This window comes from Dreissena polymorpha, chromosome 16 (genome assembly GCF_020536995.1).
Source record: "Dreissena polymorpha isolate Duluth1 chromosome 16, UMN_Dpol_1.0, whole genome shotgun sequence".
NCBI classification, from domain to species: domain Eukaryota; kingdom Metazoa; phylum Mollusca; class Bivalvia; order Myida; family Dreissenidae; genus Dreissena; species Dreissena polymorpha.
In genome coordinates this window covers 31,710,753-31,827,490 of record NC_068370.1, presented here as the reverse complement: position 1 = coordinate 31,827,490, position 116,738 = coordinate 31,710,753, and the positions used below count along the sequence as shown (strand labels likewise).

Sequence of the window (116,738 nt, the reverse complement as noted above, 5' to 3'; positions counted from 1 at the left end):
TTAACGCTCACTCATTCAGCCAAGTTTTCCAAGAGACATTCTCAATTTTATAACGCTCCCACCATTAAAACGTATGGTTAACGAAAGTTTATTCTTATGTTGGGTCAAGCCCATTTATGTATCGCAAATTAGGGACAAAATTTTCAGTACATTCAGGCAGCGGGTAAAAAGGTCCATACTTACTTGAGGAAGTTTTGAAAACTCTGTATGGAGCAGTCGGAGAATCTACTGAACTTGAATGCGTCCTCTCTGGAGTAGCTCATGATGAAGCCGGAGTTGCTGGCGCAGGGACTCGCCTCCGCCTCGCCATCGTGGTAGGCGCCCAGCCTGCAAACAGAAATACGCTTAAAGTTGAAACCTATTTATCTCAGCTCGATTGCACCTTCTTGTCTTTGAAGGAGATCTAAAGAACAACAATCGAATCCGTGACCCCGGTCGCTAGGTGGACGCCATAATCCACTACTCCACGGCGACCCCTGCAAACAGATTAGCCTGTTATCACGGTAAACGGTGACAATTCACAACTGCAACACCCGTGATAATGACAAAGTGTTACAATTCGCCATGGCAACGCCCTTAATTATGGAAAACGCTTAAATTTACCAGGGCAACGCTCGTAATAGTAGCAAAGGGTTACAATTCAAAATTGCAACCCCCGTTTTAATGGGAAGCGGTAATAAATCGCGATGGGAACACCGATGATAAAGACAAGCGGCAACATTTCACTATTCAAAACCCTAAAATAATGGCAAAAAAAACAATATAGCAAGACCTGTGGTAAGGGCAAACAGTAACAATACGCAAAAGCAAAGCCAGTGATAACGGAAAACAGATCTAAAATAAGATAGCGAGAACTAATGTCTAAAAGTAACAATTCAAAATGACAAAGCCAGAGATCATGGCACAGTTTGTGATATAGTAATACAGTCAGGAGGCACACTGGCAGAGCCTGGCATATATACGTACTACAGAAGTCGAATATACAATGGCATGCCTTTATCAAAAGTGCTGTTGTACTATTCAGAGGTGATTCACACATATCATCCCATTAATTAATAATCTCGTAAAATGTCGTGAAACAATCAAACATTTTCAGGAAGTAATTTAAACCGTCAAATATTAAGGAAAGTGTTTTCCTAGATAAAATAAGATAAAAAAATTGTTGAAGAATAAACAAAACAATTTCTGTCAAAATTTAATCGTACACACTTGCATAGGCAATTTGTATGCGCACATGTCTGATTTCTGTGCCAGTATTATATCATTCTTTGAACAAACTTTAAATTTTCATGTAAATGTTACAGGAGTAATTAATGTCTTCTGCAAAATAATAAACGGACAATAAACAATTGCAGAACCTAACGTCTAAACTTTCTGTTGTATAATTAGCGAATGAACGATAGTTTATTATGGTTAGAATAATGTTATAGTGTCATTTAAAAAAACTGACACGCAATGCGAGTATGCATCTACAATGTATCGCATGTAAAGGTCATTCTTAAATCATCATCGAATATCCTGGCCAAAATAAAAGGCTTAAAAACTGTGTATCATTCGATGTGTTTCCTGTTTTTGTTTTTCTTTAAATGAATTGTAGATATAAGATTTACCATTTCGCCGTTAGATTTTATTCATGACACAAATAATAAAAAAAGCAACTTATATTCAAAATCTTGCATACCCCCCACCCCATCCCACCCAAAATATCAATTTATTTAAGAATTGAAGAAAACATGTACAATAAAACGTGTAAGTTATATGACCTGCGTCATGCGAAAATGGGTCTTATGCGAAATGCGGCCATCGTAGCTAAAGACCAGCCTGCAACATCCGCGCAGTATGTTCAGGACCTACACTGTCCGTTATAAAATAACACATGAGTGTGCTGTCTAATAAGTGGGTCATATTTAACATCAAGATGGTATGATGATAGACACACGTACTTTAAAACAGTTGCTTAAGCATTTTTTTATATTTACAATTAAACAAGAGGGTAGTGCTCGAGACACGACGCTCGATGTTTGGATGATAGATTGATATGTCTTTATTTTCAAACAGAAACAACTATTATATTTTGCGAAATTATACTTGCAAATATTTTCAAATTTTTGTCAGAGTTATCATTTCGATGCATCATTTTTAAAAGGACCTATCTCTTTGGTCATGACCGAATTTACAAAAGGTAATACTTACTTTATACTACAATTATCGATCAGGAACTAGTTTGCATACGATGTTGTAAATTTGGCGCCGTCGAAAAATTTGTACTCACAAGAATTTCGTTCTCATGCAATAGTTTAATTGTTCAAATGTGTATTAAACAATTCATATCTCATTAATCAAAGATTGCTAGTAATTATCTCTAACGAACATCTATACATGTTGATGTTTCCAGTGTTCTAAGCTGTCCTTTGTAGTAAAACATGCGAAATGCACACTTTAATTAAAACAAGTGAGCAAAGCGTGGAAAATAAGGATACAAACATTAAACAGACGTATTCACAACAATTGAAATGAGAAAATATCTAGACGCGTTCTTGGAAAACTGGGTTTAATGCATATGCGTAAAGAGTCGTCCCAGATAATGATGTGCAGTCCGCACATTTAAATCAGCGACGACACTATCCGCTTGGATTTTCGCTGAGATGAAACGTTCTTTAATCGAAAAGTACCATTCAAGCGAAGCGTTGTGCCTGATAACCCTGTAAGTACTGCACATGATATATGGAACGACACTTAATGCACATGAATTAAACCCCGTTTTAGCAGAACGAGTTCCATATCTTCTCTATCATCACTTACAGATGCCCAACTTCATGGGCGGCTATAATGACACCATTGAAGCTCGTGGAGGCCTCCCCAATCCCGAAATTGTATGCCAACTTCCGGAAGTACGGTGCGGACAAACACGCCCCTCGCACGTAGGCCACCCCTGCAAGTATATTTATCATAATACAATGAACCAAACTAGACCACTCTTAAAGCACCAAAATCGAGCAAGAGTTTTCCATATTGTACTAAATAAAATTAACCATTTTAATCATTGCGTGAAAGTAAACAATGGATATTATTGTTACCCTTTTTCCACAGTTGTTTTAAGGGTCGTTAGAAGCCTTGTACAGCCATCAATTTCTTAACAAATATTGTTTATTTTTTATTGTAAAATTTCAGGTTAAATAAAATGTTATATAATATGCATTTATTGCTTGCAAACTGTATACGGTGTTGATTGGGAAGCCATCGACCCTCACACATTTATTTACGAGACAAATTACATATATTGTACGTGAAGCAACATATGTAGTTGCACACACAGTTTGTCGTCAGCTGCTTCAGCAGAATAAGTTATTAGCCGTAAATAATTGATTTGCAAAAGCTGAATATATAAATAAACACATATGCACCAAAAGAGGGGGTCATCACGTGATTATCCAAAGGACGCCCATGCCGAGACAGTGACTTTAGCCGTTTTATACTCTACTAGCTTCGACATTTCTTAGCGGGATCACAAAAAAATCATAGCGAGTAAAGTAGAGATATAGATCTAAATCGAATATTAATACGAAATAAACGCTAATCACTTTCGTATAAATTTGGCTGAAAAGCGGGCGGCATTTAAAAATTAAACAAAAGTAATAAATTGTATAAAACATTGAGAAATACCTGTTTCGGCAAGGACGTCATTATCATGATCGTCACGTGTGCTGTAACCACTTCTGGAAGTACCTTGTAATAAAGTATTTTTTTATATTTAAGAATCTCGTGACGTCACTCACCGGCAGTTCCCGCCACACATCCGTCAACCTCCTCCTCGTCATCATCGCTTGTGAACCGGCTGTCCTTGAACCTTCGTGTGTGTGACGTCATACGGCAGGCGTCATTACTGAAAAGAGATGACCTCAAAATGAAACAAGTGTTGCTAACTAATATATATTTATATATATTAAGATGCTATCATAGAAAATGTGACATGAATCAAGAAGTGCTGTTTTAGAAATTCATTAAATACAGGAGGTCAACAGTCCAGAAATTACGGTTTGATGTAATAAAACCTAATCTTTCGAATCGTTTAACTGCCGGGATATATTAATATAAGTAAATAGTCGCACAGGTTAATCAGAGACGACACTTACCGCCGAAACTGGATTTTTTTGCTAAGAAGATACTTTCTTTAAACAGAAATTATCAAAAAGGGCGAAATGTGTCGTCCCTGATTAGGCTATGTGGACAGCACAGGCTAATCTGGGACGACACGTGCATTAAACCCCATTGATACAGAGCACGGCTCATATATAAACATCAGACACACCAGATACACTGAAATTGTGTCTGCAGATGAGCAGTAGAGACATACGTATTAGCAATTCATAAGCCTGCATGTAAGAATCTAACAAAGAGCTTGAAAACATCGAATTCTTTGACACATAACAGTCAACGCAGGAAAATGGGCGTTTGAAACAAATCTTTCACGATTGTCAAAATATAACAAGATAACATGTAAATATTTGCGTTGTATGACATGTTTACTTTTTGTTAAAACATTATTGTTTTAATCGTATCAATATACAATCCAATATTTATAAGTATATGATACTGAACCATTAAATGCAAATCGGTTTTTTGACTCATCGTTATTAGCTCATTCAGCGTACGAATGGGTGATGCAAGTAAATGTAAGAAAATATCAAAGCGCAGACAGTGAAAGCCGAGATAATTTACAGCCGCGGTATTAATGACAACAGAGGACAATTTATGATAAGAAACACCTGCATCGTGCACGTTTCGTAACAGCGCTAATATCAATATAAATGTATGTTGTTTATGTAATAAGCATTGATAAAAACTGAAAATAATCCTTTTCCAGTGGCTCAATGTATCAGAAGAACGAGGAGACATTGAACATAACTTACAGTAAGATATTACATGTACCATTACAGTTAATAGTACGAAGGTTTTAATAATATCCATCTATAGCAAATAATAGTGAAATTAGTCAATGCATAAACATAACTAAAATAAACTGTCTACACAACTTTCATTTGTAATTTCCTTAAAAAAGACAGCAAATGTAGAGTAACAATTGTCGAACTAAACAATGCCCATATAGATGACCATATTTTGTAAAATCTTAAAGCAAATTAATGATTTTTAGAATTATTTCTATGATCAGTTTGACAATTTTTTTTGCATCATGCTTACTAGATGTAAGAGAGCGAGAGTCGTGGTGCGGTTAGGGGGGCGGGTACAATGCGATTTTTCGTATTAGACGTTAATGGTCTGTGTATTTAATAAAAGCAACTCATTGACTTGCTATCAATACAATTATAATGGCAGCATTTATTCCAATGCCATTGTGTAAGGTCGTCACATCTTAAGCTTATCTAGAGGACCACAGTGTGAAATAAAAAGTTGTTTGTTTGTTTTTTCATCCGTTCCGTTTAACGCACTTAAATCTTTAGGCATTAACAAACACTGCATTCGAAAACTGTTCACTTTCAACCACTATTAGAAAATTTGATAAAGATATTAAAATATTTTAATGTTCGACTTAACCTTAACGACAGAAGATAATGAAATGGTGAGTATAGTAACGGCGGTTTATAAATTGTCTCGTTAATTGATCTTATAAAGTATAATTAAATTATTGTTAACAATATTTTCAGACATATTAATGCCCCGCTAATAAAACAAATGATTTAGAACAGTAATTCTTAGCTACGCCCTCAATCTGATAAAGGAAAAAGGCATGTGTTGGTTAGTAAAGCGCATCGACTCAGTAAAATGGGCGGTTTCCAAAAAATAGTGTAACCAATCAATTATCGTGCATAACTGGTGTCAAATCATATTAATCAAATCATACTTAACCCCAGAACCTTTCAAATAATTTTACGATATTTTTTTCTTTTTGCGTGTACTTGAATTTTAAATTAATCAGATGCAATTTTCGATTTGCGTGTATTTTCGGCGATATCGGATTTTTTTAAACAATAAAGTGCATTATCATATACCGCCACGTGCATTTAGTAATTAGTAAATAAAAGTCGACAGAAAGAGAATCCATTTTATGCAGCTCGTTGTTTTTCCAACTGTGTAGCACCATGCTAACTGGAGGTGTTTCGGCATATAATATAGTTATAAAACTGCAGAATATATGAACATAGTGACCAAAGTATAACACTAACCAAATGCAATACAATAAATACGGTCAAATTAACCCATTTATGCCTAGCGTTTAGAAAAAAAGCCTCGGAAACCAGCGTAGACCCAGATGAGACGCCGCATGATGCGGCGTCTCATCAGGGTCTGCGCTGTTTGCTTAAAGGAATTTCTATAAGAACTATTCTAAATATAGAAATACATATACTAGACATCCCTTATTTTTGAAATAAATTGATCCAATAAAGAAAGATGGGAGAGCCCACTAGGCATACATGGGTTAAACTTGCGTGGAAATATAAAACTAAAAGAAACTTTGCGCTAGTCGAGTGTTCAAAGAGTACTTACAGTCTAGTGGCCTGCACCAGATTGGATTGAAATGGAGGCGGAGCCTCTCGACTTATATATGTGTCGCGTTCTGAGAAAACTGGGCTAAATGCATGTGCGTAAAGTGTCGTCCCAGATTAGCCTGTGCAGTCCGCACAGGCTAATCAGGGACGACACTTTCCGCTTTAATGGTATTTTTCGTTTAAAGGAAATCCCTTTCAACCGAAAATATAGTTTAAGCGGAAAGTGTCGTCCATGATTAGCCTGTGCGGACTGCACAGGCTAATCTGGGACGACACTTTACGCACATGCATTATGCCCAGTTTTCTCAGAACACGACTCATATGCTATTAGAACAATGTCATATTTGTTGTCTCGTCACTACTATCATATGGCATTATCAGAACGAGTTAAATGACTGTGTAACGTTTCTATAATATACGTGTAATGAGAAAGTCCGAACATATACATCATCTAAGATTTCATGTGCACTTAACATAGGCTAATAGGGGACGACACTGTCCGCTAAAATGGTATGGTCCGCATTAAGGATGTCTCTTCATAGAAAAAATACAGTTCTGAGGGAAAGTATCATCCCTGTTAAGCTCAGAGGACTGCTCGGGCTAATCAGGGACGACACCTTATGCACATGCGTTAAGCTCAGAGGACTGCTCGGGCTAATCAGGGACGAAACCTTATGCACATGTGTTAAGCTCAGAGGACTGCTCTGGCTAATCAGGGACGACACCTTATGCACATGCGCTAAGCTCATTTTTTTTTCAAGAGCGAAGCTTATATATATATATATATAATCTGATATTTCATATACATTATTCATGTTTGTCCGTCAAACAAACCTTCAAAAACATCATAGTGATTCTACTACACAGTGATAATAATTCATGTCCAAATTCCAGGCATACCCTGTTTGTAGAAAGGCCACATCGTGTAGTGGCAGAACTGTCTCGTACTTCACCAGCCATCGCTGGAGGCTGTCCATGGCGTCATACAGCGAGAACAGCCGACTGCCCTGGCGTATCCGGTTCTCCTCGATGAACGGCTGTGCAGTGGCGTCCCGGAAGACCCCGATCTCGCGGATTTTTAAATCTATATGCGGCCACTTCCGTTGTAGAGAGATTGTCAGAAATTTCCAGTTCACCTTCAAAGAAACATCGTAACACGATGAGGTTTCATTAAACTATAAAAATAAGTGTAAAGTAACCCTGAGATCATTGTCAGAGTGTGTGATTTTAGAAAATGTCAGAGTCGACCAATTGTCGAGATTTAAGGAAAACACGCGATAAAGAAAATTGTTGGAATAGTTTGATTGACCTGAGTCTAACCATAATTGTTCACTTCAGTAATTGCAGCATTCGCAGCAAGAGGTTTAAGGCGTTAAAGATAACACACAGTAGTAACTGTACTGTTCGTTTAAATATTTGAAAGTGTTTAATAGTATAGCATATTAGGCCCACTCTGGAAAAAACAGGGCTTAACGCATGTTTGTAAATGTGTCGACTGCACATGCTAACCAAGGACGACACTTTCCGATGTAGTATGGTATTTTCCGTTTAAAGGACGTGTCTTCCTATCGCAAATCCAGTTAAGGCCAAAAAGGTCGTCCAAGAATAGCCTGTACGAATTGATTACACTTGAAGCACATCCATTAAGCCCCGTTTACCCAGAGACAGACTAATATTTGTAACAGCTTTATTGTCAGACATATCGAACTTACTAACCATTTGATATGCATCTGTTAAACACTACACCGATTTTACATTGTCGAAAATAAATCATATTAATATCGAATATTTGCACTAATGATAAAAAACATTCACAATTTACACTAATATACAAATTTTACACTAGCAATAAAAACACACACATTTTACACTAATATCTTTTTTTACACTAACAATAAAAACACCCACGTTTCGTACTAATATACATATTTTGCACTAACAATAAAACACGAACATTTTAAACTAATATACCTATTTTACACTAACAATAAAAACATGCAAATTTTACGCATATAATAAAAAACACTCACGGCATGCCAGAAATGCAAGAGGTACTCTAACAGTTCGTCCGTGTCGCCTTCGAACTGTTGGACCATGGCGTTATCACAGAAGAGCAATAACTCTGGCTCGATCTTCGAGGAGCTCAGAGTTACCTGACGTTTCTGACGTTTCTGAAAGACGTTCACAAACTCGACGCTTTTCGACGCCGTCGAGTTCAATGTTGTCAAGTTCAAGACCTCTTTCCATGGGAATTTTAAGTTGTCCACGCTTGGAGGAACTAAAATATAAACAGGATTTCATTTGTAAATTTGTATGCTATGTTACTTTTTTTGTTATTTCATATTTGACAACATATGTCGGTTGAGAAAGTCATTATGACGTTTACTTTGGAAATTTTGAATAAACTGTTTAATGGCTTCATTAAAGTAACCTTTAGAAAATATTACATATAACAATCGTACACGATGTTTACCTCCAATGCCACATGGTATACTAATATTCGCTGTCATTTGGTGTGAACATACGAACGCATTATAATTAAGTTTGTTGTTGAGGAGAAATTGTTTGTCTTCTCATTAAAATACACAAAATCTTTATTTTCAAATGCAATATAGTTAAAATACACATTTTGTATCAGCATAACAAAAATAAACGCAAATATTTAAAATAAGTGTGTATGATATGTTTCTTATTAATACGCCAGCTATTCTATTAAAAGTTATAAAACTTTTAACAAAAATCTAAATTAATTGTTGAAATACTAAAAATAGATTTAAAATCAAGAAATAAATCAATAACAAGCCATAATGAAGTGTTGGCATGATATCTGTTTCATATCAGCGATGACAAATTGAAAGCTCTGATGCGGAAATGGACTAACATGGTATGTCAAATTCCCGAATATAATATTAATCGTTTTCCATGAAAAAGTATCATCGGTTGCTATTCATACAAACATTTGAAATTTATTGGCTAGTTTTGTTAATAATTTTGAAAAAAAAATCAATTTTACTACTCTATTAATTTTGAAATCAATAATAAATAACAACCGATGAATTTGAAGAATTGAGTCAGCGGCGACAACGAAAGAAGAGTTCGTCTGTTTTGCGAACTGTATGTTCTTTGCTTGAAAATTGAAACACACAGCACAAAAACGAATTGAAATTAAATTGCTTTCAGTAAATATTTAAAATTTGAGATTCAGTCAAACGTTCATGAGTCTAGTAGATTAATTAACTCTTTCAGCGCTGGAACCGAATTTTGAAGGTCTTTGCAAACAGTTTGGATCCAGATGAGACGCCACAGAACGTGGCGTCTCATCTGGATCCAAACTGTTTGCTATTCTGATAGTATTCTTTGAAAAAAAATCGAAGAAAATGCTAATTTTAAAAATTCAGCAGACGACATTTTAGCAGACTGCAAATTTCCCAGCATGCAAAGGGTTAAGTAGGCGTGCTGGGACACACTCCAACTTTTTTCTTTATGCATCCTCAGGCGCAGAAGGACCTCGTTCACTTGGAAATTCACATATAAAACATTTTGACTGGAGGCGCAAAAAGTCCACGGCTAACAACTTAGCCGCGTTATGCGAAAATGGGTAGTTTGCCATATGCGATCAGTGTAATTCCAGACCAGCGCAGTCTGGTAAGAACTGCCGAAATCACGAAGATGTATTGTTCTCATTAGCAAACACGGTAGCTTTTGACCAAACTGCGCGCATACGAAGGCTGAACTGGAACTACGCTGACCGCAAATGGCATAAGACCCAATGTCGCATGACGCGGCTCTACTGCGTTGTGCAAGGTAAATGGGTTTCATGTACAACCAAATCAATATGCATCAAATTGTTCTAAATAATACATATCAATCTTGCTAAACAATAAGTACAAATAGATGCGCAATGCGGATGCGTAATAAAATATCAAACCATTTATATCTAAAATGATATGGCCATTCGTTGGCATTTCACAACCAGGTGTTTCCCATTTGAATAGTATACTCGGGAACAAGTCTTGAACCATAAAATTTTAATTTGGCAGACCTTTGAATGTTTTCAAACATTTCGATGTATGATATTATGATAATGTAACCAAAACAATTTACTTATGGCGACATCATAACTTAACGGAAATGTCAAATGAAAGTGAGTACAAAAGTCATCTCATTAGGTCCAATCATCAAATGCTAGTATTAACGTGGCGTCTATCGGAATGACGTCAGTCGTGTTAATAAGATCAGATTCATCATCAAATGATATTAATACACACATTTAATGTTGTATTAACAAACCATGACTGATCACCAAATATGATATACAATGTATTTTAAAATGGATAAGTGAGTGACGTTTTGTTTCTGTATTGTGTGTCTATCTCGACTCCCATGCAATCAATCCCGACTCGGGAAGAGCTTGATGGATCTACCTATAAAGGAAACTACATGTTTGTCCCGCCCAGAGAACTAAATTAAGGAAGTTAAGATATGGATCTGACCTTGGGACGAAATTGAGCTACAATATGAGCTTCGATCCAGAAAAAAACTAACTTCATTCATGTGTTCATGTGCAAAAAGTGCCGTCTTAGATTAGCCCGTGCAATTCGCATACGCTAATCAGGGACGACACTTTCTGCGTTGATAGAATTAATCTTTTAAAGCATGTCTCTTCTAATCGAAAATCAAGTCTGAGCGGAAAGTTTCGTCTCCATTCAGCCTGTTCGTATCGCACATGCTAATCTTGGACGACACTTTACGCACATGCTTTAAAGGGGCCTTTTCACAGATTTTGGCATGTATTGAAGTTTTTCATTAAATGCTTTATATTGATAAATGTAAACAGTCAATCTTAAAAGCTCCAGTAAAAACACAAGAATAAAATTAAAGAAACAAGTAACCCTAAACTGGGCTCGAACTACTAACCTCTGAAGTAAAAGTCTATCGCTTAGACCACTCGGCCATCCGTGTTCATACAATGAGTGATGTATTTCATGCTTTTTATAAGCAATTCTCAAAGTATCACAAAATATAACGACAACATCAAAACTCTCCTAATTATTCAATCGTTTCGTGTTGCAACGCTTTATAATTTTCAGGTTTTTAAATCGTCGAAAGATGCATTTAATGGATATTTTAGAGCATGGTAAATGTCAAGTATTACTGTTTCCTTACAAATATCATAACTAAAGCGAAAATGTGCGAATTTGAAGAAAAAAAATGTCAATTTACCAAATAGTTAAAAGGCCCCTTTAATTCCCGTGTTCTTATGGCGGAACTCGTGTCTTTAGTCATCACTAACTACAACTGAACCAGCTTACCAAAAAGCTCGTCGTCAGAGAATGTATGTGAGTCCGGGGATTTCCTCCATATAGTGTGGGTATCGAGGTGCAGAGACCGTTTGTGCCTTTTGTGGGCCAACGGCGGTGCTATTACCATTTCCTCGTGGATAATGCCCTCCTGTAATCATGGAAACGGATTACATTTCGTGCAAGTGTATTCTAGATCGCCTGGAAGGACCATACAGGCGGCATTAGCGATTATACACATCATACCAGAAATGATTGTGTTAGTTGCTTATAGAAAAAAATGGAAACCTTTCTCTAAAATCCGACCCGTAATAAGTTCGACAGGCTATTTAAGTATCATGTATGTTGGTATTAAAAAGATTTCATACAAGTCTATATACAAGGCTATGAACAAGTCTATTAAAAGCCTACCAAGATATAGACAACAAGAGCTTTGTCTAAAACAAAAAAGCAGTCCATTTAAAGGTTAATGTTGTGGGATCATGAACAGGATCTCCATACCCTTCAGTTACTAGTATCTAGTTAAAGTAAACTTCATTGCAGAATGCAGGTTTTAGTTTTCAATTATCTCTGTAAACATAGAAACCACAATTTTGGTCTGACGAAAAAGATGAAATAATATGCATATTCATCACATGGTCGTCTTTACACATACCGAGTTTCATTAACTTAACTTGAGTACTTTTTTAATTATCACAGGATCCAGCCTTTAGTTTTTACTTATTTCTGAAACCGTAGCAAACACAATATTTGTCTGACATCAATGAAATAATGTGCACATTTCTTATATTCTTTTTTGTGCTCAATGTAAACCGATATACGCATTCTTCACTTAAGATACTCTGTTTGTGTATTAAAATAGTGTGTCTACGATCTTAAACCGGAGAACATAGCATGACATAGCATTAAATAACCCGACAGCAGACACGTCGACACTCTTACTTGTTGAACAATGCATTCTATATTTTTATGATTGTATTGTAATAATTTGACAAGTTTATGGTTAATTTGCATGTTCTTTATTATTGTTTAATTATTTTTTAATCATTTATATGATAGATCTTTAATTAGCTAGATAATACAAATAAAACAGGTTGAAGCCATTGACGTCTGATACTTTAGTTATTTAATACTAAAAATAAGGATACTAGTAATCTATCAGTATAATTGGTATTATTGATATGCGTGGAGAGGAGTTTAATAACAATTAAACGGCTAAACAAAATATTCATTGTTTTGAAACTGTTGGTCTAAAACCTGTATAAACAAGAGCACCGCATAACGGGTGCCACGCTCGGCTGCGGGTGCAGTTTTTAATAAATGAAAGCTGGTCAGAATTTTTTTTTAGAGGTCACAGTGACCTTGACCTTTGGCCTAGTGGCCCAAAAATGGGTGTGGCATGTAGAACTCATCAAGTTGCAGCTACATATGAAGTTTCAAAAATGTAGATTGAAGCTCTTTGATTTAAGAGCCAATGTTTAAAACCTTAACAAAATGTAAAGGTTTTAGCACGACGCGGACGGCGGACGTCGGACGGCGGACGGCGGAAGGCGGACGACGAGTGGCTATGATTATACCTCGGGTTTTCTCCGAAAACAGCCGAGCTAAAATGAATTAAACAAAACTAGATATATCAAGCACAAGCCCACAAGGAAGAAGGAACTGTCTTTGGTACGCAGAACAACCACAACTTTATGAAGTAAATACAAATGAGCACGAATCTGGCATCATTACAATTAATCATAATTATGTTGCACAAATTATTTAATTGTAATTAGAATAAAAGTATGGATATGACCTCATCGTTATTGTATGAATTGACAAACCAATGCGTTTTTCTTTTGCGGTCACTATGCGTCAATTATAATCAATGTGTCGATGCATCATCGAACGCCCAAATGGCGTGGAAACCAATCAACAACATAGTTGTTGCATTTAAGATAATACTCATAGGGATAGCATAGCGTATTTAGTATTAAGACATTAAAACAGTAAACTTACAAAGGATATTGAGAGGAAGTGCGTCGCCAATAACCACAACTCTGTTATTAGTATTTTAGAGTCAGTTCCCTTTGTCAATTTTTGGTATAGTCTTTTTAATGTATCGAGTATAACTGCAACTAATAATTTAAATGAAATCAAATTAATCTTTATATAATTATAGATGACTTTAAGAGAAATGAAATATGGTTTAATCAAGGGTAATAACTTTCTCTATAGTTTGTATATAATTATTGCGGTTCGCTATTGTGTTCAAGCATGAATTCAAGAGAATTATAGAGAATACAATACGTCTTCAAATATTATTGGAGGACATCTAGAGTAAGTGCACTGAATACACGGACTAAACCTCAAACTATAGAATGTTTGGAGTAATTGACCTAATTTGATTTTGTGTGTGCAGAAAACTTCTTATAAATTGTAAATGTAGTTAAACGAAAGTTCATATGTTGATAAAGGACTTTGAGAGAAGTGCAGGGTGAAATTATTTTTAACTATTTCTGCAATATTTACAGATTCGTTACGATTATTTTCTTCCGGAATAAAGTTTAATGTTCGAAACCAAATTTGAGTTTATCTTACCGCATTTTGCATGTAAGGACTTTTATATTTATGTTATGTATAATAAATACAAAACGCAGTTTGCATCTAATTATTTTTATTTTTTATAAAAAGCACCATAACTACTGGGTAACACACAACTCACCACAAAATGTTTCATGTTGCCACCGTTGTGATTGTCGTTGTGTCTTAGACTCACCAGGGTACCGGACCCTACATCGTGGTAAAAGTGTAGCTTGTCCGCCTTCTGATGGAGCCGGTGCTGAAAAAAAACGCAAGTCTAATGTTGAAACTGAAAAACACCAGAAGAAACTATTGTCCTTGATGAACAAGTACTATGCTTATTAATCGTTATTTTTTAAACGGCATTTCTTCTTAATTGTGAAATTAAGTTTTCAAGAGTGATGACTTAAATGTACGCACAGGCTTTTCAGATACAACACGTTCCGCCTATACTAGATTTTCGTTTAGAAGGGACCACCTTAAAACAAAAAATTCCATAAAAGCGGAAAGTTTCGTCCCTTACACTTTACGCACTGACATAAATCCCTGTTTTCCCAGAACGAGGCTCACATGGCGATGGCCGCTTTAAAACACAGCCTTATGGTTTTCAATCCTCGAATATCTTTAGTTGAGAAACACGTCAGATGAATTATTAAAAAAAAACATGTGACGTATAGAGACAAAAGTAAAATACAACATGTTCTACCATTAGGCTACATATTCGTATTTATTTGAATAAAAACACATGATACACTTGATATGTTTATTTCCTTTATATTTTCACTGGTCTATCTCAAACTTACATGTTTATTATCCTCATGAAAGACTGTCTTCCCATCACTGTCAGTGAATACGTGAAGCACTTTAAAATCTTCGTGTAAAATGGAGCTATTAAGTCTTTGAAGATTTATATTATATTTACGAATGGGTGTGTGCACATTTAGACTTATTTCCGGGTCGACTTTTGGATCACCGACAACTGTTATGTCCGCGGGATGCTGCTCCCTTTGCATATTTTCTGAAAGATAAGAAACGAGTCTGCTGACAAATGAGAATTGATATTATTTTGAAATTTTAACGTTTTATTTAGATCATGTTTTGTGGTGTTGAATCATACAATTGTATGAACACCACGCGTATTGCTGTAAGAATTCATGAGGCAAAGTGTTAGCACGACACAATTCAAGATAGACAACGAATACTAAAACAAACACATTCAATTGTGGTAATTATTTGATCGGGAATTCGCTGCAATCATTCAAAGGACATTTTATTTGTAGAACAAATCTAAATAATTAAAATAAGATAAAAATACCACCTTACCCTAACCCCTACCCACATACATGAGGTTGTTCAGAAATGAAAACTGCTGTAAAAGTCGTGTTGGAGCATATAAGTGATATAAGATGCATAGAATTAATAAGTTCACATTTATTATGTAAATTGAAAAGCAAACTTTCGTGATGGCAATATCCAGTCCCCTAATATGTAACAACAAGTAAATAATAAAATGAGGTTGTGTTATCTATCCAGGTCATTGAAATCAATTTTTATTTTATGCTTTCAGTTGGTTTATAGAGAAAAATCAGTGAAATAAAACTGGTATTTCACTGTTTTAAATAGTAAAAAATAACAGTGAAAAATATCGATATTTTTCACTGTTTTATTGTGAAATGGCGTCATTTTTTTTCAACGAAATGACGTCATAAATCCAGCGAAATTATTCAGTTAAATTGTTTTACAATGTAAATTAACGGTGACAAAAGCATAAAATAAAAAGAAAATTTGTTGGATTCGATGGAATATCGATTTTAATTCACTCGTGATCATAAAAAATACACATTTTCACTCGTGGCGCAGTGGCTGCGCCACTCGTGAAAATATTATTTTATATGATCACTCGTGAAATAAAATCGATATTCCACCGAATCCAACAAATATCCTCTATGTATTCACATACTTTTAACATCATACTAGTATGTCACACGTTCATGTATATTTTGCGCCCATTAAAGCAGAATATATCAAGCGTGCGTACGTTTAAATGATAAATCCGCCGTGTACTTCTGTTTTCATTACGGAAAGCTTACCTGAAACCAAATAGTTCACAAAGAACTATTAAAACTATTAATCGTACGTCGTTAAGGTGAATTATTTTCATGCCTGAGTAAAAATGTCAGCACTACAACTTATTTGTCAAAAAGTTAATCAATACATATGTAATACATCATCTGTATAACGGAGATCTTTTATCGCATGACCAATTATTAATGAAATAGTTCACAATCATTGAACCCACAAAACAATTTTTAATTTCTTTCTAAGGAAGTTGTTTTGTGTTTCCAAATAAATTTTAAGACTTATTTCAAGTGTTATAGACTTTGATAAAATGAATTATATTTTATGTCATGATTCGTACTGGGATATTGGAATTTCGAAACCGCAGTGTGAAGCAAACATTTAATAGCATTTGTATATATTAAAACATTGATTGTGATTATAACTCAATACAGTAAACGAAACAACAGACACAAAAATAAAATACGTATTCATGTTGGCAGTGTGAAAGACAAATAGTTGAATAGCGGACACGCATCCATTTGAGAGTTGTTTCAATTTTAACTTGCCATGCTCGGGGTAAAGTATACTGTTTAGTAGATTCACTGCTTCAATCGTAACCCATTTATGCCTAGCGTCTAAAAAAAGGCCTTGGCAAACAGCGTAGACCCAGATGAGAGGCCGCATGATGCGGCGTCTCATCAGGGTCTACGCAGTTTGCTCAAATAAATTTCTGTAAGAAATATTCTAAATATAGAAATAAGTATACTAGAAATCCCTAATTTTGGAAATAAATTGATCCAATTTAGAAGAATGGGAGAGTCCACTAGGTAAAAATGGGTTAAAACAAAGTGCCCGCTTGTGAAATCCGTCTTTGTAAACACAACTCTTTCATCTTTAAGAAAAATAAGGCACCGACATACGGAGACCGTTCGATCAGTTTTAAACATGACAGTCACCATGCATCAGAGCTATGTTTGCATTAAATTGTAATCCATTTCAAGCAAGAAATGAGCAGATAAATTAAGATAATAAAGCTTTAAACCCACAGCAAACAAACTCATTTACATCAAAGTATGATACATTGATATGTCCTTTTAAATAGATACATTCGCCCAATATATTTTTACTAATATAGCTACCACTATTATTTCGTATTTTTGAAAACTAATAACAGCAACAGCAGCGGCAGCAACTATTACTACTACTACTATTACCACTACTACTGCTTCTGCTGCTATTATTATTATTAATTTTTATTATCATTATTATTACTGCTGATTCAGCTGCTACTGTTACTACCGCTACTGATTTACTACTACTGTTGGTGCTGCTGCTACTATTACTACCGTTATTGCTTTTACTACTATTTTGTTCATATTTGATTATACCAGGATGACAATTATATTTAAGAAATATTTTTTATAATAATTTTTTCTCTGCTACAGTTAGTAACTGGAATTTATTGCGTAGTTAAGCATAGACAAATTTAATATATGTAATATGTAATATAAATGCAAGAACTGTATTCGGGAATGGCGAACACAAGGAGTACCGTCATTTGTTTATTAACGTACATATACGCCATATGACTCATGTGCTTATTTCCAAGCAAATAAATACATGCACATGGGCATAGATAATTGCTCAATCAATAACCAATTATGAAACTCCAGTCCCGTCAAAGGACTGACCGTTTCGCCTACATTCTTGACAGCGCGTGATACTTTGACAATCATAAGCAATACATATAACGTGCTCGTGCATTACAAAGAAAACCTGGCGAGTAATTGAATCCTACGTCAACGTGACTCGCAATTACATCTAATCTCTGTTGTATTGGTCATTAAAAGTAGATTTATTTTCATTGCTGATGGGTCATTAAAGGTATATTTATTTTCATTGTCAATGGGTCAATGCGCGATTGATAATAAAACAGACGTTCCGACATGACATAACAATTAATATCATTAGTAATTTTGCAGCACTAAATTGTTCACAGGAGCATGCCGATGCATTGAACATAGCTCGCCCAATGCCTACACGTTTAAGCTTTTTACCGATCATGAAAACTTTAAAGACGGATTTATATAAGCAAACAGTGACGCATATTTTGCTTTTGCTTTTTTTTCCAATAAAACCATGCTGTGCATCTTGAAAAACACACATTCAAGTATATTACTAGTGACTAGGTTTGAATTTAAAACCAACATGCAGTATCGTATCCATTCAGCGAAACTGGGACGAATGAATCTGTGGAACGGACTATGTTTTGATTTATTTTTTATTTGTATTTTTTATTGTCTGCAAATGTAAAGGAATTTATATTACAGGCTATATAATCATTATATATGCACGTGTAGTTTTCTACAATTCAAAGATTCGACATGCAATTATATGCTTTAATTTCTTTCGTTATGTGCTGATTTTTCTTATAAAAGTGCACATGGAGTATACGCCATTATGCAGCGTGTCTCCTTAATACCAAAGAAAAACTAATTACATTTTTGGAAAGTCCTTGAGAATATTTAAATGTATATGAAAATATATCAGAAAAAACATGTTGATAGAAACAAAACAAAAACACAAAGTCCTTGAGAATATTTAAATGTATATGAAAAGATATCAGAAAAAAACATTATGATAGAAACAAAACAAAAACACAATACAATGACATATGCCAATAAAGTGCGTTATTCAGAAGCATGGGTATTGTTTTTGACGATGCTGCGAAGCAGCTCGTCTAAGTTATTATACCATGAAATATTCTTCACAATGGCGACCTATGTAAAAGACCGAGCCAGTCCGATTGAGATAGCTCGATTTTTCTCATCGGCATACCTCGCTGATTATCATTGATAAATGTATAGGAAGCTCAACTATAAATAGGACAGCATATTCTGGGAAAAAGATTAAGTAATAGTTTGAAAACGTTAATTTTAAATCAGTTATATTCAATTTATTATATGTTTATAGATCACTGAAACAACTATGCGTTTCTGTATTGTATTTGACATTTGTCGTGATTCAGTAAATAAATTGCGAATTAAAACGTGTATAATTAACTTTTAAAGCGATCATGAGTGTAAAGAAAACGAATTATTTCGAACCTGCCATTTGTTAACGCTGTAGCGACTATGGTATATAAACAGCATAATAGCCGTATGACATTTGTGAAACTCGCTCTTATGCATGCTTTCTTATTTTGCATATTTAATAAACTTTTCAAACAGAAATTACAGAGCCACATCAGTGCACATACTATGTTTGATAATTCATTCGTTTGTTGGATATTGTTTGCTGTTTTAAACACATATTAGGTCATATCGCGCAGATTTAGTTAACCTTACCATGTGTTCATGGGCGAACTGACGTATACAAGTGCTCTTACGACTATGTGCTCATACCTACTTTCGGGAATCATCATGAAATTATTGCCGTGCTTAACGCACAAACATGCATAAGCTTATTGAATTAGAGAAAAAACAATAATCAAAAGAGAAAAAATTATATGTTCATGCACATGGGCATGTGAAATCACGTCCGTACACATAGTATCATTAACTTAGGAAAGGGAACAACGAAATATAAAGTTTGGTATAATATACATGAGAAATTAAAGAGCATGGTGTAATTAAAGAGCATGTAAAGTTTTGAATTTATATGCTGAAACGTAATGTTATAGCCCACAAACGTTTTACTGTAAAGAACGTTTTTTTAAGATAAGTGGTACAGAAAATACACGTCAAATATCTTGTTAAAGATATTTCTTGTTATATTTGATCGAGAATGTAACCCGCCTCCCAGTTTCGCTGAATGGATCAAGTTCCCCACGGGTACTACTTCCCCGTACCCCCCATTTTTTTTCGTACCCTACATTTTTCGTACCCATTTTTTTCCTAACCAAATCTTTTTTCGTACCCAATTTATTTTTTGCATAATGTTTGTACCCAAAATTTTCGTACCCATTTTTTTCCTACCCAAAATTTTCCTACCCACATACACAATTGTGGTGACGCAGATAAACTTAAAATTAAATAGATGCTTTTATATCAATCCTCTTCAGAAGCATCGTCCCACCAGTACTGTCAGTACTTTGATTATAATATTCAACGAATTTGACCGTTTTACAGAAATGTTACGTACCCAAATCACTTAATAATTAATTTTTAAAGTTACATGTGATGTAAGTAAACCTTCAAGCCTCAATCAAAGCGAGAATGAGCCATTAACTAAAGTGCATACACCATTTTATGCCCTATCTGACTTTCAAGGGAAAAACGTAATGCTTATCACACGCTTACCGTTTTCTGTTGATGCTTTATAAATATTTTCTGCTGATTTCACATGATGTTGGAAAAGTTTGGATTCAACGATGACTTTGGATGAATCTGTGGACGTGTGTGAATTAATCTGAAATGCAAATAGTTCAATTTCAATTTTAAATTAGCGTGTGTATATCGGTTATACGTGATCAAATCAAGACTACGTGACAGATGAATTTTAATGTTTTGTTGAAATATATACAACACTGTTATAATTATCGTAGCAGCCTCGATGTGGAGATTATATAATTCAATGGACCATATATCGCCTTGATGCAAATAGGTACCATGAGACACTGAAATAAGAAGGCACATGGTACCTTTTTGCACCTATGGTGCGATATGTGGACACATCCCAGCACACTGATAGTGATGTCTTGAATGAAGTGCACGAATCAGGCATTAACTTCATACATTTAAATATAGATAATTCTTTGATTGCTACATAAATGTCAAAATCTGCACCACTGCATATTAATCTTGACCTCAACGTGCAACTTTTTAAATATGTAAATGATTTGTCTATGCAATCAGTAATATACAATAAATTTAAAATTAAAACACCTTAAAGAAGGTAGCACCTTATATAACAGAACTAAGAAGGTTTATCAAAATCACACATGTGCCGGTTTTATTGTTGTAGTCTTCTTGAAACTTTAAGTTAGAAGATGGTGCAGGTGTCAGTTACCGGCATGTATTTCAACTTATTACTCGCAAACCAGCATAGTCCGGAGTAGTTTCACTGTTTATCGTGATATGACTGAAATACTGATACAAACGGCAAACAAAACCATAAACTATATACAAACAAAACCATAAACTATATCACAAACAAAACCATAAACTATATCACAAACACAACCATAAACTATATCACAAACAAAACCATACACTATATCACTCAGTTCTCACGTCGCCGAGATATGTTGTGAAAAAAGTTCGTTACTATGTTCATGCAAATAACGTTTTATATATTAAATTAACTATTGCTGTGGTATTCATGTTTTCTTAGAGTTATGAAAATAAATTAAATATCATTTGTTAACTCAATTAAAGAGTTTATTCAATAGTTATATGTGCTCCCAAAAGTTAATTTAATGAGATTATAATAATCGTAGCAACCTCGATGTGGAGATTATATAATTCAATGGACCATATATCGCCCCCTTGATGCAAAAAGGTCAGTGTGTCTTTTAAGGACATTATGGTATTGTTTTATTGTCATTATAGCTGTCAATGTCTAAATAACGGGGTCAGAAATCATGTTGCAGACGATAATGATTGAAATCTAGGTGGCGAATGATGATGCCTGATTCGTGCACTTCATTCAAAACATCACTATCAGTGTGTTGGGATATGTCCACATATCGCACGATTGGTGCAAAAAGGTACCATGTGCATCAAGGTACCATGTGCACTCAGGTCAGTGTCTCACCTGTAACAAAATACTGCTACTGCTAGAAATATAGCATTTTTATGTCGGTATTCATTATCACCATCATCATCTTTGTCCTTTGTGCCAAACTCTACATCATTCGCAACCTAGATTTCAATCATTATCGTCTGCAACATAATTCCTGACCCCGTTATTTAGACATTGACAGCTATAATGACAATAAAACAATACCATAATGGCCTTAAAAATGCTCATTGCGGGCCCGGTTTTCTCCCCCGTTAAGGTTGACCTGCTTGTCATATGTCAAATGCGCCAATGTTAATTATATCTTGTCATCTTTATAACAATTTATGTATGCAATTAATTGTAATGTTTAGACACACATAAACTTGTAACATAAAGAAAGGCTTACTCTACAAATGTGACAGGGTTGTCATTGTGATTGTAAACAAAGCCCCCTTGTAGGTCCAGGGCAAGGCCCTGGTAAGGGGATCAGGGGGGCAAAGCCCCCCGACCGAAAACGAATTCTAGACATTTTAGGGACAAAATACTGCTATTTTCAGAGCATAAAAAGTTAAAATAAGGTCTAAAAAGAATAGAAAATTTTGATTTTCACATGTTTAGTATACTGTACAATGTAAAAACGTATTATATTGATAGATCTTTGCATGTTCCAATTCTATCCATTACTCGATAATCCAGTTTTAAAAACGATTTTTTTTCAAAACCAAATTACGGCAAATATTGACGATGAATGTCATCCGCCATTTAACGCAACTGCATATACAAATTGAATTGTGGGATTGGAGAATTCCCATTTAACATGCGTGAATCACGTGACGCGATTTGAGAGCATTGAAAATCGTTTATATTTAGTAATAACGACAAATCGACGACTCAATCTAAACTGTTACATGTACCTCCTTTCAGAAAAGTTTCCGAAAGTGAAAGTGAAATTCTGAGAATAAAAACGCGTCTTTCTTTAAATTTTACCAAGTACTTTTCATTCCGGATCGTGATATAACTTGTCAGGTCATTCATGCATGTAGACCTATAAATATGCATAGTTTGGCAATCCCAAACACGTTATTTACCTACTTATTACATTATGTGTTATGCCCATTTGTATAACAAAATGCATTATTTAATTGAAGTATTTTCAAATGTGTATAATTAAATGTGTTATCCGAAATCATTTCCCGATTTCATTATTCTAGCAACAGAGACACATTTCTCGTGTTTTTCATGCACAGATGAAAAGCATGCCAAAATTATACTTCATGTATAACATCACGTCATTCTTCCTCGGGGAAAGCGTGGACTTTAATATTTAGATGCTGAATAACAACTTCAGAACGCAGAGGTCGCTGATATATTTTATTTTGGTAGAAAATCGAAGAGCATTTTTTAATATGTGGAAACCTTATCTCTAACTAAAAAAACTAGTTAATTACGCTCTACATTGCTACATTCGTTGAGATACGGTCAGTAATAATCTGTAAAATGTACAGCTATTTGATACAATTTCACGTGGGGGTCGGCGTGTATTCGGCTGCCTGAGCGCTGATTGGTTGACGTGCTAACCAAGAAGAATTTGATTGACAGCTGGAAAAATCAATATTGGGCACTCGCTGAGAAATTCATTGAAAACAGTAAGATTAAACATATTTATTTCTTACGGCATGTACAATATATACAGATGTTACACAATATTAGCAGAAAAGGATTGAAACGAAATAAGCAAGTTCTTATATAGTTTCTCTCCTTAGAATTTATATTTACACATGGAAGTGGCAGTGTTTAAAGACTACACATTTCATGATGTATGCCGGTAGTAACAAGACGGGATATAAACATTTTTGAAAAAAGGAAGGTGATCAAGGTAGGATGAAGGATTTTGGTTGTGGGTCAATGTCAAATAAATGCAACGTCGAGTCAGGATCGGATTGTTATGAGAAACGCTTAGATTCGGTGATGTATTGTTTGACACAAAGAAAGATAGTAGAGTTATCATCATCGTTTAGGGATGTATTGCCAAAGAGGAGCGTATCAAGGTCTACAGGACTTCTAATTCCTAAGACATCGTTCATTAACTTTGTCCGTATAACGCTATAATCAGAACATGTGAAGAGGAAGTGGAAGTTAGACACAATATCTCCACAGCAACAAAGAGGAGAATCAATAATATTTTTAGCGTAAAGGTGCTCATTCAGGGAACTGAATTTGGTCCTTAAACGCGTGTGAATGACTTGAGAATGCCGTTTATCTATGTAATAGTACGATGGTGTTATAACTTTATTCCTGTAAAGTTAAGATTTAAATGCATTCAACGATTCACTATTTTAACATCATCTGGTAGGTTATTCCATTTTCGAATGGCTGCGGGTACGAATGAATTGTAGTAAAGGGTTGTTCTAGATTCGGAAGTACGTACGTCATTAGCATTGCGAAGATTATACCAAGCAAAAGATCCAACATGTTGGGATGCGAGGTCGGATAAATATTGTGGGGTAATCGAATTTTGCATTTTGAAGAATAATGTTAGTTTATGTTTGTCACGGCGGTCCTGAAGCGGTTCCCAGTTAATTTCCTTATGCAGGTCAGTTAATGAAACTAGTTTAGACGATCCACAAGCGATTCGCGCTGCTTCATTTTGAATTTTATCAATTTCGTTTTTTCCGCTTGGGTGCAATTGTCCCATATCACATCTGAATATTCTATAAGAGGTCGAACAAACGATATGTAAACTATTTCAAGAGATTTCCGATCAAGTGTGAACCTTAGTTTTCGCATAATATTAATTCGATTTCATGCTTTTTCTGTTATGTATTTAATATGGATGTTCCATTTACAGTCTTTAGGAAGGAAAACGCCTAGATGTTTGTGAGAACCGACCTATGGTATTTGTTTCGACATCATTGTAAAGCTACGTGGATTTGGATGTTGCTTTCTGGAGAATGTTAGGCATTCAGATTTTGAGGGATTAAATAATACATGCTAATCTAAAGCCTATTTAGATACTTTGTAGTATTGTATTTTAGATGATTGGATCATCGATAATAATGTATAGAGAAGTGTCATCAGCAAAAAGGCGAATATTACTTTTGATGTCGTTAACAAATCATTAATAAAAATTAAAAATAACAGAGGCCCTAATATGGAACCTTGGGGAACACCGGCTTCTAATATTGCCCAGTTAGAGACTGCGCCTGGAAGTACTACTATTGAAAACAGTAGCTCTTAGGCGGAGTTAATGGACTGACTGAATGGGCGTCGCTCTACTATACTACGGTTATTCCTCGTCAATTATTGTCGGTTTGCGTGATCAAAACTTCCGATAGCAATTCAAATATTCAGGAAAAACAACCGATTTTCTGGCGATTTTAATCGATGAATTCGATCGGCAATCGGTTAATAATGACAACCCTATTAATGTGTGAAATTGTGTGTTAACATTATTGCTCAGTTTGCATTTCCGATTTTGTCAATACGTATTCATATTGTTTCGTTAGACTAGACATTTTAACTAAGCTTGAAAGTTATAGATGCATTATACCCTGTCAGTGTTTATTAACATTATATAAAGCAAATAATGTTTAAACGGTGGCTGACGTCTACTTAATTACAAGGACAACAATGTGTTACAAAAGAGTTATAAATGTATTTCAAGAAGAAGAAAAAACACTTTCATACAAATTCAATCGAACAGTAACTTTTATTTTGTGTCCTCTGTTTCGTGTGGACACAGCCGCTAGCTCTTTCATGTACGTTTCAGTTTCCGTTTTTATAGGAGTATAAAGGCGTTGGGTTTATGATGTTTCATTTAAATCCTAGACGTTATTTCTTATATGCATGCTATATCGTCTCAATCAAAAAATAAAACGTAATATATAATCTACACAGCTTATACAGAAAACATATAAATATTGTGAATATATTATAGTTAAACTAATATATCAATAACAACAACGTTTCATTCAATGTAAACCTCGATCGGTGCAAACATACAACAAGAATCTCATTTTGCAAGGCTGTTCAAGTGAACATTGACATTTAGCTTTTTTATTTCAGAAAATGTCTAGGAACACAAAAGGTACTGGCAGTCTGTAATGTCGGACCAGTCTGGCCATATTTTCTAACAATTTGCCAACCAAATTTGGGGGCAACGAAAGAAAGCAGCGAGAAGTATCCTGTTATTGCTGTCTAGATCTTTCCAAATTTCTAGATTTTTCTCTTTACATACGCAATCATTAACCATTTCCTTTATGTTCTCATTACTATACATGTATTTCGTGTATACATTATGATTGTGTTATTATTAGGCTGAGTTGTCATTGTTAAATTAGTCATGTACACGTACATGTACATAGAAAATAAAGATAAAATAAATTAATTTGTTATGAATTTTCAGGTTGAAGATTATGTATCGTGTGTTTATTACGTGTTTCAGATCTGATGCTTGAATACATTGAAATACATGTATTTTTCCAATTAACAAATAACGATATATTTGGACACACGCCTTAGAGCTGTTTAGTGTATTTCCTGATGCCCCAGGCATTTCAAATACACAAATCACTTGTCAAAAGTCGATTCATTTAGTCCAATTAGAGTTCAGTAAACAAGGATAATTATATTACACTGCATTGCCGGGTCGCGAAGTTAAAAGATAACAGAAGCCCTAATGAAACGAATTAATAAGTAAACACATCAGAAAGAATTCACCAAAGCTGTCAATTCAGTATGAATCAAAATCACATGATTCTGAATAATAATTTAACATTTGGAATTGTTTATAGATTAATTTGCAGATATCAGTAACAATGCATATGATAACATGATTATATATTCTTGTTATTAAATATAGTATGGTATCTGACATCTATTAATTTTTGCCCAAAAACAATTTAGCTTTTTATTACATAACTATATACAATAATTGGCGGGAAGTTATATTAATGCATGTTAAAGGAGCCGTCAGTGTGTGCACAGTGCGTCGTTATTTTGTTAAATATACATGCTTATATATGTGTGTTTTATAAATTAATTAAAGTGAGTCGGATACCTCAGTGCACGTCCTAAAGACGTTTACAACGTCTGGATTGTAAAGCGTGTCTCAAAGAAGCAAGTTATGACAAAGACTGTCGACAGCTCTGTCAAATATTTGTTAAATTGTGTCAACAATTTAAACTGTTGAGACGTTTCAACTGAACATGAATTATTAGGACAACACTTCGAGTGTTCAAAAAAGCATCACATGTCTGGATGAAATAATAATCATTTTATTCCAACGCTGATATATGTGATAAGTAATATATATAAGATGACAAAACACACAATTCGCTGCCTTAATTTTAAAGAAGAAATGAAAGTTAGCTGTATTGTTACTCGACCAATATATACAGTTAAGTGTGTGAACTGTGATTAATTGATGATGTTTAGAGTTGAGAATTGAAATATCTACTTTATTTATGTACATATAGTGTACTCATTGTATAATGGGGCCGTGCTCTATGAATGGGATTTAATGCTTGGGCGTAAAGTGTCGTCCCAGATTAGCCTGTATGGTCCACACTTTCAGCTTTTGTGGTATTTTTCGTTCACAGGGTGTCTCTTCATAGCAAAACTCCTGTTAAGGCAAATGGTGCGGATTTCACAGGCTAATCTAGGACGACACTTTACGCACATGTATTAAACCCTTTTTCACAGAGCACGGTCCATATGTTTAATGCACTTTGACATTGGTAAAAAAGAACAGAAGACATACTCCTACAAATGCATGCGTAAATAAAGTCTATTTACTTTAATGCTTTTCTTGATTTTGTTTTGAACACATTTTTACCTATTTATTATTTATATACGAACTCTTTTATATTTTATATTTATGATGCTTGATTTCAACTCGATACTTCTTGACCAGACTATAGAACTTTCCGACAAAGGTGTTTACATGTACACATCAGACTATAGAACTTTCCGAAAATGGAGTTTATATGTACACATTATTAAATATATATTTCATTTTTATTAAATTGTCCACGATACGATAGTTAAATGTCAAAATACTATTATACATTTACAACTGCAAAAATGATGTATATATTATTTAAAATTAATAACAATACCATTAACTGATTCGTTCACAAGTTGATAATATAAAGAACCACGTGCAAATGTTTTAATTATTTTAATGAATTGTTTGTGTCCTCGAAAATAAAAACAAATGCTTATTGGCTTACTGCCAGCGTGACAAATAACAAAATGGCATATCAGATCATATATAAACTGGAACATTTTATTGCAAGCCAACATTTTGATTATGCAAATGTTCATTGATAAATGCAGATATTGCTTAATATATGTTATCGCTTCAAAAAGGATTGGAGATACTTTTAATTCCCGGTCTTCAAGCTGGATAACTAGTACATTTTTGCTTTATTAGTACGTCTGTTTATTTAATTCACGAGAAAGCAACGGCTATGAACTTTGCTCGTTTTATTACGTTACTTCATCTAGTAATAATCGTAATTAAGAGTAAATGAAACAAAAACACAAAAGAGCAAGTGCTGCTCTTCATAATACTACATGATCATCAGACATAATTTCAAAATGGAAGGGAACTTCTACAATAAGGAGTTTAAAACACAAATACAAACGGATTTAACCAATATAAAAACCGTAATATTATTGATAAAAATGCTTAAAGATTATAATTAAATAGCAATGTTTCTATTGTACCGTCCGTCGACCACGAAACATAGCAAAGAAGTTCGTAGATTTCGTTGACCGAAGTGCAATCTATATCCTTAAATCCAAGACATTTAAGAAAAAACATTGATTTCACGTCAAATAAAAATTATAAAGAACAAAAAACTTTGTGTATCATCCCACGAATTTTTCAGCTACAAAATGTTGCCTTAAAACCTTTAGATGGCTATAACAGCATTGGTGAGACCGACAATAGCACGTTCTGGCATTCAATGGATCTACTGCCATATCATCCGGAATTTGGATCTGCAGATCTTTTTTCAGACAACCTTGGAAAGATCACCTAACGATTTACATCAAAATGTGTTTCATACTTGAGTCTGGTTAAATAATAGCAAGTTAATGCAATTGTCTTATTTATTACGTTTTAAAGATGATTTATTTATATTTTGAAATATATGTTATAAGAACTGTGATTACTCATTTACCCAAATAAATTATTATAATAATTGATCATATGATTATGGTTCATGCACGCGTTGTTTTCACAATGAATGTAATTCCGCATAATTAATCATTCTACCAAATAGAGCGCTCTCTTAGATATTTTTTTTGTAAATTAATACATATAAATGTTTTTAAAAATATATCGTCATCATTATTTTCTTTTTTGTGTAATGAATGACTCACGTGGTTTTGTCTTGATTTTATAAGTGAACAGTAATTACCATGGTTTGCGTTTTTCCCTTAAATAATAAATATAAATGAGACACAATATTATCAACAACAAATATCTACGCATATTGGTGTGATAGGTAAGTATTATGAAAATAATATTAACTATATAATTATGAACGCGACAGAGTATAAATGTACTTACGAATTTTGCATCGGTTGATTTTGACGGTGTAATTCCAATTATCAGAATAACAACAACGAATCCGAAGCGTTTCTCAAATGCCATGGTCTATTTATATCCCTTTTATATAATAATTTAAATATATTTTGGATTTCAAAGAATTTCTACTGCTCTAGAAAGAAATAATAAATCGAAGCGAATTAAGACGTCCTTTGTCATAACACTTCTTTATATTTTATCATTTTTATTTGCAGTCTTGCTATGTGACATAAGTTATCCGATTTTTTCCTGGACGTAACCATATAATTATATTAATACTCAGTTTTAAGGTTTAACTATCTCGCGATATTGAAATCCGTTTCACAGCACCTTTGAGAACGATCACACGACGGATAAAAGAAACATAAATAATTGTAATCAACTTATAAATCCGTGCTTTTTAAATATACATATCTCAATCACATTGCCTTAGAAAACGTTAAATCCAGAAAATCCGCGTCCGCCCGTGTTAAATATTGAAAACGAAAATTATTATTACTTGAACATTCACCTGTGCATCGGGCTGATCGATCATTGACTGTCAACGTTATTCATAGCGTGTTCGCGTCTTATCGATACGTTAGTTGCACGGGCTGGGCAACCCGACGAGGCGCAACGCATGAAACGACGTTGACATTAACGCTTACGCCATTACGGTGTCCCGATATTACACTCGCTTGACAATCTTTGCGATTCTAATAATAGAGTATACTTGCACAATGCAATTAATTGTTTGACGAACATCTAATTAATATTACTTACAGTTCACCGTTGTGTTAATTCTTGTGCGTTGAACGAGAATATAACTGTTGTTACATTGCTTCGTTCAATTTTCTAATGAACGATTTGAATCGATTTCAATAATTTATTAATGACGCATTTTGATTATTTACGTTCTAAGTGATAAGACAGATAGCATTAAAAACATAGTAACATAAGCATGATGCCATTTGAATAAAACATAGAAAAGATAATTTGTTGTAAAGGGACTGCAATTAGTGTATGTTTTGTCTATTAATAATTCTCTTATCGTATGTGCATTTAACGTCTTTACTTCTTTAATAAGGCATATAAAGCAGCAAGAAAAGGTTATAAGAAGTGGCACTACCTTCGAACCAGATAACTTCGGAAGGAAGCAACTCTTTAACACTGAACCATTAAGGCTTTTAATTTAACGGCCCCAGATCTGTGAGGACGCGTCTAAGTAAGTAAGTACTGTTTGTTTTTTTAAATATCAGGAAATACAGGATTTGGTTGAGTCACATATTACTTTAAACTTCGTACTGTTTGCCATTTAGTAAAGATAACAATTAATACAATGACAGAATGTTTCTCCTCCGCCATTAGGGAGACCCTGAACGCAAAAAGAGCAGATCTTTCGTACGAGTCTCAATCCCCCCCATTATTGATTCATATAAACAAAATTGGCAACGTACACTTGAATATAGTTCAATGTTAGATGTTTGATAAACATTGGGGAGGCGGTCCAGTTTCTGTACTGGGAACAAAAAATGGGTTCGTTTGAGAGGGTTGTCCTCTCCCGTGGTTCCGAAACATTTTACAATTTCAATTCATATGATGCATTTTGAGGGAACTTTCATGTTGATATAAATGCTCGATTTTTGTCACACTCTCAGTTTGTCGTGAAATCAGTCTGTCCAATGCCGCCGACGACGACCCAGAAATCTCAACAGTTATTTTCTTCACTAATATTGTATTACTGATGGATATGTTTAACACCTGAAATGAGAAGACTGTAATAAATAACCACATGAAAATACACAACAACCAACACAATATGATATGATTAGTAAAGAATATATCCACATTTCGAGCACTATTAAAATACTGAACCAGGATGAATAAATATTATTAAATTAAGCTAAATAAATAAACATGAAGGCATATTTCATTTTTAAAGTCTCTAGAACTATACCCTCGCAAAATTATTTGTTGATTGAAGACACAATTTATCATGCACTGTTCGCGTTAGGTTAATACCAAGTGTAGCAGTGTCACAATCTATGAAAACTCCCCGACTAGATAGGAATACACGCTGTTCTGGCCTTTTCTTCCCGAATGTACGCATAGGAAAAGCAAAATTTCGAAGCTGATTAGGAATACTCATTTTGAACATTAAGCAATTACATATATGATATTGTCTCAATGATTTCTAATAAAAAAGTAACTGTTATACTTAGAGAAGAAAAATATTTTCAATCAAATTAGTGACAGTTACCTTTGAATTAAAGCGATCAATTAAAATTAAAAGAATAGCATGTCCTTAATTAAAACACCGACAGTGCAATCACGGAAAAGAACAATAAAACAACTAACGCAAAAACATTTACCCGGGCCCCTGGTTTATGACACCTAACAAGGGAAATTGACACATCACTATTGGTAACCTCGGAGCAGACGGAGAGGGGACACATGACTGCTGCACTGACGGCGCGAAATTACAAAAATACTGGTTTTGGGGCGGCGATTTTTTTTTTTATATAACGACGACTAGCCGAAATATTGGGGAGGCGGCCGCCGCCCTGCCTCCCCATTACCTACGCCCCTTCAGTACCTTTATAAAAAAGGGAAAATTCGCTTAAAAACAAATACAATTTACGTTAGAGTAAACTATCCAGAAGCGAAAGTAATTATTCTTGTCCCGAAAACCGCGAACATTACCAAAATCAAGTGACAATAAAAACAAAACGGCAGAGTCCGACCATGGTGAGGCGAATAACAATTCTAAGTGTTATACAGGGTCAGTCAAACTCTATACTAATGTGCGACCTTTAAAAATGAACAGGGCCGTGTCACTTATAAATTATTCAGTGCGCAATATCACATTTACAGCACACTGCTATTTTTTTTATCTAACAAAACAACGCAGCTTACAGAACTATTGTTGACTGTTCACGGTTCTCATTAATAATGGTCATCTTCTCGAGCTAGTTTTGTCCACTCTATTTTTACACGAGATATAAAAATATACATGTGCGCTCCCTGCATCATTTCTGAGTCGTATAGTGGCAATAAAAATGTTATAAACCAATATTCATAGCCAGTAATTATGACGGGCGCAATAAGAATAATTAATTATGGCCTATCTGTCATGTTTAAAGACTATCGTATGTTTATAAGGACAAAGAAATTATTTCCATGTGTCTAGTCGTTTTAAACGTTTATATTTTTTGTTAGAATCAGTTATAACATTCCTTTTTACTGTGACTGTCAACGTTATACAACGTATAATGTTAACATCTGTTTTAATATTATGAAATGCTGGAAGTTTCTTACTGGAAAAAATATACACGAACGTCTATTTAAATGTCATGCGTTTTTTCCACTAAATATCACTAAAATGTGTTAAAGAAATATATAACAAGTGTAAGCTTCCGTCATATTCATTGTAAGAACGTAATAACATTATATTAACACATTATTCGATATAAGAATACAATTAATCGCTGCGTGCACATATATCTTTACATTAAAAGATTTTTGATGAAAACAAGACTATTGCCAAGCAATAAAAGTCGCCTATTTTAGAGTTTATCGCAGGATTTACCATTCTCAGCAATATTTCTAGTCTATGTGTTGCCATAGCAACCAGAATTCTTGACAAAATGAAATGACGTGCATAATCTCCATATTGCCATCAGACCATGTTTCAAGTTTCACGAAAAAATATGAAGAACTTTTAAAGTTATCGCAGGGTCCAGAAGTGTGACAGACTGACAGACATACAGAGCGCAAACCACAAGTCCCTCTCCGGTTTCACCACTAGGGGACTAAGAATATTTAATAAAGTTAACTCAGTACTTCTGGAGTCTCACTAACACATGTTTTACTGCACAAACCTAAAACTATCCCTAAATTCAATTTAATAATTGAATTTGCAATATTTTGCGTTTTTATACTGGTTGAAATCTGCTGTGTACAACATGAACCCATTTTGAAGGGAAAACTATATACTTTTAACAGCAATTGACACTATTTAAAATAGAGGAAATAAGAACAATTGTAAAACAATTAAATACTATTAAATACTATGTATGTACGTTATGGTTTTGTTAAAATTCTGTAAGTGTGAGAATAATCAAAACATGCAAGTATCATCTTAAAATATAATAATTGTTTGTTAAAGGAAATGATATTAACATGAAAATTCACTTAAACAAGGGCTGTTTGTAAAATATGCATGCCCCCCATATGGGCTCTAAGCTGTAGTGACAGCCATTTTGTAAATATGTTTTTTGTCACTGTGACCTTGACCTTTGACCTAGTGACCTGAAAATCAATAGGGATCATCTGCGAGTCATGATCAATGTACCTATGAAGTTTCATGATCCTAGCCATAAGCTTTCCTGAGTTATCATCAGGAAACCATTTTACTTTTACGGGTCACTGTGACCTTGACCTTTGACCTAGTGACCTGAAAATCAATAGGGGTCATCTGCCAGTCATGATCAATGTACCTATCAAGTTTCATGATCCTAGGCATAAGCGTTCTTGAGTTATCATTCGGAAACCATTTTACTATTTCGGGTCACCGTGACCTTGACCTTTGACCTAGTGACCTGAAAATCAATAGGGGTCATCTGCTAGTCATGATCAATCTACCTATCAAGTTTCATGATCCTAGGCATAAGGGTTCTTGAATTATCATCCGGAAACCATTTTACTATTTCGGGTCACCGTGACCTTGACCTTTGACCTAGTGACCTGAAAATCAATAGGGGTCATCTGCTAGTCATGATCAATCTACCTATGAAGTTTCATGATCCTAGGCATAAGCGTTCTTGAATTATCATCCGGAAACCATTTTACTATTTCGGGTCACAGTGACCTTGACCTTTGACCTAGTGACCTAAAAATCAATAGGGTTCATCTGTGAGTCATGATCAATGTACCTATGAAGTTTCATGATCCTAGGCCTAAGCGTTCTTGAGTTATCGTCTGACAACCACCTGGTGGACGGACCGACCGACAGACCGACCGACCGACATGAGCAAAGTAATATACCCCCTCTTCTTCGAATGGGGGCATAATAAAAGTTATCTGTAAAACTGTATTCACAAGGTCATACCATGTTTTTAGGGCAGGTCACCAGAAACAAACACTCTTTTAGGCTTAGACTTTCACTAACATACTGAGAAAAAGTACTTACTTTGTAAAAAGAAATAACAGGCACAATATATCCAAGCATTCTTGTTAAGACAATAAATAGTATGTTTCACCACAAATATATTAAAGAAAAAGGCATTATGTTTTCCACACTTTCATTTTACTGTTGTATTTTAATTTACTGCACTGTTGTCAATTAACTGATAACAAGAGCTGTCACCATAGGATGTCTTATGCCCCTATATACGCTTGATAGAAGTTAGGAGCTTTTTTTGAAACCTAAACACAGATTTCGAAACCTAAATGTGGTTCAAGGTCACAGGGGTCAATATTTGCATGCATATGAAAAGGTCTTGTCCGTATACACATGCATACCAAATATGAAGGTTATATCTCAAAGGACATAGAAGTTATGAGCATTTTTCAAAACCTAAACGCAGATTTCGAAACCTAAATGCGGACCCTAACTTCAAGGTCAAGGTCGCAGGGGTAAAAAATTGTGTGCGTATGGAAAGGCCTTGTCCATATACACATGCATACCAAATATGAAGGTAATATCTCAAGGGACATAGAAGTTATGAGCATTTTTCGAAACCTAAACGCATATTTCGAAACCTTTACGCAGTCCCTAAGTTCAAGGTCACAGGGGTAAAAATGTTTGTGCGTATGGAAAGGCCTTGTCCATATACACATGCATACCAAATATGAAGGTTATATCTCAAGGGACATAGAAGCTATGAGCATTTTTCAAAACCTAAATGCAGATTTCGAAACCTAAACGCGGACCCTAAGTTCAAGGTCACAGGGGTAAACATTTTTGTGCGTATGGAAATACCTTGTCCATATACACATGCATACCAAATATGAAGGTTATATCTCAAGGGACTTAGAAGTTATGAGCATTCTTCAAAACCTAAACGCAGATTTTGAAACCTAAACGCGGACCCTAAGTTCAAGGTCAAGGTCACAGGGGTAATTTTTTTTAATAAATTTATGGTATGGAAAGGCCGGGTCCATATACACATGCATACCAAATATGAAGGTTATATCTCAAGTGACATAGAAGTTATGAGCATTTTTCGAAACCTAAACGCAGATTTCGAAACCTTAACGCGGACCCTAAGTTCAAGGTCACTGGGGTAAACATTTTTGTGCGTATGGAAAGGCCTTGTCCACATACACATGCATACCAAATATGGAGGTTATATCACAAGGGACATAGAAGTTATGAGCATTTTTCGAAACCCAAACGCAAAGTTTGACGGAAAGACAGACAGACGGACAGTCCGATCACTATATGCCACCTTTTCTTCGAAAAGGGGGCATAAAAACAAATGCATGTAGTAACTCATATAGTAACATTGATGAAAACCTGTTTGAGGTCACTGAGTGATGACACCTATTAAGTTATTTAACAAACATAAATACTAACAGAAATTAATTTTTTACGCAAATTAAAAAAGGAGTATAACAAACATACAGAACCAATGTAAATGATCACTTTAATTCATGTATTAAAATAATACAACAATCAATACTATAAATACAAATAATTAACAAGAGGACATGCACAATACAGTAATGTGATAAAAAAGCATGAGGCACTAGTCATATTTACATTTGTATTTATAGCCCTTATAAACAAGTGAATTTCAATTAGATTGAATGCAACATAAGAATAGGTAAGAAAGAAAGGTTACCAATAAGACATATCAGGAAATTTGAACAAATATTTAAACCACAATCATTTCAAACTCAGCCTTGATATCATAACAACACAATGTTTTAATGTTCCGAGTGAGCCTCAAGATGAATGGGTCAACAGTTCTCAAGTTTTCAAATGGTTTTACTTTAGCCATAAAGAAAACAAGTTTGTGCCCCCAAATGGCATAGTTTCATATTCCGCTGAGATATCTTTGGGACAAAAGTTCTAACCATGGTTCAGGAAGATGGGGCGATTAATGTAACCTCTTGTGTTCACAAGATCTTCAAAGATCTGGCCTGCACACCTACTTTTTTATCAAAGACACAGTTTCTAACTTTGCAGAAAAATCATACGGACAAATGTTCAGACAAAGTATCATGAAGATAAGGCAATAAATGTGGCTTAAAAATATATACACAAGAAAAATTCTATGATAACCAATGCACACCCCATGATGGATAAAAGATGATAAAAAAAGTTCACCACAACAATGTTATGCTGTAGTGAGCTAAAATCATAAGCACTAAGCCATCTTAAATTATCACATTATATATTTACATGCTATACAATGAAAACAATAATAGTCTGACATCCATTGGAGAGGTGCATACCTTGAAAAACTTAAAATGGTCTATATGTTGCTGTTGTTTTTTTCCAAAACACAAAGTGTTTTCACAAAAAACAAGATGAAAACTTAAATAAAAATGCATTTGTACAGCGCCTATTCATTCAGTAAGGATAATATCCAGCAATATCTGAACTGTTTAGAATACGAGACAAATCAGACAATTGTCTGTGTTGAGGCACACTGTCTAGTGGCAAGAAGCGCGTGCAAATTAATCCCAAGCTCCCCATTATAAAATAAGATAATACAATCCATGAACGCAGCCGCGTACAATAATGTTCAATATTGGCCAACATAGAAGGGCCAAACAATAAGAACTAGGACAACGCAAAGTTAATTAAGCTGGAATGCAGCAGTGTCTTAACCCTTTACCACTTAAATACCTTAGATATATAATAGGGTACATATTCTTACTCATTTGTAGTCCCTTAGGAAGTTAAAGAGAATTAAAGATCTTTCTTACTAGATTCAAGTTTAAAAGGCTGCATTTCCTACCCTTAGATATTGATCAGCAGCAAACAGCATAAAACCTGAACAGACTGCGAGTTATTTGCAGGCTGTTCTTGTTTTAAGCTGTTTGCACAAAGCCATTTTCACTTTGCTTCTGAGAGTGAAAGGTTTAACCAATTAAACTGGGCAGTTCTTGTTTCAAAACTGGTTCACTATTTATCACTGCATTCCTATTCCATCTCTACTTGATCAGCTTGTCTCTGTAAAAGAACAAAGCAATCAACTAAATTTTTTAACTCACTAATGATTCTTAAACATCAAGCAATGTGCTAAAATACAACCCATCATGAAAACAATTTTTATCTGAATCTTCTAAGAATTAAAACAATACTGAATTTTAACTAGCCTCAATTAGACAGTTGACACTGTTCCAACATGTTGTTAATTGTTGTTTATTTTAGACACAGTTAAAGTAAGTTATAAATTGTTAGTTTTTTTTGCCTTAGTACAAAAAGTTATCAAATGCTATTAATTTATCAAACTAATGTTCATTTTAAACATTTTATTTTGTCTATGACGACAATATCTTTAATTCCTTACAACATTAAAAACAAGAGATGTGTTTGTCAGAAACACAATGCCCCCTAATGTGCCGCTATTTTTTTTTGACCTTTTACCTTGAAGGATGACCTTGACCTTTCACCACTGAAAATGTGCAGCTCCATGAGATACACATGCATGCCAAATATCAAGTTGCTATGTTTAATATTTCAAAAGTTATTGCAAAACTTTACTGTAAGGTTAAAGTATTGGGACAGAATGACAGACAGAAAGACAGACAGACAGGCCAAAAACAATATACCCCCGATCATTCGATCTGGGGGCATAAAATGTCGTTCAATTTAAATACTTTCCAGGGGTGGCACAATCTAAAACAAGAGCACCACATAATGGGTGCCACGCTCGGCTGCGAAAGCTTAGGTCAGTGACCTTGACCTTTGACCTAGTGACCCAAAATGGGTGTGGCGTGTAGAACTCATCAAGGTGCATCTACATATGAAGTTTCAAAGTTGTAGGTTGAAGCACTTTGATTTTAGAGCCAATGTAAAGGTTTTAGCACGACGCCGGCGGACTACAGACGTCAAGCAGGCTATGACAATATCTGGGGTTTTCTCCGAAAACAGCCTCGCTAAAAACTATACTTGTCCACGGACAACCATTTAGGAAATTGAACTTGTCCGTTGCAGAACTACACTTGTCCGTTAATGTTTATATAAATTATAAACGCATTAATTGATTAATGTAAAATAATGTGGAATAAATCAAAATGAGTATCATTTGCTTGTTTAGTTATTGTTGTATTTCCATGGTACATTCATTATAGCAGTATATTATAAACAATATCAAGACTTTTTCAAACTTTTAATCTTGCAAAGCTAGTGTTATTAAAACATGTGTTACACATAATTATACTTTGGATGAAAAAAATCTTCATAACAAGAGGGCCATGATGACCCTAAATCGCTCACCTGACTAACCTTGCTACATCAACTTCAATTCTATCAGACTATGGCTTGCTATATCACGAAGTACAAATGGGACAAATTTCAGGACCACAGTAAATTCGGTGAAGTCCGTCAGGTGTTCTCAAAATTACGAGTAAGTCATCTGAGAAAGCAATTCAAAGGTTTTTAACAATCATACATTCAAAAGTGATTCATAACATTTAAAGACAATTTCATGTTGTTCAAAAAAATTATTCATTGATACCCTTATTATTGTCCACATAGGATTGCTTGCAAATATGGTGCACCATATCAAGTTTTTTTAATAATGAACCAGGTTTAGTTTTACAAAATTCAAAATAATTTAACTCAATCAGGTCTACATGTATCTTTAGAGGATAATCACAAATATGATGCTCATCTGACAAACAATCTCGTTTGTTGCTGTCAGCCATGATCAATTGAAAGAAAATAAATTAACAGAAAGTAAACAAGGGCTGTTTGTAAAACATGCATGCCCCCCTATATGGGCTATAAGTTGTAGTAGCAGCCATTGTGTGAATACGTTTTTTGTCACTGTGAATGGTGGTGGTGGTGGTGGTGGTGGTGGTGTAGTAGTAGTAGTAGTAGTAGTAGTAGTAGTAGTAGTAGTAGTAGTAATAGTAGTTGTTGTTGTAGTAGTAGTAGTAGTAGTAGTAGTAGTAGTAGTAGTAGTAGTAGTAGTAGTAGTAGTAGTAGTAGTAGTAGTAGTAGTAGTAGTAGAAGTAGTAGTAGTAGTAGTAGTAGAAGTAGTAGTAGTAGTAGTAGTAGAAGTAGTACTAGTAGTAGTAGTAGTAGTAGTAGTGGTAGTAGTAGTAGTAGTGGTAAAAGTAGTAGTAGTAGTAGCAGTAGTAGTAGAAGTGGTGGTGGTGGTGGTGGTGGTGGTAGTAGTACTAGTAGTAGTAGTACTAGTAGAAGTAGTAGAAGTAGTAGTAGTTGTAGTAGTAGTAGTAGTAGTAGTAGTAGTAGTAGTAGTAGTAGTAGTAGTAGTGGTAGTAGTAGTAGAAGTAGTAGTAGTAGTAGTAGTAGTAGTAGAAGTAGTAGTAGTAGTAGTAGTAGTAGTAGTAGTAGTAGTAGTAGTAGTAGTAGTAGTAGTAGTAGTAGTAGTAGCAGTAGCAGTAGCAGAAGCAGTAGCAGCATTACAAGACCAATACTTAAGAATGATCAAATGGGAAAAGATAACCTAGCAGTGGCAGTAAATAGAGGGCTCATTTACAGGTCAGATTTGGAATCTCAGCGGTAAAATGAGATTTTGAATGAATTAAAGGGAGGCAAATCTGTAATAAAAAGAACATGCATAAACCATAGTTGTTTCCCTTGTTTGAACCATGCTAAATCCTTACAAGTTTGGAAAGAATTGGATGAAAAATTTGGACTTTATTGCATAAACACCATTTTCTCAATTCAAGGGGAGGTAATTCTGTACTTCATGGACCAATAATGCTCATTTTTTGTAGGTTTCGTGTCCTCATTGATATAAAGACACTGTGTAAATTTGGAAAGGATCGGACAAAAAATGTGGAAGATTTTTGAAAGTTTTCACAAAATAGGCAAAAACGAATAAACATGCAAAGTTAAACGAGCTCCTGCGGCCATGTTTTTTGACGAATCAAATTTCTTTGAACAACTTTTTCAGGGGAGCCTTCAAAGGTCATCCCTGTGAAATTTTTTGAAAATCTGATGAGCGGTTTCTGACAAGAAGATTTTTTAAGGTTTTTACCATATATGGTCATGGCGGCCATCTTGGTTATGTGATCAAATTTTTTTTAACAATTCTTTTGTCCCATGACCTAGGGATGCTCCACATGAAATTGAGTTGAAATTGGCTCAATGGTTTAGTAGAAGAAGATGTTTACAGACAGACAGACGGACGGACGCCGGACGCTGAGTGATCACAATAGCTCACCCCGAGCTATCGCTCAGGTGAGCTAAAAATTGGCATATGCATTTTGTGCAATTATCAGTTGGACCAACAGTGCCCCAATTCAGATTATTTTATTAGCAATTTCAAAATGCATGTTTATTTAAACAAGAGTAGATGCTGTTTATTATAAATACATGTTTTCTGCATGTTCATGTATAAAAAAATTATTAAATACAATATCAAATACTTTTGATGGAGTATTTTAAATACTCCCGCAAAAGTCTTTGATTTTGTATTTTACTCATCAGCTAAAAAAGTCATGAGTGAAATACTCTTTATCTAAAAAAATTAGCTAGAGCTCTGATCGTAATCTTAACAAATTAAACTAGTCCAATATGTTGATCTCATCAGTTCCATCTTTACCGTTTAAGTCGTCTGAAATGACAAGGTACATGTAGACTGTGTTTTGAATATCTTTGTTTGATACTTTTATTTCCATCTGATTGTAAAAATAAAGTAACCAGTCTGTACACTGTCTAACAGTCTCCCATCTGATTGTAAAATAAAGTAACCAGTCTGTACACTGTCTAACAATTTCCCATCTGATTGTAAAAATAAAGTAACCAGTCTGTATACTGTCTAACAGCCTCCCATCTGATTGTACAAATAAAGTAACCAGTCTGTACACTGTCTAACAGTCTCCCATCTGATTGTAAAAATAAAGTAACCAGTCTGTACACTGTCTAACAGTCGGGCCAAATGTTGAAAATGCAGCATACTCCCGGTCTCTTATAGAATAAGGGAGATCACTGCGCAGGAGAGTGCCCGTATTTTAGCTTGATTGCTCCGCAAATAGCACTGACAATGTAATCACGTGTCAACATCCGGTTTAGTAAAATTTAATTACAGCTTTGATACAATGTATTTTTTTTTATTCCTTGACCCGACTGGTTGTCCACCGACAACTAAATTGAAAAAAATCAGTTGCCGAGCCAAGCAAATGTACGACTTGGGCAACTCGGACATTTGATTTAGCCACCCCTGCTTTCACGAGTTTGAAAATATGAGAAGAACTTTTGTAAAATCCTTATGAAAATGTTGCACCTTCGACCGAGGACCAAGCACCATCTATATAATCCCTTAAAGGCTAATAACTGAACTTTGCGCTTTGACATCCGTCTGAACCCATATGCATTAAGAACCCATATGCATTAAGTGTTGTCGTCCCAGATTGGCCTGTGCAGTCTACACAGGCTTCTCATGGATGACATTTTTCACTTGTAGAACATTTTTGTGTTTATTTTAAAGGAAATCTCTTTTTAGCCAAAATCCACTTAAGGCGGAAAGTGCTGTCCCTGATTGGCCTATGCAGACTGCAGTGAGGATCAATTGTTCAATGGACGATGACAAAGTTCTTACGGTCTGCGAACTTTCTTGCCATGGTCCTCTGCATTCGGGACAACGCTTATCGGACTTCCCTCTGAACACTCTCTGCGCACAGTGAAAGTGCATCCTCGTCTCACAATCGCCATTCATGCATCTTGCGCCCTGAATGGAAACCATAGAGAAATATATGGTGCATGGGGTTAAGAAAAGAGCCATGCCCGTACCTACATTCGCCATCCTTTTTGTGGATTCGGACTTGAGGAAAAAAGACTTTGACTAAGAAAATTTAAGTTTTGTGACTGCTTGAAAAATTTAACAGAACTTCTGTAGGTTAATCAAGATGCACTAGCTACATTTTAAAACAGATATTGTAAGGAAAAAGGTAAAGTTACAGCCATTTCATGTGAAACAAGAGATGTGTTTGTCAGAAACACAATGCCCCCTACTGCACCACTTTGATACATGTTTTTTGACCTTTGACCTTGAAGGATGACATTGACCTTTCACCACTCAAAATGTGCAGCTCCATGAGATACACATGCATGCCAAATATCAAGTGGCTATGTGAAGGGACATAGAAGTTATGAGCATTTTTCGAAACCTAAATGCAAAGTGTGACGGAAAGACAGTCAGACGGACGGACAGTCTGATCACTATATGCCCTCCTTCGGGGGCATAAAAATACATGTGTTTTCACAAATGAAAATAGGTTCATTGGTATTTCACTTCACTCACCTATGTCTCCGAAACCACTTTGCCCTTGCAAACTTCAAATTTCACCTAATGTGATTAATACCACCATTTATCACCATTCAAATACCTCTTTGCTGAATACATGTAAATACATCAGCATTTAAAATTTATGTGACTTACAATTTCTAAATCAAGACCTTTTTCGAACAAGACTGGAGATATTAAGTTTCTTCATGAAACTTCAAGTCACAATAAAGATTAATTTAATTACATGTACAAAGACAAACTGCCTAGGTTTACTGATCTGTAAGCAACTGACCTGTATGCACAGTTTCTTGCACATGTTACATCTCACAGCAAAGTCCTCAAACATTTCAAATATGTACTGCTCCATTTCCATCACCCCTCGAATGCCGAGGTACATGCGGCCTTCCTTCGACTGAAATTCAAACCACAACAATTGATTTTTCCTCACAAAAGCAGTGGTGTGGGTTGAAAACCTAGTAACACATGAGAGAAAATTAGCATGCTACCAATTGTTCATAACAGTATGATAAAAATTCAATTGTAAAATAATAATCACTGATAAGAAAGAAAAAATAACACAATTCTCTCGAGTTAAACTGTCCACAAAACAATCCCCATGCCTGGATGCATAACAATCAAGTTATCATTTCTATAGCAAACATATTTTTAAGACCATTTAACAATAGAAAATAGAGACTTAACAATATTTTCACACTATTCTTGTTAATATTTTTCAGCCAATAAACTATTTAATTCCTTCATATAAGAACTAAAGCATTGTAGATTGTCCAATAAACAATGAAAAATAATGCCTGCATTTTAAACACAGGTTTTAGGTTTATTGCTTTTGATTGTATCCATTAACATTATTTTTTGAGAACCAAATTCATAAAGAAAGCATAAAGACTATCAATGGAACAAACAGACACAATACACAGCTGAAAAATAATTGTTAAGCAAAAAAAAGTAATTTCATCAAGTTTAGGTAATCATAAGGAGATCTTGCTCTAAAATGAAGAATCTAAGGAAAAAAAGGATGGACATCAAGTTTGATATATAAAAAAATGGGGAAATTCTTTTACTTCCCTCCACACTCAACCAACCCAATGACATAAAGTGCAAGAATTTTAGCGCTTGCAATTTAATGGGTGGTGCTGTAGTCGAGTGGTAACACTCTGGTCTACCATTTCAGAGGTCCCCTGTTCAATTCCTGGCCGGGGCAATGGAAATTTCAGAAATGCTTGAAGTGTTTCCCACCCAACTAGAGATGTACTTGTATGAAACCCAGGTAATTCTCGCGTGTATCGGTGCTATACACTGAGCACGTAAAAGAACCAAGGGATCTATTCGCAAAGAGCTAGGGTATCGCACTCTGATTCCTTGTATCTCAAAACTGTCCCTTCTGCTTGCTGTCTCTTCAGCAAAAACCAAAGGACCCCATTGAAAATAAGTGCTTGCACTTTTATGGGTTATCCTGACTGCAAGGTCAAAAGAAATACATACATACAATAGGTGGATCAAGACTGTAACTATTCTGAACCTTTCCGATCCATTTTTCCCGCTCAAATCTGTCCAGCAGTTGATTGGCATCAGTCTTACTCATCTTCTTGGGTATTTTTTCAGATATTCCGAGGGCTTCTATTGACCCAATAGTTCCAGACTCGGATTTGACAAACTCCTCTAGCTGAAATATGAATGTTAACAATTGTGTCATTTGTCACTACTGTTAACTACATAATCTAAGGTATGCATACACATACGTAATATTATCTTTACTGAACATGTTCAGAGTATAATACTATTCCAACAAATTTAATCACATTTAAGTTATTTAATCTCAAAATGTAAAGATTACTATCCACATATATCCCGACAAGTTTCATTGTTGCACATTTAAGAACTAAATTAACATAAACCATTTTTAAATGGTCTAAGTAAGGCCACATACTAGACCCAAACAAATCTCCAGTTAACAGATTTTAAATTGATTTAGCTGTCTTACATATGGTTATCAGTTGAACAATGAACAGATAAAATCAGGTAATGCTCAAATACCATTAATTGTGTCCAAAATGTTGCATATAAAATCTAAATGCTTATTACACTTCTCATAGGTAGCAGAAATAGTTAAAAAGAGCAACAAGAGGTTGCAACACAAATGAAAAGTACACATATTCTTTGCATTTGGGAAAACCTGCATATTTCAAGTTTCTTGTATTCCCCCCCCCCCTCCCCCTTGAAAACAAACAAATGAAATAAAACACAAAAACACATAGTTCAAACCTTATTGTTGTTGTCAACATGTATATCTGCAGGTCTATTTTTATCCTAGAGCTAGAACCTGATATGGAATACATCCCCTCAGAAAATGTCTCTAACATTTTCCCATCCAAATTAAACTTACCCCTAGAAATATCATCAAAACTTTAAAAACCAATGCATTAAACTTATCCCAAAACTATGTTTTTGCGCATTTGTGGTATTATCCTTCACGGCTAGGGCCCCTTTCACAAGCCTTTCATTTTTTATATGCAATACCACTTAACCATGTTGTTGATAGACCTTAAATACTGTTGCAAACACTGATCAACTCACTTAATTTGATATAATAAACAATATGATAACATAACATACCAACATTTTGAAGAATTGCAACTCATTTTCTGTATACTGGGAGGCAAGCAAGGTAATATTGCTTTCAACGGTATTAACCTGAAAGACAATCACATGGTAAAGCACATGATTTGAATATCACTTTAACTTTAACTAGTATAATCTTTTTAACAAGGGATTGAATGGATTGCATTTTCAACCTATTGCCAAACATAATGAAATACATTCAGGAAGAAGTGTTAATATGCACATTTGATTGAAATCATAGGTCAGCGCGCTTTTTCACCAATTGGGAATTGGGCCAGGTCACTATGGATTGGGAAAAATCCCGCTATTTAGATGAAAATTGGGAAATAATGAGTGTTGTTGCTTTATCAAATGCTTCAAAATGGAAAAAAGCAAGTGTTTTAAATAATATATTTATTAAGAATAATCACTTTTTTGGGACACATAACAAAAATGAGAAAATATGGGCTCCTTGGATTATGAAACAGTGCACCATTTTGACTGTGCACAAATAGCGTTTTGACCTTGCACCGTTTTGACAACAATTGGGAAATTAAGGTTTTTTGCTTACAAAAATGCTTTTAAAACAAAAATAGAAGTGTCTGTAAAATTATATTGGTAAGATTTAACTCGTAGAGCTTCAATAATGAACTTAATCTTTAAATTATTTATCGGAAACCTCCAATTAGGAAATTTGACCCTTTATTGGGAATTTTAGGAAGTCTTTAAGGAAAAATATCAGGGCCAAAAAACCCTTCTTTGCAAGGGTCTCTTTTTCTTCCCCTTAACCAAAAAGGCCTTTTCCCCTACAGAAATTTCTTTAAAATCATGCATTTTTCTCTAAATTTCCAATCTACGTCAGTATTTTTCATTCCCCAAAGCCAGAAATTGTGTTTTTTTCCCGAAAAAAAGACTGTGGCCTTTCCCCAAAGTTGGTGTTTTGGCCCTGAATATATACTTTTTGAGATTGGGAATGTGGCCGAATTTTTGCCCCAACTTCGACCTAAAACACACTGTATTACCAGTCCATAATATCCGGTGCCGTTAGTCTCGTCCTTTCCTTTCTTAATCTCCAGTCCCAGCATGCTGATATTGCTGTTGATGGTGTGGCAGTAGTCTAGCAACAGCTGTGTTCTACTGGCCTCATCGTAATCTGAAGTGTATTATTGGAATGGTTGGATAGTCCATACACAGCGTTTTTTCCACCATTTTGGGATAGGTTCCAGGTCCTATTGGATTGGGAAAAATTGCAACCTGTTTTGACTTAATTGGGAAATTAGCTTTATTGTTGTTTTGCTAACAAATGCTTCAAAATTGAGTATAAAAGTGTTTTCAAATTTCAAAAGTATAATTACTAAGGCTCAACTTAAGACTGTTGGAAACTAAATATTGAAAATTTTAGTTTTTAAACCTTTTGTGGAAATTGTTGGGTCCCATTTTAGAAAAGAGCTGTCTCCAAAGGATGATATATGCCCTCGAAAAATGCTTTGTTAGTTATGTACGACAGCTAAACAGAAAACATTTGAGTAATTTTTTGTGTGCATATGGAAAGGCCTTGTCCATATACACATGCATACCAAATATGAAGGTAACATCTGAAGCGACATAGAAGTTATGAGCATTTTTTGAAACCTAAACACAAAGTGTGATGGACAGACAGACAGACAGACAGACAGACAGACAGACAGACAGACAGACAGACAGACAGACAGACAGACAGAACAGACCAGACACACAGACAGACAGACACACAGACAGACAGACACACAGACAGACAGACACACAGACAGACAGTGCGATCACTATATGCCCTCCTTTGGGGGAACAAAAAAATTGACTTCTAGTGTTTAAAAAGTTTGTCTTTAATTTTAACATGTGATAAGTTTGTAACACCCACTGACAGTTTCAAACTCTGCAAAGATATCATTGGAACACATGTTTTGATCAAGTTTCTTGAAATGTGTAACTGTCTCTAAAGAAATCATGACATAAAGTAAATGTTGATGACACTGTCACACACGACTTTTGTGAGGTGATAACAAAAGTTCACTATGAATATGATGTGTGTTAGCTAAAATCTATTTACATTTTAGGTATTATTTGCCTATGGTAATCATAGGGAAAGTTACAACTTTTAATTGGGACGTGCTCTGTGAAAAGGGGGTTTAATGCATGTGCGTTAAGTGTCGTCCCACAGACTTATAAGGGAGGACACTTTCTGCTTTCTGCCAAAACTAGATTTTTGCAAAGAGACTTCCTTTAGACAGAAAATATCATAAAAGCAGAAAGCGTAGTCCCTGATTAGCCTGTGCACAGGCTAATCTGGGACGACATTTTACACACATGCATTAAACCCTCTTTTCTAGAGCACGGCTCCATGTTGTATTACCCCCATATTTTTCACAGGACAGCTTTAGGAGGTTGAAGACTTCTGTCCCATTCATCACACCTCTAGTCATGAACGCCTGAATGAACATGTGGTGGCTGCTCTTCAGTTTCTGCATTGTGTGCTGGTAAATGGAAACAAATGGTTCAAGTTGTTTAACCCTTTCCCACTCAGAGGCAAAGTGAAAATGGCTATGTGCAAACAGCATAAAACCAGAACAGCCTCTAAGTAACTCGCAGTCTGTTCGGGTTTTATGTTGTTTGCTACTCACCAGTATCTAAGGTTTGAAAATAAAGCCTTTAAAACTTGAATATAGTAAGAAAGGACTTTATTTAAATATAACTTTCTAAAGCACTACAAATGCTTGAAAAATTCGTATCTTAGTGGTAAAGGGTTAATAAAGAAAACACACAATTTTGGGATTACAGGGCATATACTCAAAAGTGAAAAACAGACAAAGTGCCAAAATTGTGCCAAAACCTTGCCACAGCCAAAATTCCTTCATCAACATAGTAAGGTTACTTTGAGTATCAACTATGATCAATACCGGTATCTCTTTGTCTGATTTTAAACAATAGAATTTTCAACTCCAAGTCTTACATTTTCATGATAAATTTTGCATTAAAAATACTGAATGAATGAGATGCATGAGTAGACAAGAATTGTATTGTTGATTAAGTCATAGATTTAGTTTAAAAATAGTTATGAAATTAAATCAAGTTATAAGACATTAACCGGGCCCTTGTTTGACCATTTTGGGTCCGAAATTCCGCACCATTAATTCCCCCATAAAAATAGTATTCTTTTTTTTCCCCTATTTCAGCTAAAAATTCCCCCTTCCAAAATTTTTTATTTTCTTTTTCTTTTTTCTTTTATGCCTTAATAATGTTGCCAGCCGGTATGGTGCTTTTAACCTTTGTTCAAATGTATATTTATGTAAATCACATTAAAATATTGCAATTTTAAGAGTTGAATGTTTGGTGAAAAGATCTTCTAAAATTCCCCTTTTCGCCCCAAACAACGCGAAATTCCCCCCTCTAAGGGCCCCAGCCCGAATCTCTAAAGTGTAGCAAGGGCCCTGCCATTATTCTGTATTATTTAATAGTTATTATATAAGTTATTATGCTTAGTTATCGGCAATGAGCTTTTGTTTTACACTGTGTCGGAACCACTAGGTGGACTGTGGAGTAATGACGTAGCAATACTACCAACTGACCAACCATCTAAAACGTGATCTGAGAATAGCGATCACTCGTCGACAACTGTCACTTTGGCCTTTTCCCTTGACTGACCGCTGTTCTCAGTTTTGACAGTTATCAGACTGCATTTCCAAGTTTACACATTTAAGTTAACAAAAGATATCAAACGTGTTTTCATTGTTTTCACTTAAAATGTATAGATTAATTTTGTAAGAGAACTTGAATGACAGATAAACATGCGTATGTGATTGGGTAACATGATGACTGATGTTCGACAGTACTAATTGATTGTGAAGATAAAGACAAAACCAAACTCTAGTCTTGTTGCAATAATTCAACTATCAGCTTTATCACCCAAAGGGTTGCTGAGAGTTGCAATGCGGCGTCTATCCGTATACACACCACGCATGTATTTAACAACCTGACATAGATCATAAAATCCGGCATAGGTGCAAGTGTACTAGACAATGGCTTCATTCAATAATGAATGACCGGGTCAGAGTAATTAAAGAAAACAACATCTGTTTAACGATTTTAACAATGTGTGAACAAGTGAATGCTGTCAATTAGAATAAAAATTGATACTTTGATTGTTTATGAGAATAAATTGATAAGTGTCTATATAACAATAATGGATTCGTTGATGATGATGCTGATGATAATGCTGATGATTATGATGTTACGTTGATGATAATTAAGATGAATAATATTATTATTATGATGATGTAATTGAGTTATTAATAACATTAACAACTTGTGTGCAGTAAATTATGTATTATGTAATTACAGTATAGAAATATATGTATTGTGTTGCTAGAAGTATCTAGCTATCTATATATACTGCTAGTCGCCAATAATTAGCATTACAAGCAGGCGCATGTCAGTGCTAGGAAATTAAGGAAGAAGTGTAAAGGAAATAAAAAGTAATACATAATGTATTTGTGAGACATAGAAACAAAGGTGATAGTGTTAGTCAAAAGAAGAAATATACAGATAAAAGGTTAAAAACAGCCAACCCGGACCCCAGCCAACCTGCTTAGACGTATGCATTCCTTATTGTTAAAACTTTCAAATTATCCAAATATATGTAATAGGAACTATTTTACAGTTTGTTTTATTTTCACAGCCATTCTATACTCTTGTATCTATTCTTCTCATTTTGACGACAATATACCTGAAGCAAAAGACAAAAGAATCTTTGTTTCAAATGGATTAATCCTCAATAAAGACAATATATTACTGTAATAAACAATATTCCATAGTTTTACATTGTTTCGACCAACATCTTTTCAACTATTTATTCAAATAAAAAATACGGTCGAAAAAGCCTGGTGCTTGGGCCGAATGAGCCTGAAATTGGGGCCGAATAAGCCTGAAAAACCGGGGCCGAATGAGCTTGGGTCCGAAAGAGCCGACACCCGCGATATTGTATGTCAATGTGCTTTTTACACATGGCATATAAACTTACATTCAATTATTATATACGTTTAGTTAATCGATTGTTTTCATTTTTGAGTTTATCAATTGCGTATTTTATGAATTAACTTACAATTGATTTTGTGTCATCTATGGTTTTGATTTTAAGAATGTTGTTTACTTTCGTTTATTTTTCCGCCAAATGCACGTACTCTCTAGAAAGAAATCATAATCTACTTTCGTTTCGAGAATAACAGTCTATTCTACATATGTTTGCAAAAGATAATGTTATAAATGTTTCAAAACGTAAAATATTGAAGACGTTTTGTTACAGCTTATTAAGATTAAAAATTACTGTATGTAAACAAATAATGAGATTAATTTCAACATGGCTGACATTATCCACGTGAAAGCCTTATCCGCATGGAAATCGGTTGATTTTAGTCACTTAAAAACTTCAAAATCTGATTTTGATGGTATCATAAGTTTTGAAGAACTCACTGATTATGAAATTATCAAGAACAATGACATTGGTGGAAAGAAGGTATAACATTTCACCACGGTTTTGTATCGCCCCCTAACGTTTCGTACCACTAAACTTTACTAGTCTAAACAGTAAACAAGTGACAATGAGTGACATCAACCTAGAAGTATGTAACTTAAGCTTTTCTGGAATGCTCAGAGCATTTTTGGGGTACATACGTACAGCTCAGCCTTCTTCCTGATTAAGCCAACAGTCTTCACGAATAATTTTTTGGAGGCTAGCAGTTGACATTCGGACCAGTAAGAGTAAAAAATCACTGGACCGAATTACTTTTTACTGGACCGATACAGTTATGAGATTTTGACATTTACGAATCTGTTCTTAGCGATGGGCACAAGGGAGGCAACTGCGTACGGCTCATTTATTACTGAACAATTCCTGCGCGAAATCTCGTTCATAAAAATAGTGCCGATAGGGGGTTGGAATTACGTCGTTTTTAAGGTGGTTTTTGATTGGATATGGTTAAAATAACCACTAATCATATAAGTTAATACATTTATGTTCGCGGGCAAAGCACTTTCGTTTCCACACAGTTGCGTTGAAGATTAAAAGAAAGCCTAAAAAAATTTCCGAGATCGAGAAAAATAGGTAAGATACATTGCCCAGTAGAAAAATTGCTTTTATTTTGAAGGTTAATCATTCTCCTTTTCATTCATGCCACTAATTGCTTTGCAAAATGCCGTAATTCTGCTGGTTGTTGCTAATGTATGGACCCACTATTGACCCATTTCATGAATGGCAAGATGGCCGCCGTTGTTGAAAATTCATACGACGTAAATATCAATTGTTCTTTTTTTGCTCTGTAAAGTTGCCAAAAAATGTGTTGTACGTGCTAAACATCATTGAAGGATATATTTATGCCGACATTATATCGTAATGGTAGATTTCATTCGTATATCTGTAAAAAGACGTTTCGATAATACAAAATACAGACTTGCACTATTCGGACAGCAAGTATTTCGGATATTGCATTAATGATACAAGATACAAGAATCTTTATTTAACGTCGGATGTGAACAACAATTCGATACCGTCACTGTATTTTAGTTATATTATGTAGATATTATTATTTCTTTGATTTCAATTATTCTTTTTGCAGACATATGTTTGATACTAATAAGTCAGAGTCTCAGGATTGGGAAGAGTTTGACTCGGAGTCTAACAGTGAGCGTTCGGAGTCTGACAGTGAGCGGTCGGAGTCTAACAGTGAGCGTTCGGAGTCTCACAGTGAGCGTGTATCACCGCAGCCAGGTCAATTTACACAGGATCGGGCTGCAAAAGCTGAAAAGTTGAAGCTTCCGCATCAGGTACTAGATAAAAAATAATATGCAATTTTAACCAATAAATATTTTTCTTAGTATATAAATGACATTTCAGCAGAATGACATTTTGAAACATAAACCCCATGTAATTTTATTTTATGGCAATGTATCGGTCATTTTGAAATACATTTATTATCAACATTAATTAATCATCATTATTGTAATTCACCAATGTTTATGCATTTGAAATATATACTGTTATACTTTTAAGAAGTCAGATATCACAAAATGTAGTTTAAAAAGACAGATATCACATAATTGAGTTTAAGAAGACTGACATCACAAGATAAGGAAGAGCAGTCTTTTTTTATATTCTAAAGCTGTAGCCTAATCTAGTCTACAATCCCTCGGAAATTTTCATAAAAAGGCTACATCCTCTCAATTTTTTTCATTATATTCATGCACTTAACCCAAAAAAAGAAACTTACACCTGGAAATTACATTCCCCTATGACTAACATTGCGTGAGTTGTATCCCCAAATTTTGGGTTTCACACACTTTTTCCTATATAATATGAAGGCTAATGCCCCTTCCCCCAACAGCCTTAAAAAAGCCTTGAATGGTAAAAACAATGAACCTTTAAGCTATTTTCCGTTTAAGAAAGTCCCTTCTTAAAGAAAATCCAGTTGAAGCAGAAAGTTTTGTCCCTGATAAGCCTGTGTGGACTAAACAGGCTAATATGGGATGACACTTTAGGCTCATGCATTAATTCCCGTTTTCCCGGAGTGCGGCTCAAATGTTCATTTACATGTTACAGAGTACCGCAAGAAGCTGCCGTTTGTGAATGCGCCCCGATAGAGGAGATTTAGGCAAAGAAGCTGAAGGCAGCGGGGAGAAAAGAGAAGAAATCAGGAAGAAATCGCCATAGGCGATAACTGAATATAAGATTTTTTAAACCATTGGATAGGTTTGTTAGTCACCTATCTTAGGAAAAATACCTACAGATACATTGAAGTTCAAATAACTAGTGTTAGGTCTTATTTAAATAAGAAGAATTTTGGTTTTTGAACCTATTTAATGAAGCAAATGATTTTACTTTTGTTAAACATGTGTGACAGTGAACTATTGTCTTCATGTTAACCTTATTTAAGTATTGGCTGTTGTTCTTGTGGTGTATTTATAATTTGAGGACTTATTTTACCTAATGGACAATTTATTTTAATTGAGTGAACAACATATAAAACTTGTCAAAACTATTGAAAGCCCCCATAAGAATTTCACCGTTTTGTAGTGACCACTATGTCTGCTCATGACACTGTCGGTCTGACATGTGAGAGTGCAGTTGAAGTAAATTGATTCATCAATCGTCATTTATGAAAAATTTCAATCTTTGGGATTAGTTTTTGCCTATATGCTACCTTTGACTGACAAAAAACCCACATCAACAATGTTTTTTTGTTTTTTTATTTGAACAACTCGTCATCGTGATTGGGAGGCATGTGTCATTTTAATTCATCATTATGTAATGTCTGGTAATTGGACATTTCACAAGTATTTATATATTGTGTATGCACAACAAATATAAATTGTGTCAACAAATTATGTGTTAGTTCCACATTAGTTATCATTGAAAATAAAACCTTAAAAAAGCTGCAGGATTGTTGTTGATAGCAGTAAAGACAAAGGCTATTCACGCACATAAATATGTATTTGTATGCCCCCTTTTATTTTGCCATAAACTGTGCAGTAAAAAGTGCAACACCAATAAAAAATATTTGTTATTAATATGTATTAATGTGTTTTATGTCTAAAAAGGCATTCACATAGATAAAAATAACTTATAAATGGCCAAAATAGCTGGTTAAATGCAAATGTCAGTTGTTTGCTGGCAATGAACCAGATTTTTGGCTGAAAAAACAGCACAAAAATGCACCTATTTTTTTACGTGTTTTAAAAAAATCATAAAAAATCTATTTTTCATCCAAATAAAAAAAGAAAGACATCATTATGTTTGTTTTAAGTAGTATAACATCAATGCCAAATATCATTCAAATATTCCCATTTAAAAAAAATCATTGCCTCTTGCTACTGTTCTATATCTAGATCTACTTATATGATATTACATTTAACTGCAGATAACAACTTGTTTATTGACATGACCTTATGAAATAAATATTAAATAATTGTAGATTGTTCAGTAGTTTATTCTCTACAAAGATTGTTACCTATGGTACAAAAAAGGACAGTATTTAACTCGGAAAAGTTTGGAACATTTTTTACCGGTCAAACGTATCACAATAAAATGTTCAATGTATCATAATTTAATGAATACAGACAAGATTAAATGTTTAAAAGTGGCATTTATTTAAGGCATTACGAAACACGTGTTATTCTGTTCATGTAACCTTTTAATTCGAAATGACAAGAGCATTCGATATGAATGAGACGTTATTGCGCAAATCCAATGCGCGCTAGTAATAATTGTCCAGAAACTTTCAATTTAGAGCTGCCGTGATCAGTTACATTTTCGTGTTTTATGCCCCCCTTCGAAGAAGAGGGGGTATATTGTTTTGCACATGTCTGTCGGTCAGTCGGTCCGTCCACCAGATGGTTTCCGGATGATAACTCAAGAAAGCTTAGGCCTAGGATCATGAAACTTCATAGGTACATTGATCATGACTGGCAGATGACCCCTATTGATTTTCAGGTCACTTGGTCAAAGGTCAAGGTCACAGTGACTCGAAATAGTAAAATGGTTTCCGGATGATAACTCAAGAATGCTTAGGCCTAGGATCATGAAACTTCATAGGTACATTGATCATGACTCACAGATGACCCCTAGTGATTTTCAGGTCACTAGGTCAAAGGTCAAGGTCACAGTGACTCGAAATAGTAAAATGTTTTCCGAATGATAACTCAAGAATGCTAAGGCCTAGGATCATGAAACTTCATAGGTACATTGTTCATCACTGGCAGATGACCCCTATTGATTTTCAGGTCACTAGGTCAAAGGTCAAGGTCACAGTGACTCAAAATAGTAAAATGGTTTCCGGATGATTACTCAAGAATGCTAAAGCCTAGGATCATGAAACTTCATACAGGGGACAAAAATTCCACTCGTCCGCTCGTATTGACGAGTGAAATCTTGAAAGGACGAGTGAATTTCCCTAAAGCTCTCGTCCTACAGGACAAGTGAAAAAAAACTGATGTTAAAATATGTATTTTCTGACCAGTAAGACTCTTTTTCATTAAATAAAATCATTTCTTAAAGCATATCTATTCCGAAAGTAGAATGCGAATGAACCGGAAATCGTAATTGTAAATTTCATACAGCAGGCGCGCGTTGTTATGCGAGACTGTGTCCCGAGTAAATATTGGCTTTTTGGTGTAAACTTTGCGCGTCCATGTTGACAGGGAACCATCTGACTTCATTCACTGTAAGTATTGATTTTTTTTAAAGAATTATTTTACTGCGAAGAACGGTTTTAAACCAGTCTGAATTTCATCTGAAAAATGTCTGACATACGAGCGTTCTTTAAAGGTGGCAGGAGCGATGTTCAACCATCCGAAATGGAATATGTTATAAATATTTTGTTCCCTGCTTCATAGGTACATTGATCATGACTGGCAGATGACCCCTATTAATTTTCAGGTCACTAGGTCAAAGGTCAAGGTCACAGTAACTGGAAACAGTAAAATGGTGTCCTGATGATTACTAAAGAATAATAAGGCTAGGATCATGAAACTTCATAGGTGCATTGATCATGACTGGCATATGATCCCTATTGATTTTCAGGTCACTAGGTCAAAGGTCAAGGTCACAGTGACAAAAAACGTATTCACACAATGACTGCCACTACAACTGACAGCCCATATTGGGGGCATGCATGTTTTACAAACAGCCCTTGTTTTTATTGTTTTCTTTATATGAACATTTCATTACAATATTTGGACATTCATTTACATCCAAAATTGAATGGACCATCGGACCAGTGATCTGTAATTCTCTACTAGACCATAAGTAATTTTGGTGGACCTGGTCTTCGGTCCAGTGGCTGAATTCGAACACTGAACCAAATTCAATGTAAAAGGAATATTAAGTCTCAAGTTTGTCTATATAAAATTGAATTCAATCAACCTAAATCAGCGTGACAAACACAATACCCGTTACCATCAATATCAATTTCGACAATTTGCGTGTTGTTTGTTGATTGATGCTCAAAACAAAAAGTTGATAAAAAACTGTTATCAAACCAAAAGCCAAAGTGTTGAATTGACAATTCAATCTATCTTACAGAGGTTCCGTAGAAAGTCAGTGTATTACGATTGGTTGATTAGACACAAGATCTATCTCATTGGGGATTCCAGATAATGGATAGCGTATTGTTGAGTTCAGAATACTCTGCTTTTTTCATTGCAAAAACTTTCATGAACCGTTGACGTGTTTGAAACTTTGGATAACTATCATTATTATGCGAGCACACCAGATCATGTCAGTTGGTTTAATTTGCGCATTAGTGAGATATATATGATATGTTTGTGTTTATTTATGCACGAAAATAGTTTATGTTGCTAATATTACCGATTAAAGTAACACAAAGATTCTGGGCGAGAGACTTGACATGACATACATGTAATGCTGTAACCAGTTGCAACTCTGAGCGACACGGAGGGTCAATAGCTGGGAATTGGATTATTGCAACTATATGTAAATTATTAAGACAAATTTATGTGCCATTTTGTTATTCCCACTTTCAAATTAACTTGTAAACTCAGGGGTTGGCTTAGGGTCAAATTTTAGGGAGAAGTCACTTCTCTCTTGACTGGCATTTAAGGAAAAGTGATCAAAAATAAAAGAGAATTCATGTTTTTTGGGGTATATCTTATTGTTGTATGTAAATAGAAGATCAGATGTTTTTGAAAATCATAATCAGGGCTTGACACTAACTTTTTTTACCTACTGACCCAAAGGACCACCAGCGTTCAGAAATTACTGGTCCTCGAAGATTTCAAGTGGTCCGACAATTTATCTGTTATTTGACCTAAATTTCAACTTACTTTCCGGACCATCCACAATGTATTGTGCATTTATAAAAAGAAAACTATACTATCTACTAAACTATCTCAATATCCCTTTCATATTTTCACTGTACTTCAAGCTTCTCTCCATTAGTTTTAGGTTTTTTAGGCGTAGGTTCAACCACCCCCTGAATGAAGTTCCACATCGCGAAAACTTGTAATCTTGAAAATATGCACGTTTACTCTCCCGCAATATCAAAACATTATTCGGCGCCCTCCAGTATAAATTCTTACGGTAAACAAAGTATATTCTGATGGTATTAAGATGGAAAAATGCTGATTATGGCTGCTTTTTCAAAATAATAAATACCATTTTGTTCGTTTATCGATCCGAACGATTAGAGTTTTATGTTAATTTGTGTATCGATCACAGCGAAGTCTGGAGACATTTTTGGGAGACATTTGCGGATCGTAAATCAATTTTTTGATGCGACAACAGGTTTTTGTCAATCGGGCATCTAGCAAAAATTGAAATTTCCAATATGTTGCTATTTTTATCCCGGTCTTGAGGTGGCCCATAAAATAATGATGAAATTATCGGTTTATTATGAACATATAAAGTTGTTTTATTGATGAAAATGGCTTTCCACCAGTATTTCACAATAAGCTGGCCAGGATTTTTAACTGGTCCGACGGATCAACCAAATTTCTAGTTTTACTGGTCCTCCCTATTTTTTACTGACCCCGGATCAACGGTACACCGTTTGTGTCGAGCCCTGATAATACAAACACCATTACCATATTGTTTTATTTTTCATGACTTATGGAAAGGCCTTGGGCTGAAAAGTTTTATGATGCTATTTTTAGTTTCAAGTTTTTAGAAAGAACATTCTTGTGCAAAAGTAAAACGCGAAAGATAAATTCATTGCATTAACTCTTGTTTCCACAACCAGACAGGCATCAAATTTTCTGGGCAAAGAATAAAACACCAACAAACTTAACCCAGTGCTCCAGCTAGGAAAAAATGGAAGGGCGTCCTGCCCTGCCCTTCCGAAGCCCAGGCCTGCCCTTCCGAGGTCTCGCCCTGCCCTTTTACTTGTTTTGATAAATTAAAAAATGTTTAATTTTGTGTAAAGAGACTATCTGGCTCTATACCATACAAAAGATAATGTGTTAGTAGCACAAATATGAGTTAATATTTTCAGAAAGACATACAAACACATTCTGTTTACTTTGAATAAATATAATTATAGAAATTGTAAAAATCAAAGCACAAGATTTCATTGTATTATAAATAGCTTGTAAGTTAATAAAGAATAAGATTGCTTTTGTACAATGTAATAAGACTATAAAAAAGAGAGAAAAAAAGATAGGCATGGCATAAGTGTACTTTTATTGTATATTTAGTAGTACAGTAACATATTTTTGTAACAATGAATGATATTGCCATGTCCTCTTAATATGTCCTTTCACGACTTGACTTGACTTGATCCTGAGTTTATTTGTCATCTGCTGCGGGATTAGTCCCAGTAGTTGGGGTAGGCAGCAGGCGGCTAGAGCGTCTAACCCCTGATTTCCACGCTCCTCTGTTCTGTGGGTCAGTGTCACCCATGCCACAGGTGTGCAGGTCATCCTTAATACAGTCAGACCACGATTTTCTTGGTCTCCCTCTACCTCTAGCACCAGGAATGGCCATCTTCGAGATTGAATTGATGCAAGAGGTGGCACGCTCGACATGCCCATACCACCTCAGGCGTCTGGCTCTCAGTGATGCAGTGACTTCTGGTATCCCTAGTTTGCCATACAGCATGTCAGTGTGGACTCCGTCGTCAGGTTTTATGCCGCAAATCCAGCGGGCCATTGCTCTGTCGTTTCTACGGAGTCGTTGTAGATCAGAAGCAGATGGTGCCCACACTTCACTACCATGTAACATGGCAGAACGGACACAAGCATTGAACACGTTGCTACGGATTTTAAGGGAAACATGCTTCGACGTCAGTATTGGTAGGAGCTTCTTAAACTTTCCCCAGGCAATGCAGCATCGGGTGATGATGGCAAGTTCGCAGCCTCCGCCAGCACATAGCGTGTCACCCTGATAGCAGAAGCTGGCCTCAACATCAAGCTGTGAGCCATCAATGACCACCTGGGTAACAGGTCTTCCATCAATTGGGCGTGCCTGGTCTATGCATCTCGGGCAAACGTAGTCCGGGTTGCTGGTGATTCTTCCCTTGATGCCACTGCACTTTTTGTGCACCCACAGTTTGCACTGGGTACACTCAATCGAGTTCACTCCCACTCCACTCCTACATACTGCACAGGGATATGCTCCTGCATCGCGCAGAAGATTCAGTCCAGGGCCATTGATCAAGAGCTTTGCCTTCTTCATATTGACCCTCAGCCCCTTGCTTTCCATTCCATCCTTCCAACCTTTCAATCTGGAGAGACACTCCTCCAGTGAGTCCGCCATCACAGCAAGATCATCAGCGTAGAGGAGTTCCCATGGAACCCCGGCGCGAAATTCCCTCGACAGAGCCTCAAGCACTAGGATGAAAAGCAGGGGACTAAGAACAGAACCCTGATGCACCCCTACTTCGACTACAAATTCCTCGCTATAATGTCCATTGACACGCACACGGCACCTGGCGCCTGTGTACATACCCTGTATGACACGAACTGCCCATTCCTTAACCCCTAGACTCCTCAAAGCCCACCAGAGGACCTTTCTTGGAACTCTATCAATTGCTTTCTCAAGGTCGACAAAGGCAATATACAGTGGCTTGTTTGCTGCATTGTATTTTTCCTGTAGCTGGCGTATGATGAAGATTGCATCAGTCGTACCTCTACCAGGAACAAAACCAAACTGCATACCATCGATATCGACCATCTCGCGTATGTGGGTGTCAAGTACACACTCAATCAGTTTCATCGTCTGGTCCGTAAGCTTTAACCCACGGTAATTTCCTCTGTCTAGAGCCTCTCCTTTACCTTTGTAAAGGTTAAGGATGTGGCTCTCCTCCCAGTCCTTGGGGATCACACTATTGCTGAAAACGACCTCAGTCAGCTGTCTCAGCATTTCTGTTCCCTCCTCACCAGCTGCTTTCAACATCTCGGCAATCACACCTGACGGTCCAGCGGCTTTGCCGCATTTCATCTTGCAGAGGGCTTTGCGAATTTGTTCTACTGTGACTGGTGGAGGAGGCCCTTCCACAGGAGCAACTTCAGGAAGTAGCTCACTGGGCCACTCAAACTCAACGTTTAGTAGCTTTGAATAGTGTTCCACCCAGGCTTTCATTTTCTCATCATCACTGAGGGACAATTCACCCGCATCATTTCGAACACATTTCTCACCAATAACATCTTGGTTTGTCCTGTCCATTTGCTTGGCCAGCTTGAAGATGCCTCCATCGTATGGAGAGAGGTTCGCGAATTTCTCTTTCTCAGACTTGGACTTGGCTAACCAGACAGCTTGCTTAGAAGCACGTTTAGCCTCGCAATAGGCAGCTTTGGCAACGTTAGCCTCAATGGTACGGCCAGCTTTATCCAGTGCTTTGAATGTTTTGTAGCGGGTTCGCTTCAACTTCACCGCAACTTCAACATCACTGTCCCACCACCAGGTTTCCTTCTTCCACGATTGACTACTATTGGTTTGATAATAATGGAAATAATATATTGTAGCATTTATTGTTAATATAAAAATTAATATTCAACAGGGAACATCTCGGATATGACCACACTCTTAACAAAATACTACGCACTCTAAAAGGGCCCTTTTAACAAAAAAGCCCACCTGCCCTTTTCAAATCCTAGTTGAAGCACTGTCAATTCATACATAAAATAAGAGAATAATCATTAAAAGCTGATGTCACTGTTTGCTAGTAATATTTTAAATTATTTGTGTATTTAACTATGCTTTAACTTAATTATAGAGAAAGAAAACGAAAAGTGGAGAGATTGCAGAGAATGATGTGTTGCTGGAATCAAGCAAAGGAAAGAAGATGAAAAAGGGAAAGAAAGCAAAGATGTCACATGACTCGGACATAGTTGAAGAAAATGGCAGTGGTGGGAATCTGGAAGAGAAGCCAAATATTGCTAGAGAGGAGGAAGAAGAACTGATGATGAAGGAAATGTTGAAATTGCACAAAAAACGAAAGGAGAAGCAAGTAAGCTTAATTACAAGGGGCATTATGAAGAAATACCCATGAACAAATCCAAAACTTGTTTATTGTTTTTGCTTGCAATAATTAGTGAAATACCAATTAACTGAATGAACTGATGGTTTGTGCATGTTTTTTTATTGTTAATTAAGTACTTATTTGTATACATTGCTACTACACTATTTTCAGACTTGTTTGATTCACCCTGTGCATCTAAGGAGTCAAACAATTTTACTTTTGCCAAGTAGGTAATTAAATATTGCCCATCTGTCCATCTAAGATTGGATTCTATAAAGTTTAGTAAGCAAAAAAAAATTGCTTCGAAATCCAGGTTAATATCTATTTTCAGAAAAAGAAAAGGAAACAGAAAGCAGACAGCGGCAAAACAATGTCTGAAAAGGGGACAGAAGAATCTATCAATTCAAAAATGCATACAAATAAAAATGTTAAGAAACAAAAAAACACACATGACTCAGAAACAGTGAAAGTTACGGGTGAACAACCTATAGTAGGAACTGTTGTAAAAACTGCAGACACAAATGTTGATAACATTGCTCTGATTATGGTAGAAAATGTAAACAAGGAAAAAGACATTGAAAAACTTAAAATGAAGAAAAAGCTTGAATTGAAAAAGAAGAGGAAGGAAAAACAAGAGTTGAAAAAGAAACAAAAAAAGGAGACACAGAAAAAGATGGTTGAAGATAAGAAGACAGAAAAGAAGGGTCAGCCCCAAATTAAGAAACAAAAGCTGCAAAACAGTTCTGCAGAGACTTGTGTGATTGATGAATCACTTGAAGGTAGGTCCAAAAATGTTGAAGATTATGAATGAAAATGACATATTGATTTTTTAACCAGATTTTCCGCAGGAAAAATCTGGTTATTAGATTGGCGAATGTCGGCGGGCGGGCTGGCGGGCAGAACAAGCTTGTCCGGGCCATAACTTTGTCGTTCATTGTGAGATTTTAAAATCATTTGGCACATTTGTTCACCATCATTAGACGCTGTGTTGCGCAAAAGAATTATGTCGATATCTCCAATGTCAAGATCACAATTTGAGTTCAAAGGTCAAAAATGGCTATAAATGAGCTTGTCAGGGCCATAACTTTGTCGTTCATTGTCAGATTTTAAAATAATTTAGCACATTTGTTCAGCATCATTAAACAGTGTGTCGTGCGAAAGAATTATGTCAATATCTCCAAGGTCAAGGTCACAATTTGAGTTTGAAGGTCAAAAATGGCCATTAATGAGCTTGTCTGGGCCATTACTATGTCATTCATTGTGACATTTTAAAATCATTTGGCACATTTGTTCACCATTATTGGACAGTGTGTTGTGCGAAAGAATTACGTCAATATCTCCAAGGTCAAGGTCATCCTTCAAGGTCAAAGGTAAAAAAAAATAAAAAAATAATAATTTCAAAATGGTGTTGTCATGAAGCTGCACATTTTGAGTGGTGGAAGTTCAAGGTCAAGGTCATCCTTCAAGGTAAAAGGTCAAAAAAAAAATCAAAGCGGCGTTCTCATGAAGCTGCACATTTTTAGTGGTGGAAGTTCAAGGTCAAGGTCATCCTTCACAGTCAAAGGTAAAAAAAAAAAATTCTTTCAAAGGGGCGCAATAGGGGGCATTGTGTTTCTGATGAACACATCTCTTGTTTTTTCTAATTGAAATCAAGGTTAATTTTACACAAGGGGGTTAACAATACACATTTTGAATTGTCTCCCTTTATCAGACTTTTTTTCAACTGAAAACCTGGTTTTGTGACAATTTTGTCCCTTGTTTTGTTATTAACATGACATATTTATGCATCAGACCAGCACTGATGGGGTGGGTAGACATTCTTGATATATTTTTGCATCGGAACAATACTGCTTGAGAACACATGAAGGTTGGTTTTATTGATATCTTTGACGAGTTCGAAACTGGTCCAGATCAGTGATAAACATGGCCGCCAGTGGGCGGGGCATTTTTCTCTATATGTATATAGTGAAAACATGTGAACACTCTAGAAGTCACATTTTTGGCCCAATTTTCATGAAATTTGGTCAGAAAATTTGTTTCCTTGTTATGAGAGTTGAGTTTGAAAATGGTTTTGGTCAGTTGAATAACATGGCTTCTGGGGGGGGGGGGGGGGGCGGTTTTCTCATATGTATATAGTAAAAAAAAGCTTGTGAACACTCTGGAAGTCACATTTTTTGCCCAATTATCATGAAACTTGTTGAAAAGATTGGTTTTATATATATCACATAATTAATGCCATAATTATTGCCCTTAGATTGTACAAATTTTCATTATATTATACAAAATCCTTGTAAACACTCTAGAGGTCACAATTTTGTTTCAGATTTTATGAATCTTGGTCATAATATTTATTTTTGTGAGCAAAGTTTGATGTTTGGTAAGGGGGGTCAACTCAAAATATAGGTCATCAGGTCAAATCTTACAAAAACAAAATCACTCCATATGCCAGAGTTTTGGTTCAATAATGATGAAACTTGACCGAGATGTTTGTCTGGACAATATCTAGGTCAAGTTTGACGTTTTGTAAAGATTGAATGAACTGACTCCTCTCAGGTGAGCGAACTAGGGCCATCTTGGTCCTCTTGTTTCTTGAGGATATCTAGGTTAAGTTTGATTACGGGGTCATGTGGGGTCATAATCTTGCTCCAAATCTTACAGAAACCTTGTAAACACATGTAGAATTAGCAGTACTTGCAAATGTTTCCATTGCAAAAAAAAACATGCAAAAGGACAGTACTCAATCAGAATGAATCATATGCTCACACTGCAAAAGTAAACGGAAGAGAACCAATCTGATATGCTCAAGAGTACTGAATTTTTAACTAAGAAATGAACAAGGCCTTGTAAAAAAAAGGTGAGCGAACTAAGGCCATGTTGGCCCTCTTGTTTCATGTAAAGGAAGTCTCTGCTAAATCAAAATGCACATAAAGCAGAAAGTGTAATCCCTGATTAGTCTGTGCAGACTACACAGGCAAATCTGGGAAACCCTTTATGCACTTTATTTACAGGCATGGAGAGTTGGCAGGAGCTGTTTGTGCCAAGGTGGGCTTTCATGGATCAGGGGTTCGTGGAACCCATGCCTATACAGGCTCCTATCCTCCCTTCCGCTTTTGGAAAACTGGTCTTATTGTATGTTCGTAAAGGGTCATCCAAGTCTAATCAGGGATGACACTTTCCGCCTTAAGTGGATTTTCCCTTTAAAAAGACATTCCTTAAATGAAAAAATTGAATAAAAGTGACACTTCATGCATGCATTAAGCCCAGTTTTTTCAGAGCGCGGCACAAATAAATGTATTGATTATGGCCCCTGACTGTTGCAGGTATGGAGAATTGGCAGGAGCTGTTCGTGCCCAGACAGGTGATGTGGGCCCTTCGAGATCAGGGGTTCAAGGAGCCCACCCCCATACAGGCCCAGATCTTGCCCTCCGCCATAAGGGATCAGATGGACATTGTCGGGGCAGCTGAGACGGTGAGGGTTCATTTGTTGTTTTTGTGAATATTATGTGGCATTACTGAGATGGTGGAGTTTCATGTGTTGTTTGTAGCTGGGGTATTCACAATTTGACATGTATTTTGGTTATACATTTTGCATTATGTGGCGACAGTGGCGTTGCTGAGACGGTGAGATTTTGTGGGTTTTTTTGTAGCTAGGATATTCACAATGTAACATGTTTTTTGAATATTATGTGGCATTACTAGGTAAGATTTCTTTGCACCTGAACATCAGTTCTGTTTGGTGCTCACGGTTTTTAACAAATAAATATGTCAATGCTTTCTCTGGCTAATCATTTTCCTTAGCCGAATTTGTCTAGTATGGCAAACATTTGGTCATTTTTGCTTTTTAACCAGGTTTTCCGAAGGAAAAAACTGGTTATTAGATTGGCGAATGCGGGCTGGCTGGCTGGCCGGCTGGCTGGCAGGCTGGCGGGCGGGCGGAACAAGCTTGTCCGGGCCATAACTTTGTCGTTCATTGTGAGATTTTAAAATTATTTGGCACATTTGTTAACGATCATTAGACGGTGTGTCGTGCGAAAAAATTACGTCAATATCTCCAAGGTCAAGGTCACACTTTGAGTTCAAAGGTAAAAAATAGCCATAAATGAGCTTGTCTGGGCTATAACTATGTCATTCCTTATGAGATTTTCAAATCATTTGGCACATTTGTTCGCCATCATGGTACGGTGTGTCGCACGAAAGAATCACGTCAATATCTCCAATGTCAAGGTCGCCACGACTAAAAATAGATTTATTTTAAAACAAACTTACAAAGGGGGTTAATTTTGTTTGTTCATTTCAAAAGTTCAGTTTGAGTTGTCTCCCTTTATCAGATTTTTTTTCACAATGAAAACCTGGTTTTGTGACAATTTTGTCCCTTGTTCCTTGGTTGTTATGAAAAAAAGCCTTTAGCCAAATAGAATTTTTTTAGCTAAATATATTGATTTGTAATAATTGGCTAATAAGGCATTTGGCAGAGTGATGCATGTTGTATTAACATCTGAGGTCACAAGGGCACGGAGTATTTAAATTTAAATGTTTCTTTGGCAATTGCAAATACTGATATATTAGCTGCAAACAGGGTTCATACATGTCTTGCAAACATATCTTGTAAAATTAAGTGTTTTGTTATATCCTTATTCAGTTAACAGATATTTGATTAATTTGAATTAATTTAATTGATCAAATCTCGGTGTTTAGCCTGCATAAACTTAGATTACATAGTAATTTTATGATACAGTGTTCACTATTAAGATGACTCTTTGCTTGAGTATTTTGAGCCCTACAAATTCTTATGAATTTTTATGTCCCCCACCACTATATGTGGGGGACATATTGTTTTTGCCCTGTCGGTTGGTTGGTTTGGTTGGTTGGTTTGTGTGTTTGTTCAAACTTTAACATTTGCAATAACTTTTGCAATATTGAAGATAGCAACTTCATATTTGGCATGCATGTGTATCTCATAGAGCTGCACATTTTGAGTGGTGAAAGGTCAAGATCATCCTTCAAGGTCAGAGGTCAAATATATGGGTCAAAATCGCTAATTTAATGTACACTTTTGCAGTATTGAAGATAGCAGCTTGATATTTGGCATGCATGCTCATGGAGCTGCACATTGTGAGTGGTGAAAGGTCAAGGTTACCATTCAGGGTCAAAGGTCAAATACATTGGGACATAGTGTTTCACAAACACATCGCTTGTTAATCATGGTTTTCATTTCACTCCTGGTTTTCAAAATCAGTTGAAATTCCTTTTTTTTTTTTTGTCCCCCACTATAGTAGTGGGGGACATATTGTTTTTGCCCTGTCTGTCTGTTGGTCTGTCTGTCTGTTTGCGCCAACTTTAACATTTTGCAATAACTTTTGCTATATTGAAGATAGCAACTTCATATTTGGCATGCATGTGTATCTCATGAAGCTGCACATTTTGAGTGGTGAAAGGTCAAGGTCATCCTTCAAGGTCAGAGGTCAAATATATGTGGCCAAAATCGCTCACTTTATGAATACTTTTGCAATATTGAAGATAGCAACTTGATATTTGGCATGCATGTGTATCTCATGGAGCTGCACATTTTGAGTGGTGAAAGGTCAAGGTCATCCTTCAAGGTCAGAGGTCAATTATATGTGGCCAAAATCGCTCATTTTATGAATACTTTTGCAATATTGATGATAGCAACTTGATATTTGGCATGCATGTGCATCTCATGGAGCTGCTCATTTTGAGTGGTGAAAGGTCAAGGTCATCCTTCAAGGTCAGAGGTCAAATATATGTGGCCCAAATCGCTTATTTTATGAATACTTTTGCAATATTGAAGATAGCAACTTGATATTTGGCATGCATGTGTATCTCATGGAGCTGCACATTTTGAGTGGTGAAAGGTCAAGGTCATCCTTCACAAGGTCAAGGTCATCCTACAATGTCAAACATCATATAGGGGACATTGTGTTTCACAAACACATCTTGTTTATTATTTGGTTCTATAACTGTTTGAATTGGCGCTTCATTGCAGGGCAGTGGAAAGACATTAGCATTTGGAATTCCTGTCCTGCATTTTATCTTGGAGCAGAAAAAGTTGGAGCTTGGTATGTTATTGTATTGCAGGTTCTTTGTGTAACTGTACTGTATTTTTGTCCTTATTGCTTAAAGTGATTTTTATCATATATTTTTATTGCCGCCCCTACCCTACCCCAGGAAAACCTTAAGGGAGGATAATAAACCGGTACATAGCTGCATTATTTTCGGAGTTTTCCCCTTTGTAAAATTTACTTTTCTAATTCTTTTCTCGTTAACAAAATTATCACAAAAAATCGCTGATAAGTTGTGAATTCTGTTTTTGTTCACAAGTATATTAAGGTTCACATTTTGTTTTACATGTATGTTTGTTTTTCTGATATTGTATGATTTTGTGGATTAAGTGTTTCTACCCCGACTATAAATTCTTTAGTCATACACCTATGATATACAGCATGGCAGAGAATATTTCCTCTTGTTGAGTGACCCAATCAAAAGGACCGTTTATCTGTGTTGATTAAGAGTTTTTTTTCTGAATTATTTTTATAGTGAATATCACTCTAGTTCTTTTGATTCCTTGCAGAAAAGGATTCAGTGGACAGAGGCGCTGACAGTGGAGTGGACAGCATGATTGTTGACAGTGATAAAGACGATGGGGAAGTTTATCAGGTAGGTAGTGGGATTGTTGTTATTTAGGAAAAGGGGTGAGCTTCCTGTGATTTTATTTGGTCAAGTTGTGGGCCAAACCTCAGCTGCATCAAAATCGCAAAAAGAAGATGTTTTTCCCAACTGCCTACCGAAAATTCCACATTTTAGGTTTCAAAACTGAATATTTTTTTATGTATTACAACATTTAAAGCCAGATTATACAATTTTGTCAAATATTTATTAATTCATATAAAGTGTGTAAAAAACTTATTTAACATATATATCAATGTAAATTAAAATAAAAGTTAAGAAGAACATGTGCTGAAAAATGCGAAATAAGCCAGATATTTAATTTTGAAATAAAAAAAGACTGTACAGTCGAATTTGCCAGCATGAAAATCATGCGTGTATGATGTGAATGTATATTTAGTTTAACGGTTTATTTTAAATTCCTGCGACGATATCTATTCATACGACACACAAACACTTACTAAAAAGACAAATGCTTCGGTTATTGTAGGAAAATATGTACGAAATATCTCCGTCATAATCAGCTTGGGGCGCTAATTTGTCTTTGCTGCATTTTATGAAATTCGTCTTCAATGTATATTTTTCTTGCCTATTTTGTTGTATTGTAACATATTTTATCAATATATTAATATAAAATCAATATATTACAATGTAACACATATGAAAAATAGAAAAAAAAAATTAAGCTATTATTTGCTTCCCCCTCCCCCACCTTTTTTGTCTTTTTTCATTGATTTGAGTCTTTTTTTACGCACTTTAACAGATGTGTATAGTTTCTGCTTTGTCTGTCTGTCAGTTTGTTTGCACTTTTAGGTTTCCACTCTCTAACTCAACCTGTTTTAATGTTACTGTCATCAAACTTGTGGAAAATGTTTATTAGCATAAGATTAAGGCTAAACACAATAGATTACCAGCTAAATCTTGCTACGTGCATTTGCGTCATGTCCCTTTAAGATATGACTGAAAATATGGCTCTTTGATGAATCCTGCTCTCTAAGGTAACCAGTTTTTTATTCTGATAGTCACCAATCGTTCTGAAAATGTAAGTAAGAACAAAATAAGGGCAAAAACCAGCCAAATCTCACAAGACACATTTGGGTTATGGCCCATGAATTTTTCAAAATCATTCTTTGTGATGATTTCCACTCTCTCACTCAAACAGTTTTCGATTGATTGCTACCAAACTTTCTGCAAATGTTAACAATCATAAAATGATAATCGTTTATTGACACTCAAACCTAAACCTTATGTCAATACAAACTCTTGCCACTTGACTCAAGTGATTCTACTCTTTCAGAACGTCACCTCAAGTAATATATACGTATACTATGTGATGACTTAACTCAAGTGATTCAACTCTTTCAGAACGTTACCTCAAGTAATATATACGTATACTATGGGATGACTTAACGTAAGTGATTCAACTCTTTCAGAACGTCACCTCAAGTAATATATACGTATACTATGTGATGACTTAACTCAAGTGATTCAACTCTTTCAGAACGTTACCTCAAGTAATATATACGTATACTATGGGATGACTTAACGTAAGTGATTCAACTCTTTCAGAACGTTACCTCAAGTAATATATACGTATACTATGGGATGACTTAACGTAAGTGATTCAACTCTTTCAGAACGTCACCTCAAGTAATATATACGTATACTATGGGATGACTTAACGTAAGTGATTCAACTCTTTCAGAACGTCACCTCAAGTAATATATACGTATACTATGGGATGACTTAACGTAAGTGCAGGGGGTTTTTTTAGAGAAAAGGGAAGAAGCTGGACGCTGGGTGAAAGGGGAAAAAAGAGTGCGAAAGAGACATATTAGGGGAAAAAATAAAAACTGTTCATTTCAATGTCTATAACTCATCAAAAGAGGCTTGTCTCTGTCCTTTTTTGTTCTTAAACACATTTAACACGTATTAAAGTCAAAGTCCTTAATAAAGTTGCAGGTGTAGATTTAATAATGGGAAATGTTTTCAGCTATATTTCTGTACTGGGGCCGGGGGATGATGTCAATTTTGTGATTTCAATTTCATGACGAATGGCTTGACGATCTTGATCTGCTACAGTATTGGAAGGGAAAGGATCGGCAGCTGCCGATTGTCTACTTTCACTTTCACAATGTTCGATGTTGATTACCTCAGAATCCTGCTGGGTTATAACGGTTTTCGATGATTCTTTCTTAAAAAATGCCTCGATGCGTTCAGTATCTTCCGAGTCCGAATGTTTTTTTTGTTTGTGTAAGAGTGTCAATTGTGAGACATTTTTTTCTGTTTTCACGTTTATATCTTGGCTTGCATATAGCCCGGATGAAAATTCGACTGGTTTCCGGTAATTAATTGACGAAACACGCTTTTCGCGCAAGACCGGTATCCAGTAAAATAGTCACATGATTATTACGATTAGTTGCCCAGTTTACATGACGTAATTTAAGAGCTATATTTAGAATAACTGGGATTCCCAGATTTTTTGTGTTCGTCTGGAGAGAGAGAGAGCGAGGTCGTTTACTTGGTGCAATTTGGATAATTGTCGAATGCCCAAAGGAAAAATAATCATTTCTTTGAGAAAAAATATTATATTTTGGTGAAAAATGATATTTTTGGTGGGGAAATTGTATTTTGAGGGGAAAAATTCTGGTAGGGGAAGACGCCGAATATCGGCGTCACTTTCTTAGTAAAAAAAAACCCTGAAGTGATTCAACTCTTTCAGAACGTCACCTCAAGTAATATATACGTATACTATGGGATGACTTAACTCAAGTGATTCAACTCTTTCAGAACGTCACCTCAAGTAATATATACGTATACTATGGGATGACTTAACGTAAGTGATTCAACTCTTTCAGAACGTCACCTCAAGTAATATATACGTATACTATGGGATGACTTAACTCAAGTGATTCAACTCTTTCAGAACGTCACCTCAAGTAATATATACGTATACTATGGGATGACTTAACGTAAGTGATTCAACTCTTTCAGAACGTCACCTCAAGTAATATATACGTATACTATGGGATGACTTAACTCAAGTGATTCAACTCTTTCAGAACGTTACCTCTAGTAATATATACGTATACTATGGTATGACTTAACGTAAGTGATTCAACTCTTTCAGAACGTCACCTCAAGTAATATATACGTATACTATGGGATGACTTAACGTAAGTGATTCAACTCTTTCAGAACGTCACCTCAAGTAATATATACGTATACTATGGGATGACTTAACGTAAGTGATTCAACTCTTTCAGAACGTCACCTCAAGTAATATATACGTATACTATGGGATGACTTAACTCAAGTGATTCAACTCTTTCAGAACGTCACCTCAAGTAATATATACGTATACTATGGGATGACTTAACTCAAGTGATTCAACTCTTTCAGAACGTCACCTCAAGTAATATATACGTATACTATGGGATGACTTAACTCAAGTGATTCAACTCTTTCAGAACGTCACCTCAAGTAATATATACGTATACTATGGGATGACTTAACGTAAGTGATTCAACTCTTTCAGAACGTCACCTCAAGTAATATATACGTATACTATGGGATGACTTAACTCAAGTGATTCAACTCTTTCAGAACGTCACCTCAAGTAATATATACGTATACTATGGGATGACTTAACTCAAGTGATTCAACTCTTTCAGAACGTCACCTCAAGTAATATATACGTATACTATGGGATGACTTAACGTAAGTGATTCAACTCTTTCAGAACGTCACCTCAAGTAATATATACGTATACTATGGGATGACTTAACTCAAGTGATTCAACTCTTTCAGAACGTCACCTCAAGTAATATATACGTATACTATGGGATGACTTAACTCAAGTGATTCAACTCTTTCAGAACGTCACCTCAAGTAATATATACGTATACTATGGGATGATGGATGATGGAATGATGCAGAGCATTAGTGGACCTCAGACACTTTTATTGTTTTGGTTAAAATACTTTAATGAAGATTTGTGTGAGCCTTACCATTTTCTAAATGTTTTTATTGGCCATTTCAAGTTTACAAGCATACCGGATATATTTACAGGCAGTGAGTAGGGACAGCCAAAACTTTAAGCAAGATACTCACACAGAAATGGAGGAGAAAGAAGGAAGCAGTGAATCCGAGGAAGAAGAATTAGAAGAAATATCAGTATTTGTGAATTCTTTTATTAACATGCTTGTTTATACATAAAGACCATACATAAATAGTCTTTTAATTGACAAAACACAATTTTTAGAGGATTCAGCATACATGTAGAATCACCTGAAAAATTGACTGCATTGTTTAATGGATTATTAACATGCTTAATATGAAAATTGTGTTAGTGACATGGTATTTATTTCCAAAAACAAAGATATTTTTGTAGAAAAAAGTGTGTTCAATTATTTTAAATATGAAGTTAACAGAAATATGCAAATATGCACAAATAATTTGAAAGTTTTTGTCTTTAGGCGCATATGTTAATATTATCCAGGCGTTCTTATATATGCTAGGTTGGCGCAAAAAAATTTGAATTTGTATCCAAAATGCTTATTATAAATAAATGTCAGCTCAGTAGGTGTGAAAATATGCATTATTTAAGTATAAGTAACATAAATTTGAGTTGTCAATTTAAGAATTTAGTAGTCAATATGAGATTCATGTAGTATTTGTCTATTTTTGCCTCTGATAACGCTAACGTATAATATCAGTATGTTAATATGTCACATTCTTGTATCAGGAGGATGGTAAAGGGTGTGTCCGAGTGGTCAAGGACGTGGACATGAGCTGGATGACCTCTGACCCTGCACCGATGGGTCAAGGTCATTTAGGGGTTACAACCCCACGAAGGTCGTACCCGCGGGCGTTGATCCTTGAGCCCACACGAGAGTTGGCCATCCAGGTTAAGAACCACCTTCAGGCTGTGGCCAAGTACACAGATGTGAAGGTATGGCAGTTCAGATATATAAGGTTACGCATGCGCAATTAATTTCCTTCTATATTACATATAAAATAGTTGAAGTTCAATATCAATTTTTACCATGATCAAGCGCATACCCACTATATCATCATACATAATTGGAAAGATTAATGCATAATCTTTTGAAAAAAATGCATGTCATTAAATTCTATACGCGCAAACTCAAAATATTTACCTTAGAATAGGCAAACCGGTTTTGACAGCTGTGCAGACAACCATTTTGGGCTCAAATAGTATGACCTACTTTCAAAGCCGGGAACCATCAACACAAAAAGTAGAGCACAAAAATGGCTTATTTTCTTATTGCTTACAAATATACCTTCAGGTTGATACCAAAACCAACCATTTGCAATGTATTTTACAAATCCTAGGCAGCATGCACTCAACAATGTGTGCTAAGTATCAAACTGACTGCATGTAACCCTAAAAACAGGAGTTCCGGTTTGGGGTTATGTGACCTATAATGATCGACTGGTAACCAGCTCAAGGGGTGTGATTTTTTTCACCTTTCAGCTGATTTCCTCCTTTTCTATGTACAACTAATTTTACAAATAGTTATCAACTGTGCTTGATCTATATAAAAATGAAGAGTTTAGTTGAACTCTGTAAGGGGGGTAGGGCATTTTCCTCCCTGAGGTGGTTCTTAAATCACACACCTACTGCTCATACTTTTTCTGAGAAAGCTAGGCCTATATAAGAGGGTTACTAGTACTTAGTGCATGTACTATACAATATGCCAGTAGCTAACAATTGTTTTTCCACAAAATATACAGGGTGAGGAAAGTCATTTCATGACTAATGCAACTGTTTTATCAAACCTTAATCATGCATATAAATACAAATTAAGCTTACTGATTAAGTCCTGAAATGAGCATTTTTAGCAGCTGCTTTTACCTTTATTCTATTGCAGTGGAACGAGTAATGTTACATTTTAACATTTAAAATTACAATTTGTGAACATCAATACAGTCAATCTTGTATTAAGAGACCACTCAAGGGAGTAATCAAAAGTGGTCTCTTAATAAAATGGTCTTTAAATAAAACAGGCCATTCTGGAAGAATGCTTACCCTCAATTTTAATCTATATGAAGGATAATCTCTTTTGTCAACAATAATATTTAACTTTTATAATATAATGAATATAAACACAATACATAAACAATATTTTACTTATAATGTGTTTTATTTTTTCACTTATTATAAATTATCATTTATTATAAATGAATTGTCTGTACATATTTATTTGCAAAAACAACATAGACAAGGAAATATTTTACGCATTTTTTTTCACCTGACACATTATTTTCCACGTCTTAAAGCACCTCGGCTTTACACTTAAGAATGTTCAGAATTTGAGTTTTACCGACTCCAAACTCATCTGCGATTTTACGTGCACTTTTACTCATTGACAATTCCAAAACCCGAATTTTCTCGTTCAACGTTAAAACTTTTTGTTTTGACATTTTAATTTCTGCATGTACACTTAAGGAAATCTGACTCGATTATGATACATAATGAGCTGAAAAAATTAAAACACGTCAATTGAAAACAAACAAACAGACCTGATTGGAAAATTTATTAAGTAAATAACAATGTGATTGGCTAACAAATATCTACTAATTAGCATAATTACAAATTGGTAATGTATGGATTTCGACAGATGTTGCCGATTAATAGTTTATTTTCCGCACTTCTCAGGAAATGTTTGTCGCATACAGTGCATTGTTTCTGCACCTGTTATCTATACTCGAGAAAAATCAGCGTTGTCTCTTAAAGTTCCACATAGTAAACTATTTAAGCTGTAGACTGTGCGTAAAACGTTTCTCTATTATTCAACTCAATAAATTGATACGCAGTCTACAACAATACTGGTCAGAACAGGTCAACGAGACAAAGCATAATCATAATGGTTGGTGTGAAAACAAAGCAGAGGTGTAACAGTACATCTTATCAGCTTAGATAAACAATTAACACGGATTTGTCCCTGAAAGATAAATAGATTTACCACTTTTACTACCTAGTGGTCCCTTAATTCAAGATTCGGACATCAAAATACACAAAAATCAGCGGTCGCTGGTCGCGTTAGACAAAAGTCGCTTAATACAATATCATTATATAGTGAAAAAGCTCCGTGGGATTTTAAAATGGTTGCATAAGACAAAGGTCACTTAATACAAGTGGTCGCATCCACAAGATTGACTGTATATGAAACACAGAATATACGGGTAAGTCATAATGAAAAAGACGCAGTCTGCACAGGCTAATCAAGCACACTTAAACAAAACAATCCATTCGAAAGTGTTGTCCCTGATAAGCCTGTACGGTCTGCATAGGCTAAACTTGAATGACTAAGCACATATATTAAGCACCATTTTCCTACAGCAAGGCTTGTGTTTTTCAGATAGCAGCAATAGTAGGGGGCCTGGCTCTTGAGAAGCAGAGGAGGATCCTCAAGAAGTGTCCGGATGTGATTGTGGCCACCCCTGGAAGACTGTGGGAGCTGGTGCAAGAGGTACTGACCATCCTGTCTTGTAGTGACCATCCTTTCTTGTAGTAAAACTCCTGTCTTGTGGTGACCATCCTGTCTTGTGAACATCCTGTCTTGAAGTGATATTCCTGTCCTGTAGTGACCATCCTGTCATGGACCATTCTGTCTTGTGACAAATCACGTCTTGTTGAATGTGCTAACATTTTATGTTTGGCTACCTTTTATTGCAAATGCATTTTCTAGTGAAAGATCTATTTACACAAATGGCACAATGTGCAGCTTAATAGTTGCAGGATGGAATGAATGTCCAGTCTGCAGGCATTTGTCCTATGCCTTGCTAAATCAAAGTAATTTCGTAGTGTAACACTTGTAATTCAGGTCTTTAAGGATAGTGTTTTTGTTTGCAATTTATTATTTACAAAAATGTATACAATTTCATACAACTCTCACAGTTTTCTTACAAGTCCAGATGTACAAAAGGGAGAAAGAATAGGGAGCAGGCCACTTCACCCTTCTTTTGCACTCTTCATCTTTCTGAATTAAAATATGAGCCTTGCCTTTGGGAATCAGGGCTTGATGCATGTGCATAAATTGTCACCCTAGATAAGCCCGTGCAATCTGCACAGGCTATTCAATGAAGACACTGCGCTTGTTTAGTATTTGTTCTATAAAAGGAAGTCTCTTCTCAGCAAAAATCTACAAAAATCAACTCTATGTGGAAAGTGTTGTCCTTGGCCTATTCGACAGGGCCGACACTTTGCAATAAGCCCAGTTTTCTCTTAATCTCTACCAGGGTGAGGTGTACCTATCAGAGGTGGAGAAGACGCCCCATGTGGTGGTGGACGAGGCAGACAGGATGATAGAGAAGGGACACTTTGAGGAGCTCTCTAAACTGCTCGAGAAGATGAAACGGTATGCTAATGTGGTTAGGACTGATCGCTGTTTAGCTGTTTAGACCCGTCCTTTATTCATCAAATCATTCTAAAACTTATGTCTACAAATTCTGAATATTCTTTTAACTAGAATATTCCAATAGTCAAATACAGATCAATATGACATGGAATTTAACACCTCTAATTACATGGGTAATCTAGTACAATTTACTTATGATTTAAGCAACATTTTTAGCCTGGATATATTCATATGCTGAACATATTTTTCTTGGATCTAAGTTCATTCTTAAGTCTAAAAATACAATGGTGACTTGGCCACTTTTGAGAACAGCAGCTTTTGATAGAAGTAGAGATTTTGATAGGACTAGAAGTGTTCAAGTTATAAAATACGCAGTGTTTATAATAAAACATGTTAAGGATTGGCAGGTTTAGAACAAAACATTTTGCAATGGTTGCCCATCCTCTGTGATGGTGTCTCAATACCCTCTGTATATTTCATTATAGATTATTTTTTTTATTGATAGGCGCAGGATATATTTTGTACAGATCATTTGCTATTCGGTCCCAACAAATGTTTATACTTGGAACGGAAAAATGTACCTTAACTTTTGGTTTTGTTAACTAAATTTTTGCTTTTTTTATTAATGGCTTTATGTATTGATGGTTGTATTATTAAATGGTTAATTTACACTGCGCCACTTTTGCTATTGGATTTTTTGACAATTGACTGCACTGAATTGTTTTTCAAGAGTTTGCGTGCAATTTATAGTGTTTGTGCATTACAAGAAATATCAAGAAGTTATTAACTTTTCCCTTCATTGACATATATCTACTGATATATCTACTGTTAAATCACTTGGCAATGTAGCATTCGGTCATGTAAACTATACTCCTTTCAGCTGAATTTTTCCTTTTCTAAGCAAAAATAGCTTGATAAACTGTTGTTAACTTTGCAAAAAGTGTCATCTCAGATAGCCTGTGCATTTCACACAAGCTAGTCCGATACAACACTTCCTGCTTTTATGTTATTTTTCTTTTCAAAGAAGTTGCTTTTTATGTCCCCCACCCACTATAGTGGGGGACATATTGTTTTTGCCCTGTCTGTTGGTCTGTACGTTGGTCTGTTTGCTCCAACTTTAACATTTGCAATAACTTTTTCAATATTCAAGATAGCAACTTGATATTTGGCATGCATGTGTATCTCATAAAGCTGCACATTTTGAGTGGTGAAAGGTCAAGGTCATCCTTCAAGGTCAGAGGTCAAATATATGTGGCCAAAATCGCTCATTTTATGAATACTTTTGCAATATTGAAGATAGCAACTTGACATTTGGCATGCTTGTGTATCTCATGGAGCCGCACATTTTGAATGGTGAAAGGTCAAGGTCATCCTTCAAGGTCAGAGGTCAAATATATGTGGCCAAAATCGCTCATTTTATGAATACTTTTGCAATATTGAAGATAGCAACTTGATATTTGGCATGCATGTGTATCTCATGGAGCCGCACATTTTGAATGGTGAAAGGTCAAGGTCATCCTTCAAGGTCAGAGGTCAAGTATATGTGGCCAAAATCGCTCATTTTATGAATACTTTGGCAATATTGAAGATACCAACTTGATATTTGGCATGCATGTGTATCTCATGGAGCCGCACATTTTGAGTGGTGAAAGGTCAAGGTCATCCTTCAAGGATAAAGGTCAAACAAAAAAAACAAATTCAAAGCGGCGCAGAAGGTTCTGACAAACACATTTCTTGTTTTCGAAAATACAGTCCAGACAGAAATCGTTGTACCTGATAAGCCTTTGCAGACTGCATAGGCTAAACTGGGATAGCGTCTTTACGCACATGCATTAAGCCTCATTAAATGCCTAAACTGTACCACATGCTGACTGCAGGGAAGGTAACAGTGAGACTCGCCACACGTACGTGTTCTCTGCCACTCTCACACTGATACACACCGGGCCACAGAGGGTCCTGCAGAAACGCAAGAAAAAAATGGACGAGAAGACGAAACTTAGTAAGGCATATGTATATGTATCAGTAATTATAATCTAATCATTATACTGTGTTTTGCCAATTATCTTTTTGAATGTCTAATTATTGTAAGTAGATCAGTTGAATTAACACAAACTTGTCAATATATGTTTACATTGGTTTAATTTTATCATGGGATGTAAAATGTAAATAATCTCATCACTGAACAGCATTTTGGGATGTAAAATGTAAAAAATCTCATCACTAAACAGTATTTTGCCAATCATCTATTTTTGTTCCAATTTAATGCCAGTGAAGTAGTTGTATGAAAAAACAAACTAATCAATATGTGTTTTTAATCAGAGATTTCTTTCTTTCTGTATAAAGTATTGGAAAATGGCACCTTCCCAATCAAGGAAAAACTACAAATTTCCCTATTACCCTCTGAAAAGATCCCAATTTAAGGCTTCCAAATATATGTACACATATAATAATTTTGTTGTCAATTGTATCATTATTTTCTTAATGTAAAGCAATATAATTGTACATGTGACAACCTTTATTTAAAAATATCACCCAATGAATGTTATTTGATCTGTCGGATTTACTGAATGAACAAGATGCAAGAGTAAACAACAATATTATGGTTGAGACAGTCATATATTTAGTTTAAAAAAGGTATGAAATTAAATCAATTTGGAAATTATTATTCTATGTTATTCAATATTATTGCATAAACTCTATCTATAATGCCCTCTGGCGGGGTGCAGAAACTTGGCAAAAGGAGGGCTTGAAGGGGAGAAATCGTGTATTAACAATGCGATTCACGTGCCGTTCAAGCCCTGCAATGTGTTTTTCATATCCATAATCTGGTCCACGCGCAGTTACTTCCCTTTTCCAGCCTTCGACGACTTTTCAAGCATAAATGGGGAACTGAATAAGCACCAGTTTCCTCATGCATGCAGGGATAATGACTATTTCAATCCATTTTTCAAGTTATGCCATCTGCACTCTCTTGACAACAGCTTTATTTTATTGGTAACGTCAATGAAGTTAAGGTTATTTACTCAACAGTCAACACTTTCAAAAGACTATGCTATAAATGTAAGTGTTTATGTACCTTCAACGTTCCTGCTGTAAATTCCAAAATAATTCCTCATTTCTAACTTTGCGCGGCTGTATTTCAACTTTGCATTAATCCACTGTTTAAACACATTTTAAATCGAAAACTGCCTATCCAAAGGTAAAGCTCGTCATGTCGGATGATGACCGAATGAGGCATATGTAAAACACAACCTTGTACTGTATTGAAATAATCAAATTATTTTGTCAATGTCGAATGAACAAAACAGATTGATTTTACTGTTAGTTAAAATTATTTTGGTATGTGTGATTTGTTTATGCAATAATAGCGAAAATACACATTTCTCGGACATGATCATCTGCGGGCGCTCGAAAAATCCGTTCCTGCCTGAGTGCTGTGCTCGAAAAATCCGTTCCTGCAAGAGTGCACTCGGGCAGGAACGGATTTTTCGAGCGCCCGCAGATTATCATGCCCTCGAAAACACGTTTTATCCCTATATAAGTTCTTTATGTTATTATGCTTAGTTATCGGCCATGAGCCTTTGTTTTAAACTATGTGTAAACGACTAGATGGGGTAACGACGTAGCAATACACCTGACCAATCATCTAAAATGTGGTGATCAGGGAACAGCAGTCACCTGTTGACAAGGGTCACTTTGGCCATTTCCCTTAACTGACGGCTGTTCTCAGTTTTGACTGTGTATATTCATCAAAATCATACAAGGACATTCAACTTGTTTCCTTAATCCTCCTAAGGCCTCTAGTAAAACTGTGAAATTGTGTCACAATTATCAGTCATTTTGCGGACTTTTTCCTAAAAATATTAGGCATTGTTTGAGTCTCTCAGTCATTTCATAAAATTCTAAATCGTTTAGGAAGTAAGGTGAAATTTCTGGTTTCACAGATTTGGTCTTACATATATGTTATGTTAGGTGTGAGTTTGTTCATATAAGCGTATTATGCTGAGATGTTTTAATTTTTGGATTGGTAAAGACGTTGATTTAAAGAATTAAAAAATTCTTTTACTTATATTAAATTTGGTATTTAATTGGGAGGGGATTCATGTGAGTCAAAATTTCATTTTTAACAACATTGACTTGCATGTTGTGTATAATCGTGGTTACGATTAGGACATTATTTATGACAGTTGGAAAAAAAATACTGAAATTAAGCATGGATATTGAGTCAATGAAGTGAACATGTTTTATGAGGATAAAACATACACATCAAGGATTTCATTTTTGGCAGAATTGTGCTTAATGCTGCAAGCATATTGCAATTTCTTCACTTTTTACTCTAGCAAATTATCTGCCATGCATCATCTTCATGCAAATGTTACCAGAAAGCTAAAGGAATTATATATTTTGCATGCCACAGATTGTGTTCAATCGCATAGTATGTGACTAAAATGAATACTAAGAAATATTTACAGAGAAATAATTGCAACTTCTATCACATTCATATGAATGCTGCATTCTGATTGGATAACTTGTTCACGTGACCAGTTTTTCATTTTCTGATGAACCCACTTCGTATGCAAATTTAAACATGAATAATTAATGGCGCTACTTTCGGGTCATAAACAAGTTGCCAAAATGACGTTATGTTTTGCGCGAAACTTAATGGCGTTGTTCTTTATTGGTCAATCACACTTAAACAAAACAATCCGCCGGCGTTTATGCAAATTAGGAGTAATTTTCCCAACAGTTCATACACTGATGAAATGCAGAAAAATGCTATTCAATTCTTAAGTAATATAAATAATTCTGTGCTTCAGTATTGTGACCCCTAAAAGTAACATCTGACCTCTTAAATTTTCAAGCCAAGGGTCATTTCACTCTTTTGACATCGTTTTTCAAAATATACTGACATCTCTGACTCATTATTATCCTGTGCAGTATATCTCATGAAGAAGATGGGACTGAAGCACAAGCCGAAGGTGGTGGACCTGACCACCAAGATGGGGACGGTGGACTCATTGACGGAGGCCAGGATCAACTGCACCAAGGAGGAAAAGGTACAGGAAAACGGGGCTTAAAGCATGTGCGTAAAGTGTCATCCCAGATAAGCCTGTGTCAGGGACGACACTTTATGCTGATATGGGGGGACAGCAATGGACTCACTAACAAAGGCTAGGATCAACTTCTCCAAGGAAAAACGGTACACATGCAGAGTTATTGGAGTGTTTAGGTAGAAGGGTGAGTTGTCTAAATACTGTAAACGTATAGAAATTCGTCGGTATGAAATTTCGTGGTTTAATAAAAAACAACTAATTCGTTGACACGTAATTTCGTGGATTGCAAATAAAAAAACTACTAATTCGTTTATACGTAATTTAGTATACTTCAAATGTTCGTGGAAGACTGAACGTCATAATAATTAATAACTTTTACTAAAACAACCAGAGTAATAACGAAGCATAATCAGCTAATCTGTGTTGACAGCAAGACTTGAGGTTAATGTGCACTGAAGCATGAAAGTGTAGCCGATAATTGCCGAAAAGAGCGATCAAGTGGCGCACTTGTGTCCCCGCTCGCTAATTGTCATCAATGTTGTTTTGACAATATTTGCACTTTTCAGCGCAGTTGGTCCCCTTGTAGTAACAATTGAGTAATAAAGTCCTCAAAATACATGTGTGTAAAACGTTATGTGCCTTATAACTTTAATTGGCACTAATTCATATGTGATAAATCTGCAAACTGTTAATTTGACGACGTCACGTAAAAGAGAACAATAGTTAATGTACAGTTTAAATACCGTGCTTGATTTAAAAAGTATTATTACGCAAACACTTATCAAGAAAACAACATATTGTATTAACTAGCATATCTCAATCAATAATGTCTCTTTCAAAATGTTTTCGGATTAAAAATGTATAAATAATCGTTGGTACTTGAATTCGTGGTTTAGCGGACCAACGAAATCCATGAAAATTCGTACCACACAAAATTTAATGGTTTTACAGTATTGGATAATGTAAAGAAAGATATATGTGGGTGTGGCATGCTTCTTATATTGAAAATTGAACCATGCTAATGAAATCCTCTTATAATTTGATAAATCAGGGGAATTTGTTGTATCACACTTGAAAATAAGATTTAAAAGCATTTACTATTAATTTGCCATTTCATATTTCAAATATATCCAAGATATATCAAATTTTATCACCAAGAGGGACATGAGGGGGGGGGAGCAAAAAAGGCTCTGGTGTTTCACTCTAAAAAATTTCCCCAGATAAGTGTATATGGCCACATTTAATTGAAAAGTCTTTTTAACAGAATCTAATGAGGGTGGAACGTGTCGTCCCTGATTTGCCTGTGCACATTGCACAGGCTAATATGGGACAACACTTTACACACCATTCCACCTATTTCCTGGCCCCTCTTCAGGACATCTACCTGTACTACTTCCTGAAGCAGTACCCCGGTCGGACTCTGGTGTTTGCCAACAGCAAGGACTGCATACGCAGGCTAGTGTCTCTGTTTGGGCTCCTGCAGTGCCAGCCCCTGCCCCTACACGCCGACATGCACCAGAGACAACGACTGAAAAACCTCGACAGGTTCACAGGTGGGGTGTACTTATCTCTAAGTTATATGTGACTTATGTTTTCATTATTATTTTTGCTTAAGATTCAATGTATTTGTTTTAGCTTGATTGTATTAAATTTTGATAGTTTTTCAAAATTTTGATAGTTTTTCACTTGGGATGTAGATCTAATTCTCCAAGTTTGATTATACTTATTTTGTATGTTTTTCAGATTATTTTTTTGTTTTATTTTAAAAGCTATTAAGATAAGCTCCATGCATTGAAAGCCTTAGGCTCACTGTGACACTCGCTAGCCTTTTTTGTGTTGTTTTTATCAAATCATAAAAAGCCTCGCACAGTGGGTATTAAACTGGGTATCAAACTAAGGGAATTGTAGGGATTTTAAGTATTTACTCTTATGTCTGTCATTATTATTATATAAGAAGGTTCATTGTTCATTTAATATATACTTTCAATTTTAGAGGGTTTGTTTAAGATCTGATGATATTAGCAAAAGTGGCTTAATTACTTTAAATGATTTAGGCGCTTTTTTCATGCTTCTTAAAAAAATAATTATAAGGTCCTACGAGATGGATTGCTCATTCTTAGTCTACATGTAAACTATGTCTAAGGCACAGTTGCAGTTAAAATAAAACACAGAATTGGAAATTGAAACCTGTACACTGTTTCATTAAAAATTCACTGATGCTTGTAAAAGACGAAACTTTGCTGTTGCCACTGAGTAGTTGCAATTAGGCAAGACAAAATTAAACGTTCACTTGTGAAATTGCTACAAACATGTGATAAAACAGATGCTAGAACAGCAATACAGATTTGTCTCACTGGAAGTTATGGGACATTCGAATTATTGCAGGCTTTTTAGGTTATATTTATTCCCCCCTTCAAAGAAGAGGGTGTACATTGTTTTGCACATGTCGGTCGGTCCGTCCAACAAATGGTTTCCGGATGATAACTCAAGAACGCTTAGGCCAGGGATCAGGAAAGTTCATAGGTACATTGGTCATGACTTAAGGATGACCCCTATTAATTTTCAGGTCACTAGGTCAAAGTTCAAGGTCACAGTGACTCGAAGCAGTAAAATGGTTCAGGATGATAACTCAAGAACGCTTAAGCCTGGGATCAGGAAAGTTCATAGGGACATTGCTCATGACTGACAGATGACCCCTATTGATTTTCAGTACCCTAGGTCAAAGGTCAAGGTTACATTGACTTGAAACAGTAAAATAGTTTCGGGATCAAAACTCAAGAATGCTTAGGGTTAGGATCAGAAAGTTCATGGGGAAATTGGTCATGACCGACAGATGACCCCTATTGATTTTCAGGACTCTAGGTCAAAGTTCAAGGTCTTATGTGACCTGAAGCAGTAAAATGGTTTCTGGATGATAACTCAAGAATGCTAAGGCCTGGAATCAGGAAAGTTCGTAGGGCAATTGGTCGCGACCAGCAGATGACCCCTATTGATTTTCAGGTCACTAGGTCAAAGTTCAAGGTCACAGTTACTCGAAGCAGTAAAATGGTTTACAGATGATAACTCAAGAACGCTTAAGCCTGGAATCAGGAAAGTTCATAGGGACATTGGTCATGACTGACAGATGACCCCTATTGATTTTCAGTACTCAAGGTCAAAGGTCAAGGTTACAGTGACTTGAAACAGTAAAATGGTTTCTGGATGATAACTCAAGAATGCTTAAGGATAGGATCAGGAAAGTTCATGGGGACATTGGTCATGACTTACAGATGACCCCTATTGATTTTCAGAACTCTAGGTCAAAGTTCAAGGTCACAGTGACCTGAAGCTGTTAAACGGTTTCCGGATGATAACTTAAGAACGCTTAGGCCTGGTATCAGGTTCATATGGACAGTGCTCACACTGGCCTTCAGAAAATAATAGCCATAATTTTTTTCCTTAAAAAAATAATAGCCAAAACAGACGCGGACTTTTCAGCAAATCGGTACTGAAGGCAAAAAGGAAAAAACAATCTATCTCATTTTATCTATGTTTTATTAAATGTATATCTATTGAATTTAAGTATATATATTATATATATAACAAGCATAATATTAGTGTGTCATTTTCTTATAAAATATTATCATGGCATTACAATAAATAATACAATCGAGGTTTGGGTGTCACTTAACAAACCAGATATCAGCTACAGTTACATACACATGAGAATAAAGGGCAGAGCCCCCACCCCACCCAGAGCCCTTACTAATTATACTGTTTTATTATAGTTTTTCCAATTGCAATTTCTGGTGAATACTATTCAAAATATTATAAACCAAACCTTCCGTATCAACGCATGTGTATTCATCATTCATTTTTTTTCTATTATGAACTTCGAAAATAAATTATAATCGACGACAAAAATACAGCATCCAAAAACGGCAATCCGAAAAATTGTATGCGTTTTGCACATTAATGATTAAATAAAAGGTGCACATCGTTCGACTGCTTTATCTCTTATTACGACGTTTGCCATCGGCCGCTTAATTGTAGGCAGAGGCCAATATCAAATGCAAATTATTTATTCCAACTATAACTATAATTAGTGAAATTCCAAACACGTGTTTCGTTAAAATTAGCTGACCATGGCATATGCCGGGTCCCTTTGAATTGGAAAAATTTCGCAGCGTTTTGACTAAAAATTGGGGGATTTGTATTGTTGCTGTGTTGCTAAAATGCTTCAAATGGAGAAAAAGTGTGGTTCAGTTTTATTTTTAACCTGGTTACCTGTTTAAAAATTGAAATCATTATCAATTTATCACACATCAAAAAATGTTTAAGCAGACGACAAACAGCGGTTATTACGGGGATAATTCGTTGATGGCGATTTAATAATTATTTCATCAAGCAATTTTCAACGGCGTAAAAAACAAAACCGGCCGAAAATATTCGCGGCGATAATGACAAATTATAATTGGCGAAAAAATAATGGATCTAACAGTACCGATAGTTGGTAAAGCACCGGGAGATTAAAAACGTTTTTTCCAAAATATATCACTGCTGTCTGACACTAAGAAAAACGCTCTAGGCCACGATTTCGCATAAGTTATTGACGCGTTTATGACAATACACATGATCGAGTGTGTGTACACAGGTAATCTCGTTATCGATTTTTCCTGCTTGATGGCCCGATTTACAGGCGTTTCGCACTCGCCGGACAACTTTTAGAGGCAATTATTTTTTTGATATATGCGGATAAAATAATCGCCATTTTTTCTAGACAATTTTAAGAAATAATAGCCAGTTGGATAAAATAATCGCCATTGGCGACAATGTCTGGCAGCAGCGTGAGCACTGATATGGACATTGGCAATGACTGGCAGATGACCCCTATTGATTTTCAGGTCACTAGGTCAAAGTTCAAGGTCACAGTGACTCGAAGCAGTAAAATGGTTTCAGGATGATAACTCAAGAACGCTTAAGTCTGGGATCAGGAAAGTTCATAGGGACATTGCTCATTACTGACAGATGACCCCCTATTGATTCTAGGTCAAAGGTCAAGGTCACAGTGACTTGAAACAGTAAAATGGTTTTCGGATGATAACTCACGAATGAGTCACGCAAGCAATTCTTCTTTAAATTACCAATCATACTCTAATGTATTAACACAATAGCTGCCACTACAACTGACCGTCCATTTGGGGGGCATGTTTGTTTTACAAACTGCTCTTGTTAAATCTTATTTTCGTAACTGTCAATTAGACAAAGTAGACATGTCTCATGTTGTATGAAAACTAGTCTCAATGCATGTGCCTGAAGTGTCCCTTGGATCTGCAATCTAAACAGCAATCTTTTCCCCAGGATATCACTATAAAATATAAATCCAATAATGGCAGGTATTAGTTTAGTTAAAATGTGTTTATTGGTCTTGTACCAGTGTAACAAGGGGGGTCTATAAGTTAACCTCAAGTCCGTCCGTGTGTCAATCTCAATCTTGAAAAAATACTTAAGCTAGGCTGAACTTGGTATTAGGATATCAGGGCATATGGGAAATATGCTTGTTTTGTTCAGCTATTTTGTAAAAACAAATAATTGGTTGCCTTGGTTACAAAAATTGTTGGAAACTTAAATCTTATTTTTTGCGATAATTAAACAAGTACTCCAGGTCTGTTCAACTTCATGAAATGTTGTATGTGGAAAGAGGACCATAAGAGGAATATGCATGTTAAATCATTTTTTAGTAAACACATGTACACAATTTAAATTAAAAAAATATTTCTATAGTTACAGAAATTATAAAAAAAAAAACTTATATCTGGAACCTGCAATAACTCAACAAGTTTGTAACCTTTGTTGATGAAACTTGGTATATGGATAGAGGACTATACAAGAAATGTGCATGCTGATTTAGTTTTGTATGCACATTGTCCCAAAAATCAGGATCCTGCGATAACTCAAAAAGTATATAAGCTTAGTTGATGACACGCAGCATGTAGATTGAAGGTCAAATGGTGAATATGTATGTTATTTTAGTGTGTGTTTTTTTTTATCAAACAGTTGTGGTTGGTATGGTTACAGAAATAAGAGAAAACTGAAATCTGCGACAACTCGAAAAGTACTTAAGCAAGTTTAATTGAAGGCCATATGCATGTAGATCTAATTTCTTTTTTTTTCATAACCAAATTTGGGTTTTAATAGGATTGTAGAAATAATTTTAAATTTATATCTGCATTCTGCCATGACTAAGAAGAACTTAAACTATATTAAACATATAGAGATCCTGTTTTACTCGGACAATATTAACCCAGTAGATGTTGTGTTTGTGATGAAGCTTTTGTTTCAACTCCATTATCGATTTTATTAGTCAGTTTTATTGGTAAAAGCAAAATTGTAATCACTTAAAAGAAGATCTTGACAACAGTCCCAAAATTGGCATCAGACCTTTGACCTAATTGTGAAGTGGGCACAATATCCATTAATCCACAGCAAACTGTGTATTGGCAGAAATAAACGTCCTGCAAGTCAGCACAGGCTGATATGGGACAAAAACAAAGCATATGCATTTAGTCCTTTGTTCCATGACACTCCTTCAACATATTTTGTTATGCTGCTTTCTCCAGCCAATCCTCGAGGTCTGCTGCTGGCCTCGGACGTGGCTGCCCGCGGCCTTGACATTCCCAACGTGCAGCACGTGATCCACTACCAGGTTCCTCACACAGTGGAGGTGAGATACCTGAAAGTCAGCCTGTGTTTTGTGACCAAAAAGGGATCATACTTAACCCTTTTCCTCTTAAATATGTATTTTTACGCATTTGTAGTCCGTCCTAAAGTTGAATTTAATTAAAGACTTTTTTTTGCTAGGTTCAAGTTTTGAGGGCTTTATTTCCAACCAACTAATGAGCAGCAAACAGCATAAAACCTGAACAGACTGCGAGTTACTCGCAGGCTGTTCTGTTTTTATGCTGGTTGCAAAAGCCATTTTCACTTTGCTTCTTATGGGGGAAAGAGCTAATTTAGTCTTAGGGTTGTTTTTCGGGGAGAGAAGTAACATCAGCTTGCTCCCGAAAAATGTAAATAACTAAGCCATTTGTATGAACAAATGTTAATAGTATGGTAAGAATACGAAGCATTTGTTTACCAACATACATCTTTCAGAAAGACTTTTTTCAACATATTTATTGTTAAAGCTTCAAGTGTTTAATTAAGTACATGCTTATTTCAATAATGTAACTTAGTTAGCCGAGTCTTTGCAATATGACTGATCTGGGAGGACACTGTGTGCATGCATTAAGCCTCATCTACCGGAGGTATTGTCATAGCCAGCTCGTCATGTCGTGTCTTGTGCGCGTCGTGCTAAAACCTTAACATTTTGTCAAGGTTTTGAACATTGGCTCTAAAAATCAAAGTGCTTCGACCTACAACTTTGAAACTTCATATGTAGCTGCAACTTGATGAGTTCTACATGCCACAGTTATTTTTTGGTCACTAGGTCAAGGTCACTGTGACCTCAAAAAAAATAAAAAAAATCTGACAAGCTTTCTTTTATTATGCTCCCCCCAAAATTTTTGGGGGGAGCATATAGTCGCCACTTCGTCTGTCCGTGCGTGTTTCCGTCCATCCGTGCACAATTTTTGTCCGGGCTATTTCTCAGCAATTAATGACCGGAATTCAATGAATCTTTATGGAAAGCTTCACTAACAAGAGGACATGTGCATATTATAAGCCAGTTCTGGTTGGATGATTTTTCACAGAGTTATGGCCCTTTGAAATTTTCCATTAACTGTACATATAGTGCAATTCTTGCCCGGGCTATTTCTCAGCAATTAATGACTGGAATTCAATGAAACTTTATGGGAAGCTTCACTACCAAGAGGAGATGTGCATATTATCAGCCGGTTCTCGTCGGATGATTTTTCACAGAGTTATGGCCCTTTGAAATTTTCCATTGTACATATAGTGCATTTCTTGTCCGAGCTATTTCTCAGCAACTTATTACAGGAATTCAATGAAACTTTATGGGAAGCTTCACTACCAAGAGGAGATGTGCATATTATCAGCCGGTCATGGTCGGATGATTTTTCACCGAGTTATGGCCCTTTGAAATTTTCTATAAACTGTACATATAGTGCAATTCTTGTCCGGGCTATTTATCCCCAACTACTGACTGGAATTCAATGAAGCTTTATGGGAAGCTTAACTACCTTGAGGAGATGCACATGTTATTTGTAGGTTCTGGTTAGATGATTTATTTAGAGAGTTATGGCCCTTTGAAAATTTTTAAGTTGCTAAACCATCCATCGTATTATTTTGTCCAAAGTTATGCCCCTCAAGACATTTCCTTTTATCTGAATATATAGTGCAATATTGTGACCAAAAAAAACTTTGGGGAGCATCACCCGTCTCCGACGGTTTCTTTTTAAAAACTGCACCCGCAGCCCAGCGTGGAACCCGTTATGCGGTGCTCTTGTTGTTTTGCTAGTCATGTGATGAAGTGCTTGTCTGTTTTAGAATTACGTCCATCGCAGTGGTCGTACTGCGCGTGCTAATAAAGAGGGTCTCAGCGTGATGATTGTTGGACCCGATGATGTGAAGAACTACCGGAAGATTATCAGCACGCTCAATAAAAGTATGGAATGGATAACCCTCTTTGAGACATTTTCATCAGATTGTATTATGGTACAGTTAATAGAGCCCCCTTCTGGGAAAACTGGGCTTAATGCATGGGTCTTAATGCTAGCTTAATGCATGGGTCTTAATGCTGGCTTAATGCGTGGGTCTTCCCGCTTTTATGGACATTTTCATTTAAAGGTTGTCTCTTCTAAACAAAAATCCAGTCTATGGGGAAAGTGTTGTCCCTGATCAGCCATTGTGGATTGCCTTTCACAGGCTAATCTGGAATAAAACTTAAAGCACATGCATTAAGTCCTGTTTTCCCAGACCAACACTCAAATGTCGGATCGTCTGTTTCAATAAATAAAATGTAATTTTACATATTTAAATGAAGCAAAATCCATTTAACAATTCACAGAAACTCCGATTAGTTAGTTTTTTTGCAAGCATGGCTCTCTTTTATGTTTTCTGACTGTGTATATTATATAAAATATATCATCTTTTTTATGCTTCCCCAAAATTTATTTTTGGGGGAGCATATAGTTGCCGCTTCGTCTGTCCGTGCGTCTGTCCGTCCGTCTGTCTGTCCATCCGTCCATCTGTCCATCCGTGCACAATTTTCGTCCGGGCTATTTCTCAGCAACTAATGACCGGAATTCAATGAAACTTTATGGGAAGCTTCACAATGAAAAGGAGATTTGCTTATTATCAGCCGGTTCTTGTCTGATGAATTTTTACAGAGTTATGGCCTTTTGAAATTTTCCATTAACTGTACATATAGTGCAATTCTTGTCCGGGCTATTTCTCAGCAATTTATGACCGGAATTCAATGAAACTTTATGGGAAGCTTCACTACCAACAGGACATATGCATATTATCAGCGGGTTCTGGTCGGATGATTTTTCACAGAGTTATGACTCTTTGAAATTTTCCATTATCTATACATTTAGTGCAATTCTTGTCCAGGCTATTTCTCAGCAACTAATGACTGGAATTAAATGAAACTTTATGGGAAGCTTCACTACCAAAAGGAGATATGCATATTATCAGCCAGTTCTGGTCGAATAATTTTTCACAGAGTTATGGCCCTTTGAAATTTTTCATTAACTGTACATACAGTGCAATTCTTGTCCGGGCTATTTCTTAGCAACTAATGACCGGAATTCAATGAAACTTTATGGGAAGCTTCACTACCAAGAGGAGATGTGCATATTATCAGGCGGTTCTCGTCGGATGATTTTTCACAGAGTTATGGCCCTTTGAAATTTTCCATTGTACATATAGTGCAATTCTTGTCCGAGCTATTTCTCAGCAACTTATTACAGGAATTCAATGAAACTTTATGGAAAGCTTCACTACATTGAGGAGATGTGCATATTATCAGCCGGTTATGGTCGGATGATTTTTTCACCGAGTTATGGCCCTTTGAAATTTTCTATAAACTGTACATATAGTGCAATTCGGGTCTGGGCTATTTATCCCCAACTACTGACTGGAATTCAATGAAGCTTTATAGGAAGCTTAACTACCTTGAAGAGATGCACATGTTATTTGTGGGTTCTGGTTAGATGATTTATTTAGAGAGTTATGGCCCTTTGTAATTTTTAAGTTTCTTAACCGTCTATCGTATTATTTTGTCCAAAGTTATGCCCCTTAAGACATTTCCTTTTATCTGAATATATAGTGCAATATTGTGCCAAAAAAAATTTGGGGAGCATCACTCGTCTCCGACGGTTTCCTGTTATTAGATAGAACACAATATTAAGCATAGTTCAGTTACATGTCACAAAACAAAACTTGGATCCTATGCACTAAAATGTTCAACATAATTATATATTTTATAGTATTCATGATTATGTACAACTATTCACCACCAAATGTTTTAGAGTTACATGTATATGGATGCCTTATTGCCAATAGACTCACTACCTTGATCAAAATGGAGTATTTTCATTTCAGATGAGGACCTCCCAATGTTTCCGACGGAACAGGAATATGTTGCTGAAATAAGAAATCGCGTGAATCTTGTCCGCAAGATTGAGTCAGAAGAGTACAGGTGGGCTTTTACTTGTGTGATTCTTGAAAATTCTTCAACACTTCTAATATTTTCAAGATTTGCACTTTTGTTTGGCCTTTTTAGCTCACCTATCACGAAGTGAAATGGTGAGCTTATGTGACCGTGTGATGTCCGGCGTCCGTATGTGTGTGTGTGCGTCCTTTCGTCCGTCAACAATTTGTTTGTGTAGACAGTAGAGGTCACAGTTTTCATCCAAGCTTTAAGAAATTTGGTCAGAATGTTTATCTTGATGTAATCTGGGATGGGATTGTATTTGGCTCATCTGGGGTCAAAAACAAGGTCACTAGGTCAAAAACTAGGTCACATAATAGGTCAAATAATAGAAAAACCTTGTGTAGACAATAGAGGTTGCAGTTTTCATCCAATCTTTATGAAATTTTGTCAGAATGTTTATCTTGATGAAATCTGGGTTTGGATTGTATTTGGGTTACCTGGGATCAAAAACTAGGTCACTAGGTCAAATAATAGAAAAACCTTGTGTAGACAATAGAGGACACAGTTTTCATCTAATCTTTATGAAATTTGGTCAGAATGTTTATCTTGATGAAATCTGGGTTGGGATTGTATTTGGTTAGTCAGGTGAGCGATTCAGGGCCATCATGACCCTCTTGTTTATATCTTCATCACTGTTTTCAGGTGGATTTTAGTCCAGAAGCCATAGTAGTGACTTGATCCCCCCTCTTTTCTGTGTTACTTAACTCTTCACTGAGAAAAGTTAGAACTAATCCAGTAAGGGACATGATTAACCAATTACTGTATCAGTTAGGAACATGATATACCCCCCCTAGTTTTTCTATGCCATTTAACTCTTATCCCAAACCAGTAAGGAACATGATTTACTCCCCATGTTTGTATGCCACATAAGTCTCTACTGAACATACTTAGGACCATGATTTTGCCCCTGTTTTTGTGTGCCAGGTTTAAGAAGAAGAAGCGTCAGAATGAATGGTTTGAGAAGGCAGCCGAGGAGGCAGGGATAGATATAGAAGATGAAGGGCTGTATCCTTTACTGGCATTAGGGCTTCTTTAATTCCTTGTTCTTGGAAACCAGAGCTTTATACCTGAAGTACTAGACACATTCTAAAAAAACACACAAACAAACATGTAACAAATGAACCTTGCTGCAGGAAAACAATGATTTTTAATGAATGTGCATACAATGTTGTCCCAGATTAGCCAGTCCTCAAAGGCTAATCAGGGACAACACTTTCTAATGGATAACATCATGCTACAAATTAACCCTTTGCATGCTGGGAAATTTGTTGTTTGCTAAAATGTTGTCTGCTGAATTTCTTAAATAAGCATTTTCTTCGATTTTTTTCAAAGAATACTATAAAAAAAGCAAACAGTTTGGATCCTGATGAGACGCCACGTTTTGTGGCGTCTCATCTGGATCCAAACTGTTTGCAAAGGCCTTTTAAATTAGGTTCCAGCACTGAAAGGGTTAAGACTTGCAGTGTCTTTGTTTTGTATATGTAATATCAAGCTTACCATAAGATTCTGTACACATGACAAACTGGATCAGAAATAGGTTTGAATTAGGCTTTCACAAATTTTTCTTCCGGTATCTTTTCTTATTGGTAGTTGAAAAAGCTGATAGCTGAGGATAATTTTGTAGATTAAATATGACACCATTTGAAAGTTTTGATTATTGAAACCTCTGACAGTTACTTTGTTTCTTTCTTTCATTATCTGTGTTTTATTTAGACTCGATGTGTTCTACTGCTTGTATCAGGCATCATCACTGTCATTATGGCAACCAAGAGGGTTTTTTAAGTTTTGAAAAGCAATCTGTAACATAGCTGTTGATTTTAATTTTACTATCTTATTCTTTGGGTTGTTGCTATGGAATTGTCTTGACTATTTGTTAAGAGTCTTGTGTAGACTGCCATGGGTTTGAATTTAAACCTTTTTATTTCAACACAACTGCATTGAAAGCCTAATTCTAATTGAGATCCTTTGGATTGCATTTCCTGGGTAGAGTCTTTGAGGTTGTCAAAACATAGAATAATACTTGTAGTAGAGCCTTGTTCAGAGAAAACTGGATTAATGCATTTTCGGAAAGTTTTTTACAAATTAAGTGTGTGCAGTCCGCGCAGGCTAATCAGGTATAACAATTTGAGCTGTTTTGGAATTTTTTTTGTCCAAAAGAAGTATCTTCAAAACAAAAAATGCAGTCTGGGCGGAAATTGTTGTCATTCTTTAGCCTATGTGGAATACACAGGCTTATCTGGGACTACACTATGCACATGCATTAAGCACAGTTTTCGCAGACCAAGGCTCAGTAGAAACAGAATCGACCTTGACCTTTGGCCTTAGATTGGATGATATAGGAGACGATGTGGCGCAGGCCAAACATCAACAGTATCTGCAGCGTATGAAGCACGAGCTGGCCCTGATGCTCAAGCAGCCTGTGCACACCCACTCCTCCTTCACAAAGTACCCAACAAAGTCCGGGAGACTGGTACTCCCAGCAACAGACGGTAAGTGACTTTTAAGTAAACAGGTAAAAAAGCTCTTCAATCTTCAAAGAAATGGCGGGAAATATTGGCGCTACCTTAAAGAAGGGTAGTTATCAACTACTTGTTTAAGTATGTGAACTTAATACAAGTAAACCAGGAAAAATTGTAAGTTGGTTAACTGACCACACTGATATGACCAAAATACTGTTCATACGGAAAAACAATTAAAAGCTAACAAACAAATCATGTCCATATAAAAGAATGAGTATGTGATATTTTGAAATCAGACATTTTTTTCTGTTAATGATTTAGAGTTTTTTAGTAAAACTTACTTTGTCAAGAAATGGCACTCACATTAATGTCATGCCAAAGACATGGTGAAAAAGACCTTTCAATCACTTTTCATTTTGTGGTTTGATTAGATTTTCTTATGAATATTTATAATACCCTTCCCCAAAGCAAAATGAAGCTATTCCTCTCTTATTTGAAAAAGGTTGGATATTACTGTATTAGTCTAAAAGCATGCAATGTCATTCAAAAGTGTTTGTTAGTATCTATTATCAGGGTTAGTAGATTTGCTGGTAACCTTGAAGCCATAAACTAAAACGTAATACATAAAGGTTTATATTTTCAGTCAATACTAAAGATGCCCTTACACAGATCAAAAAGAGCAGGAAATCTGATGAAGAAAAGGTCAAAGATCAAGGAGAGGTCACTAAACCAATGTCAAGCTCTCAGAAACGTCGACTACTAAGACTGAAAAAACGACTTGAAACGGCAGAAAATGAGCCGAAGACAGCAGAAATAGAGCAAAAGACTGATTTATAGTGTAAATTTGTCGTCTTTTAATGGAGATATGTAGTTATGAATCTTTCGTTTTAAAATACAGTATCAAAAACGATGAATTCTTTACCTGGTTGGGTTATTTCGAAATCACTTCTCTTAACACTTTTTGCAGAAGTTTGCATTAATTTGGTGATTACAGGACTTGTGATAGGCATGGACAAATTTGAAACTTTATGACCATTTTAAACAAACAGTTATTTGACCAACAAGAAAACTATTGCTTTATATAAAATACAAGTCAGTAGCTTAGGGAACAAAACTTAAGCCATATATTTTAGTCTGAAAACATGAATTTTACATTGAAAGTATGAAAAACCAATTTGCCGAAAACACAGTCTGTCTGCCACAAAATTTAGCTGGTTCCCGTAAGTTTGGTAATCAACCGACAAGTCCAGGAACAGCCCGGTAGTTGACTGCCAGTAGCTGTAGGAGGCTGGCGGGGGCGTTGATAGCAAACAGAGAGTACTCCCGGCCGCAATTAACCAGGCCTGTAAGGGGGAATATAAGTCCGGAATGTGGCTCTATTGGGCATTGTCGGCTTAGGTACTACTTAAAAGTACCCCGTGTATCATTTAAGAATACTAAAGTCCCTGGGTAACGTAAAATTTTCTTTATACTACCCCAGGCAGGGTATGATCTGGTTCCTTTTAGCGTACTTTCGTACCCAGGTTACGTTGTAGAATGCTTAAGAGTATCCGGGGTACACTTAAGAAGTACAAGAGCCGACAACGACAAATTGAGTCTGATTGTGATGGTAACTGACTATATGTATTCAATGGCCGTTGTGTATGTTCTTATGTTTATACGAGTTTTCCAAAGTCTGTATTTTATAAGCCTTTGTTGATTTGTCTTTGCTCAAAACCAGATGATAAAACTAAATCTGAAGAGCTGCATTTTTGAAATGAAATAAAGGAAAATTACAAAGCACACACAAACTTGCGTGTGTATGACAGACAGAATAGAATGAGTTTAACCTTGCACAAAATCACGCTTGTGTATAACTGAAAGAAATAGTTTAACCTTTAAAAAGCTCCATAGGAACATAATCGGCCCGCATTCGGTCGTAAACGAAGGTGACCCAGTTAATATGGGTCGTGGTGTCCGACACCGGGATGGTTGTGGTAACTATGGTGGAATGCGCTACAGAAACGTCTGATGTTGACCGCGGTGTTACCATGGTTACGGTTGCCTGACGACGAATCTCGTAGCTGTAGTAGTTATCGCGAACATAGCTGTAGAAATGGCATAATGTTTGTAATTATATTAATATTCACTGCAAAATTCTGTAAAGTAACGAAAAACACAACCTGCAAAAGCGTCACATTTACGCAATTGGTGACGCACATGTAAGTTTTGGTGTTGTTGAAAATTTGGGCTGCGTAAATAGACCAATATAAAACAACTGACAGCCATATTAAGCAACACAAGATTTGGGACAAATCCATTTAAAGGTTATAATACATTCATTCAAACTAAACGGACGTCTCTGTTTTCGTTCCGTTTATGACTTACTGCGACATTAAACATTCGGCGACACTTTCCGCATGAACTAAATAACTAAATTGTTTCTACGAAGACTTCATTTAAACGAAAAATACCGAAAAAGTGGAAAGTGTAGTCCCTGATTGGATGAGATGACACATTACGCACATGCCTCAAACCCAGTTTTCACTGAATGCGACACGTATATGTTACATGCAGTATACAAACATGATATGGCGCCTGAAAACTCCCAAATCGAGTGAAAATGTACATCGTTAAACTTGAAGAAAATTGAATGATTACTACGCTACGTACTGTGCCAGGGGAATGCAACCTCTCTCCACGATGGAGGATAGGGGCCCGCGTCTGTGGGGCACGGCCGCAGCGACAACAAGCAGAGAACTTATGATCACAGCGCGCAGGAAAATCATTGTATCCATATGTATGTACCGGCACGAACTTTGCGCTCAGTTGAATGACATTTTGCAACAGAGATAAGGCGCAGTTCCTTGCGAAAGATAGTGCGAATGTTGAATTAATTGCACTTCACAGAATCATTATATGTACTTGTCCGCGAGAGTAAATTTAATGTGCACATATAAAATTTTCAAAATAACAAAAAATAAAAGTGTATATTTAGATCGAAAAAATCTTGTATTTACAATACTATTGACTGAGACCCGCCTTCGCGTAAGTTTTCAGTTCGTTTACGATGCGAGGCTAGAAACCACAATAACTATGAAGTGCAAAGATAGTTGTTTCTTATTGTTTACGCTAATATTTTGTTTTATTGAATACACACCTTGTCATGTTAATTGTGTTTTTTTCGGAAATGCCATGCATCATACACTCAAACATGGGTGCCTTAAACCGAACTAACAACATTGCTATCAATGTCATCGCAAATGCTTTAATCCCCGTCTTCCCAGAACTAGTCTCAAATACTGTTTTTCCATGCACTGGTTTATATAACCAGTATTAAATAAAAACAACAGCACCACATAACGAGTGCCAATGACCCTGACCTAGTGACCCATTAAATGGGTGTGGCGATTAAAACTCGTCAAGGTGCAGCTACATATGAAGTTTCAATGTTGTAGGTGGAAGCACTTTCATTTTAGAACCAATGTTCAAAAGGTTAACAAAACGTTAAGGTTTTAGCACGACGAGGACGACACGACGAGCTGGCTATGACAATACCTCGGATTTTCTCCGAAAACAGCCGAGCTAAAAACTAGTTTACAATTACGAGCAAAACGCCTAACTCAATTGCTTTTATTTCTGGGATAGCCTAACAAAACATACATAAAACACCTTTTCTCGAATATTATAATAATGCATGCATTCGGAACTTATTTCAGTTTATATTCTGACATAGCATAACTACCGGTACTTGTTTTTATACAACCAATCTATTAAAAGTTCTTTATGTAAAGAGATAATTTGATCCGCGTCATGCGAAAATTGGTTTATACCATATTTTGCCAGCGTAGCTCCAGTCCAGGATGCACATCCGCTCTGGTCAGAAGCTACCGAACACGCTGATGAGACCGCGAAACATTGCGCGACTTTAAAGCGGACAGGGTTGCTACTGACCAAACTGCGCGGACGCCCAGGTTGGTCTGAAACTACGCTGATGGCATATGGCATAAGACCCATTTTCTTGCTTATAACCGAACTGACAACATGAAACCTAATATTGCTATAAATGTCATTGCGACCGACCTTCTAGTCTGTGATACATAATCATGTTTATCCGAATGTCCTTTTGTCTTTTTCATTTTGGCCGTTTGAAACGAAGTTATATCGGTTCGTATCATTTACTACATGATTTGTTGCCCAGGTTACAATTTCTTGGACGCAGCATCTATCGTTAGGGAATTGTGTTACGAATAAAAAATAAACAAGTAGATGTCAAGTTGAAGTAATTTTTTATTATGCATGAAGAAAAACTAGTCAAAGCGATCCGATGCCGACCAACACCGTGTGATGTTTTTATTTAGATCAAACAACAATTGTTATGTTTACATTTATATTTTTAGACAAAAAAAGTAAAACAAGATAGCACATTCCACCACATCCACCGGACGTTTGGTAGAATTAAAGGGGCGCCTCCTTCACACGGTCGATCATTCGTCCCGTTCATGAGCGTCCATCTGACCAAGGTCGGGGCATCGCATACACAGCAATTGGCAGGTTGCGTGTGTATTGCCCCGGCCTTGCCAGCTGGACTGACCTCAATCCAGTCCGAACGGCGACCGTATGGAATAGGCTCCCCACCGACCTAACAGCGTTTGGATGCATTGGAATATGTTACCTATTTTATTGAATGTACAAACTGAATAGAATTAAAAAAAATTTTTTTTTAATCATGTTTTAAAAGGTAATGTGTTGTTGTTTTTTGCTTTAAAACGAAGGTGACCGAGTAATTGGTATAATAATAAAGACAGCGGTGTTGGTCGGCACGGAGCCGTCATCTAGTTCACAATGTTCAGGCTTTGGACGTGGGTTGGGCTCTGTGTTCCCCTTGATACGGCCCGGCTGCGTGCGGAGAGGCATCTGCAAGACAGAGCACATGACAAGTGTAATTAACGTGAAATTAAACATTCTCTTTCTTATTGATTCAACTGTGTAGCGTTTGCTGCAGAACGTTATTAGCATATAAATATCATACTTATGATCAAACAGAATAAATCTAAAATATATTTTACTTGATTGTATGCAGTCGCAGAAAAAGATCCAAATGAATCAATAAAATAAAGCAGTGTACAAACGGCATACCTTTCGTGCAGTTTCTTCAGGTTTTTCCTCCGCTGCTCTGGAGGAACCACTTCCCGTACTGCGCGCTTTGTGGCCGTATTCCGGGCGCGCCTCTCTGCCCTCTTCCGGGCCTCAATTGATGCCAACCTCAAACGCATTTCCTCCTCGAGGAGCTGAAGTATATTATGGCAATTAATACTATTTCTTACTTTTTATCATCATCATTTTCAACATAAAAAATGTTCTTCATCATTTTCAGTATCAGCATTATCATTTTTATCTTATTATTATTATTAGTATTATTATTATTATTATTATTATTCATTATCATTGAAACCATTCAACATCATCACCATCATCATGTTCATCATCCAACAGCATACGCAGCACTGAAATCTGATGCATATAAGTTACTCACGGGAATGCGGTCTTTTAATGTTGGCAGGAGTGGCTTTTTCTCAATCTCCACTCGCACCTCAAACGCGCAGCCATCTTTGGTCAGTCTGATGTTGACTTCGGGAGCGGCGGGAGGTTCTGAAAGTTAACCGGAAGTTAAACTTTAATTATTAAAAGACCATATCAAGATAATATTTGAACACTATGATTTCCATGGGAATATTGTTATCACTTATTTATCTTATGCATACCGTACGGCGCGACTTTATTACTACGCCTTCGAAACCAGCCTCTGGTTTTATTTCTTTTTTTCGTGCTTTCATCTTTTTCCTTTATGTTATTTTTCTTTCTTTTAAGAAATGCAAAACACCCCATCTTGTCGTTGCACAAATGAACTGCCTCTTGCTTTAAGTGTCAAGGAAACGACGTCACGATTGTATTACGCAATAACGTCACAATTGTTCGTTTTATGACGTTATAAGTTAATATCATTATGTTCAACATTTGCAGACTTCAAGTTACAGGCGGGACCAGCGTCCCCAAACTAAATGTCTATCGTATATATGTCACTGAGCCTGTATAAAGGTTCAGTATACTCATTATTTTTGGTGTGCAATGTTGTACTCTCTAAAAAACTGAACACCATGTATTTGAAGACACAATTGTCTGTAAGGACATTTGCCATATTTTAGAATATTTCTTTGTGTATGTGGTAGGGAATACATGGCTGTTTACTAGAAATTCACAATTGTTTGCTTGAAGCTTGGAGACTACATGAGACTTTGTCAAGTAGTGAGAAGCCGGTTAATGGATAGTCGTAAAACAGTCATTGTTGATTCGTGTCTTGGTCTGTTTTTACGTATCCTATGGCCTTTTTTTTAATTTGTTTTAATCAATTTGGCTTAGATTGTTCTTTATAAAAGGTATAGTTATGAGGTACTCTATACGCAAAAGTTTGACTTTATTTTTGTTTAATTTATAGCTTTTACATTGATCTTGTTAAGGGCATATTTTAGTATATTGTGACCTAAAGCAGTAACGGCTTTTCCCGGACGATATGGATAACAAACCCTTCATTTAATACACACAGATGCGGTAACGTATGTGATAACAAGTTACTACACTAAACATCCAATTACGCTGCAATTCCAATGCTTAACAATCACCTCGACTTTGGTAATAAATAAAATGTGCGATTATAATCGAGAGTTCATAGCCAACATGTTAAACAACTAAAACCAGTCGCTTTCGATTTTCTCTACGACTTAAGAAGGCAAGCCATATTAATCGGATTATGAATCTTCAGGAAATGCTAAAGATTTAACTACGAATTCCTAAATTCAGATTTATTTGGCGATTTGTTGAACAGGAGAACTTATATTCAGTAAGATTTACGAAATAAAACAAATGTTTGGGCCTCACAAGAGTAGTAAAGTACGGCGGTCTATGGCAAGCGGTTCGACGCATAATCCCAAGAAACTAGGTTTTCATGAGAACCTAGGTTCCCGCTTGAAGATTGTACATGGCTTCCAGAACCCAAGTTTTAATTCGATATCTTAGGTTTTCACCAGAACCCAAGTTATCATGAAATGTGCATCAAACGGCGATAGCCTAGGATCTCATTTGAAAACCAAGGTTCTGATAAGAGCCTAGGTTCTCAAAATAAAAACCTAGGTTCTCATGAAAAACCTATTTTTTGGGGATTATGCGTCGAACCTCTTGCTATAACCGTGGTTTTCTTTTGGGAACCATAGTTATCATGAGAACCTAGGTTCCCAGAGTTACAAAGTGAACAAGAGGCGGTCACCGACGGCTTATGCCTGTTGTATAATCCCAAGAAACCAGGTTTTTCAAGAGAACCTAGGTTCTCATTTGAAAACCTTAGTTTACGCTCGAGAACCTAGGTTCTCATGAGAAGCCTAACAAAACATACCTAAAACACTTTCTTTTTTTCTCGAATATTATAATAATGTATGCATTCGGAACTTATTTTAGTTTATATTCTGACAAAGCATAACTACCGGTACTTGTTTTTATACAACCAATCTATTAAAAGTACTTTATGTAAAGAGATAATTTGATCCGCGTCATGCGAAAATTGGTTTTATACCATCTTTTGCCAGCGTAGCTCCAGTCCAGGATGCACATCCGCTCTGATCAGAAGCTACCGAACACGCTGATGAGACCGCGAAACATTGCGCGACTTTAAAGCGGACAGGGTTGCTACTGACCAAACTGCGCGGACGCCCAGGTTGGTCTGAAACTACGCTGATGGCATATGGCATAAGACCCATTTTCTTGCTTATAACCGAACTGACAACATGAAACCTAATATTTCTATAAATGTCATTGCCACCGCCCTTCTAGTCTGTGATACATAATCATGTTTATCCGAATGTCCTATTGTCTTTTTCAGTTTGGCCGTTTGAAACGAAATTATATCGGTTCGTATCATTTACTACATGATTTGTTGCCCAGGTTACAATTTCTTAGACGCAGCATCTATCGTCAGGGAATTGTGTTATGAATAAAAAATAAACAAGTAGATGTCAAGTTGAAGTAATTTTTTATTATTCATGAAGAAAAACTAGTCAAAGCGATCCGATGCCGACCAACACCGTGTGATGTTTTTATTTAGATCAAACAACAATTGTTATATTTACAGTTATATTTTTAGACAAAAGAGTAAAACAAGATAGCACATTCCACCACATCCACCGGACGTTTGGAAGAATTAAAGGGGCGCCTCCTTCACACGGTCGATCATTTGTCCCGTTAATGAGCGTCCATCTGACCAAGGTCGGGGCATCGCATACACAGCAATTGGCAGGTTGCGTGTGTATTGCTCCGGCCTTGCCAGCTGGACTGACCTCAATCCAGTCCGAACGGCGACCGTATGGAATAGGCTCCCCACCGACCTAACGGCGTTTGGATGCATTGGAATATGTTACCTATTTTATTGAATGTACAAACTGAATAAAATTAAAAAATATTTAATTTTTTTTTAATCATGTTTTAAAAGGTAATGTGTTGTTGTTTTTTGCTTTAAAACGAAGGTCACCGAGTAATTGGTATAATAATAAAGACAGCGGTATTGGTCGGCACGGAGCCGTCATCTAGTTCACAATGTTCAGGCTTTGGACGTGGGTTGGGCTCTGTATTCCCCTTGATACGGCCCGGCTGCGTGCGGAGAGGCATCTGCAAGACAGAGCACATGGCAAGTGTAATTAAAGTGAAATTAAGCATTCTCTTTCTTATTGATTCAACTGTTTAACGTTTGCTGCAGCACGTTATTAGCATATAAATATCGTACTTATGATCAGACAGAATACATCTAAAATATATTTTTCTTGATTGTATGCAGTCGCAGAAAAAGCTCCAAATGAATCAATAAAATAAAGCAGTGTACAAACGGCATACCTTTCGTGCAGTTTCTTCAGGTTTTTCCTCCGCTGCTCTGGAGGAACCACTTCCCGTACTGCGCGCTTTGTGGCCGTATTCCGGGCGCGCCTCTCTGCCCTCTTCCGGGCCTCAATTGATGCCAACCTCAAACGCATTTCCTCCTCGAGGAGCTGAAGTATATTATGGCAATTAATACTATTTCTTACTTTTTATCATCATCATCTTCATCATTTTCAACATAAAAAAAGTTCTTTATCATTATCAGTATCAGCATTATCATTATCATCATCATCTTATTATTATTAGTATAAGTATAAGTATTATTATCATTATTCATTATCATTTAAACCATCCAACATCATCACCATCATCATGTTCATCATCCAACATCATACGCAGCACTGAAATCTGATGCATATTAGTTACTCACGGGAATGCGGTCTTTTAATGTTGGCAGGAGTGGCTTTTTCTCAATCTCCACTCGCACCTCAAACGCGCAGCCATCTTTGGTCAGTCTGATGTTGACTTCGGGAGCGGCGGGAGGTTCTGAAAGTTAACCGGAAGTTAAACTTTAATTATTAAAAGACCATATCAAGATAATACTTGAACACTATGATTTCCATGGCAATATTGTTATCACTTATTAATCGTATGCATACCGTACGGCGCAACTTTATTACTACGCCTTCGAAACCAGCCTCTGGTTTTATTTCTTTTTTTCGTGGTTTCATCTTTTTCCTTTATGTTATTTTTCTTTCTTTTAAGAAATGCAAAACACCCCATCTTGTCGTTGCACAAATGAACTGCCTCTTTGCTTTAAGTGTCAAGGAAACGACGTCACGATTGTATTACGCAATAACGTCACAATTGTTCGTTTTATGACGTTGTATAGAGAATAATAGGTTGGTGACGTGGATGGAGAATGGTTATCTGGCAAGTCGGAGGAAGTTCGGCTCACTCGATAAGATCCTCCGACGAGCCAGATAACCATTGTCCATCCACGTCACCAACCTATTATTCTGTTTATCCTGTCACATTCGTTGAAATGTTTCTAAAATATATAGTTTTCGAGTATTTTGTGTTAATATATTTAATATGGGAAAAAAGACGCGTGAACAAACACATTGTTACGTCACGTCATGCAAAACGCTTGGGCTAGCTTCCATCTTGTTAAACCACACAGAAATCGAGTCAATCGTTATTAATTCAATACACAAAGACAAAATTATGCTGTTAAAATAACAATGTTTAAACAAACAGTGCTTTACATGTATTTTGTTGTTGTTTTGTAATTGAAAACAGGTATATTTTATTATTAGAAAATAGTACAGGCGTGCGCATGCGGGGAGAGCAACTGACGGATATTCGAGGTCACGTGGTCATCTAGCCTAATATCTTTTGGGATATTAGGTTACCTGGTTATCGGGCTGATTTAAAGGCATGTGATAGGATAAAAGTTAATATCATTATGTTCAACATTTGCAGACTTACAGTTACAGGCGGGACCGGCGTCCCCAAACTAAATGGCTATCGTATATATGTCACTGAGCCTGTATAAAGGTTCAGTATACTCATTATTTTTGGTGTGCAATTCTGTACTCTCTAAAAAACTGAACACCATGTATTTGAAGACACAATTGTCTGTAAGGACATTTGCCATATTTTAGAATATTTCTTTGTGTATGTGGTAGGGAATACATGGCTGTTTACTAGAAATTCACAATTGTTTGCTTGAAGCTTGGAGACTACATGAGACTTTGACAAGTGGTGAGAAGCCGATAAATGGATTGTCGTAAAACAGTCACAGTTCATTCGTGTCTTGGTCTTTTTTTTTTACATATCCCATGGCCTATCTTTTTTTATTTGTTTTAATCAATTTGGCTTGGAATGCTCTTTATAAAAGGTATAGTCATGAGGGACTCTATACCCCAAAGTTTAACAAACCCTTCATTAAATACACACAGATGCGGTAACGTATGTGATAACCAGTTACTACACTAAACACCCAATTACGCTGCAATTCCAATGCGAAAAAGAAATGGGCTATCATTTAAAAATACTAAATCAAAATATGTTGTAATAAACAAGATTAATATCAAAACTACATATACGATTATTTTCATTGGTGTGCAGTGTTTTGGTTCATTTTAATTTACTTTTTATGCAAGAAAATGCCAGTTTCTTATTCGATTTGAATATGGAATAAGAAAACAATTCCGTATTTTTCAATATTAAAACCGAATTAATAAGAACTGTGGTATCATTAAATAAAACAAAGTAGAAATGTACTGCAAAACATATTTTTTATTAAAAACCTATATTTATATTGAATTTCATTTATGTATCGGTCTTTGTTGTTAATTTCAAAATAATTTGAAAATACCGAGAAAATGCCAGACATTATTTGATATGAATAAGGAATCAGTTCCCTTTTTCATATTCAACCCGAATTAGGCAGTGTTTTCATTAAATAAAACAAAGTAGAAATGTTTTGCAATAAATATTTTTAATATCCAAGCTATATACATAAAAAAATAGTTGATATGTTGTTCAATGAGGTTCACTTTAATTTATTTTGTAAGTAACAGAATTTCAGTTCCTTATTCGACGGGAATAAGTAAAAAGGCAGCGGCGATAAAGGACCTGGGGTAATATTAAGTAAAAGTACGTCGAAATGTATTGCAATAAAAAGCTTTTATAATCAACCTACATATCCAATGATTTCGTCTTAAAATATGTCTAAAGGTACTAGATTACATTTTAATGCCACATGAATGTAAAATAAATATACAGATTTTAGGTTTGGTTGATGTACGAAGTAGGAAATGCAAGTTCGGTAAAAAGAACAAATCCTTTTCAAAAAACAAAAAAACAATAACAATTATCGTAATGCATAAAGTAAGAGTATTCTTTTTATTGCATTTTGATCAACTTAGGAATTGTGTCTATTATTCTTCCTCAAAAGCCTGTATCAAATGTTTTGGATAAGGAATAAGGAACTGTTTCTTATTCTTACTTCGAATAAGAAATAAGAAACTAGGAAAAAGGAACCAAATTACTCTCCATCAATTAACGAGCTGGTCTTTGAAGAGACAGTTTGCAAACGTTGGTGTTTCGATTATATATTTTAGTTCCTTAAATCGTCCTGCAAAATGTTATCAACAATTGCAAAATATTCATTATAAATCGACACATTTCAATGGATGTCGCGTTTCAAACTATACACATGTGCAATGGATGTATACATGTGTATTCGACAGAGGGAACTAATGTACAATAAGACGGACTAGAAGAACAAAATATCCACACAACCATTGTGCATACATTGGTATTGGATGTTTTCATTCGTTCCACCTTGCGTCTGTATGGAAGATCGTATGTAATGCTCTTTGCATCCTCCGCGCAGAGATTTGACTGGAACCAGCATAATTGGATCAAATCCCTGCCTTCATAACCAACCACGTGATGATAACCTAGCTACGTGGTACAATAATTTTGCCGTTATTTTTCTTTAATTTAAAGTTTAAATTCTTCGTGTCTTTGTTACACTGTTTTACTGCATTAAACAATTCTAACTCTAATGAAAAGGCTTAATAGATAAAACAGTTTTACTCTCAACTTTCGACATCAATGCAGTTTGTGCGTGCACATTTTATTTTCAGCGCCAGTATCAGGGTCAGATCGCGGCCAGTGAAATCATCGTTATATAATATAGACGCTATCGCTAGAACTAGGTGAAGCGTTTGGGTTTATCTGGAAGACTTGTGGTCAGCAGCAATAAATCACTTTCTCGAGTTAACCTTCTCAAAGGTTCAATCTCAGCATGTTATCTCATTAACAGCTACAGACCATTATTGTATTGCTAATAAGGACTGAAGTCTATCTGACTCAAGAATCTGGCATATACCCTGGACTGTGGAATTTTCTTTAGACCAGAAATATGTTAAATGAAAATATTCAGCGATATAATTATGGTTGTCAATACTAGATTCTTAATGTGTTTTCGACAATACCATGAAAAATAATAATTTTGATTAATTAAACAAGAATTATTCCACCATATTGACTAATTTATTAAGCATGAGCGCGATGATTCTCGATACTGTTAATAATTGACAAACCACTAAAACAGGTTTGTTCGAATAACGCGCGTATGAATATTTAAAATATGTAGGGATACTTCGCGTGTGGCCGGTTGACTTAATGTTTTAATTTCACTTTCATTCTTTTTTGGTTTTCTGTTTTGTATCTATAGGTTTATGACCAGCAATATGTAATAATGTAAAATAAGCCGCGAAAACTCCGCGTAACATCCCGTACTGCGTTTGATACAGCTAAGAACTGCACAGAAAAAGACATTCGCTATCTTTGATTTCCTTCATTGAACACTTTACCTTCCACCAAATCCAACGCTGTATATCATTTTTCGGCGTAAACTGTATTAAGCCAGCTTTTTACCCTGACTTGACCTTTGTAAGTGTCCAATAATATTCAAATAAAATTTCCCGCGGCTAGGTACGAATGAATACACTTCATTTATTCCATTGGCTGATTTGAGTATAACACCAGAACATTGGAAACATATCCGCGTCTTTGTAACACTGTTTTACTGCATGAAACAATTTTATCTCTAATGAAAAGGCTCAATAGATAGAACAGTTTTACAATCAATTTTCGACATAAATACAGTTTGTGCGTTCACCTTTTATTTTCAGAGAATTACCAGCGCAAAAGCGTTTATACTAAAGGCTATTTTCTCATATTTAGTACTTACTTGCATTGCATTTCAACCCGCGAGGTTTCGGGTCAATTCGCGGCCAGTGTGTGAAAGTCAGAGTTTATATACAGTTCATCACCGGAGTTCGCAGAAGGGGTTGCGATCTTTTCATTGAAGGAAAAATTGGAATCCATGCTATTTTTGTCTGATGGAGTAAATAGTTCGTTTAGTCGCTTTGTCGATATATCAATATTTTAGGCACAGCTGTTGCCTTGGTCGTGTACAGTTGGCGTAAACAAGCCGTCGTTTCAGCAGCAGAATTGTTACCTAACTTTAATGCATTGCATTCCAATCCGCAAGGTATCAAGGTCAGTTTGCGGTCAGTTGCAGAAATCTTTATATAAACGCCGTCTCGTAAACTTTGTGCACTTGAAGTATGTTTTGATCAGAAAGATACTAAATAAAGATATTCGGCGATATTATTGTGGTATGTCAATCATCGATTTTTAATATGTTTTCAACATTTGCATGATAAGGACCAATTTTGATAAAATTAATTAGAAATATTTATCCATTTAGACCAGTTTATTAAGCACGAGCACAATAATTCACTATACTATAATTATGCAATTAAATAAGATTCGAGTATTGCCGGCTGACCTATATGCACTCGTTTATTTTCATGTTTCTTGTGTTTTTCTATTCTGTAAATATAGATATCTGAGTAATAATATCACATAAATCAAAATAAGCCACGAAATCTGGCGCAACACCCCGTAATTGATTTGCTTGTGATGTAGCTAAGAACTGCGCAGAAAAAAAGGCATCCGCTACTTTTGACGATGCTGGAACAGCAGCGTCCAAGGTTTGATAACCAGTTAACAAATTCTTCACAATGGCGACCTATGTAAAAGACCGAGCCAGTCCGATTGAGATAACTCGATTTTTTCAGTTACTTCCCTTGGCATTCGCCCCTGCGTAGGAGATTGCTCGTTGATTTTCATTGATAACATTCTCCTAGCAGAGTTGTCGTTCGTGTTGATAAAGGTAAATATTAATATAACAGCATATCCTGGGGAAACAGATTCAATAGTGTATCAGAACGTTAATTTCAAATTAGTTATTTTACATCCATTTTATTTTTATGGACCAATGAAACAACTATATATTTTCTCTATTTTGTTTGATATTTGTTCTCGATTTAGTAAATAAATTGCGAATAAAAACATGTAAAATTAACTTTTACGTGATCAAAAAACTAAAGAATGCGAACGATTTCGAACCTGCAAATTGTAAACGCTGCACTGCTGTGATATATATATATATATAGATAAAACAACATTTTTAGCGTAATTGTCCGTCCCGTTAGCGCAGTGGTAAGGACGTTCGCTTTATCGCCTGTACGACCACCGGTTCGATTCCCGCTCCCGGCGCAATGTTATATTTTGTATGTTTTGTGGTCACCATTCCTGACAGTTGTTGTTTTCCGGAAAATCTCATCCCCCCCCCCGCAGCATTTGACCATATAAAATATTAAAAAGTATTTCAGTACAAAACAAAATTGCAGCTATCATTCAAAATTCGTCCCAACTGTCGTCAATCTAATCTTATTAGGTAGGAGTGCTGGACACACTTCGGGTCCCAACATTATGCAGCCTCAGCGCGGAGGTAACTCATTACCTTGGAAAACACAAATACACACACTGGGTGCAGCCTAGGCGCGTATAGACTCAAACAAGGCAACAAACTCAAGATCGGGCACAATCATTTAAAATTTACATATTGAATACGATATTTGATATTTCGTTCGATTGTTAGATTTCAGCATATACATGTATAAGGTCATTTCGATATTAGTTAACTTATCCATATGTTCGTGGGCGAACTCGGATAGTCAAGTGCTCATACGATTGAGCTCACATGGTCCGGCTATGTGCTCATACCTACTTTCGAGAATCATCATGAATGTATTGCCATACTTAATGAACAAGAATGTGACCCGCCTCCCAGTTTCGCTCAATGGGTCAAGTTACCCACGGGTATTACTTCCCCGTACCCCTAAACTTTTTTTTGTACCGAAAATGTTTCGTACGCAAATTGTTTTCGTACCACATTTTTTGTTCGTACCCAAAATTTTCGTACCCAATTTTTTTTATCGTACCCAAATGTTCGTATCAACATACACAAGTGTGGTGATATAGATAAACTTAAATTGATGTTTTATATCCATCCTCTTCAAAAGCATCGTCACACCAGTACTGCCAGTACTTTGATTATCTCATAGAGATAACTTTTGATCGTTCATAAACATCGACCACAATCAACGCCGTATATTTCTTGTTAAAGATATTTCTTGTTACAATTATTGAATGCGACCAGAAAACCTATATTGATTCGTCTTGCTAATTTCTGTATGACATTGAAACTTAGAGCCAAAAATATAAAGATATTTTTTTCCTCAGAGTTGAAATTTTGTATATGATATCTAACAGCATGTTTTTTCTCAATCAATTAGCTACAGATTTTGAACATCTACCTAACTTTATTTCAATGAAATAATAAAGAGCCTTCACTTACATATAACATTCTAACAAAAACCAGATATTAGTAAAATGCATAAACATAAGTGTTGTTATTTTGACGCACGTGTATTAATTATTGCTTGATTGTTATTTTGACGATAAGCTATATATGCTTCAGTCGTAAATAAACTGTTCTGTTCCAATAATGTGACATATCTTTTGTCGAAATTTATACACACAGGAGTGCAACTCTAACCAGAAGTATGCAAATGTCTTGTGAGAAAAATCGCCTTACACAAAGGGTGGCAATCACGTGACAATCAAAATAAACTCAAGATGTCAACGTCCGTGTGCCGAACAAGATTTTTTTGCCGTTTTATACCCTTATTACTTTTGTTTAGTTTTTAAATGCCGCTCACTTTCGAGCCATATAAGTGAAAAAAGTGATTAGCGTTTATTTTGTATTAATATTCGCTTTTTAACTTTACTCGCTGCAAATTTTATTAGCGGGAGCTGTAATTGTGTGATCCCGCTCATTCTATACATAGATGGTGACGTCACTGGTGATGCAATGGATCCCGCTTTGAAATTTCGGAGCGAGTAAAGCCCAGATATGGAGCGAATATTGATACGAAGTAAACGCTAATGAATCATTTTCTTACTTCTATGAATGGAAAGTGAACGGCATTTAACAAATTAATAAAATTAATAGACGTATTTACGGCGAAAAATACATGTCTCGTCACGGACGTCGCCATCGTGACTATCACATGATTACTCATTCTGTTACATAGCTTTTTTACTTTTTTTGTTGATAGATCTACTTTAGACTTAGATACAAAGAATGAAATCTTAGCAGGTGACAACGATGTTTTATTTTCCTTAAGGTTCATGTAGAGGCTTCTTTTTGAAAAATGTGGGACGCCTAGCATTGAACTCAAATTTGACTAAAGGAAGAGTGCCACATTGAAAATTTTTCCTTCAAACAGCTACCAATTTTGTACATCAACGTATCATACCATCAACAAAATCAATCAAAATACAAAAGCGATTTTAACACTAAAATATACATTATTTTCAAAAATCTGAATCATGTTTATTCCACGTATTTCGGCGGAAAATTATATAACTAGTGAATAATATCGACATTGACGAGGGCAAGTTACGCTTAAATAGTAAAAAAAGTTTACATATTTAGAAATATCAAAACTCGAACACATGTCATTTCATCACCATGGGGGCAGCCATTTGTAAATTCATAATATTACATAAAATAGAAAGAAACATGCTAAAAACTCACTCATCGCCTAATTGACATTCCAAACGGTTGACGATGACAAATGCATTGGATTGTAATCTTTCCGTTGATGTTTGCAACTGCACGATCAGACCTCATAAACACTCAAAGAATAACTATGTAAGAAGCATTTCACCAATGTTTACAATTGTTGTCGAATCACCATACTTATATTATTGCGCCATAAAAATAGTACGCTTACAGACTGACAGAAAGATCGATACGTAACCTCCGTTCAATTCATCACGGTATACTATTCTATTGATAATATATAATAATACATCGCTTAACAATCTAAAAGTAGAATAATCTTTTAAACGGATTTTTTTAATAACGAAGTGAAAACAACGGAAGTTGGATGGATATTCTGTGAGATGCACTTCGGCTCCAGAAAAACAATACAAATAAACTAAAAAAGACGTGTGGGGGACAATTTTCAGCTGGAAAATATTTGAAATAGGGTAAGTGATGATATCTCTACGTGGTTATTTCTGTTATTTAGTGCGAATCTCTTGCTGATAATGTTAATAGTTGTTTTACTAGTTGCCACCCAACTGTCAAAATAAATATGTGTTTTCTCAGGTATGTGTATACATATACCCGGTTTTCTCACAACTGCACGTGGTTTCGACCGATTTGTTTTGCACGTTTTTCTACGGAGCACAGCGAGGGCCACGCTTTCAAAATGGGTAGAAGGAATCGAAATATAAAATCAATCGGTTTGCCAATTTCTTATATTCCTTTACAATTTTATATGTCGCCTGCAATCTATTTCAATTTGAGATGGTTTAAAATTTGCAATTTGGTTGAGAGGTAAATAACAAAATTGTTAAGCCTTTGAAATAGAATTGTGACTCTTATTATCCACCATACCAGGATTTTTAAAAAGTAGTTACGTTTTAGTTATTTTTAGAACTTTGTTTAGGAAATTTATCCAAAAAAGGCAGTTGAATAAAAACTCATTTGTTGTTTTATGACAATAATTTTCTGTGAAATGTTGCTAACTTGACCTTGTATATGTATATAGCTTTGTATTATTCAACTTAAGGTAGTGCATATCATTCCTAACTTGAGATTGAGATTTTGTAAATTAGTGTAAAAATATATTGGTTTTAAACCAAATATGAAATAAAGCACACAAATATTGAATGTCAAAAATGTGTTTATGTTATTCTATTCGTCTCTTAGCTTTAAAATGATTTATAGTTTGACCATATTGTACCACATTGAATGAAGAAAAAACCAAAGCGAAGTTTAATGAATTTATTATCCCCCCCCCCCCCCCCCCCATGAACCTTAAGCGGGAAAAACGAAAGTTCTTTCAATGGATACTTTTAGTCGGCGTTTAGAACAAAAGCGACTCGCATGTGGAGTTAAATGTTAACGCATACATCATTGCGTGTTTGGTATCTAAAATCCGGTACATTTTTTTCCGGTTCATTGTTCAAGCGATACTCGTTGAGTGTCGGCTTTGAAAAAAAACACTAAGGAAGTTTTTCCGGTATTTATGATATTGTTACCAAAGTTAGTACTTCTGCTTTTCAAGTTAATGTTCGAATTGGTATAAGAGTCCCTTAAAATGGCTCAGCATTTTTTACATCTTTTCAGAGGAGGGATAATGTTACTAGGGTAATTGATATGTTTCTGGTACTCTGGTGTGTGTTACTGTTTGCCAGTAAAGCAAAGTGTTAAAAATAAAGCGCGGCCGTCCTCATTTAAAATAAGTGTTGGTGTCAGCATTCAAGATAAACGCAGCTTCTTCACACTTGCAGTATTTTATTTCATTAGGCGAGAGTTTAAAAACAACAACAACATTAACAAAATTGTTTTAATTGTAAGAAATTGCTGTTCGTTTCAAACATGATTTGATTAGGATATATACATGCTCAAGTTAGAACGGGGCTATGAACGAACAAAATAAACAAAATGCAAACGGTACATAAATCTTCAGATAGTAAAAAAACTGACAAAATGAATATGGAAAAATGGGGAATTACAACACGTTCATGTCAAATTATTTTTTAGATAAACATAAGGATATGGATGAAGCACACTTCACAAACGGAGCACGCTTCGATTAATTTTAAAAGATACCACACTCAACCGTACCTGTATCCCCTATAACTGACAGCATAAACCTTATTACCGCATAACCTATAATACCTCGGCTTTTCATGCTTCGTTATACATATTTTCGTATATAATCTTATATCACACGCTATGTGCCTTATTTCAGTAGTTGTAAAGGGTCCAATACAATTATAATGAATCTTTATTATTTTTTATTGGCCATTAAGCATCTTCAAGAACTCCTATGTACCGTTGGATTACTGTCGTCGACAAGGTAATTACGAAATAATGAAATCGGAATCTGCGTTATTTATTATATTTAACTGTACACAAAAGTAAACCGGTAGCAATAGTGCACAAAACGCATGAAAAGATGGCATAATTTGTCTGAGATAATATTCACTACTTTTACTATTAAAATCGCTGTCGCGCTTCTGCAATACATTTGTATGTGGAGTAATTAGCTCCATGTTTAAAGGGAACAAATCAAAACATTTCTTGAACATTACAATATATTATATTTAAAGCGCAAAATTAGCATTTGATTTCAAAAGCGTTTAATACACATTGCTAAATATTGTTTATAAATGTGTGCACGAGCTTTCGTATGAAGCGTTAAATCACAAACATAAAGTAGTAAACATATTTGAGTTATAAGTCACATTACAAAATTTTGGTAATATACATATCATATCAACATTTCAATGTTCAACGTTAACCAATTCTGCATCTGAGTCAATGTATCTGATAATATCGACCTTAAGTTTCCTCAGAAGAATCTCTTTCTGGACTGAGTGATCCGCGTGTTCAATCGCTATTTCCAGTATCTTTGGCAAAGCACCGATGACCAATACGAACACAACATGCATCACTTCAGATATACCTTTGATAACTGTGTGCGGCTTCTGCCTGAGGACACTAGCAGTGAATAAAATTAAAATAACTATAAGTCCAAGTTTTAAGATTCCTTGCGCAATTTTGACATGAATTGGACGATGGACATCGACAAGCTTCATAAACAAAGCCTTAGAAACTCCAACGGCGTCGTGATTCTTATAATGCAACCAAGTTGCCTTGCGTTTGGTGGAACAACGTATGGCATTTCGTTGTTGCGTGGTCAGTTCTATAGTCATGTCGTTGCATTGTAGTTTCTTGACATTGTTGAACCGGTTATCGGAAACCATTATTGTATCGCCAACCATTTGAACCCCAAACGGGTCATTGTCCAGTTCTTTGCATGCATCTACTATATCAGCCAAAAACTCAGCATAGTCTTCCCAAATCCGGCGATCATTTTAAAACATAGTAGATCAACACTATACCGAAGAATAAATATCCGAACGAAAAAGACGGGTAAACAATACAGCGAGGAAACTGAAATTAAACTTCTGACAGGAACACGAAGGAATCGATAAAAATTGAGCATACGCTGAAAACAAAATATGCGAAAACAATCCCAATTAAAAACTGAATATTAATTTAATAATGTAAAATGTCCAACTTTGGAAAGCACTTTTTGTGTACGGAACATCTCAACAAGTGTTTTTGTGTAACCTCGCATAACGATTGTACATCCAGTTGATTACCGGAAAACCGTAAAAACACAACGGAAAGTGTTATTTCTACAATTGCAAACACAATGAAACATGGCACAACGATAAAGAGCAAAAATCCGACCCTCTTCTTGCAGAAAAGATTATATATAGCTTTCAGTCTGTTCATCTGAAGCTTTACATAACTCCAATATGATGGATTAGTAAGCATCGATATTGACCCAGAGCTAAAAGCATAAGCTTTCATGTACCCAACTTTGTTACTGATGAGGGTATGGGAATATTTGTCAATAGTTACAACATTAAAACATAGAAGCGACTTGTCCCAAGTATGGTTTTCTTGGGGTACACCTTTTCTATTATCTGATTGCAATCTGATGGCAAAATAATAAAGAAAAGGCTCGAAATATAATATGACAACAGAAGTATGAATGGACCTCCAAGGGCGGAAGGAAGAAAAAACCTCTCTACTTTTCTGAAATCCCCCTAACATAGATATATACCCAATAGGACAGTTATGCTTCAAAAGAGCCGTACCTCTTTGTCGAGATATTTATGATACAAGAAGAGGCGAATGTATACAAGGAAGGAAGTAAACAAACAAATACAATCCGCCGAATCTCGATACTAAAACGGGGTGAGTTTT

The 116,738-nt window shown here is 35.7% G+C and overlaps 5 protein-coding genes and 1 long non-coding RNA gene across 13 annotated transcripts; 2 read left to right on the top strand and 4 right to left on the bottom strand.

The window, feature by feature from the left end:
• Positions 1-179: 179 nt before the first annotated feature.
• Positions 180-20,821, bottom strand: LOC127861750 (A disintegrin and metalloproteinase with thrombospondin motifs 2-like). The gene is made up of 9 exons (XM_052400430.1): positions 20,734-20,821; positions 15,175-15,389; positions 14,514-14,630; positions 11,819-11,957; positions 8,537-8,784; positions 7,407-7,642; positions 3,777-3,883; positions 2,803-2,932; positions 180-327 (listed from the first exon to the last, which is right to left on the bottom strand). Exons 2-9 carry the CDS (start codon positions 15,382-15,384, stop codon positions 180-182), a joined length of 1,335 nt encoding a protein of 444 aa, XP_052256390.1. The 5' UTR covers positions 15,385-15,389; positions 20,734-20,821.
• Positions 20,822-36,366: 15,545 nt separating this feature from the next.
• Positions 36,367-51,012, bottom strand: LOC127862789 (non-structural maintenance of chromosomes element 1 homolog). 2 transcript variants are annotated; one of them, XM_052402058.1, is made up of 8 exons: positions 50,931-51,012; positions 48,186-48,306; positions 46,819-46,949; positions 45,812-45,889; positions 44,718-44,861; positions 43,470-43,589; positions 42,491-42,619; positions 36,367-37,923 (listed from the first exon to the last, which is right to left on the bottom strand). In XM_052402058.1, exons 2-8 carry the CDS (start codon positions 48,298-48,300, stop codon positions 37,894-37,896), a joined length of 747 nt encoding a protein of 248 aa, XP_052258018.1. In that variant the 5' UTR covers positions 48,301-48,306; positions 50,931-51,012; the 3' UTR covers positions 36,367-37,893. The 2 variants fall into 2 exon arrangements, with proteins under 2 accessions (XP_052258018.1, XP_052258017.1); XM_052402057.1 differs by lacking the exon at positions 50,931-51,012 and adding an exon at positions 50,414-50,514.
• Positions 51,013-51,153: 141 nt separating this feature from the next.
• On the top strand, positions 51,154-95,952 carry LOC127862766 (ATP-dependent RNA helicase DDX24-like). Its single transcript, XM_052402020.1, has 19 exons — positions 51,154-51,341; positions 61,549-61,782; positions 62,126-62,573; positions 65,115-65,263; positions 67,799-67,871; positions 68,384-68,469; positions 72,550-72,654; positions 73,226-73,432; positions 75,867-75,977; positions 76,747-76,865; positions 78,743-78,864; positions 81,804-81,922; positions 83,295-83,472; positions 88,519-88,622; positions 90,407-90,524; positions 92,468-92,564; positions 93,504-93,584; positions 94,905-95,068; positions 95,682-95,952. Exons 1-19 carry the CDS (start codon positions 51,186-51,188, stop codon positions 95,873-95,875), a joined length of 2,865 nt encoding a protein of 954 aa, XP_052257980.1. The 5' UTR covers positions 51,154-51,185; the 3' UTR covers positions 95,876-95,952.
• LOC127862786 (uncharacterized) lies at positions 52,003-54,690 on the top strand. 2 transcript variants are annotated; one of them, XR_008040795.1, is made up of 3 exons: positions 52,003-52,220; positions 52,441-52,648; positions 53,421-54,690. It is a non-coding gene; the product is annotated as an uncharacterized LOC127862786 (long non-coding RNA). The 2 variants fall into 2 exon arrangements; XR_008040796.1 differs by having other exon boundaries at positions 52,087-52,114.
• Positions 95,953-96,139: 187 nt separating the features above from the next.
• Positions 96,140-97,872, bottom strand: LOC127862780 (uncharacterized). The gene is made up of 3 exons (XM_052402054.1): positions 97,691-97,872; positions 96,914-97,125; positions 96,140-96,381 (listed from the first exon to the last, which is right to left on the bottom strand). Exons 1-3 carry the CDS (start codon positions 97,813-97,815, stop codon positions 96,272-96,274), a joined length of 447 nt encoding a protein of 148 aa, XP_052258014.1. The 5' UTR covers positions 97,816-97,872; the 3' UTR covers positions 96,140-96,271.
• Positions 97,873-99,326: 1,454 nt separating this feature from the next.
• On the bottom strand, positions 99,327-104,763 carry LOC127862775 (uncharacterized). Of its 6 annotated transcripts, none has more exons than XR_008040787.1 (5): positions 104,593-104,763; positions 104,364-104,479; positions 103,952-104,103; positions 103,402-103,729; positions 99,327-99,611 (listed from the first exon to the last, which is right to left on the bottom strand). XR_008040787.1 is itself a non-coding variant. In XM_052402045.1 (4 exons), the coding sequence occupies exons 1-4, from the start codon at positions 104,714-104,716 to the stop codon at positions 99,853-99,855; spliced, it is 474 nt and encodes a 157-aa protein (XP_052258005.1). In that variant the 5' UTR covers positions 104,717-104,763; the 3' UTR covers positions 99,684-99,852. The 6 variants fall into 6 exon arrangements, 4 of the variants coding, with proteins under 4 accessions (XP_052258005.1, XP_052258007.1, XP_052258004.1 ...); XR_008040786.1 differs by having other exon boundaries at positions 99,327-99,659; positions 103,450-103,729; XM_052402045.1 differs by lacking the exons at positions 99,327-99,611; positions 103,402-103,729 and adding an exon at positions 99,684-99,934.
• Positions 104,764-116,738: the final 11,975 nt, after the last annotated feature.

What these genes read in the sequence shown, in the direction of transcription:
- LOC127861750 (XM_052400430.1), bottom strand. Translation starts at nt 15,384, where the DNA reads ATGCAAAGGGAGCAGCATCCCGCGGACATAACAGTTGTCGGTGATCCA. An exon ending in TCTTGCATTTCTGGCATGCC is followed by an intron (nt 7,643 to 8,536) that starts GTGAGTGTTTTT and finishes GTTTCTTTGAAG; the next exon opens with GTGAACTGGAAATTTCTGAC. An exon ending in ATGTGTGGCGGGAACTGCCG is followed by an intron (nt 2,933 to 3,776) that starts GTGAGTGACGTC and finishes ATATACTTGCAG; the next exon opens with GGGTGGCCTACGTGCGAGGG.
- LOC127862789 (XM_052402057.1), bottom strand. An exon ending in GGGAAAAATGGATCGGAAAG is followed by an intron (nt 43,590 to 44,717) that starts GTTCAGAATAGT and finishes TTTGAATTTCAG; the next exon opens with TCGAAGGAAGGCCGCATGTA. An exon ending in GGCAAGAAAGTTCGCAGACC is followed by an intron (nt 37,924 to 42,490) that starts GTAAGAACTTTG and finishes GTTCTTTTACAG; the next exon opens with AGACAAGCTGATCAAGTAGA.
- LOC127862766 (XM_052402020.1), top strand. Translation starts at nt 51,186, where the DNA reads ATGGCTGACATTATCCACGTGAAAGCCTTATCCGCATGGAAATCGGTT. An exon ending in GATATAGAAGATGAAGGGCT is followed by an intron (nt 93,585 to 94,904) that starts GTATCCTTTACT and finishes CTTTGGCCTTAG; the next exon opens with ATTGGATGATATAGGAGACG. An exon ending in GGTACTCCCAGCAACAGACG is followed by an intron (nt 95,069 to 95,681) that starts GTAAGTGACTTT and finishes TTATATTTTCAG; the next exon opens with TCAATACTAAAGATGCCCTT.
- LOC127862780 (XM_052402054.1), bottom strand. Translation starts at nt 97,815, where the DNA reads ATGGATACAATGATTTTCCTGCGCGCTGTGATCATAAGTTCTCTGCTT. An exon ending in GGTTGCATTCCCCTGGCACA is followed by an intron (nt 97,126 to 97,690) that starts GTACGTAGCGTA and finishes CCATTTCTACAG; the next exon opens with CTATGTTCGCGATAACTACT. An exon ending in TCCTATGGAGCTTTTTAAAG is followed by an intron (nt 96,382 to 96,913) that starts GTTAAACTATTT and finishes TCCCCCTTACAG; the next exon opens with GCCTGGTTAATTGCGGCCGG.
- LOC127862775 (XM_052402045.1), bottom strand. Translation starts at nt 104,716, where the DNA reads ATGGGGTGTTTTGCATTTCTTAAAAGAAAGAAAAATAACATAAAGGAA. An exon ending in CATTAAAAGACCGCATTCCC is followed by an intron (nt 104,104 to 104,363) that starts GTGAGTAACTAA and finishes AATATACTTCAG; the next exon opens with CTCCTCGAGGAGGAAATGCG. An exon ending in CTGAAGAAACTGCACGAAAG is followed by an intron (nt 99,935 to 103,951) that starts GTATGCCGTTTG and finishes TCTGTCTTGCAG; the next exon opens with ATGCCTCTCCGCACGCAGCC.